The sequence below is a fragment of the Pleurodeles waltl genome, chromosome 1_2, assembly GCF_031143425.1.
Source record: "Pleurodeles waltl isolate 20211129_DDA chromosome 1_2, aPleWal1.hap1.20221129, whole genome shotgun sequence".
NCBI lineage: Eukaryota > Metazoa > Chordata > Amphibia > Caudata > Salamandridae > Pleurodeles > Pleurodeles waltl.
The window spans coordinates 1153852790-1153996968 of record NC_090437.1 but is presented as its reverse complement, the minus strand read 5'-3'; the positions used below and the strand labels follow the sequence as shown (position 1 = coordinate 1153996968).

General features: G+C 43.8%; 1 protein-coding gene across 2 annotated transcripts; it reads right to left on the bottom strand.

Moving 5' to 3' along the window:
- Positions 1 to 52425: 52425 nt before the first annotated feature.
- On the bottom strand, positions 52426 to 133272 carry NSG1 (neuronal vesicle trafficking associated 1). Of its 2 annotated transcripts, none has more exons than XM_069202908.1 (5): positions 132670 to 133272; positions 132430 to 132585; positions 126616 to 126732; positions 72775 to 72885; positions 52426 to 55670 (listed from the first exon to the last, which is right to left on the bottom strand). In XM_069202908.1, the coding sequence occupies exons 2-5, from the start codon at positions 132556 to 132558 to the stop codon at positions 55470 to 55472; spliced, it is 558 nt and encodes a 185-aa protein (XP_069059009.1). In that variant the 5' UTR covers positions 132559 to 132585; positions 132670 to 133272; the 3' UTR covers positions 52426 to 55469. The 2 variants fall into 2 exon arrangements, with proteins under 2 accessions (XP_069059009.1, XP_069058998.1); XM_069202897.1 differs by having other exon boundaries at positions 132848 to 133272.
- Between the last annotated feature and the right edge of the window lie 10907 nt (positions 133273 to 144179).

Below are 144179 nucleotides of genomic sequence, written 5' to 3'. Positions count from 1 at the left end.
ACCCCTTACCATCCTCAATCCAATGGGCTTCAGGCAGAAGTGGGACATCCTCTTGCCATGCCTTCTCTTTGTTTATAGAGAGGTGCCCCAGAAAGGGGTGAATTTCTCTATGGGTACCCTGCCAGGGGACCCCTAAGCATAGTGAAAGAGGGGTGGGGGGAAGTTCCCAGGAACCCCCTCAAGATATGGTCAGTTACATGCTGGCCCTCTGCAACCAGATGCCACGCTTATGAAAGCAGGCCAAGAGCAACCTCGAGGCCAATCAAGAGGCGATGAAGCAATGGTATCACCAGAAGGCCACCCTGGTAGACTTCTCACCTAGAGACAAAATATGGGTAATGGAGCCAGTAGAGCCTAGAGCTCTCCAGGACTGCTGGACTGGCCCATCAATCAAGGAGCGGAAGGGGAAGGCCACTTACTTAGTGGACCTCAAGTCCCCTAGAAACACATAAGGGTGCTCCATCAGAATCGACTGAAGCCTCATTTTGAGAGATCTGAAGTCAGCATGCTTCCAGTGACAGATGAGGGTATGGCAGAGGAGAGTGAGCCTCTCCCCGACCTCCTCTCTGCCAAGGAAGGCAATGTGTCAGTGGAGGGTGTCAATCTCTCTGACTCCCTCACCCTACATCAGAGAGGAGACTGCTACCAATTATTGGAACAGTTCTCTTCCCTGTTTTCCCTCACCCCTGGACTCACACACTTGTGTGCCCATGACATTGACATAGGAGACAGTCGCCTGTAAAGAATAAAATTCACAGAGTGTCAGATAAGGTGAGGGCTAGCATCAAGGAGGAAGTTGCCAAGATGCTGGCTCTTGGGGTGATTGAGAAGTCCAGCAGTCCCTGGTCCAGCCCAGTTGTGTTGGTTCCAAAGGCTGCCTCTCCCGGTGCCAAGCCAGAGCTTAGGTACTGTGTGAACTACTGGGGTCTCAACTCTGTCACAAAGACAGATGCTCATCCCATCCCCCAAGCTGATGAGCTCATAGACAGGCTAGATGCTGCCAAGTTCCTTAGTACCTTTGATCTCACATCAGGGTACTGGCAGATTGCCTTGACTCAAGGGGCTAGGGAGAGATCCACTTTTTCCACTCCTGAGGGTCATTACAGTAATGCCCTTTTGGCTGAAAAATGTCCACACTACCTTCCAACGGTTGGTTACTGGGGTCCTAGCTGGCAAGGATGCGTTCTGCGCAGCCTATCTAGATGACATTACTGTCTATAGTTCCAGCTGGGAGGAACACCTGCTCCACCTAAAGGAGGTGCTTCAGGCCCTGCAACAGGCAGGCTTGACCATCAAGGTCAGTAAGTGCCAAATTGGGCAGGGTTCCGTGGTGTACTTGGGACACCTAGCAGGTGATAGCAAGGTGCAGCCCCTCCAGGGCAAGATTGAAAAAATCAAGACCTGGCAACCACCTAGTACCCAGTCAGAGGTGAGAGCCTTCTTGTGTCTCACCGGGTATTACCACAGATTTTTAAAGGGCTATGGCACCATAGTGGCCCCCTTAACAGAACTCACATTCAAAAAGCAACCTAGGTTGGTGAATTGGGCAGAGGCTTGTCAGATAGCCTTTGACTCCCTGAAGGAAGCCATGTGCACAGCACCCGTGCTCAAGGCCCCCGACTACGCCAAATAATTAATTGTGCAGACAGACACTTCAGAGCATGGCATGGGGCGGTCCTAGCACAGCTGAATGAGATGGGCCTAGACCAACCGGTAGTCTTAATTAGCAGAGGACTATTACCACGGGAACAGAGGTGGAGTGCTATTGAAAGAGAAGCTTTTGCTGTGGTCTGGGCACTGAAGAAGCTGAGACCATACCTGTTTGGGACTCACTTCTGGGTTCAGACAGACGACAGGCCCCTCAGATGGCTCATGCAGATGAGGTGTGAAAATCCCAAACTCTTGAGGTGGTCTATTTCCCTAAAGTGGATGGACTTTACGGTGGAGCATCGCCCGGGGACTGACCACGCCAATGCTGATGTTCTCTCCAGATACTTCCGCTTTAACGATGAGAGCTCCCAAGGGGTCGGGTAGCTCTCCCCACTTTCAGCTTGGGGGGACACATGTTAGACCTGACAGCTTTAGGGTGGTCACCCCCAACTTTTTTTGCCTTCCTCCCTCCACTTGTTGACACTGTTTTTGCTGGTTTTAGGACCTTGCATACTTTACCACTGCTAAACAGTGCTAAAGTGCATATGCGCACTCTCTTAAAACATGGTAACATTGGTTCATACCCAATTGGCATATTTGATCTACTTGTAAGCCCCTAGTAAAGTGCACTACATGTCCCCAGGCCCTTTAGATTGAATGCTACTAGTGGGTCTACAGCACTGGTTGTGCCACCCGCATAAATAGCCCCTTAAGCATGTCTCAGGCCTGCCATTGCAAAGCCTGTGTGTGCAGTTTCACTGCCACTTCGACTTGGTATTTAAAAGTACTTGCCAAGCCTTAAATTCCCCTTTTTCTACACATGTCTCAACTAAGGGAGGCCCTAAGTACCAATAGGGCAGGGTGCTGTGTATGTAAAAGGTAGGACAAATACCTGTGTGTTTTGTATGTCCAGGTAGTGGAAAACTTCTACATTCGTTTTCAACTGCTGTGAGGCCTGATCCTCTCATAGGCTAACATTAGGGCTACCCTCATTTACTGTATAAGTGGTAGATTCTGATAAGAAAGGGGTAAACAGGTCTTGTTTAGTTTGGCCAGAATGGTAATACAAAATATTGATTATTGGTGAGGTTGGATTTCATATTACTATTTTAGAAATGCCACTTTTAGTGAGCATTTCTCTGCACTTAAAATCTATCTGTGCCTTGCAGCCTGTCTCCAATCCACGTCTGGGCTGGGCTGGTTGACAGCTCCCTTGTGCATTTCACCCAGACAACCACAAACACAGGATACTCAGTCACACCTGCACTCATCTGCATACTGAATGGGTCTTCCTGGGCTGGAAGGGTGGAGAGACCTGACACATTTCAAAGGCTAGTGGCATGCCCTAACACAATGGACTGCCAAACCCCCTACTGGGACCCTGGCAGAAAGACCTGTACTAGAAGGGGACCTTATGCACTTCAAAACCACTCTTTAAAGTCTCCCCCAATTCAGAGTCACTTTTGGGTATATAAACTGGGTCCCTGATCCCACCAACTCAGACACTTCCTGGGACAGACACTCTGAACCAGATCCTGCAACCTACCAAGAGGAGGTGTCTGGCTGCCAAAAGGACTCACCTGGACTGCTTTGCTGTGAAGGACTGCTACCTTACTGTTGCCCTGCTGCTTTGCTGGCCTCTGGCTCTGCTGAGAAGTGCTCTCCAGGGGCTTGGATTGAGCTTGCCTCCTGTTCCTGAAGTCTCAGGGCTAAAAAGACAGAATCGATGCTCAGCCTGCCCAGCGGTGAAAGAATTACTGCATCATTGAACCGGAATGATGCAGCTCGGCTCCCCGAGTGGAGATTAAGGCAGCGCCTGTGTTGTGACCGGAACTTCGACGTAAAGCCCTACCGGATCAACGCATCACCGAGCCGGAACTACATAGCCAGACTTCCTGCAGGAGGAATCGACACAGTATCTGCTGTGCGACAGAAACTGCAACGCATCGCCACACCAGATCAATGCAGCACCTTTCACTTCGTCCTGCACGCCCAGGATTTCAACACATCGTCCCTGGGCATCAAAAGACCCTGCATCGCAGTGAGGATCCAAGACTACGCACCGGAAACCGTTGCAAAGCCCTTGCACTGTGGGAAGAATTGACACATCGTCTGTGCGTATCAGGAAATCAGACGCACACCTTCCTTTTTCCATGCATCTCCTCCTCTGCGCTCTTCGTGCATGTAATTTTGACACATACCAGGTACTTTGTGCACACAAGAGACATTTGTTGATTTTTAAAGACTGAGGCACTCATTACAACCTTGGCGGTCTTCTCAGAAGACCGCCGAGGCAGCGGGTACCAGAGTACCACCAGTGCTTGGTGGTATTTCTGGCTCCCTATTTCGACTTTTCCGCTGGGCCAGCGGACAGTAACAGTGTTACCGTCTGCTGGCCCAGTGGAAAAGTCACATCAACATTGCTGCCGGCTCGTAATAGAGGCGGTGGCAATGCTGATGTGCAGCGGGTGCAGTAGCACCCGTCGCGCATTTCACTGCCTGAAATTCGGGCAGTGAAATGCGCGATGGGGCTATGCCTGGGGGCCCCTGCACTGCCCATGCCAAGTGCATAGGCAGGGCATGAGCCCCCAGGGGCACTCCAAATCCCCCTTACCGCCAGCCTTTTCATAGCGGTGTTTACCGCAGTGGCCAGGCTGGCGGTCGGGGACTCATAATCCCCAGGGCAGTGGTGCTTGCACCGCTGCCCAAGGGATTATGACCGCCAGGCGGAAGCCTGGTGGTATAGTGGAGGGGCCGGCGGTATGGCCGTTGCCATTGCGCCACAGTCATAATAGCTGGCGGAACACCGCCAGCCGGTTGGCTGTGTTACCGCCAGATTACCGCCGCCGGCCAGGGTCGTAATGAGGCCCTTAGAGTTTCTGGCACCTCGATTGACTAATGATTTCATACAAGTTGAAACTCCAGATCAGCGGCTAAGCCCTGTGGTTAGACTTTGGCACTCCTTACGACCATGGCGGTCGGTGATAAAGTGACGGTAATACTGCTAACAGGCTGGCGGTAAGTACTGCCAAATAATGACCATGGCAGTGATATCTCTGAAAGACAGCCAATGTACCACACCGACCGCCAGGGCGGAAACAACAGTCACCACGGAGGTAGCAGCCTACAGCCAGGCGGAAGACAAAGTTCCACCACCATATTATGACATGCCAAACCGCCACCTTTTCCGGGGCGGTACCAACGCCATCAAAAGCCTGGAGGAAACAGAACTCAGAAGTGAAAGGACTCACCATTGGAGACACAGGGCCCAGAACTGCAAGTCTTTCCGATGATCTTCTACGTTATGCTCCACCACGAGCACCAACGCCGGCAAACACGACCACACTGAGTATAGCCGCCTAGCACACAAGGTAGGGGGGGAGGAAAACTAGAGTAACACACACATGCACCACACACACACCCCATACACACAACCAGCTGCACAAGAAAACAATTTATCCCTGTAAATCAGCTGAATAATGCAAGGACAACAGGAATTGACTAAAGTGATTATAATAAGATCAACATCAAAAATAATAAGTCGATGTGGCAATGCAACAGATATGTGCAAATGTACAAAAACGTTAAGGCCCCACTCGATCCCTGCACCAATACAGAGAGAATACTGCAGGGGCATCAGTCAATAGGCAAATAGGCAGGCACCTCGAGGGGGCACCTCAGCTGGATGCGAAACAAGACCACTGGTTCTGGAGGGGGCAACATGCCCATTGCTTGATCCTGGGGAGTGAAAGGCCACCGTCTCTCAGGTGGGTGACTTGCCCACTGGTTCTGGAGGGGGCAACAGGCCCTGTGCTTGGTCCTGGGGAGTACAAGGCCACAGTCTCTCTGATGGGTGATTTGCCCACTGGTTCTAAAGGGGGCAACCTGCCCTGTGCTTGGTCCTGGGGAGTGCAAGGACACAGTCTCTCAGGTGGGGGAATACCCCACTGGTTCTGGAGGGGGCAGCATGCCCTGTGCTTGGTCCTGGGGACTGCAAAGCCACAGTCTCTCAGGTGCATGAATACCCCACTGGTTCTGGTGGGGGTAGGCCGCACAGCAGCCCATGGAGGCTGGATAATATGGGGTCCCCCGGCTGTGACAGCTGCACTGTGGTGGTGGTGGTGAGAGGCTCCTGCTCAGCCCCTGCACCCTCCGATGGCTGCACAACCATGGCTGGCGGTAGGGGCTCTGTGACAGCTGCTGGTGCAGGCTCCTTCCCCTTCTTGCTGGCTGGTGCACGCTCCTTCCCCTTCTTCCTGGCGGATGCAGGCTCCTTCCCCTTTTTGCTGGCTGGTGCAGGATCCTTCCCCTTCTTGCTGGCTCGTGCAGGCTCCTTCCCCTTTTTGCTGGTTGGTGCAGGCTCCTTCCCCTTTTTGCTGGCTGCTGCAGGCTCCTTCCCCTTTTTGATGGCTGGTGCAGGCTCCTTCCTCTTTTTGATGGCTGGTGCAGGCTCTTTCCTCTTCAGTATTTGTGGCCTGGAATCCTTTCCATCACGAGTAGGTGCTGATGAAACTGGGCCCGTGGACTGTTTGGCTGAGGTGCTTGGCTGGGTTCTTGATACCCTGGCCATACGTGCAGGATGGGGGGAGAGGGGGAGGGAAGAGGTCAATCTGGGAAAGGAAAAGCTTTTTAGGGACATTGGGGCGGGAAGAGGGAGAAGTAATGGGAGTGGAGGATGAGGGAGTGGTTGTTGGAGGTGTTTGTCTGCTGGAATTGGGTGCAGGTGCATGGGTTGTATGCTGTTGTGAGGTGGATGAGTACCTGCGTTTGTGTAGTTTAGGAGGGGGGACAGACACGGTGGGAGAGGACACATGGGACGTGTGCATGGATGCTGTGGAGGTATCTGCCAGTGAGGTGTGTGTTCTGCTTGGTGTAGTGATGATGCAGGTAGTGGATGATGATGTAGTGCATGCAGGTGTGAGTGTGGACGTAACTGGGTGGGAGGTGAAGGAGGAGGGGAGACAGTGGAAATAGTGGATATTGTTGTGCCTGCAAATGAATGGTGTTTGTGTGAGTGCCTGTGAGATGAAGTGTGGTGCTTGTGTTTGCCTGTGACACTCTTGGGTGTTGCCCTGTGTGCATGCTCGTCTGGCTGTGTGCTTGGGATGGGTTGGGGTTGAGGAGAATAGGACTGGGAAGTGGTAGTTGGAGGGGGGACGGTTGAAACAGGGACAATGGCTGCCATCAGAGAGGACTTATAAACCACAGAGGGTAACCCAAAATCCCGACTGGGCTGGGTAGAAGATAACCATTACATACAACAATGCCCTAACGGGGAGGAACCAACAAATTATTTATACATCATAAAACAACATAGGTGAGGGCAAAAAAGCTATTTATTCATATTAATATATATATTCATTTATTTACTTATACTTAAATATCAATTTAATATATTCATCCTAAATCTACAGCCCATCTGATAAAACAACACACCCAGGGACAGATAAAGTGAGAAAAAGTGCCAGTGATAGATAGAAAGGAGAATAATACATATGGTGTGACACTGGGTCCCTCATAATGTTGGCCATGTCTGCCAGCATCCCTGCTACGGGGATCAGGGTGTTGTTGATAGCCTGCAAGTCCTCCCTGATCCCCTGGTACTGCCCCTCCTGCAGCCCCCGTTCTCCTGCACATTGTCTAGGATCTGGCCCATCGTGTCCTGGGAATGTTCATAGGCTCCCAGGATCTCTGTGAGTGCCTCCTGGAGAGTCGGTTCCCTGTTCCTGTCCTCCCTCTGGCACACAGCTGTCCTCCCAGTATCTCTGTTGGCCTGTGCCTCTGTCCCCTGAACCGCGTGCCCACTGCCACTGACCCCAGGTCCCTGTTTGTCTTGTGTGCGAGGTGTGGCCTGGGGTCCCTGTACAGGTGGAAACACTGCAGATTGAAGTGTCCTGGGGACAGAGGTTTGGGGATGCTGGGTGGGTGCTGTGATGTTGGTTCCTGATGGGGGAGGCTCTGTGGTTGTCTGTGACTGGGCTTGGGTAACCGGCTGTCCGGTGGTCCCTGATGGGCCAGGTAGAGCGCCCAGATCCCGAAGACCATAGGTACTGTCATCACTATGGGCCTTTTCAGTTGGGGGACTGGATAGTGCTGGCTCCTCTCCGGTGACATTGGCTGGGGTACTTGTGAGGATGTAAATTATGTGTTATGGTTAATGTGTATGACATATTGTACATCCCTGGCTTCCCCTGCCAGCTTTTACTTGTGTATGTTGGTGTATGGTGGGATTGTTAGTTCTCTGTTTCTCTATGCTGTGCATGCTTTAGTGATGAGTGTCCATGCAGGGCTGTGAGAAAGTGTCCATGCAATGGTACAGCATGCAGGGCTTGGCATTGGGATTGAAGAGATGTGATGGTGGAGTGTGTGGGATGTAGTGGAGTGATGGGAGTGAGGGTGAGGGTATGTAATGGCATGCAGGTAGGGGGGTGATAATAGTAGAGAGTTGACTTACCAGAGACCAGTCCTCCTCTGACTCTGGCCAGGCCCTCAGGATGCAGTATTGCCAAGACTTGATCCTCCCATGCTGTGAGTTGTGGGGGAGGAGGTTGGGGTCCGCCGCCAGTTCTCTGGATAGCGAGCTGGTGTCTTGCTGCTATGGAACGTACCTTCCGCCATAGGTCGTTCCACCTCTTCCTGATGTTGTCCCTTGTTCTAGGGTGCTGTCCCAGGGCATTGACCCTGTCCACGATTCTCCACCATAGCTCCATCTTCCTGGCTATTGATATCTGCTGCACCTGTGCTTCAAATTGCTGTGGCTCCACCCTGACAATTTCCTCCACCATGACCGTTAACTCCTCCTCAGTGAAACAGGAGTGCTTTTGTGGTGCCATGGGTGTTATGTGATGTGTGTTGGTGAGGGTGTGTTGGGTAATGTGTTGGGGTGTGTGAAGTGGAGTGTGTGAGGGATGTATGGGTGTATGTGGTGTGTGTGTGTAGTTGTGTCAGTGGTCTTGGTGTCAGTCTCGTGCCAGTGATTTGTATTCGTAAGGGGTTGTGGGTAATGTGGGTGTGTGGTTTATAGTGGTGTGGGTCTGTGGGTGTAGTGTGTATATGGGTGTCAGGTGTGTGTTGTTTGAATTGTCCAATGTGGTGTTATTTTGTCTGTGGGTGTCCATTGTGAGCGCAGCGGTATGTACCGCCAATGATTTACCGCAGTTGATTGTCTGCAGTGGTGATTCGTGGGTCATAATGTGATGGGCATTGTTCTGTTGGCATAACGGTGTGGGTTTTGATACCGCCAGTTTATCAATGACCTTTGGTCTGGCGGATTTGTGTATGTGGCTGAATTCTGTTAGATTGGTGTGTGTGTGTCATAATATGGTGAACGGATATCTGCCGCTGCCGCAGTAAGTTGGCGGCTGTCAGCATGTCGGTAAGTGGGATTTACCGCCAATGTCATAATGAGGGCCTTAATCTTATCATTGCAAAAGTGATATTTCAACTTGTGCTTATCAAATCTCGATTGTTTTGACCTTAATTTACTCAGATAAATATCTTATATTTTTCTAAACATGTGTGGTGTTTTCAATGTGTTATTGCATGTTTTATTGTACAAATACTTTACACATTGCCTTCTAAGTTAAGCCTGACTGCTTAGTGCCAAGCTACCAAAGGGTGGACACCAGATAATTTGGATTGTGTGTGACTTACCCTGACTAGGATTGTAGTCCCTGCTTGGACAAGAGTGTATACCTCTACCAACTAGCGACCCCATTTCTAACAAGACATATATATATATATATATATATATATATATATATATATATATATATATATATATATATTCACTAAAAAAACAAATGTTAGAGGGACGTTATAGTTAGGCTTACATTTCAAGCATACAAAACCATAGAAATTCAGTAGTTATAGTTACCACAAGTAACTATGACTCGTCTGGCCAGACTTCAGCCAACTCCCCCTAACACAATGCTGTACATGGGCCTTTGGCGTGCACAGTGTGAGTTCACTGCAGCCTCTCTGGGTGTGAGAATAGATGTGAGAGAGTGTACCTAGGGTGAGAGTGGCTGTCAGATCATCTGTCTGGGTGTGAGAGTGCATACATCAGTGTTTTAGTGTGTGCATCAGTGTGATCGCAGATCTGTGAGTGGGTGCATGAGGGTGTGAGTGGGTCCATGAGTGGTTGCGTGAGTAGGTGCGTAAGTGTCTGAGTGAGAAAAATTGATTGAAGGAGAGAAAGAGAGAAAGAAAGTGAGAGGGAAAGAGATAGAGATGCTCATTACGACTTTGGCAGTCTTGGCAGAAGACTGCCGCATGTGCGTGCGTCAAAAGACCGCCGTATTACGAGTCACACCCTGCAGACCAACCAAAATCAGCCAAAATTCCAACACCATAGGCCTGACCCTCCACATTATGACCCATAGATCAGAACAGCAGTCTTTGCACAGCAGTAATCCATTGGCAGTCCGAACTGCCGCAGTCAAAAACTCAACTCCACCAGAACACAAAACAGCATTGGACAGTACGAAAACCCCACACCTGACACACATACACACACCACACACACCTGATCACTGCACTATAAAACACCCCACAACACATACCCACAACCCCTTGCATCCTGAATTTCTCACAGAGAAAGGGAGGCACCACCACACATACCAAAAGCACACGAAACCACACAACACAACCCCACCTCACCAAACAGCACACCCCGCACATTACACACCCCACCCCCTACAACACATCTACCATGTCACGACAGAAACACCCAAGATTCACAGACGAGGAGTTGAGGATCATGGTAACCAAAATCGTCATAGTGGAGCCACAACTGTTTGGAGCACAGGTCCAGCATACATCCATAGCCAGGAAAACAACAGAGTTATGGTGGAGGATCGTCGACAGGATGAACTCAGTGGGAATCCATCCACGCACAAGGGAGGACCTCAGAAAGAGGTAGAACGACCTATGGGAGAGGGTCTGGTCCATGGCGGCAAGGCACCAGATAGCCATCAACAAGACTGGGGGTGGACCCCCCCTCCTCCCCAAGAGTTATCATTGTGGGAGGAGAAGGTCTTCGCCATCGTACACCCATAGGGCCTGACTGGAATACCAGGAGGACTGGACTCTGGTAAGTCAACAACACTCCCTTGGCACCATATACTCCTGCACAACATGTACTCCCACCACCCTTATGCCCCCTTACAGAACCCTTAAGTGCACCAATCCACCATGAACCAAATTCCCTCCCTTGCATGCCACACCTCCCCACTACCACTATTCCCACACAGGCCCACCAAGTCCCCGGATATCTCCCACTGTAGCAAGTACTACAACTAACACAAGGCAATACTCCCCACCTTTGTATAACTGTTAATTCTACTCAACATTAAGACACCTGCATGTATAACCATGTCACCCCCTTCACCTACAGGATACTTGGACTGCTCACTAGAACATGGCAATGACTGAATTGATGACCACAACCTTCTATATTGCAAACATACAACAGCACTATCCATCAGCCCTTAAACATTGCCAGTGGTCAAGCAGTTGTCCGTGCCATCACTAGAAAGAATGTCAAGGTTATGATTGCAAACAACCATGTGAACAAAAAGTACATTTCAACAATGTAACACACTTCCTCTCCATCAACAGGTATCCCTACTACTACCACCCAGTAGAGGATGCCAGAGACAGACAGTCAGCTCCTGGAAGTAAGCCCAATTCAGGACTACAACTCTGGATGTCTGGAAAGGGACGCCTCACCTGGCTCATCTGGGATGACTGGTCAGTCCACTACCACCAGCCTCACCCTGTCTATATCTGAGTCTCTCACCTCTGTGGCTACTACAGCACAGGAAACCTCTCCTCCCCAAACCTGTGTCCAAAGGACAGATCAATCTATAGTGTGCCCCACAGTACAGGGACCTGAGTCGACCCCTAAAATCTAAGACGACGAAGGTCCTGGTGTCAGTGGGAGTGGGCACACTTTGCCAAGGTCACAGGCACAGGGGGCAAGGGGCAGTGGGAGGCCAACTGTGGGTCAAGGGATGAGGCGCCAATGGGGCATGACTGGCCAGGAGGCCATCTCTAGAGTGCTGGAAGCATACCAGCAATTCTAGGACAGGATGGGTCAAATACTGACAACCTTGCAGGAGAACCCGAGGCTGCAGAGGGAATACCACCAGGAGGCCATGCAGCAGTGCCAGGCACACAATGCCACCATGGCCTCCATTTGTGGGGTGCTCACTGAGCTTACCAGCATCCTGTGTGTGTGTTCCAAGCACCAACAGGCCCCTACCAGTAGCCAATCAACACCTGTGCCATCTGCATCTGCCACAGCTACTGTAATGGAGGCCCAACCAGAGGACCCACAGGCTAGTAGTACCCCCACCCCTGCAGCTGAGAATCTCCCACGCGAACAAGGACATCCATCCAAGCATCCTGCAAGACCTGAGGCCAAGACCAAAAACACCACCAGGAAATGATCTCTCTCTTGAACATTCTCCCTTGTGTGCCACTGAGACACCCAGTTGACTCTCCACTGCCAAAACTCAATTTCCCCTTGGCCCTTGGAGACTGGACCTGTGAAACCAATAGATGGGACACCTACTCTGATGCTTTCAAACCCCATGAGCCCACTCCTAAGCAAATGCACTTTGAATCACAATAAACACATTTCAGCACAGTAATGGCTTTCGTGTCATTGTCACCAATACCATTTAATGTGAAAGATATGAATTGAAATGCACATATAGGTGTCAGTAAGTCTGACAGATGGACAGATGCAGCAGGAATGTCCAACAGGTGTGTCGTGACATCCTTCCTGTACTGTGATCCTATGCGAAGGGTGACAACAGTCATGTTAGAAAGCAGAGTGGAACCACACATCTGACCTGAAGATAGAACAAGTTAGGGTAAAGCTTCAACGATGTTTCCCATGTTGCCCATCCAATACACATACAGGACATAATGCAGTCCACAGGAATCATGTTGCAGTGGGGAGGTCACCACATTTTTACAATGTAGGTCTGTAGGTCACATACATGCAGAGTAAAAGAACCATTCCGCATAGCTAACATCACCAACAGAAAACCTATCTTGCAATGTCTAAAATAGGTATGTACCAGACATTAGCTTTGGGAACAGTGTGGATGGGTAGCTGGACTGTTATGTGCTAGGATTAGGCCAGACCATTGACATTCAAACTGCAGTCTTGAAACCACGCAATATGGGGAACCCTATGCTGTCATGTAAGTCATGCCATGCCAACAGCAAGTACCATATGGCTTTGGCAGTATAACAGTTACACCTCCCCTGATGGTAAGTCAGCATCCCATAAAAATGCATAGCACAGATGGATGGATGGATGGATGGATGTAGTGCACTCATATCACCTGATGCAAAATACAAGGAGGGACAATGTCACTAGGCAGACAGGGTTAGAGGTTCCATTAACTTTAGACCACACATACCTGGCATTCACTGGAAGAACGTCCGGATAAACTCAGTCCTAGAGTCTGCTGCATCCTCCTCATCTGCCTCATTGTCAGTTCCAAAGTCATCAGCCTGAGCCACTAGTCCAGCTGCCACCTCCTCCTCACACAACAGTGGAATGTGTCTTCTCAGGGCAAGATTGTTTAGCATGCAAAATGCTAGAATGATTTGGCAGACTTTCTGTGGTCTGAACTGTAGGGCACCACCGGACACATGTAAGCATCTGAATCTTGCTTTCAGTAGCCCAAATGTCCTCTCGTTTACATGACTTGTTTGGCTGTGAGCCTCATTGTAACTGTCCTCCCTCACTGTTGTGAGGAGCCAGGGCAGGTTGAGGTAGCCGGAGCCACAAAGGTGCAAATCATTGGAGAACTATGAGAGGCATAGATCTGACTGTGAAGTGAAGTAGTACAGATGTTATACATAGTCAGTGATGCACTTACCAATGATCCAGGCCCTCTCTCTGTGAAGTTGAAACATCATTTGTGGGACACTGCTGTTCCTCAAGATGTAAGATTTATGTACAGATCCCGGAAACTTTGCTGTCACATGGGATATGTATTGGTCGGCAAGACACACCACCTGCACATTGATCGAATGGTGATTCTTCCTGTTCCTGTAGACTTGCTTATTGGCCCTAGAAGGAAGCAAAGCGATGTGGGTGCCATTAATGGCCCTTATTACGTGTGCAAAGTCATAAAAGGCAGACTTCACAGTGTGCAGATCAGCACATTGTGGGAATCTGATGTAGCTGTTCAAGTGCTTGAGTAAGGCATCCAGTACATCCTGCAACACAAAACTGAACAACTGTACATCGGCTGTGACATTCCTGCAGCCAATCCCACTGTCACCTGAAAAGATCCTGTGACGAGGTAATGCAGGACAGATAACACCTGTATTGGTGGGATGGCATAGGGATTACGTAGGCTGGCAGGAGAGCCGACTCCAACTGGGTCCCCTAATGGTTTGACGGTTCAGATGATACGTCTGTATAATGTTTCTTTCTTCCATGGTAGCAAGGTCGACTAGTGGCCGGTAGACCGGTGCATTTCTCAATTTCCCCATTGGACGGTATCTAGGCATAGGACAGAACACATTTCAGGACAATTGTTACACTGTCATTACTAAAGTACACCATAGAAGTGGAAAATCATGTAAGGTATTTGAAACCTGACACAGGGAAACAGTTTTTCAGAAACTACACAACTGTGACATCTTGGCTGTCAATTCCATTGCTATACTTGTCACAAGGGGTCTGTACAGAGATGGAAGTCAGACATAGTAAACTCATCCCTAAGTTGGATACAGTTATCAAATGTTCACACACTGAAAAGATAATACATCAGACATATTGTCAGGTGACACTCACTTCACTAGTGAGTTCACATGTGTTGACATCGTATATCAAGTAGACAGTTATTAACCTTGAGCTATGACGTATTAGGATGACATAGATACCTTAAAAATATGTAACGTGGCAGCCTCCCATCCTGCATGCAGAAGACAGATGGAACTGACCTCATTCTGCCGGCATTAGTCCTCATGGAGGTCGGCGGTCGGAATTGCTGTGCCACTCTTTATTGGTTAACATTGATGTCTATGGGAAACTGGGGCCAATGATGATCACCGCCGGTGGTGACGGTCATGACCACGGCAGCCGTGACCGTGATTTTCTATAGCCCAACTCACTTGACTCCTGATACTTGAGCAAGCAAGTCATTCACTGCGTGAGCTGCTGTGTTCTGTATCTGGAAGCCACAATGGCACATCCTGCACATCCTGGTGGAAGGGGTCCTACCCCTGTATGAACAGTTATATGGGACTCCAGATAAACAGGTCAGTACAATCAGCTAGGGTAGTGTTTGACGCGAAAGTGTGTGCATATTGACATGGCATGATTGACTGCTGGGGTTGTGTTGTATGAATGATAATAGCGAGCATGTGCTGTGCTTGCTGTGTGTAGGTCACTGCTGTAGGTGTACTGTAACTCTACATGAATATCTCCTTTTGTCTGTGTCTCCCATTCAGATCAGCCACCCAGAAGAAAAAGGGGATATGGAGAGCCATCGCCAAGCAGGTGTAGACCCTGGCGGAGCACCCACTGCAGAAAGCGGTGGGAGGACCTGAAACGCTGGTCCAGTGAGACCGTGCAGGCCCAGCTGGGGATGTCCTCCCAACAAGGGAGGGGTACCCCTCGGACCCTGACCCCCCCTAATGGCCCACAGTGGAATACCCAGAGAAAGATGGGCACTTGAGGGCAGCACAGCAGCCACAAGGGGGTGAGTACAGCCACAAAGGGGTGAGTACAGACTTCTTGATATCAGTTGTATGGGCTTCTATTGTGTCAATTAGATTACTTAGGTACTAATGAGGTGTGTGTACATTAGATAAGATTATAGTCCTGGCTATTACTACCACTTTTTAGAAGTGGTGTAAGGTAGCTGTTAAACACCATGAGAGCAATAATATGTGGTGCTATACCTCCTTGCCCAGTTATGATTAGACACACTCCTATGTTGAGTGATTTCCAAACCTTTATTCCCTATCCCTGAGTCTGCTTTAGATAGCCAATGTCATCCAGTGAGGGCTGATATTAGGCAATAGGTCCTGTGAGTAGGGAACTTCTACTGTGAAATCATTGCATTGTCAATGGGCCTCTGTACATCATGAGTCCTTTACCAACCTGTCTTATATTTTGTGTGCAATGTACTTATCCAAGACATTTGAAAAACAATGTGTCAAAAGTGTCAGGTTGGTAAGTATATGTGGGTAGTTGGTAGTATTTACCATTGTAGAACAACTGATGACAGATTGCAGCATGTCCAAACTAGTCATTTTGTTGGAATTAGGAGGTAACAGCTTGAATATTAGGTTATGTCTTTATGGCCAATATTTGGGGACAATGTATCAGAGCCATTCCTTGCCATGCAAGAGGAGGAGTATGTTATTTGTTTGTATGTATACTAGATGGGTAGGTATTGACCCTTTCCTCCCTTTCTTTCTCTCCCATCCCCTCTCCCTCCCCTCTTCTATCCTTATATGCATCAGCATCATGAGGCAAAGGAGAAGGGGCACCGCCGAGTGGGGGAGATGCAACCCATGGGACCCAGCAGGCAGAATCCACTGATGCCGAAGGGACCAGTGGGATGGAAGGCGAAGGGGAGCACCACTGGGGAGACTGGTACAGCTACATCATCTTCAGATTCCTCCTCTGATGGAAGCTCCCTGGCGGTGGTGGACTCATGTGGGTCCATCCCAGCACCATCCTTGTCCACCACACCCCTTGCCAGCGCCGTCCTCCCTGTACCTCCCAACCCAGTTACCCGAGCCTGATCATCCAGGAGGGTGGGTGTCTTCTTCGCCACAGACACTTCTGCCCCTGCCCCAGCCAGCCCTGCTGCCCTCAATGCCTGGGGCACTTAAGTCATTTGGACCGGCCAGTAAGCTTCACTTCTACATAGTTTTTACTATTTATTTATTCAATAAATCTGCCCACATAGATGTGGATGTCAAGGTTGAGAAATTGTCCTGGATTTCTTCAACATGGTTGTGTTATAGCTGTATACTTTGATGTTTGTGTTGTGTGTGTATGGGATGTTACGTGTTGCTGCATGCACTGGGTTGATGACTTGTGTCATGTGCTTGTTGTGGTGTGTTGTTATGGTTGTGTGTGGCATTCTTTGGTAGTGGTGTGTTCGTCTGTGTGTATAGTGATGCATCTGTGATGTCCTTCGTATGTTAGTTGGATGTGGTGTGTCACCTGAGGCCTTGTTTGGATGTTTGTACTATTCATATGATTGTGTGCTGTTGCTACGTATTGCTGCCAGTATGTGTTGTCAGGTGGAGTTGTTCGATGTGCCTTTCTGAAATTGCATTTGTGTGTTTGTGATGTTGTTGTCTTTGTGTGATTGTGGGGTGTTGTGTATGGATGTGTTTGACAGTGGAGGTGGTGTGCATGTGCGGTGCACTGTGTGAATAGCACATGCCTGTTGGCTGTGGTGTGTGTATTTAGCGTATGTGTTTGTGTAGTTTGTGAGTGCATGTGTGTCTGTAGATGTGTGTGTTGATACAGGCGTTTGTTTGCATGTGTGTGTGGCCAGTGACTGCCAAACTCGTAATGAGGGCCAGAGTTTTTTAGGCTTTAATATATCATATAGTTAGAATGAGGTATTTGTGTTCAATTTAAAATAAAAAAAATTGTTTGTTACTTCAAATAAAAAAACATTGTTATTTGAAAAAGAATATGGTAATGAGTCCAGCTGGACTTGAACCCCCAAAGCTCTGTGTGAAGGTCTAGTGACCGTCAGATTGAGCTACAGGGGTTTTGGGCTTCTTAAAACATTTTGTATTAGCCCTATATGGGCTTTCTGGGACCTTGAGGTAGCCCGCAAGGACTCCCTCGTGGTCCCTCCTTCTTTATTTCTGTGTTTTTGTTTTTGTTTTTATAAAATACCCTTTGCGGGCTACCTGATACTGCAGGGGAAGCCTTTAGACAAGCACAAAGGGAGGGAGGGAGGGTTGGGAGAGTGACACACACAGGCACAACACACACCATAGACACACACCACACACTCAGAAGCAGCTGCAGAGTTAATCGACTTTAACAGGACCAAGGGGCATAGAAAGCCAGGACTCATACCTCTGCTCCAACCACTGAAATCCTGTTGGATGAAGAGCCCAAATCCAAAAATAACAGAACTGCTTGTTTACATGCAGGCCCAATGGCAAGTTCAAAGTCTCTAATGCCCACAGGGCAAAGTCTAAGCCCTAACTTGACTCCGGACAACATCAGGACTCCACTGTTCAGGGGCATCGTGTTAGAAATGGGCAGGTACCTCAGGGGGTTGTGGGTGGGGTAGGTGGGAGGAGCTTCTCATTAGGAGGGGGCTCCTAGGCCTCTGGTTTGGGAGGGCGCTCCTTGGCTTCTGGTATGGGAGGAGGCTCCTTGGCTTTTGTTTTGGGAGGGGGCTCCTTGGCTTTTGGTTTGGGAGTGGGCTCCTTGGCTTTTGGTTTGGGAGGGGTCTCCTTGGCCTTTGTTTTGGGAGGGGTCTCCTTGGCTTTTGGTTTTGGAGGTGGCTCATTGGTTTTGGGTTTCTGTTTGGGAGGGGCAGCCCTTTGGGGGTGGAGGAGTGGCCTTGGGGCAGGGGGCTGGCATTGCACTCATATGCCCCTTAGTGGCAGCTGAAGACTTTGGGGGTGGAACAGGGTCAGACTGGGTGTTGGTGGTACTGGGCTGGAGGGGGTGAGACCTTACTCTTACGGGCAGGACAGGGGGGAGAGGGAGAGAAGAGGTCAAAGCGGGAAAGGAAAAGCTTCTTAGGGCCATTGGGGTGGGATGTGGGAGGAGGGATGGGAGTAGAGATAGAGGGAGTGGTTGCAGGAAGAGGAGGTGTGCTGGACTTGGGTGCAGATGCATGGACAGTGCGTGTGTGAAGTGGATGGTTGTTGGGGGTCTGAGTATGAGGGCTTGTGTGTCTTTGAAGGGGGCAGATAGGGTGGGGGAGGTCAAACAGGACATGTGGATGGGTGTTGTGGTGGTGTCTGCAAGTGAGGTGGGTGTGCTGCATGACGTAGTGATGGTGGTGGTAGTGACTGCACATGTGGTGTTTGGGGTGCATGTCTGCGGGTCTGCTGTTGTGGCAGGTTCAGGGACTGTTGATGCAGTGCATGCAGGTGTGAGTGCGGATGTGACTGTCAGGGAGGAGGAGGAAGGGGAGACAGTGGAGGCAGTGGATGATGTGTCTTTATCTGTGTGTTGGCTGTGTGAGTCCTTGTGGACTGAAGTGTGCTGCCTGTGTTTGTCTGTGCGAGTCTTGTCTGTTGTTTTGTGTGCATGCTTGCCAGAATGTGTGCGTTGGATGGGTTTGGGGTGAGAAGACTGGGAAGTGGTAGTTGGAGGAGGGAAGGAAGAAACAGGGACACTGGCTGCCATCGGTGAAGAGACCAGAGCCTGAAACGATCTCTGTATGGCCGCCAAGCCACTGTGAATGCCCTCCAGGAAGGCATTGCATTGATGCATCTGAGATGCCAGCCCCTGGATGGCATTCACTATGGTTGACTGCCATACACAGATGGATCTCTCAAGGTCAATAGCCTCCTCACTGAGGGCAGCAGGGCTGACTGGGGCAGGGCCTTAGGTGCCCGGGACGAAGGAAATGCCCAACCTCCTGGGTGAGCGGGCACAGGCAACTCAGTGGAGAACAGAGGGTGGTAGTAGAACCTGTAGCTAGGGTGGTCTCAGAGGGGTATGCCACCACCAGGGAGCCCCCATCTGAGGATGAAACAGAGTCAGTTGTATCAGCTCCTGTTCCCCGTGGTGCTCCCCTCGCCCTCCGTCCCACTGGTCCCCTCAGCGTCGGTAGACTCTGCCTCCTGGGTCCCGTGGGCTGCAGCTCCCTCACTCGCTGGAGCCCTTGCTCCTTCTCCAGATGATGCTAATGCACACATGGACAGGATGACAAAAGGAAAGGGTGGGAGAAAGGGAGCACAGGGTCAATCACAGCACCAACAGCACAGATGACATAGACATCATTGTCACACACTGAGATTAAGAATGGGCAGTATGGACCACACTGGCATACCATTGGCTAAGTACCACAGCAGGTAGGAGCAAAACACTGCCAGCTGCACACAAACTGGGACCAACTAAGCCCTGTCTTCCATGGAAAGCCAGCTACCCAGCTATCAAAAACATGCATTTCACCCAATAAAGCTAAGCTGGGCCACGCAACAATGTCTAAACTGGCATATTGGGGCACCCACTGACTAGTATCCTGTACCCAAATCCCATGCCAGGCAGCAGAGATGGTTGTCAAACACACTGTACTCACCCCCTTGTGACCCATCCAGCTCTGGGTAGGCCACCGCCAGTATGCGTACCATGAGGGGAGGTCAGGTTCTGACGGGGCACCCCTCCATCGTTGGGAGGCTGTCCCCAGCTGGGCCTCCATGGTTTTCCGGGGCCAGCGTCTCAGGTCCTCTCACCGTTTCCTGCAGGGAGTGCTCCGCCAGCTATGGACCCCTAGAGTCCGCATGTCCTTGGCAATGGCACACTAGATCCCTTCTTCTGTTGGGCATTGACCTGCAGAGGAAACACAAACAGAGGGACACCATGAACCAGACAATGCAGCCTGTCACACATATGGCCTGCAAACTGCATTTGCCCCTCATCAGGCACACACATGACCCGTACCTCTGTATTAACACTGCCACCAGCCATACCCCCCTCAAATGACACACTGCCAGCACACACACACATCTACATGCAGCCATGTTGCATGCAACCTACCCATCATGTACTCACCTGTTGGGCTGGAGGCCCATACAACGGCTCATACGGGGGTAGGACCCCATCTACGAGCCTCTTCAACTCCTCCGCCGTGAAGGCTGGGGCCCTTCCCCTGTTACACGGGCCATGCCAGGTGCCAGATACAGGTCACTGCAGAACACGCAGTTGAGATGTCGTCCTGTGGAAAGTCAGGAATCAAGTGAAGTGGTATAAAGAAAATGGCGGTCACATCCGCAGTGGTAAACACCGTCACCACCTGCATTGATCATCATTGGTTCCTGTATTCCATAGAGCCTCATGTTAGCCAATGAGGAATTGCACCATGGTGCAGACCGTCTATCGCCATGACGCCTAACGCCGGTGGAGTGAGGTCACTTCCACCTGTCCCTGCATACAGGACAGGCGGTTGCCATTTTCTACTGCTAGTCCACATGTCCTGATTTAGAAGTGCGTCATTGTAGTCGAATGTGCACACCAAGACATTTCCAGTGTCCAACACCCAACACACAAACATGCTCTGTGTACACTGCTGTAGTGTGCTCATAGTTCCTTTTGTCACTCCCTTCTTACTTTTGGGTCCCTTAGGTCCTCCCACTGGCATAGAGCTGTCCTCTGACCATCCCTGCCCCCCTGTGCCTGTGTCCCCTGAATGGTGTGCCCACTCCCACTGACCCCAGGACCCTCATCGTCTTGCCTGTGAACAATGGAGCCACAACAGTAGTTTGCAATCTGTATACATGAAATGGGTGAGTGTGATCTGTACAGTATGTGCCTATTTCTCCTGTGATGCAGCATTATTCCATAGGCCTGTTCCCCCCCTGAAAATGGCGTCCGCTTGTCCTGTGTGGAGGGACAGTTGGAAGTGAGGTAATGCCGCTGACGTTGTGCGCCATGGCGGGAGGCGGTCGGGAACCGCCCTGCAATTCCTCACTGGTTAATACTGGGCCCTATGAGGTACAGTGGCCAATGGTGATCTACGCCAGTGTTGACAGTATGCACCACTGAAGACGTGACGGCCATTTTCTATCATATTCCTCACTTGTTTCCTGACCTTCCATAGGAGAGGACCTATACTGCATGTGCAGCTGTGACCTGTGTCTGGAACCTGCCATGGCCCGTGTGACTGGGGAAAGGGCCCTAGCTTTCACTTTGGAGGAGTTGGAGAGACTGGTGGATAGGATCCTACCCCAGTAGAGACTGCTGTATTGGCATCCAGACCAACAGGTGAGTACACTGTGGGCACGATGCATGTGGCATGCATGTATGGAGGTGTGTGTGAAGGCATTGTGTAAGGGGGGAGGGATGTCCTCCTGGCTGGGCACACATTGAGTGCTGGGCTATGTGTGTGCCAATAGTGCTGTAAACGGGTATGGTGGGCCATTTGTGTAACTGGCTGGATTGTTTGTCTAATGGTGTTCTCCTGTCTGTATTGCCTCTGCAGGTCAGCGCCCATCAAAAGAATGGTATATGGCGTGCCATCGCCAAGGACGTTCGGACCCTGGGGGTGTATGGCAAGCGGAGCACCCACTGTTGCAAACGGTGGGAGGACCTGCGACACTGGGAATGGAATGGAAGACTGCGGAGGCCCATCTGGGGATGGCCTCCCAATGAGGAATGGGTGCCCATCAAACCCTGACCCCCCTGATGGCCTGCATACTGGCGGTGGCCTATCCCGCGCTGGATGGGTGCTTGAGGGCAACACAGCAGCCCAAAGTACAGTGGTTATCATTATAACTTATGCCTGGTGGGGTAGTATCCAGGTGGTGGGTGTGTGTCAGAAGGTGCCCCTAGGCCAGGCCAGACATAGCAGTGTAGGTCCTCTGGTGGCTAAGAGTCTGAAGTGGAAATACTGCCTGCCTAGCTTGTTATAATCCACTACTGGCCAGGGCTGCGTGGGTGCCAGGTGTGCTACAGTTGGCGGTGTGTGCACCTCCTCATGCCTTGGTGACTAGCAATATCACTGGTAGTGCAATGCATAGTGCGTAGGCCTGTACCCCGTGTGTGAGGGTGCTGTGTACGCCAACGGTGGTGTTGGTGCTGTCATTGACCCAGTGTATCCTTTGTCTCTCTCCCCCCTTTTTTGTTTTGTCATCCTGTCCTTATGTGCATTAGCATCATCTGGCAGAGGAGCAGAGGCACTGATGACAGAGGGAGGTGCATCCCACAGGACCCTGGAGGCAGAGTCCACCGACTCTGAGGGCATCAGTGGGACGGATGGCGAGGGGAGCACCACGGCAGAGACTGGAGGGGACAATATAGACTCGGATACCTCCTCCGATGGGAGCTCGCTGGTGGTGGCAGACACCTCTGTGACCACCCCAGCTACAGCTACAGCCGCCACCCCCCATACCAGCACCGCCCTCCCAGCAGCCCCTCACGGAGTTGCCCTTGCCCACTCACCGAGCAGAGTGGGAATCTCCTTTGCCCCAGGCATCTCAGGCCCTGCCCCAGTGAGCCCTGCTGCCCTCAGTGAGGAGGCTATTGAGCTCCTGAGATCCATCTCTGTAGGGCAAGCAACCATTGTGAATGCCATCCAGGGGCTGGCATCCCAGATGCAACAATCTAATGCAGTCCTGGAGGGCATTCGCAGTGGATTGGCGGCCCAACAGAGATTGATTCAGGCTCTGGCCTCCTCTCTGATGGTAGCCATTGTCCCTGTTTCTACCGTCCCCCCTCCATCTTCTATTTCCTAGTCCCATTCTCCTCAACCCCAACCCATCCCAAGCATACAGCCAGACGAGCATGCACACAAGACAACACGCAAGAGTGTCACAGGCAAACACAAGCACCACACTTCATCCCACAGGCAGTCACACAAACACCATCCAGTTGCAGACACAACAACATCCACTATTTCCACTGTCTCTCGTTCCTCCTCCCCCTCCCACCCAGTTATGTCCACACTCACACCTGCATGCACTACATCATCATCCACTACCTGCATCACCATCACAACAAGCAGAACACACACCTCACTGGCAGATACCTCCACAACATCCATGCACACAGCCCCTGTGTCCTCTCCCACCATGTCTGCCCCCTCCTAAAGTACATAAACTCAAGCACTCAGACACCCAACAGTCATCCACCTCACAACAGCATAAAACCCATGCACCTACACCCAAATACAGCAACCACCTCCAAGAACCACTCTCTCATCCTCCACTCCCATTACTTCTCCCTCTTCCCGCCCCAATGTCCTTAAAAAGCTTTTCCTATCCACCATTGACCTCTTTCCTCCCCCTCCCCGCTGTCCTGCATGTATGGCCAGGGTATCAAGAACTCAGCCAAGCACCTCAGCCAAACAGTCCACGGGACCAGTTCCATCAGCACCTACTTGTGGTGGAAAGGATTCCAGGCCACAAATACTGAAGGGGAGGAGCCTGCACCAGCCATCAAAAAGGAGAAAGAGTTTGCACCAGCCAGCAGAAAGGGGAAGGAGCCTGCACCAGCAAGCAAGAAGGGGAAGGAGCCTGTACCAGCAGCTGTCACAGAGCCCCCACCGACAGCCGTTGTTGTGCAGCCATCAGTGAGTAAAGGGGCTGAGCAGGAGCCTCCCACTACCACCACCACCATAGTGCAGCCATCGCAGGGTGCAGGGGCTGGGCAGGAGCCTCCCACCACCACCACCACCACAGTGCAGCCATCGAAGGGTGCAGGGGCTGAGCAGGAGCCTCCCACTACCACCACCACAGTGCAACCATCGCAGGGTGCAGGGGCTGAGCAGGAGCCTTCCACTACTACCACCACCAGAGTGCAGCCGTCACCGCCAGTGGACGCCATGTGATCCAGCCTCCATGGGCTGCTGTGTGGCCTGTCCCCTCCAGAACCAGTGGGGTATTCATCCACTTGAGAGACTGTGGCCTTGCACTCCCCAGGACCAAGCACAGGGCATGTTGCCCCCTCCAGAACCAATGGGCAAGTCACCCACCTGAGAGACTGTAGTCTTGCACTGCGCAGGACCAAGCACAGGGCAGGCTGACCCCTCCAGAACCAGTGGTCTTGTTTCTGCATCCGGCTGAGGTGCTCCCCACCTCCCCCAGAGGTGCCTGCCTAGCTGCCAACAGATGCCCCTGCAGTGTTCTCTCCGTATTGGTGCAGGTAACGAGAGGGGCCCTGTGTCCTGTCGCCATGTGTCCCCTGTGAACTGAGGACAGGGCAGTGTCCCTTTTTTGTACATTTGTACATATCTGTTGCATTGGCAAAACGTATTATTAATTTTGTGTTAATCTTATTACAATCACTTTAGTCAATTCCTGTTGTCCTTGCATTATTCAGCCAATTTACTGGGATAAATTGTTTTCTTGTGCAGCTGGTTGTGTGTATGGTGTGTGTGTATGGGGTATGTGTGATGTGTGTGTATGTCTATCTTGTTTTCCTCCCCCCTCCCTTGTGTGCTAGGCGGCTGTACTCATCGCCGGCGTTGGTGTTCATGGTGGAGCATAACATAGAAGATCATCGGAAATACTTGCAGTTCGGGTTCCATGGTGGTGTGGTTCTTCCCTGTGTCTCCAATGGTGAGTCCTTTCACTTCTGTAATGTGTTTCCGCCAGGCTTTTGATGGCGTTGGTACCACCCCGGAAAAGGTGGCGGATTGTGTTGTCATAATGTGGTGGGCGGAACTTTGTCTTCCGTCTGGCTGTAGGTGGCTACCGCCGTGGTTACTGTTGTTTCCGCCCTGGCGGTCGGTGTGGTACATTGGCTGTTTTTCAGAGATATCACCGCCATGGTCATAATTTGGCGGTACTTACCGCCAGCCTGTTGGCAGTATTACTGCCACTTTATCACCTACCGCCAGGGTCGTAATGAGGGCCAAAGTCTTTCCAGAGGGCTTAGCTGCTGATCTGGAGTTTCAACTTGTATGAAATCATTAGTCGATCGAGGTGCCAGAAACTCTTGAAGAGTCTGGCAAACTATTGTGACCTCTGTTGTGCTGCTGAACAGTGTTTTCGCCCAGGTATTGTTCAAAAGACGCATCCTGAGTATTTGAGGCATACTTAGCAGAACTTCCTGCCACTTTTTTCTTTTTAAATTGGGATTTTTGTTGTAGACGTTTCTCTTCCTTTTCCATGATGAGATCAGAGGTGCGTTGTGAGTCGGTTTCGGTTTGTAAACTTTATTCGGCATATACAAAATAACCATAAAAGTACATAAATAAATCATTATAAACAGACCTAGATATAATATCACCATTCATAAATAATTAAAAATGAATGAACACAAAACACATCACATACAATTATTCATTTCAAATCTATACATACCTAAAAAATAAGACTTTTCCAAACGTAAATAGTATTTAAAATATAATGCGCCACATTATAACACAAGTGAGCATTATATAAATTGAATAAAAATGTAATTGCAGCCTGATGTGTTCTTATATTCTGGGCAATAAAAAATGGATAAAGATAAATGATCCTGAGTTGCACATAAAATTTACAAAACAGCATAAAGTGCAAAGTGTTATGTTTACTGGACCCATCACAGAGACAAGAGACAATTCAGTTGGACAAGACTTCATTTTAGGAAACGCTACTAAGTGATGCACCATCCCAAGTCTAAATCTTGTCATGATGAATCAGTGATGCATATTAGTGACACTAGATAGATAGCCTTTGTAACTTTCATTGAGGGAAAGGGACATATATAAACCAACTGTAGATGTCATCATTTTGACGGCTCTCCTGCTGTCCAATCTATGTTGCAGGAAAATATCTTTAATTGTTTTTTTTTCAAGTGTGAGCACTCGTTGAGCATTCAACCTTATAGATATGCTGAACAGGATATTAAAAGTGGAGTCAATGTAAGCAAGCCAAGTGATATGAGAGGCATTATCCAGTTTTAAACAGTTGAAGATAATTTGTTTAGTAAAATGAGTTTCTTCTTTGGCCCAGATGCTGTACCATTGTAAGCCCACCCCCTGATGTGCAATCCAATTAGATGCTGAGGTGGGTAAATATAACAGCAGTTTTAAAAAACACATTTTCCTCCATTTGCAGAGGTGTGCTCTTAGTGTATCCCATAAACCATCCCCATAAGTGGTTATAGGCAAGACTTTGGCCCTATAAATATCCAACATTTCTTTTATAGGGTGGCTACCTAATTACCTAGAAAATCTGAAAATGCCACATGAGTTCCTAAATATGTTGTTTCTACCCATGGAAATATGTTGTTCCCAGGACCCTTTACCTGAAAATAGGACCACCAAATAACTAAAGGAATTATCGGTGGTAATTGGCATATTTTGTATAAAACTTCTTAGACATTTCTGGGCCTTTTGGCCACAAACCATAGTAAATGTTTTTGCTTTATTAATCACCACAGCATTAAAAGTAATTAATTCCTTAAACTCATTCATTAGTTTCTAGAGTCTCAGGCGTGTCTTGGAAATCAGAACTGCAACATTTGCATATAATAACACAGGTATATGGTGCCCTGCCGCACATGGTGGGTCTACTTGGATGGTCTGCAATGAGTTATCCACCCCATTAATAAATAAAGTAAATAACAATGGGGCAAAGACACAACCTTGCTGAATACCTCCCCAACCTTAAATGAAGAAATACATTCACCCATTAAACCAAAACAGACTTTGTATGTTAGATTTTCATACAGGTAGGCAAGAAAACCAATAATTGCACTCGGAGTACCCTACACCAACAACGTAGGCCACAAAATAGCATGCTCCTCGAGGTCAAAGGTGCTACCGAGATCAACAAAGCCCTGTTTTAGCCCTCATATACTTCCCAATAAGGAAGTCTAGATTTACACATTGCTCAGTGGTTCCCAGGCCCTTTCTGAAGCCAAATTGGATAGTTGATAGATTGTTATAATCCTGTACCCACACTTCCAGTCTTGCCAACAAAATACTACTCAATATTTTCATAAACGAGTCCACTAGTGATATTGGCCGCTAGTTTTTAGGGTCTGATTTATCTCAATTTTTGTATATTGGTACTATGATAGAGGAGGTCCGTGATGATGGAATATATCCAGCCACTACCATATTAAACACCCTAGTAAGGATTGGGCCCCAAATATTAATAGTTGATTTAAAAACATAATCCACAAGCACCCCATCAGGACCGGGGGCCCTACCCTCAGGACTAGAATGAAGTGCCAGAAGTACCTCATCAATGGTAATATTTAAATGAATGATGTTCCCATTCCTCAGATCCTTGTACCCAACTAGGTCACCAACCCCACTATTATGTTTAAAAACGTCAGAGAAATGGGCTACCCATGCCGAGCACGGAACACTGGAACCTATCACAGGAGGCGCCTCATTGGACATGAAGGGTGCATTCACTGTTTCCCAGAACAGCTTATTGTCATTCATTTCCACGGCTTGAGCTAATTTTTAACTTTCTTCCTCCTGCAACAACTTCTTCCTTCTCTCCAGGACTTCCCTATACTTAATGTGCAGGTTCCTAATAGTCACAGGGTTTCTCGGAGAGTTATGGAGCGCCAGCTTAAGTTTCCCACAGCTTTTGTGCATGCACAATCAAACCATTCTCTTTTCCTCTCAGACTTAATGGCTTTTGATTAATGTAATGTATTAATATAGGAAATAACATGTTCAAAACAGATTAGCAACCTAGGGTCAGCTTCATCATGTAAACAATAGTTGAGTTCATATAGTATCCCCTGCACAATATTCTGTAAAAGAACATCGGGTCAATATCTCTCCATTTTAGTCTCACCCATTAGCCCAATATGTATCAACCTGGTTCATTGTAATGTAAGACTCTCGCCTTGGGCACCAGAATAAGAATGGAAGAATAATGGGGCCATGATCACTCAATACAGATTGAACAATATAAGGGGTGCAACACAAACTATTGGCAGAGGACACTAAAACGTGATATATGACAGATGAGGAGTTACTTCCCCTGAAGGATGGAATCACTTACCCATTACCCATTACCACTATGTTTGTCTCAATAACAATAAGTCAAATTTAGATATAATTTATTTTAAAACATTGCCATAGTCGTTTTGGCAAAAATAATCATAACCCACCCCATCCTGACTAATGAACCCACAGACCTGAGTCACTGGGTCAAAACAAGACTGAATGTTAAAGTCTCTGGCCCATAATATTGTAAAGCTTGAATGGATTGAGTGTAAAAAATTATGCAGGCCATGATCCAATGCATGGGCTACTCTGCTACAAATAGAATCGAATACAGTATTATAAAAATAAATTAGCACCCTGTCCACCCTGCTCCTAGAAGTAAGCCACAGCAATTGAGAATTAGAACCCAACCAAGAAGACTTTTTAACTACTACAGGAAGCTTCTTATAAATAAGTACCTGGAGCCCACCCTTAGCTCTCCCTGCCTAGGGAGGTGTGGCGCCCAGGAAATGTGAAGTAAATGCAACACGTCTCCTGGGTACAGATGATATTGAGATCAATGACAATAATATACCACTCATCTGTCCCTATCTTGTTGCGAAGACCTCCCACATTCCACGTGGCAAATTTGTTACTCCCATCCTTGCACTTCTTACAATCACCAACCCCAAATAACACCTCGGGCAAACTAGTGATGGACAAATTCCCCTCTAATACTTTCCCAGCAATGCTATTAATACATGGCCTGCTGACGGCCTCAACTAGTCCTGTAAAAAACTTTGGGGTCCCTTCCATGACCACTGTTCATTATACCCCTTTTGGACCCCTCAGAATGAAACCCCTCAACTTCATTAGACTTCTGACTGCCATGGCTTGGTCAATCATTAGCTGATAGTGAGCTCAAAACCTGATACCTATTACTTATAGGCATAGGCAGGAGAGTGGAATGGTAGTGCTCTACTGATCCCTTCTTAGCCAACGCCCTCATTGGCTCAATGCAGGGATGGACCAGGGATTGTAGATGTCGATAAAAGAAACCCAAGAGGAACAGCGACAGAGACGTGCTGTTTGGTGGACATGGAACTGCCCTGGATAGTATTTCCCTCACAAACCTAGGACTCTGAAAATTAACAATAACGCAATCACCCCCAAAATATTTTTCTAAAGGGCCAACTCACCCCACTCTCCTAGTTGGAAGAATTAGAAGAATTTGAGGTGCTCTATTAGGTGAAAATTTATTATTAAAGCTAACCAATGCACAACTTTATTTTTCAGAGTCTCAGGGGATTCGATCTGACCTGGCTGCAAGGGTGGGACATTTACCATCAAAGTTACATAAGGGCAAAAAAGCTGGTGGTAAATCAATGGTAGTAGGTTCACCCGGGGGGCATACTGATAGGATCATCTGCCTCGCTATTACAACTCTGCGGTGGGGTGCTCATTGTGGGAATTGTGTTAGATCTTAAAAAACTCACTGCCGAGACACATAGCTAGAGTAGTATTCCACCCTAGGATTTGTCCTATTCCACACCCCTCACTTAATTGCCTGGTGCATGGGCCCCTCAGACAGGCCCCCTCTATATTACCAACTACAGTATTTACAACCTGTTGGGCTATTATATTACTTTGCCTATTTTGTAGCACACCTGCTGAACAGTTAGAGACCAAAGTAGACAAGGATAATTTCTGACAAAAAGCAATTACCTTCCCAACATCCCCTTCTAATTTGTCCAGCTTGTCTTTAAGTGGTGTGAGCAAATCACTAATAGCAGTTAGTATTTTACTCAAAGATAACCCTCCTGGTAGCCCATCCTAGGGCAAAACATTATATTCATGGTTGGCTAGGGGAGGGGACCAAAATCATCAGTGGCCCCCTTTCTGCAACATTTTTTCCATTTCTCAGCAGGTGAATGAGCAGTTGATATAGAAGCAACAGCAACAGGGTCCAAAGGGCCTAAAACCTCTTCCCCACATCTCCCTGCATCATAGTCCAGAACATGGTCAGTATCAGTTGTTAGATTCACTGGACCAGTTGTCATCCCTGAGATTTCACTAAGCCCAGCCACCACCAAGGATAAGTGCCTTTCCGCCAGGTCTATCTCCTTAGTGATATCCCCCACTCTACATACTAGAAAGGAGTCAATGGTAGAGCATGTTGTATCAGGGGCTGGCATTTGGCTTTCTGATTTGCACTTACCCATATCCACAACTAGGCACAGGCACAAGACCCCACAAATAACGGTTAGCACCTATAAAATACAACCAGGGACTTCTGCCCCAGAAGGAAGAAATTAGCAGAAGTGGCAAATGACAACAACTTTGCTTACTTCACACACCTTGGTACATTCTCCTATGGCATAAACACATACAATAGTATTTGAGGCCCGGGAATGACCCTAGGGCAGCAGTTCCGCAGATAGGCACCTCTGGGTGCAGGCAATGGCGTCAGGGTGGCCCACTGGCCTGACGGGCAATGTAGTTGATGTGCGCGCCCCCTCCCTAAGGCTGATCAAGTCTCCAATACAGTAGGACAGCAGCTCTGCAGATAAGCACCTCTGGGTGCAGGGAATGGTGCCAGGTCACCCCACTGGCCTGCTGGGCAATGTAGTTGATGTGTGCAGCCCTTCCTAAGCCTGATTAAGGCTCCTGCACAGTGGGACAGCGGTTCTGCAGATAAGCACCTCTGGGTGCAGGGAATGGCTTTAGGGCTGCCCACTCGCCTGTTGGGCAAAGTAGTTGATGTGTGCAGCCCCCCTAGGGCTGATCAATCATGTTTCATTAGTGAAACCCTTCAACAACCTTCAATAGGGATAATCCTATGACAAAATCTTCCCTGCCAATTCAGTGGAAGATTTCACGGACTATGAAATGTGAAGATTCTGGATTCAAAGAGAATACATGAAAAACTACATTACTTGATAGAATGGAATGTTTAGAGACCTAAGGAGAGGTCATGAGAGCCTGCAGGAAATTCTCATGCTCAAAGTTTAATCATTTCTTTCCATGTTTGAAATTCTAGCAAAATACAAGCAGTGGAAAGGCAGGTTTTTGGTGAGGAATGCTGTTATGTGCTACACCAGTACCACGCTACGTCCAAATGTGGTTCCACACTAGTGCCATGCTTTACCTTAGCTATTATTATGACAGGAACCAGAAGAGTCTTTTTTCGGTTTCACTTATTCCTCCTGTCTGTGTTTGCCTCATCCCAGTCTCTCTGATTTTCTGTCTTAGGAGTCATCAAAGAAATGAGAAGGACGTGTAGCAGAATACTGATACATGTCAGGATTTTGAGTTGTATATGCAGTTCCATTTATTGTAACATTTTTCAGAGAACCCTGATTGCAAAGATCCACTCTGTGTTTTTGTTCTATCATTTTTAATTTTAATTTTTAATTTTTTTCGAAGACTTAGGTGTCTGCTTGGTGGTATCCATATAAGATCATGTTTTAAGTTGTGGCTTACCAGGCTTGGCTCCCAAGTTATCATGACCTGTAGATGCATAGGTCTCAGAAATAATTTTACGTAGATTGTGTTCCAGATCTCCTAGAGGAACTAAAACAAGAAGTTGACATATCACCAACGATGCTACCTCCACTTTTATATTACTTAAAATCATTGAGGATACAACTGCAAACTTGCCAATTAATTTCATTCCCAAATCCAGGGCTGAGGCCACCCCATGTTCATTTTGTATCTGTTTTAACACTTTAGGCAAAACAGCAATTGATGGGGTGCTGTGTGTTATTGTATATGGCAGCAAAGACAGTACCCCATGTCGAACAATCCTCAACTGGGGGAAACATACCAAGTGGAAGACACATAGTAAGACTTCTAAGTTTGCCTTAGGGTCCCATATGGGTAAGCATTGCTTCAAGCTGGTTGTTTTTTGTGCAATCCAAAACAGAATTTCCTCACATGTGGTGGGTATTTTACCCATACTAGAATTAATAGTAACTGGACTAATAGCATGCACACTTAACTGTGGCTGCCCCTCCTGAATAGTCCTGGCTGGGGCAGTAGTTACTGTAGGCATAACAAACTACATTAGACCTCAATGCATTTTAACTAAATGTGTATATAAACCACGTACCTCAAAATTATTTTATGTTACTCTATTTGGCTATGGTGTGCATCTGGCTAAATTTAGCCAGGTTGCACCATCATTATTGAAGAGATACAGTCTTACATTTGTGTAGTGTGTGTGGGAGGGTGTTTTGAAACTAATTTTGATGTTCCTGGTATGTTAGTAGTATTTCTAAATATTCTTAAGGTATGTACGCAGCTGGAACGACTGCCTCAGTGTACGTGTGAAATTTGTGTGTATTAGCATTGACTGCAGGAAAGATAACCCAGAAATAAAAAACCTAGCATTTATAAGCTTTGTGTGTTTCAACCACAAAGGTAACATCTCCTCACCATTGACGAGCCCATGTGCAGTTAAATGTGCACTTTCTACAATTGACAGGAATATTTATTTGTTGAATTCATATTTAATAAATGGAATTCATTTAAAGGTATAACTATAGTGGGTCATAATTTTAAAATAATCAAGCGTGAACAACTTACAGGAATATATAGGTGCTTCCTATTAAGCTGAACAGGATGAATCTTTTTCACTATGGATGTCTCCGTGTATAGGTGAAAAAGAATCCTTGGGAACATGTGAGAAAACTACTCAGGAGAGCTTTTAAATAAGTATCTGACCTATAATGTTGGTGGTGCCATGTTATACGGTTCCTACGAGGTTAGTAGGACTGTCTATAGAACAACAAGAACTTCATAATATAGAGACGTACTCTATCTATGTAATCAGTAACTGCTGGTTTCTTTGGCTAGCTCACGGTACCACATCCAAAACTCCTAAACTGACCAGGGTAATAGATGTTATAAGCAACTTTGAGCATTACACTCTGGTTTCCAAGGAATCGTTGGAAACAGATCTACCCTTTCATTTTGTCATTTTTACATGTCTGAGGTAAACATAAGAAAGATACAAAAATGCACTTTCAAATATTTAGTGAAATGATTGTGTTCGTCTAAAGAAAGCATGAGCTGTGATTATTAGAAAGATGAGACATTTTACTGTGATTAGCATTATTAGAATGATAAACAATATAAACAATTCAACCATGTTAATTGTTACTGTTTTTTTCTTACTCTGTATATAATGCAATTCTAAAGAGACCATAGTGGGAGTATCCATATGCCAGATCATTTGGGATAGTCTAACCCCCATACTTTGGTTTAAGGTGTCAGGAAGCCAGTTTCAGAGTACAGGTTATCTTCCCTTTCAGTTAGCAGGACTGCATCTCAGTCACAGTTTTATGATCATCTGGTGTAAAGTGCTCCTCTCAAAAAGCGTAGCACAGTCTCTGCCTATATAACACAACTTTCTCCCTATCCGGTGCAGGAATGCCACTTTGGTTTGCTTAGCAAAAACAGGTTGTATCCTAATAAGTACAGAAAAGGAAATCAAAGGTATCATATACTAATTGTATGTCCCAGGACTGAATATGCAGACTGCAGGGTGACAATGCATATCAGAAATAAGTGTTTGAACAGCACATTCTTGTGCTAGTAGGAAACTATGTGAGAAGATAATTAATCTAAAATAAAGACCTAACCCGGGCCATACAACACCTCATCCATTCGGCCATGGGGTGCCAAAAATGGAACCAAGAGTCTTCTATGTATTGCACCATTGACAGGCACACTTACATCCAGTACATGTATATAATACATACACACTGCACAGCACTACATTATCCCTGTATAGTACCACTCACAGGCACGCATATATACCAAGCACATCTATTCCACACATGCACTTCGCAACATTACACACCAAACTGATGTAGGCCAACCTGTTCTATGACTTGGAGGGGGTACCAAATGCTCTCATATCGGGACTTGAACTACTGTCCATGTCGTGGGTGCATGAACTATGTTTTGGGAATCAGCATTGTGACCAGAACTTTTTCTCCGTCATAATGAAAGCTGAGCCTACCCATTCACCTTTCAACTATGATTTGAAACACAGAACCTTACATCCTGTGTGCATGCTAATTGTATACAAATGCAGTGAGCACATACCATATGTAGGTGGTAGGACTTTATATGTTATGACAGTCTGGGTATTGGGGCCATTGGGCTCGAAGTTGGATTCCCCTTCTTTTAGCATGGCAAAAGATAGAGGACGCAAACTGCTTCCCCTAGACAGTGGAAAGGTAGGTGGAGCATGAAGCCCAGACAATGAAGTGAGAGTGGATGAGGAAAGGCCTACCTTCAGAAAGTCAATGAGGACCTTGTTAGCAAAGGGCAGCTGATTAATCCTTTCCTACCAGTGCCATTTTGGAGATGATAGGGTGACAGGTGGACTGCAGGTTCTATTGTTCAAGAGGAGGCAGTTTCTAGGCAGAGCCTAAACCTTTATCTTCCCTTGTTCACTGCTTTGATAAAGCTGATGATAGGCAACTTCAGAGATCTTCCACTTTATGCCCCGAGTGAGGCTGCCAATGCAGCACCTACAGGAGAGGCTCTGCTACAATGGGGGAGAGCCTGGACTGCATCCATCATTCAGTCCAAACTGCTATCAAACGAGCAGGTAACACATGGACTGAGCCACACACATTAAGATAGTTTGCTGAAGGGGTATAGAGACATTGAATAGCATTGCATATTTGACCTGAGAGAGTATTTGATCCATTAGCACTTGCACCTAGTCCCCACCCCTAGTGTGTTGCGGAGTCTAGATACGGGATCTTAACCATAATGGAAGGAAGGAGGATTTCTGGAGGGTATTGGAAAGAAGGGGCATAGTGCCACAACTCTCTATGTCCATTCCATTGAATTAATTGTGCAGTACTTTGTTATTCTGTGTGATTAAAGTACTTTCTTTTCTAAAATATAAGCATTGAGCTGGACATTACATTATTGTGAATGCTGATTGTACTCTATCTACCTGGGAAGCCAGTGAATTCTTGACCTTGCTACCATTTGCAAGTGACCATAACCACCACAGCTCTGGTCCAGTAGACATCGTGGCCCATATTTATCAAAAGTTACCGTCACCTTAGTGTCAATAATTTTTACGCTAAAGCGGTGCTAACTTAACTCCATATTTATATTGTGACGCTAGACCCGTCTAGCGTCACAATATGGGAGATAGCTCAATTTCTAGGAAGCGCCAACCCACCTTGCGTCAATGAGATGCAAGGAAGGTGTTCTCTTCCTAAAAATGACGCTAGCCCCCAGCGCCATATTAAACACCTGATTCGGAAACAACGCGCAAGTGGGAGGCGTACCTAAATATTGGCGCTAAGCCCACTTAGCACCATTATTTGATGCCAGGCGTTATTGTGCAGAAACACCATGGAATGGGCACAAAGATGCCCACCCCAACCTCCAGCATCACCATCACCCACACCACAGGGACACTACAGGCGGAGGGAGCCCATCCCAGGTAAGTTGCAGGTAAGTGTATGCGTGTGGTGTGCCACTGGGGGCCCTTTACAGGGAGCCCCCTGGCTGGCGATGGGTATTTTGGGCTTGCCCTGGGGACACTGGTCCCCTGTGGTGCGCACTGGGGTAGTAGTAATACTTAGACAGGAGTCATTTTTTGTTACGACTCAGTCGTCCCATTTCCAGGGGGCGCTGTAAGGGGACTGTCAGATGCCTGGGAATCACCTTGAACACCTATCTAGAGTCCCTTGCTGACTCCTGTTTGTTTCTCTTTTCTCCATGGTACACTTGTGTAGGACTACAATTGCTTCTTGGGACTGCAAATCCCATAATGCACAGCTTGGTAGTCAGGAAAACCTGGATTCTGTTTCCCATTGTTTTCAATGGGAGAAGTCCAGTTGCTCCTTTTCACTGGATCCTCTCCTCCAGGACTTGCAAGTGTCTGAAACCACACACACCTGAAACCTCTCCTGTGCATCCCAGCTTGGAACTGCTTATAAGCAGCCATTTCCTCAAGCTCCCCGTCGTGCATTGGACTTCAATTCCTTTGTGTTACAGACCCTTTGTCGGATGGTGTTCCAGTTTTGTTCCTGTTCTGTTCCAGCTTGATCCTGTTTCCTGTTTCTCTGCCCTGCTCCTGATTGTTCCAGCCAGAGTCTGCTCTCTATCTCTTAGCCTTGTATCTGTTTGTTTCTTCCAAAGCCTGCTCCCTGTTTCTCTGCCCTGCTCCTGCCTTGTTTCAGCCTGAACCTTCTCTCTGTTTCCCAGTCCTGTTTACTGCTCATTTCCTACTCCCTGTATTCCAGTCCTGTCCTTGCCTGTTCCAGCCAGAGCCTGTTCTCAGTTTTCCAGTCCTGTCTCTGTTTGTCCCAGCCAGAAGTTTGCGCCCTGTTTTCAAGTCCTAGTCCCGCCTTTGCTTCAGCCTGAGCCTGTTCCTAGTTCTTGCCTCTGCCTCTTTGTTTGTTCCCTTCTGTTTCTGTTTCTTCTTGGTTCTTTGTGTCTGGTAAGTGTTCTATCAGTCTTCACCAGTGTATACGTGTCCTCCTGTGTACTGGGGTTGGCTCCTGGTTTCCAGGAGGCAATTCCAGCCCCCATCCTTGTCCAGTGTTATACGTTGTATTTCGTGCCTAACAGTGACAGTGTGCTATTGCTGTTTTCTCAGGAATCGCCACTGTGTTTCCAGCTATCCTTGTTTGTGCTCTATGGTCCAGAGACAGAATCACTTCTGCTGACTCCTTTCTATGGGGCTGGCAGGGTGACTATCTGTAAGAGCAAACTGCACAGAGGCATTGAGATTCCCTGTCACTGTGGGAGGTTCTGCGCCTTACTCTGTGTACAACCCCAGCGTGTATGTCCACTGGTAATCTGTTTCCTGTTTGTTCACACAAGGGTTGCTCTGCTTTTACTTTCCTGTTTCCTGTGCCTGTCCATAGCTGTCCTTTCCATGTATGCCTTTAGCTGCTCTTCTGCCCCAGCACACTACCTCTCTAGGATATTCGCTGACCTCAAGGGGTGTCCCAGCCAGAGTCCTGATCAGACCCGCCCGAAACCGTGACAGAATGCACAAACCAAACATTTCAAGCTCCCCTGGCAGTAAAGGCACACACAAACCTAAAGGGCTTTCCTATCATGTTAAGACACCCCTTTCTAAGCCTATACATTCTCTGAAATCCTCTAAAAAAGACCTTAGTTTAAAGGATAGACTTGTTAAAGAAAACCATAACTTGCAAGTTCAATACTATACTGAGTGGCTTGCTAATCTTTCAATGATAGACTATTATGTTATTTGTGGCTATGACCCCCAGTCCCTGTCTGTAGAACAATTACAAGGACGTAATGAGTTTTTGCAATATCTATTAGCTGAAGCCAGTAAGAATGTTTGTAACCGTGGAAGTGCTTTTGATACCTCTGCACAAGACACTCACACACAAGAAAAACTGGTTAATTCCTTGCCTCATGCTAGCGCATCCCAAGTTCACTTCCAGCACTCTGCCAAAACAAAGAACCCTGACACTGTTCAAGAAGCCACACTAGGGATTCCCTTGTTTTCTGTTTAGTGCTTCAGCCCATCTAGGCCAGTTTCTCAGAATTCAAAGTGCAGTGCTAACTCTTATAAAGACCTATCAGTCCCTCAGAGCTTTCAAGTCAGCAGGCTAGACCCTGTATCTAAGGGATCAGTAAAGACTGTGGGATTCCTTAGTTCAACTCAAATGGCTTGTGCTCCTCCCAAATTGGATGACAGTACATCAGTCTCAATTCCCAAGTGTTGTGCTGACTCGTGTAAGGATCTACCAGTCCCTCAGTGCTTTCAAGTCAGCAGGATAGAACCTGTATCAAATGGATCAGTAAAGACTGTGGGATTCCTTAGTTCCACTCATAAGGCTTGTGCTCTTCCCAAACTAGATGATAATACACCAGTCTCAATCCCTAAAATCTCTGCTAAACCCTTTTCTATTCTGAGTGGGTTTGAAAACAATATGGACATACACACACTAAAAGAGCAGTTTTGGCAGATTAAAAGGTAGATATTGGACTTCTATGATGAATATGTTATAACATACACTAGAAATCTTGCCCGTGGGCTCTTTTCATCAATGCATATTTCACTGTTGGCAGAACCAGACATTCTGTTTATCTGTAAGGTAGAAGAAGTAACAGAGCAGCTTATGGAAACTACTGCAAGGCAATTTGAAAACCTGAAAGAAGAAAATGATCACCAGCTTTGGCTTAAAGAACAGTATGCTACTTTGTGTGCCTCTCCAAAGACTTCTATAGAGCAGATTGTCCCTTCTATTAATAACGGTCAAAAGACAGCTCCAGTTATAAATATATCAGCCTCTTCTTCTTTTTGGCTGCTTCTGCGTCAAACAATTACGCTAGGCTGACTAGCAGCAGATATTTTGCTGCTAATCAGCCTAACGTCTTTTTTGATGCACTTGCGTCATTTCCCATAACACCGCCTGTCACCACTATGGTGGTTTTTTTTTTAGACGCTAGTCATTCTTTAGCGCCATTGTGTCTCATTTTATAAATAAGGCACATAGATGGTGTTAGATAATGGCGTTCGCTCATGTTAAACAACAATGACGCACGACTGCGCTAGCGAAGTTGTGTGCCATTTTTCATAAATATGGGCCTGTATGTCTTGTTGGTCCTCAAAGGGGGCTGGACACATTAAGAAGTGCAAAATGGGAGGGGGAAACACAGGAGTGTTTGTTGTGGTGTGGAGTGGTTGATATAATCTGGTCTAGATTGGCATATGTTAGCCAACTGGTAAACTCACTGACCCTCTGGTAGGAGGTGAAATGAGTAGTGGACTGAAAGGGTAAGTATCAGAAAGTCCATGAACATGAAAGATAAAGTATAAACATGTACAGTGCATTATCTGTACCCATGGGGAGTAGGGTCAAGACTGACTTGCATATGGCTGGGTCCAAACTGGAATTGTGTGGTGAGCAATAAAACAAGGGATTTAGGCTCAGTTCTGGTTGTTTGACATTGTTCAGCGTTCCGTCCATCATCTGTTGTTTTTGCTGTTGTGAGGTTAGTGTAGCATTTACATGTGCACATTATTTAGCCCTGGGTCTAGGGTCTGTGCCCTCTCACCTAATTACATTTCACATTTATTCCTTTTATTATTTTAGCAAAGCTTCATTTTGATGGAGATGTTTTTCATTCTGTTATAAGTTGCCCTTCCACACAGAATTTGTAATTCATTTCTTTGCACAACATTTACATCCTGTGCTAAACCCACACTATAGACAATATTTACTGGTTATTGCTGGTCCAAAGAGTACATTGTCTATCCTACACAGAAAAATACATATTGTCATGTCAGGGCAGCTCTTAGAATAGCAGATATGTTATTATAAAACATCACACTGCCCACGCCATCTTAGAGGGGAGCAAACGTGAAACTCCCTCTCAGAACACATCTATTAAATAATGGCCTCACAGATGAGGGATGAGTGATTACATTGGTACTTGAGGCTAACAGCGCATACAGAAAATACATTTTGTATTCTTAGGTCACTTTTCCAGCAGCAAATGGAAATACACACACATTTCATCACTACACTCCAGCAAATGTACCGGCACAATGCAAACCATATGCATACTTAATGATACCACTATCTTATCAAGAACAAAATTTGGCTTGATGGTGCTCTACCACATGTTTCACAAGACATAGACTAGGTCCTTTAGGTAATGATGGACCTACATGGCCAGAGTTAGCTACCTATACACCACACCCCCATCGCAGGTGCAATGCCTGTCGTAGAAGAGTGTTGCATAGATGCCAATTTAGGAGAGATATATAGATGATTAATACAATTTGTAATGCAGATTTTGAAAGACACCCCCCCCCCAGCAAGGCCTGCTCCAGTGCAACCACATGTGGCCACAGTGGGCATTAATCCTGCTACTCTGCACTCAATTATGGGTAAAGTGGCCACCAAACGTGAAAAGATTCCATTTTGGTTAGCACAAAAAACGTGCCCCTTGAAAGCAGTATTTCCCCATACGGGACACCAACACATAGAGGGGGTCATTACGACGGCCGGGGACCGCGGATGCACCGCCAACCGCCGCGGTCAGAAAAGGGAAACCGGCAGTTTCCCGCCGGTTTTCCCCTGGCCTGAGGAATCCTCCATGGCGGCGCTGCAGGCAGCGCCGCCATGGGGATTCCGACCCCCTTACCGCCAGCCTGGTTCTGGCGGTTTTGACCGCCAGAACCTGGTTGGCAGTAACGGGTGTCGTGGGGCCCCTGGGGGCCCCTGCAGTGCCCATGCCAATGGCATGGGCACTGCAGGGGCCCTCTAACAGGGCCCCACCAAGATTTTCAGTGTCTGCATAGCAGACACTGAAAATCGCGACGGGTGCAACTGCACCCGTCGCACCCTATCCACTCCGCCGGCTCCATTCGGAGCCGGCATCCTCGTGGAAGGGGGTTTCCCGCTGGGCTGGCGGGCGGCCTTCTGGCGGTCGCCCGCCAGCCCAGCGGGAAACTCAGAATTACTGCGGCGGTCTTTTGACCGCGCAGCGGTATTCTGACGGCGGGCGGCCTCCGCCGCCCACCAAAGTCAGAATGAGGCCCAGAGTTCCTAAAATGTGCTTGCCATTTGGGATAGTTCCCTCAGTGAACAACTGTACCAATTGGGGTGCAGTATTTGATGCACTCTACACTACCGCACATGGTACCCCGACACTTGAGAATCTTCTGGGTATGTTAAAACAAATTCAGGATGATTATGAGATTGCCCCGACCCTAGAACTGGGGATACAATTAATGGGCAATTTTGCCACAGTAGCCTCGATCACAGTAAGTAAAGGGGAAGCAGTAGCTTTGGCAGTACACCAACAGCTCTGGGATGTTCCTGTAGAGCAGTGGTTCCCAACCTGTGGGTCAGGGACCCCTGAGTGGTCCACGACTGCTTAGAAAATTAAAGAATATTAACAGGTTAGGTCTCCAGCTTTCAGTAATTACTTAGTGGGGGTCCCCAGACTCCAATAATGATTCAGTGGGGGTCCCCGGTTTCCAGTAATTATAAAGTGGGGGTCCACAGAAGTCCAAAGGTTGGGTGCCACTGCTGTACAGGATCAGGAGCACGAGCTGCCAAAGATTATTGCTGCAATCTATTCTAGATTAGGTCAGGATAGTCTGAGACCAGACCAAGTACACCACAAGTACACGGTAAATCCAATAAGGATTCTACCAAGCAAGCAGCACAGGGTTCTAAAAAATGGTGGGGTAAACAAAAACAAAATAAAGATAATACAAAAAAAATGGGAGAATCTCCACACTCAGAGAACTCTGAGAAATGCTACAAATTGAGAAATAGAAATAGTTTTAAAACTCCTGATAGATAGTAATATATTGGTACACCCCAATGTTGTTCATTTCAGGACTCGCCAGATAAACACAGTGAGAGAGGCAGGCATTCTGAACAATGAAACAAATATGTGAAACTAAGAAAAGATTCACAAAGCTCACCTGAACCTTCCATAATAAAGCAAGAGAAACCTTCACAACAGAAAGCACAATCTAAAAAGAAAAAAGTGGCAGTCATTTTGGCCAGAAATGCCACACATAATGAGAACTTTACTGAAAAACAGGACGTGGGCACTGACTCTGCTAGACAGCATGGCAGAGATTGCAGTAGTTCGCTGGAATCTCAAGAGCTTCTGGAGATGACAGCAACTAATAACTTTTTAGAAGTCGAAACCGCAGACAGGGTTTACAAAGTGACAATACAAATTGAAGGAAACATAGAGTGCACAATTAAAGTTATATTCTGGAAAACAATAATGTTATTTTATGACATCCTATTTGCAGAAAAAGATTGGCCACCATAAATTGTCTGTAAACTCCCACTAGGTGAGGATGTCACTGTGCCATCTTTCTCAGTCCTTGTTACTGAAGAATTAAGATAAGCTTAAGCAGTATATTGGGAATTGGCACAAGCCCGGGTGCTGTTTTGCAGCCATCTAGGATGGGCCAAAGACTACCCCTACTATAAATACCAATAAGATCGACACTGTTACCACAAACACAGTAAGTACCCCATTAGAAATTAAGCTAAAGCACCAGTGAGGGAAATACTCACACAACTTAAGTACCATATTACCAGTGAACAACCTTTGTTCCCTGTAGCTAAGCCGGACCATTCATACATAATAGTCTTAGACAACAGACATTTAAAGAGTCACACACAGACATTTGCTATACAAAATGCACACCGCACAGCAGTCATCAACAATTTAGTGTGCAAAAATACAAAACAACCTTGCATATTTCCAACTTTTTTTCTGCCAAAATATAGCACCTGAAAGCAGAGTTTGACCACCTTCAGTGCATTAGGTTTGCAAAGGAAATGTTGGCAACCCTGGCAAGGGTATAGGAACAGTCCTGAACTGTTCTCAGCATATGTGACAAATGTACTACACTACATTGACCCTGAGGCATTGTCCTATGTAGATGACATCTACATAACAGATGATGACCTTCTCACACACCTAATACCCTCACCAAGGACCCCGCCAGCGCCAAGACCAACCTACAAGAGGTTATGAAGGACGTCGCAGATTGGATGAGGCTCAGCCGCCTAAAGCTGAACTCTGAAAAAACGGAAGTACTCATCCTCGGCAACACCCCGTCCGCCTGGGACGACTCCTGGTGGCCCACGGCCCTCGGCACCGCACCGACCCCCACAGACCACGCCCGCAACCTCGGCTTCATCTTGGACCCTCTTCTCACCATGACTAAGCAAGTCAACGCTGTGTCCTCCGCCTGCTTCCTCACCCTCCGCATGCTCCGTAAGATCTTCCGCTGGATCCCCGCCGACACCAGAAAAACCGTGACCCACGCCCTCGTCACGAGCCGCCTGGACTACGGCAACACCCTCTACGCCGGGACCACAGCCAAACTCCAAAATCTCCTGCAACGCATTCTAAACGCCTCGGCCCGCCTCATCCTAGACGTACCCCGCAGCAGCCACATCTCCGCACACCTGAGACACCTGCATTGGCTCCCAGTCAGCAAAAGGATCACCTTCCGACTTCTCACCCACGCACACAAAGCCCTCCACGACAAGGGACCGGAATACCTCAACAGACGCCTCAGCTTCTACGTCCCCACCCGCCACCTGCGCTCCTCTGGCCTCGCACTTGCTGCTGTCCCTCGCATCCGCCGCTCCACGGCGGGTGGGAGATCTTTCTCCTTCCTGGCGGCCAAGACCTGGAACTCCCTCCCCACCAGCCTCAGGACCACCCAGGACCACTCCGCTTTCCGGAGACTCTTAAAGACCTGGCTGTTCGAGCAGCGTTAACCCCCCCTTTTTTCCCCTAGCGCCTTGAGACCCGCACGGGTGAGTAGCGCGCTTTATAAATGTTAATGATTTGATTTGAAGGCGGGAGGACCACATAGTGGTGGGTTTAGCTGAAATAGGCTACAAATTTAATTTTAAGAAAGCGCAAATTGCCGTTCTCAGTGTCTTGTTTTTGGCACATGAGTTATCAGATGAAGGAAAGAGATTGTTGTTCCACTTTCTAGAAAAGTGTGCGCAACCACTAAAAACCATCAAAAAGCTACAATCATTTTTGGGCTTTTTCAATTTTGGCAGAAAATGCATTCCAGATCATGCACAATGCATAAAGCCACTTTATGACTTGATACATCCAGATTTGTTAAGTAAATATTGCACTGTTGAACACACACAAACTTTAGAGCGTTACAACAGGACATGCTTGACACAAAACACTTACATACATGTGATGTCAAAATAAGCTTGCTCAAAAGAATTATCACTGGTGTCTTTGGGTTCACCTATGTAACATTCATTAAAGGTGATACCGTCCTTATAGCATACAAATCACCTTTGTATTCAACAGCTGAACAACGCTTTGCTCACACTAAGAAAATTCTGACTGCTGTTCAGATGGCTGTCATAAAAGAGAGACCTCTAGCACAGGGGAAACAAATTGTTGTTGTGACCCCAATACCAGCCTTATAGGTTGTGATGAAAACCAGCATTCTATACGCAAAAGCATTACATCCACATTGGATACAAAGGGCCACATTTCTGACTGCCATTGATGCTGATTATGTTTTCGATCCAGAACTTCAGACGCAAGAGTTCTTTCAATATCAACATGAACACCCAACACCTACAAACATTTTGCCTTGTTGTACAGCTATTTTAGTCTGGTTTTAGACACGTTGTTTTAGCTAACTAGGCCTGCTGCTGTGCACTTTCACCCCATTACATTTTACACTGCATTGCTTTATTTGTCTAGCAATAGCTTCATTTGCAGTGCTGTTTTATTTCTCTCTATCTTATTGTCCTTTCGTCTAGGAAAGGATTGTGTTCTTAGTAGGACATATATTTCTCTTTGTGCTTTCTCCAAGGATACAGTCAGATAGGGTTGCCGACAAACGTGGTATGCTGTGTCTGCAGCATTCACAGAAAAGTACACACTCACACGTGGGTACCATTTCTTATAATGTCAGCTGTTTTATTATAAAACACTCCTTAGTCCCAGACAGGTTAGAGGGAGATTCCCGCAGACGACCACAACTGTATGCTGATTGCTGCAAGCTTTGCTACAGCTACTTGTTTAGACGGCCGAGCTCTGAACCAGATATGGACGGTGCCTCTTTAGACCTCAGGCCTTTTCTCTAGGTATGAGGGATGATGTTCTCCTAGGGGGAAACCCCGAAGGGCAGATTCGGCTTAGTATGCTGTGCTCATACTTAGCGTAGGTGAGGGGCTAATGATCCACTTCCCTGTTTAGACAGCATGGTAGGACTGTTTTTGTGTTTTACATTTTTAGTCATATGCCTGCTCCTATTGTTTTCTGTTATCCTTGTTATTGCTATGCACCTGCTTTTAACTAAGATGCAGATATTTTAATAAATGCTTATTTAAGTATATTCTGCCTCTGTTGTCTTTGCCTGAGTGAGATCTTGGTAACTGACAGAAAGGGATGCGATCTGATGTACCACGATTCCCTGGGAAGTCTATCTTACTATGAGCTTGGTTGCCACTATCATCTCTGTCAGAGATGGGCCGCTGCTAGGTAGCCGGAAACCCTGGATTAGGCCGACAGGTGTCACATGGTATGGAATTGTACTCAGTACCAACTACCCAGGCGATCCTACCACCCAAATCCAGTAGCCTCATTACTCTAATGAGAACCTAGCCGAGAGCCTCTTGAGCTATATCAAATGATTATTTAGACTGATGGTTTAGCACAACCAGCAATAGCCACAAAACAACAATGCTCCACCGCTTGTGCAGCTGAGTGGATTCATGAGGGATGGCAAGTTCCACCCCAAAACACATACATGCAGACTGCACAATTGGCAGAGCTTAAGGCACTATTATTGGCACTGGAACATGCTGATCCTGACCTCCTAATGCTGATTGTGTGTGATTTGTATTATTGTGCCCAGTATCTGCATTACTGGCACCAGAATTGGTTCAGAGATTCAAAAGGGAAGACCATCAAAACAGACTCCTGTGGGAGAAGGTAGCATATCTAAATGAGAGGCTACCAAAAACCCATGTAGTACATACAATGGGCCATTACCATTTAAGTCTACACGTTGCAGGAAACACTTTAGCTGATGAAGCAGCCAAGTCAGAAGTAGCCACAACGTCTGTTGCTACGATTACTCGTTTCAAGGCGAGGTTGGATGATGAAACACTGACTGCTGCGAAAGCTCTGACTGACAGAAAGCATTTGCCAAAGAGTATCCCAACAAAGATTCCTACCATTCAAGTGCCCAATATGTTGCATTCATAACAACACCAGGGGTGGGTGGTCGTATGATCCCCAACCAAGACCAAAGATTAGATCTAATAAAAGCAGAGCATGAAGGGATTGCTTTTGCTCATGCAGGTGTGGCAGCTACAATTACATTGTTGCAAAAATGCTATTGGTGGCCAGGTATATCCAAACAGACCCAACAGTATGTCCTTTGTTTTGACGTCTGTCAACAAAAAAGAGAATCAACAGTTAAATGACCACCGCAGACACCCCTCCTAATTTCCAATAAACCCCTACAATGTGTGTACCTGGAACACTGTGGTCCCCTAACACCTGATGGTGCATACAGACACATCTGGATTCTTGCTCCAGATTTCTATAGGTATGGCCACAATGATCAACTCATGCTCAAACTGTTGCTAAAGATTTACATGTCTTTATCAGGACTTGTGCAGTTGTGGCTTTCCATTCGGACCAGGGCCCTGCCGTTGCCTCCAGGGCATTCAGGTACACCATGGTGACGATGGAGGTCCAATTACATTTATCGTCTCCATATCATCCCAAGGCAAACACTGTTCTGGAACAGAAGAACAGAGACTTAAAGCAATCCTTAACAGGTAGAGTACAAGGTTCAGGTCGTAGTTCACTTAACCACCTGTATCGAGTCCAGAGAGCACTTAACAATTTGCCTGGAAGGTCCTTGGGAGGGTGCACCCCATATGAGGTTCTGTTTGCCATACCATTGTATGTCCCAGATGTTGATCTCCCTAGTGCAGTGGCGGCAGACACACCCTTTGACTTAAACAAATGTGCCATTGTCATGCAGGAATTACAGCAGTTCTGTGATGAGAATTGATCTGCATGTGAAGCTACCTTGGGAATGAAGGATTCACCAACAATATGTACTGGCTGGATTCCAAAAGTTGGGGGTCTAGTGAGTGAATAGATTGCTATGAAGAAAGAATTTGGCCATTTATATCGAGCACTGGTTCCACTCCTGGGAATGCACACTACCAGAACTGTTATTTTACCACCACTGCCTGGTTCTAAAGAAAACCGCCTTATTTAAATTGACAATGTTAAGTTACACCATGTGGCCAGTCCTGCACAGTAGATCATGAGGACCTCTAGTCAGTTCCCGGACCCCTCTCACTGCTAAACAGGATGTGCTTCTCCAAAATGTAACCTATAATGATGAGACTTCCCTGAGCTTGAGGAGGGAGGCTAAAAATGAACTTTCATTAGTACCTGTCTCTACACTTATGACAAGAAAGCGGTTTAGCATAGGTTAGCAGTGGTAAAGTGAACAGTCATAAGGTGTTGGAGGTTGAGGTGGTGGAGGATATGCCAGTGAGGTGGGTGCAGATGGGGTGGTAGAGGTGTGTGGTGGTAGGTAGTATGTCCCTCCTTTGTTGAGGTACTTCTGAAGATCTGTCTGCATGCACTGGCCCTGAAGGACACTGGTATTTTTTGTTTGTTGCCTCTATCATCTTCATAGCCAAGGAATATTGCCTTGGACTGTCTACCCTAAAGATTCTGGGTACATTTTTGTCACATCTTAAGAGCATTTTTTAATGTTATCGGTTACAAATGGGGTCTCTTGTTACCAGTCAATTTGCACTCTGTCCAAGCAGGGACCATCATTCTAGTCAGGGTATGGGAGTTACACTCCTAAGGCAACCCCTGCTCACCCCCTTGGTAGATTGGCACAAGCAGTCAGGCTATCTCAAAGGCAATGTCTAAAGTATTTATACCAATAGGCATAGTAATACAGTGCAAACACTACAAAATGGACACCACACCAGTTTAGAAACATAGATAATATTTATCTAAATCAAACAATGACAAAATGACAAAAATCCAACATACACAAGTCAAGATATGAATTTTCACAAGGAGTCTTACTCCATAGAAAACAATTGAAACGATCTTGGTTTGCGTCAAAAACTAAAGCCGCACGGGCTGAAACAGTCAGCAATGCATCGATTCCTAACTCACAAGTGAGGCTGTGCATTTCTTCTCTGGTCGGGTAGGTGATGCATGGTTTTTCTCTCCTGCAAGAGAGCAGTGCATCGATTTCTGGATGGGACACCTCGGATCCGCGCAGGCTTGCATTGATTTTTATTGTCCAGCGAGGATGCGTGTGAAATCTGGCCACACAGTGTTGGAAAACGTGGGGTTTGCATCGTCAGCAGTTGCGAGCGGGTGTTGCATCGTTTCTCCATCTGCGATGTGTCAATCTCCCAGCCGCAATGCAAGTGGAGCTTCGATTTCATCTGCGAAGCGGGTGGCGTGTCGTTTTTCAGCCGCGATGCAGGTGGTGCATCAAAATTTTCCCTGCACAGTGTTCTGTGCGTGGGTTTCAGTCCTTGTTCTTCCAAGGTCATCACTCAAGGGCCCAGGAACTGGATAGGACATCACTTGTCAGGGTAGGAGTGTCAGCAGAGTCCAAGGCAGGTAGAGGAAGTCTTTGATGGCCCTGAGACTTCAAAACAGGAGGCAAGCTCAATCCAAGCCCTTGGAGACACTTCAAAAGCAGGAATGTACCACAAAGTCCAGTCTTTGTCCTCTTTCAGGCAGAAGCAGCAACTGCATGCCAACCCAGCAAAGCACAGTCACAGGCAAAGGGGCAATACTCCTACACCAGCTATTCAGCTCTTCTCCTTTACAGAGGTTCCTCTTGGTTGCAGAAGAAATCTAAAAATCTGGGATTTTGGGTCCACTATTTATACCCCTTTCTGCCTTTGAAGTAGGCAAACTTCAAGTAAAAGTTTCACAAGATCCTGCCTTGCCCAGGCCTTGCCCCAGATACACACCAGGGGTTTAGATAATTCATTGTGTGAGGGCCGCACAGCCCATTCAGGTGTAAGTGACCACTCCTCCCTCCACTCTAGCCCAGATGGCTCATCAGGATATGCAGGCTACACCTCAGCTCCCTTTGTGTCACTGTCTAGAGGGGATTCATAAACAGCCCAAATGTCAGTTTGACCCAGACAGGGAGTACACAAGCAGGCAGAGTCACAGAATCGTTTAAGCAAGAAAATGCCCACTTTCTAAAAGTGGCATTTTTAACAGACAATTTTAAAAAACAACTTTACGAAAAGATGTATTTTTAAATTGTGATTTCAAAGACACCAAACTCCACATTTCCATCTGCTCTCAAAGGGAAACTACACTTAAAAGATATTTAAAGGCAGCCCCCATTTTAACCTATGAGAGAGATTGGCCTTGTAATGGTGAAAAACTAATTTGGCAGTATTTCACTGTTAGGACATGTAAAACACATCTGCACATGTCCCACCTTTAACATACACTGCACCCTGCCCATGAGGCTACCTAGGGCCTACTTCGGAGTGCCTTACATGTATAAAAAGGTAAGGATTGGGCCTGGCAAATGGGTACACTTGCCAAGTCAAACTGGCAGTTTAAAACTGCACACACAGACACTGCAGTGGCAGGTCAGAGTCATGTTTGCAGGGCTACTCATGTGGTGGCACAACCAGTGCAGAAGGCCCACTAATAGTATTTGATTTACAGGCCCTGGGCACCTCTAATGCACTTTAGGCAGGCCAAATATGGCAATCATGGAAAAGCCAATTACACATACAAGTTATACAGGGAGCACTTGCACCTTAGCACTGGTCAGGAGTGGTAAAGTGCCCAGAGTACCAAAAACAGCAAAATCAAAGTGCAGCACACAGTCAAAACATAGGAAGCAGAGGCAAAAAAGACAGGGAAGACCACACCAAGGATGCAAGGTCTACCATTGTCTTTCATTACATTGAGTTACATTGAGTCCTTTACAGGAGGCAGCTATGTCACAAAGATTACTATTGGTAAGCTTGATTCTGTGAGAAAGCAGCTTTGCACCACACCAGTCACCTGCACACCAAGCAGGTACTTGTTGAGGGCTGTTTGAGCTGACTGTTACATGAGAAGAATCAGGATCTGTGGCTGCTTATGTAATGGCTGGGGACTAAAAATACTCAGAATTGATTAATACTCTTGCTCGGTCATGAGACGGGTCCCTCTTTCCCAAATGCAACAACAGAGTCTATCACCTCCTGCCATTAGTCTGATTTTTATGCTCCACTGAGGTTGAATACAGGTAGCCCAAGCAGTTGTTTGTTATGTTTTACCACACATTTGACTACAAGAGCTGTTGCGTGCTCAGTGACATTTCTCTTCCTCTACAGAACTGTGGTCTGTATCCTTTCGGCACAATGTGGTGACTGCAGAATCTGAAAACTGAAGGAGAGAAAGAAGATCCTATGGTGTGGCCAGTATTTATGTTTTTGAATGGGGATGTGTGGGTATGTAGGATTTCTTTCAGGTGTATATTCTTCTTCTATTGAATTCCATGTGGAGGTCTCCACCTGGGTGTGAAGGTCTTGCAAAATGCACAGAACATAAAATACATGCATTAAGTTACTTGTACTAACTTTACAGTTGTTAATTATGTCGATTCTGACTCTACTAATAGTTGTATGGCAAATCAGGCAACCAAAATATTTGTACTATCATAAACTTCACACATTTTTTGATTCAGGATGGTGTCTCTTGTCTATTCTTTTTTGCAATTGTTTATATTCAATTTCCATAAGCACAAAATATAATGAAAAGAAATTGTATGATTATTTACAGTGTGAAATATATTCATCAGGTCCTTAATCTCATTACAAAAGGAATCTGGTGTGTTTCCCTTGGTTCTGCACTTATGACTATTGAGTATTAATGTTCTGATACCCCTGCACGTTCAAGAACCTAGAGCCAAGCCAGGTCTCATATCCACTTTTCAAGGTAAGCAATGTATTTATGAAATGTAATAAAGTTAGATATGCCACCTGTTTCCCAATAACTAAGAATATAAGTAATGATACCTGATTTAAGAGATGTTTGGAGAGTTTTACCTACATTCATATAGAAATCTATCATACATGTCAAAATGAAAAGCATAGGAAGACACACAGGAGTCAATTCACAGAAGCATTTATGAGCAAAGGATGTAATACTACAAGAGTACTATTTTATGTGTTCTGACATGCCTTTGTGAATCAGCACAGAAATGTCCAACTCCGTATTGTAAAAGGGCAAAGAGAGGAAGCTCCTTTCCATTTCAAATATTTACATAAGCACATTCCTTGAAACTGCTATATTGCTCCTACTATATTTTTAAATACAATTCAAAAAGGCATGTAAGAGTACATAAAAGAGATAACAGGAGTACTACTTGATGCACTCTGAAATGAGTTTCAGGCCCTGAGTAGCCACTTTTCTGAGGCACTGAAATCCTTTACTGAACAAAAGAGTACTGAATGCTGCTACTAGAAATTGCTTTATATACAGCACCTTCAGTTTTGATCCTTGTGTCAACATTGTGAGGGGAGGTAAAGAGTTTTATGAGGAAAGGTTGTACACACTAAGTTGAATCCCTGTATCCCAAGCAGTAAATCACATTTCCTTACACATTCTAAACTTCTGAATGTGCCAGATAGAGGATTACTCGTAGTCTGCTCAGACATTGTTGAATCACACATGGCTTCAGTCAAATCACCTTGCTTATATGCGGTCACTCGCCACACAGTGCACATCACTGTTAGGGTGAGGTCCTCCCATTGTTCCTCCAGTCCCCATAATTCCTGGAATAGCTAACAGTTGTGCAAAAACCTTTTTCTTCCTCCGTTCACTCCAAGTAAGTAAAATTACATTTTGTGTTCTAGGGAAATGGAGGCGGCATCTTCATGGATTCCTTTTATGTGTTTCCATGTTTTGAGGTGATGTGATATCTATAAAAGAAAAGTGAGCAGTAAATCCAGGACATATGAAGTAATGATTCTGTTGGCCTTTCAACACATGGTTGATTCACACTCATCCTTAATTTGGTAGGGTTAGTAATTAAAGAACTAATATGGCACAACACAATATCAGATAACATTTTAAAGTTCTACTGGCATTACAAACACACTTAAAACATTGTACATCTGTAGCAAGATGCATTAAAAGAAAATGATGCCTTTGAAATATTGTGATTCAATGTACACTCAAGTAATCATTTGGTTGTAAAAATGCACATTATTTTTACATGTTTTCGTTTGGCAAAAGCAGTGCATCACGCTATCCTGTTTTAGGTATGGAAAGGTTATCTTTGCTGCTTTTTTCCTTAACAAAAATCAATTTCTTCATCGGAGATCACTTTTAGTATTGTTACACACAAATAGATTACAATATGTTGCTTCTGCAATGTTTAGCTCTATTAGTTAGGACGAGTAAACATGGTTATCCACAAAATAGATACAATACCTCTACCATACAATACTTTATTTTTAAGGTGGAAAAAAATAACACATCTTAATTTACACTGGATAAAGTACATCCCTACCAAAATAAAACACATTACAAATATTTGAGAATGCAAAAACGAGAAAAAAAAGATTTTGGCACATATTTATTGCTTTTGTATGCACTCTCACACTACAAAATGACATAGCAGTGTAAATCGATGGTAGTGTCTTAGAAGAGAAGACAAAATGCAAAGGTGATTTCCTTTTAATATGCTCACATTTTTCCATTGCAAGGACCTTGATGTGTTATATCTAGCAGAAGACAAATATAAGATACAAAGAATAGAGATGCTCAGACTAGAGCTTTCCAGGTAATAAACAAATCTACAATGTTTAACTTCTTTAATATTCATACAACAAAAAATGAAATTCTTATACTCACTAGAATAATATCACTTGCATGATAATGAGAAAACTCCTTTACACACATTTTGCAAAACAGAAAATACATTAGCATGTTTAATGTAAATAAAACTAACTTCAATCAACACGATTATGAGTGCCTGCCCCAGATAATAAATAATAAAGAAAATGTTACTTATCCTATAAACATCTGTTTGTACTGCTGTAGATTCACATGTGCTGTATACTCCTGCCATCTAATTTTGGGCCCGGATGGTTGCAACATGTTTTTCTTTGAAGAAAGGATTTGGAGTCATGGGTTGTAGGTTGATTTTTCCCGCAGTAGGTAATGAGAATGGGCACTGATGTTACGTTAGAATGTCTTCTGCACATCGGGTGAGAGTAGGTGTTAGAGTGGCAAGTGAACACATTATGGTGCACCATGTGTACTGTGGAAGCAGGTTAAATAATAATAGTAAAGATCTGCAACTAGAGCCACCTACAAGACACGTACAAACCAGCGGAGGGCAGTGAGGGCATGTGAGTCTACAGAACTACATGCTAAGAACAGATGCTTGCAGGGTAACATTTTCTGATCACATCAAGTGTAAAAGACAGATGTTCTGCACAGACTATAAAGTAGTACGTCCTACACATCATGGCTAGTGTGTAGATGATGCAGATGTCTGAAATAAAGTCTTTAAGATTGTCTGGCCAACCCTAGCCTGCTGGCGGGATAAGATCTCCACACAATAGTGCTTGACAAAGTGTCTGTCTTACATATGCCAACTATGTGGATGTTACCAAAAAAGGCCCTGATTGCTGCCTTCTTGTGTATAGAGTGCACTCTGGGGGGGTAACAGAGAAGGCTCTTTTAGCTTTATGGTAGCAGGTTTGGATGCACTAGACTATCCATCTGGCAGTACCATAATTGGAAATAGGCTGCCCTTTATGAGGTTTCTCAAAGGCTATCAATAGGTGATCAGACCTTCGAGAGGGCTTGGTCCTGTCAATGTATATCATGAGAGCACATTTAACATGTACAGTGTGTGGCTTCTTAGGAGGTTTGGAGTGGGTACAGGAGTAAACCATACTAAGGACCCTGGGGGAGGTCTTCATTTGAGGGCTGCTTGTCTTGGTTGTCGAGGGAGCCTCCTCTCCTCTGCAGGGTTTTCCCAATTCTGGGTGTCAAAATTCACCATGCGGGCCAAAACAAACCTGGATGACATGACAAGTTTCAGAGCCCTGTTGGTACACATCTGAACCCGATGGCAGAAAAATATGATCTAACATGGAATTTGCAGTCATGCACACTGCCTACTAATGGTGGAGCCACTGTGCATGCAGTGACCTGAAAGACTTTCTTCAGAGAAAAACAAGTTGTACATATCCAACCCCAACACTAGATGGCAGAAATATGAGAGCATGTGTATCTACAGCAACACATATTATGATCATATAATTTCATGAAATATTATTGATGGCAAGGAGTCTGCACTAAGTTTAGTCTCATCCTTTTAATCTGTAGGTTTGCTTTTATTGTTTGATGTACTATTTCTAAATTAGTCAGTCCTCCTTCACCACCCCATTTCTAAATAAATGATCAACGATATGGTTAATTGGATGAAATTAAAAGTGTATAAAGTGAGGCGGAGTCAATGACTATTGATATGAATATCTATAGATGTAAAATGGTTATATGAATTCATAGTTTCTCTTTCCCTTTATTATATCCATATACAGGATGATTCTTCAACTCATCATGCATGTCAAAGTGGATTTCCTCACAAAATCATATTTTACAGAGATATGTATCAGCTGTGTCTGCCTACTTTGTATTTCTGTGCATGTCCATGTGCGTGGTAGAAATTCTGAAGCTAAGGTGAATAATGTAGTGCAAGTTTGCTGAGAGCTATTTAGGGTTGAATGAGCATGTCTGGACACAAAGGCCTTCATTATGAGTAGCCTGGTAAATGGTGTTACTCTGACTAGTCAGAATTTATTGGGTGCAATAAATACCAACCAATTAACTGTTGTGGGAAATAACATGCAGGTTTTTGGTCTTACCCTACCAAAACCTGCTTGTTATGGTAAATATTGTAAAATATTGCAACTAAGTGGTGTGCTCGTAATGCGGACCAAAGAGTTGTAATATCACTTATTAGAGTGTGAGCATAAACAATGATGTTAAATTGAAAACATCTATAGCTTCTAACACTTGTTTTCTTTCTTTGAGCAAATTTCGTTTATTCTTTACACCTGACTGTGGGAATTTCAGAGATTCAAATTCATACGCGATCAACTAATCGTTACTTGCAACAGACTGAAAAAGTGAACTGCCTATCACTAAGTGAGAGATCGCAATACAATGGTCATAGTTAAATGAATCACTTTGCACTATAGCCCACTGGCTGCTAACAATAATTTAATGATAAAAAATCAAAATAACATAGCATATTCCAGGTCCTAAAACACTGACAATCTGTAGTCCGATAAAGAGTCTAACAGTGGACACCTCACCTGGTACTGATCCTTGAAAAATCTAAATTAGTTCCTCCAATGTTTGGAGTCTGCTATAACCGAGGTCTAATGTTCGGTGTTTTCTGATATGTACCCAGTTTTATACTCATAAATTACCTGCATTTGCACAGACGTATCAGCAAACAGAAGCGATTTTACCATACACACAAGTAACCTATTTAATCCTTAAGCACATTTCAAGTCAAGTTTCTGCTGAATGAAGTCTTTTGGTTACCTTCACTTGACACTTCTAAAGTCATCACATATCCCACTAAGCTGTTTTCTCAGAAGCTTCAGTTTCTTGTTCTGTCAGTTTTTCTTCTGACAGGACCGTCATCCAAGGGGACACTGAGCGGGTTATGGTTTGCTTAGCTAGGTTGTAGTGGTTTATGACAGTGTAAAATTTCCCTCGAGCACTGGAGTCTTGTTCAGAGTAATAGCTTTCTAACCCGGCTGGAATGCATCGATTGTTCTGGAAAGAAATTAACATAAGTATGCTGTTAATAATGCTATTCGTGAACAACAGAAAGTGCAGATGGAACATGACTAGGAAGTCTTTTAGATATATCTAAACATATTTACTAAGTATCAGTGGCATATGCACACAAGTACAGACCTAGCCACTTTCAAATATTTACACTTAATTGTAGGATTGCCTAAAGGTGAGCCTCATTTAATTTTCATATTGTTTACATTCAAAGGTAAGAGAAGAAGTAAGACAACACATTTAAGAAGCTTCCACCAAGAACCCACTGACGCATCTGAGCTACTCAATGAGACTAACCTAAAAACCTGCTAACAAAACAAAGGCAAATGATCCAAGCACAACCAGTGAATACTGGTATAGCTGTGAACTGGATGAACCAGACCAAGAACACTTAACAAAGTTGCACACGGGGAGGAGTGTCAAAAAGGATCTCTGCATCTAGCACATAATGTCTACCCTTGCAACTCTTGTTCTCTCTCTCGGAAGCAGTGGGTCTACCCAATGACTGCCATGCTCCCTCTCAGAGCTGTAGCTATATCTGTACATGGCAACTAAGCAATAGCAATCCCAGTGGACAATGAAAACTCTGAGGGTGAGTTGTGTTTTATATAAGGTGGTTAAAATATCACAGATCAGTATGAGGATGTTGCCACAATTCTGTGGCCCAGAAATATCTGCAACTACTTTATTGTGATAATTTTGATAAGAGGAGCACAATTTTCAAGGCAAGGTAGAAGGAATATTAAAAAATCTTCACAATCATGCAGGATGCCTATCTTTACAACAAAACATCAAACTAAAGTGAGGAAACCCAGAAACGCCAAATCAAAACATGAGTGCCAAAATGTACCATGATCAATTACTGAGCTAATGCTTTATTTTATCCTGCTTTCAGACGACATGTGTATGATCCTCCTGATATATGACTGCATGAGTATGTGTATGTTTATGTTGTAATACCATAGCATGAATCATAACAGTATTCAATATATATTGTTAAAGGATATTTGGTCCTGACAAAGGCCGCCAGACTCATCATGGCGTTATAATTGCCGTAACACATAGGCCAGATTAGTTAATGTAGGAAAGTGCCACTGTTGGCATGGTTACTACCCACACGTTTTGACTAGTGTTGATGCCAACTTTGATTGAAAGTAGGCTGGGACCCTGTTAACCAGTCCCCAGTCCCCGTGTTCTTTCCCTAAAACTGTACCTTTGTTTCCACAATTGGCACACAGTTAAGTCCCTTGTAAATGGTACCCATAGTACCAAGGGCCCTGTGACCAAAGAAGGTCTCTAAAGGCTGTAGCATGTATTATGCCACCCTAGGGGGCCCCTCACCAAGCACATGTGCACTGCCTTGCAGCTTGTGTGTGCTGGTGAGGAGAAAAAGACAAAGTCAACATGGCACCCCCTCTCAGGGTGCCATGCCCACAAATCACTGCCTGTGGCCCTGTGGCATAGGTAAGTCACCCCTCTAGCAGGGCTTACAGCCCTAAGACAGGGTGCACTATTCCACAAGTGAGGGAATAGCTACATGAGCAATATGCCCCTGCAGTGTCTAAGTCCATTCTTAGACATTGTAAGTTCAGTGTAGCTATATTGAGTATATGGTCTGGGAGTTTGTTATTACGAACTCCACAGCTCCATAATGGCTTCACTGAATACTGGGAAGTTTAGTATCAAACCTCTCATCACAATAAACCCACACTGATGTCAGTGTGAGTTTTATTGAAAAATACATACAGAGGGCATCTTAGAGATGCCCCATGTATGTTAGCCAAACTGCTTGCTTAGGACTGACCAGTCTGTGCTAGCCTGCCACTTTCAGACAAGTTTCTGACCACATGGGGTGAGTGCCTTTGTGCACTCTGTGGTCAGAAACAAAGCCTGTCATGGGTGGAGATGCTTCACACCTCCCCCCTACAGGAACTGTAACACTTGCTGTGAGCCTCAAAGACTCAAGCCTCGGATTACAGTGCCCCAGGGCACTCCAGCTACTGGAGATGCCTGCCCCCGGACAAAGCCCCACTTTTGGTAGCAAGTCCTGCAGGAAAATTAGGGAAAACAATGAGGAGTGACTACGTCAGCTGGGACCACCCCTAAGGTGCCCCCCTCCCTGCAGAATCCTTGATCTTGGTTTGGAGGATAGGGACCAATAGGGATAGGAATGCACCCCCCCCAAAGGGAGTGGACCCAAGGAGGGTGTGGCCACCCTCAGGGACAGTAGCCATTGACTATTGCCCTCTGACACCTAAAACGCCCCTAAATCTAGGATTTAAGGGCCTCCCTGAACCCAGCTCATGAGATTACGGACAGGAAGAAGAAGGACTGCTTACCTGAAACCCCGAGCAGAGGTTAAGGAAGACGACAACTGCTTTGGCTCCAGCCCTACTGGCCTGTCTCCTGCTACAAAGAACCTGCAACAGACCAGCGACACGTCCAGCAGGACCAGCGGCCTCTGCCAAACACCAGAGGACTGCCCTGAACCCCAAAAGACCAAGAACTCCTGAGGACAGCGGCTCTAAGAAAAACCTACAAAGAAGGACTCCCACCTCACTCCAGAAGAGTAAGTCCTGACCCCTGTGCACTCGATGCCCACGACTTGTGTCCAGGTGGTCCATCCAGCATGAGATGGTACCCAGGCGATTGCGAGCAAGTGCCCACCCTGGGTTGACCTCTCCGCCCCTCCACAACGACAGCTGCAGAGAGAATCCCGAGGGCCCTCCCAACCTCGACGCTCCGGACAAAGATATCCGACGTCTAAAGACACACTGCACCCGCGTCCCCAGGCCTTGAAGAAACCGACACCCAGTGCATCTATATTCAGCAGGCGGCTGTCCAACCGGTGGTGTGCCCGAGACACCCCCCTGGACCTCGCCTGCAGCCTCTGAGTGACTCCCGGGGAATTGGAAAAACCAACATCCTGTTTGCACCCTTTACCCAGCCACCCCTGTGTTGCTGAATGTGTGTGTTTGGTGCCTACTTGTGGCCCCTCTAGTGCTCATTCATACCCCCCTGGTCTGCCCTCCAAGCCGCGGGTACTTACCTGCAGGCAGGCTTGATTACGAGTACCGCCAGTCTCCATTGGAGCCCATGTTAAAGTTTCTCAGCTTTGATCTCTGCACCCGGCCGGCTCCATGTTGCTGGTGGTGGGTATTTGGAGTTAACTTGAACCTGAACCGGTGGACTTCCTAAAACCAGGAGACTGAAACTGTAAGTGTTGTACTTACCTGTAAAAAGACTTAACATTTCTTCTCCCAGGAACTGTTTCTGAAAATTGCAGTGTCCATTTTAAAAACAGATTATTGCTAATATTTCAAAACCTGTATAACTTATCAATTTCAAACAAAGTACTGTAGATGCAAGTGTGAAATACGAATCTATTAAAATACCTACCTGCAACTTGAATCTTGTGGTTCTAAAAATAAATTAAGAAAATATATTTTTGCTATATAAAAACCATTGGTCTGAAGTTCAGTCATTGAGTGTGTGCTTCTTCTATTGTTTGTGTATGTACAACAAATGCTTTGCACTACCCTCTGATAAGCCTAACTGCCTGACCACACTACCACAAAAGAGAGCACTAGTATTATCTACTTTATCCTCTGTTGAGCCTCTGGGGAACGCCTGGACTTTGTGCACACTATATCTCACTTTGATATAGTATACACAGAGCCAGCTTCCTACAGTTACACACAGGTCTTTGATAACCTTAAGCCTCCTACACAATAGTAGTATAGTGCTTTCAGTTTTAATTTGATCATGGTGACCAGTAATAATGTAATCAATTGAGGCTACAAGCTAGATAATTTTAACCATTATTCTTTTTTTCTATGATATCAAGAGCTCCCAAATCTCTGTATGAGCCTCCCCAGAAGTATTGTCTCAAAGGGTCAGGGGTCCTATGATGAAGCATCCTACTCTGAAATTGTGAGTGAGGTAAGCAATCATAACCCCGACTTGCTCAGGGGCAGGATCTACATTTTGATGGCATTTCTGGAGTTTCTCATCATAGTTTACTGGTTATTATGGCTTTGGAGAGTTGGTGAGGTTCCCTTAATAAGTCTCCCTTCCTTCTTTTGATTCATACATCTGTCCAAACATGCAAACAGAACAGCCAAGCGGGCTGGTATTGTTTTTCTTCACTGGTCAAGAAAAATACCTTTGAGACACATAGGGCCTTATTACAACCTTGACGGAAGGGTTTCCTCCATCACAAATGTGGCTATCCCATCTGCTGTATTATGATCTCCATTGAATATAATGGAATCATAATACAACAGAGGGGATAGCTGCCACATTTGTGATGGAGGAAATCCCTCCATCAAAGACGTAATAGGGCCCTATGTGTCTCAAAGGTATTTTTCTTGACCAGTGAAGAAAAACAATACCAGCCCGCGTGGCTGTTCTGTTTGCACGTGAGTGTTCTCATTTGCACATTAGGTGAGCACAACAGTTGGCAGATAAATATTATTCAAAAACAGCTAAAATTCCAGTGCTTGCCAAGTGAGTGCCTGAATTACAGGAATTAAAATAGGCAAAACAAATCAGAAGTTCAAATAGGAAAAGGCACTGTTTTTGCATTCTCCAGATGTCCAAATACCAGGATGTGCAATAAATATCTGCATACATAGTTACAAAAGTGAGCTGTAAATTGAATGAATACATATGTAAGCCACAAAATGCTTTTAATTGGTTAGCTTTATCTTTATCTGTATTATTTGTTAAGGACAAAATAAAGCCAGTGCCCTGACGAAGATCTTGTAAATACATAGTCACACTGCTGAGACGCAATGTGCTTGTGGAGCATTTTAAATTATGGACAGTAATACACCACAGCACTATCACGTGAGAGCAACAATAAGAGTTAAATAATCACGGAATCCACTTTGCCTCCTTCTTTGATGTACTGTAACAAACTGCCTCTTTTAAAAAAAATAAAAGGGCTCTTGCATATTGATTTTATATTCACTATAATTAATGCTTTTAATGGCTTTATAATGGTTCTATTGATACTGGAAATTTACATTGTAGAATAATACTGTGATAATTAACCAACAGTGAACAAGTCTGAATGTCCACGTAGGTAAATAATAAGTGACTTGAGAATAATTCTACCAATGAAAGAATAAAGTCCAAGCGCTGGTTATAGCAAAAAAAATTCAATAAATTTACACATAGCCCCCCATCAGTACTTAAGGGTGATTCCTTTTATGGCAGCAGTCTGTACCAAAGCGTAGCCTCACAAAATGCAGTGCTGACACTCCCCGATTCAGCTATGTAAAATAGTAAAGACAGTTATACCTTCACATGAAGCTGCAGGACATCCTCAGACTTGGCTCTTTATTTATAGTTTAGCGGATGGAGTTCTCTGTTACAAACAAGTTACACATGCATAATAGCATATTGGGCTTGTAACGCAGCAGACGGGATACCGACCTTGTTTTGATGGAGTACCCCAACTGCCAAACTCTAAATAGAGCTCCAGGTTTCAAGCCGCAAAATCTTGTTCAGAGATAATTTGTTTTGTGAGTTTCTTCAAAGCTCTCAGGAAGATAACTGGTAAATATTAGTAGTGGTCATGAGCATCTTCTGCCTCTGAGTATACTTCTTAGCACTCCAGGCATCAGAAAATAAACTCCCATAGTACAACCCAGAAGTCCATACAAGATCAGTTCCCAATACACAAATAGTTATGGTCCACTAAATGTTCCAGGGCTTTCAATTAACCAGGAATCAACTAAAGGTCGGCAGCTGCCCCTGGAATCAAAGGTCTTTCTTCAGGCATGCACCTTCTAGGAGAAAAATGCCCAGCAGTGCAAGCAGACTGCATACAGTAGACTCAATCCTTGTGTCCATGCAGGCCAGGTTAGGGAGTTAACTCTTTATAATGCTCCAAAAAGCCCTGAAGGAGAATCCAAGTGAAGGTTTGTGCAGCATCACATCTACTTTCATCACGTGTGCAACAGTAATTTCTTCTTCTGAGCATATTTAAGTAGTGAGCAACAACAAAAGGAGTTTGTTAGATTATTTAAGGAAGACTTTCAATGTCATTGACAAAGAACAATCACCAATCCTACATTTCCTCATCTATGATGTCACAGTCTTGTGATTTGTAATTTCCAGCAAAGCAAGTCTTCCTGGCAGTATACAGTAGGAAAAATTACATTGTGGATGTTTTTTTTAAGAAAGAACTCTGTCCATAACTCTTCTTATAGAAATCATAAAACATCTCAAAAAGAGAAAACATTCCTTGCTAAGGCACACAGGCCCTGTCATGATGTCTTGGAGACAAGGTGGGTTAAACAAAAATGCCAAACAAAAATAAACCCAAATAAAAAACAAACCTCATTAGCTCCGCATCTCTTCTTCCTTTTGGTCCATTTAGGCATTTGGAGTGAAATAGTTAGACATTTTCAAAGTACATTCTTTCAAAAATTGAAGTTGACATCAGTTTTCTGATTTGTGTGTTTCAGATAAAATTAACTTTAAGTGGAAACATTCAAAGTAATTGCTGCCACTTTTATTGAGTTGTGAACTCAGAATTGTATTGCTTTTTTGACATGTAAATATTGATACAGCCATTTCAGCTTGAGCTGTACCATAGCAGTTCTCTTGGAAATATATTAGGTTTGTGATTATTAAGAATCAAGTTTTCATGATAATAAGTGAATATTAAGAATCAGCATGTTTATTGCCATTCAATTCTTTACTGCTATGGTATGATTAAATATCAAACATTTTATCAGGAAGCTCAAGGGTCTTTAGTGAGATCAAGTGAAGAATGTAAATCTGAATAGTAAAAGGAGGCAGGCATGTGTAATTCAACAAGCTACTTTTTCAAACCTAGAACTAAAAGGGAGAGTGGTGATGGCACATTTGTGTTTTGACAGGAATGAAGCTATCCACTGCACTGCCAAATATTGTATTCATGTTTCCCATTTCCTCTCAAGTATGATTTTGAGGGTGACTGTTGGAACAGTTCAGGGTGGTCTGGTTCCATGAGCAGCAAGGCCAGAACTGAGTTGTTTATGGAGTGTCCTGTCAAGATATGAATTCAAATATATCATTTGACACAAATGGAGTGCTACAAATATTGTGCTGTCAAAAATATTGTGGGACAGAATATAGAATGTAAGAACATAATTTTTAGGTTCTTTATATTGTTTTTTAATATAGTTCTATGTAATACTGTTTTTAATTACTTAGATGTGTTTTATTAGTTTTTGTTTTGAAAGTTCTTATTTTAAAGTTGTGTGTGTGTAATTGTTTGGTAAAGTGTATTGATTTGGTAATATGTTTAAAAAATGAATTTATGTATTAGAGAACTGCCGGGGTCCTAGGAGAATATATTGGGACAATTTGCAATTATGTTGATAAAATATGTAGTGCAATACATATATATAATTATATATTTCATATAAATATTTGTATTTTTTTCTGAGTTAGGGAAGCAAATTTGAGTTTTCCAATCCCCAACGTACCCGCTTATGTTGGAGTGCCAAAAGTAAACTTGAACTCTTCAAAGTCCAACACTTTCTCTACTGTAGCAATGAGCGCCGCGGCCAGCTATCGAGTGTATTACAAACATTACAGTCGCTGTGGCGGTCTCCTCGTGGCGGTCAGCCAATGGTGGTCGACCATAGCGCTACGCATCCAGCAAAGTAACAAACAAGTGCACATTTGATGAATTCAAAAACAACACAGCTAACACACATCGATGCAGTGGACACATCTACAAATCACACTATAGAACATACCTCTTCCCACACCACAATCCTTTGCAATTCCACGGGGAGCCAAAGAACCACAACCACCATTTATTGTATTCGTCATTGATTAGGCACTCCTTTTTCCACCATCCCATAGAACACCCTGCACACACTTTTGTCCATTCCCTCTGTATTGCACTTTCCCTGTCAAGTAACTCCTTGTCAGCTCTTTGTCATCTATGTCATATTCCATTAATCACCGTTTTTCAGAAGAATGAGTTGAGAGTCATGGTGGATGAAATCATATGACTAGAGTCGCAATTGCTTGGAGCCCAAGGCCAGCACACTCCTCTCAGTAGGAGAATTGAATTGTGGGTCAGGATAGTCGACAGAGTGATTGCTGTAGGCACCACCCTGCACACAAAGGAGGGCATTAGGAAGAGGTGTAAAGATCTCAGGGGAAAGGTCCGTTCCCTTGTCTCTAGGCAACAGCTGGAGGCCAAGAAGACTGGAGTTGGCCCTCCCATTATCAAATTAAGACTCTTTCCCTGGGAGGAGAATGTCTTAGCCATCCTGCATCCTGAGGGCTTGACAGGAATACCTGGGGAGTGGAGTCTGGGAAGTTACAACACAAAAACGGTCACAAAACTGCAATGTTATGCATGCTCACAGCCTTGTACCTCACCAACATTCAATTCACAGAGAATCTGAGCTTTAACACTGTCAATGTGTATAACTGGACACAACATCACAGCTACCAAGGCTCATCACATGCCATTTGTCTTCATGGTGCCTGTAAATCTCACAATACCAAAAATACATTCCTGGATTCATGGTATGTCCCAAAATGTAAATGTATGCTCAAACCTAAATGCAGCCTGCATATAGATATGCAATACCCACGATTTGTCAAGTGTGGCGAGTAGACGGAGTGACCTGACTGCAACTCCTAGGCAGCCCTGTTTCTTCAGTTCAACCATCAGCCCAGTGTGCACTTGCCCAATTACCCCTGTGTCTTAACTCTCAATTGAATGGTACTCCCTTGGGAGGATACCATTTGTATAGTGTGTGTAGTAGAGAGAGTGACCTGACTGAACTCCCAGGAGGCCCTGTTTCAGTAACTCCAAACACCAGCCCAGTGTTCACTTGGTCCAATACATCTGTTAGTGAACTCCCAAATGAAGTTTACTCACCTTGTAGGATACCATATGTCAAGTGTTGTGAAGCAGAGGGAGTGACCTGACTGCAACTCCCAGGAGACCCTGTTTCTGTAACCCCAACCACCAGCACAATGTGTACTTGTCCAAATACCCTTGTTTGCTAACTTTCAATTGAAGTGTACTCACCTGGGAGGATACCATTTGTATAATGTGTGAAGTAGAGAAAGTGACCTGACTGAAACTCCCAAGAGGCCAAAAACCATTCTAGAGTGCACTTGTCAAATACCCTTGTTTTCTAACTCTCAATTGAAGTGTACACACCTGGGAAGATATCATTTGTATAGTGTGTGTCGTAGAGAGAGGGCCCTGACTGCAACTCCCAGGGCGCCCTGTTTCAGTTACTACAACCACCAGCACAGTGTGCAGTTGTCCAAATACCCTTGTTTGCTAACTCTCAATTGAAGTTTACTCACCTGGGAGTGACCAAGATACAAAATCATGCTCAACTCAGGAGACATGTCTGTCTACCTAGCTCCATCTTGACCTGCTAACCTAAGATGAAATTATTGAGGACAAGAATGACACCTTATCCAGTGTGTACAACAAGTATTCTGAAGGCCTCAAGCTGCATCATCAGACTGGTATTGGCAGCAGACACATTGACGCAGCACTGTGGACATGACTCCAATCACATATACAGTAAAGTCCTGGGTTTGACTGCATCCCACTCAACTAAGCCTCCAAATGGTCAAAGCTATATGTTGTCTCTACTCTGTGTTGGCTTCAGTGGTGGTAATATGCCATTTTGAGGCCATCTTTCAAAGTGCAACTGATTTGCACATCTCATCAGCTGCTTTAGTCAAATAGGTTAGGCACGCTTCATACATGTTATGTTCAATAGCCCAATACCATGGTAACTTGCAACAATAGGATTACCTACAACTTAACTATGTCCATTATCTTTGCTTATTGTAACACAAGACATTTGGAGGTAGATGTCACAGTTCAACCAGTAACAATGTATGTTTTTCATCAACAAGTGGATCTGCCACTGGGCCACAGAACAGACTACCACTAACCACCTGGATGAAGCCCTTAGTGACGACAACACTCCTGGGTTTGTGGATGTGGAGGAAAGACCTGGCACATCTGGGCAACCTGGTCAGATGACAACATTGAGTATCACAGTCCCCACAACGCCGCCTCCCCGCCCTGTTGCTTCAACATCCCAATCAACAATGCGCCCCCCAGCCAGTGTACCTAGAACAGTTTCCAACATCTTGTCCATCCTGAGGTCCAACTCAACACTCCTCACACTGAGGTTCCAGGACCCATAGAGCACCCTGTGCCAAGGGCAGAGGCTCGTGGGTGTAGGTTGCATGGCAGGGATGCTGTGGGACACAGCAGAGTGAGGCCACAGGGGCTGCTGTCTGCCAGAACACCTTCGGCCATGTCTTGGGGAACCATCAGGAGTGCCAAGGTGTGATGGGCCAGGTGTTGACTGAACTCCGGGACATTAAGCAGTTGCAGAGGGTCATGACAAAAAATGGATGCCCATAATACTGAAATGGGCATCATAATAGGGGTACTGCAGGAAATAAACACCACACTGATCAGTGCTTTACTCCCAACATCTACCTCCTCTTCTGTGGCAACTACATCGTGCCAAAATACATCTGTGCCAGACACAGGAAGGGAGGCCCTGACAGAGGCACAAACAGCTGCAGTCACCCCTGCCTCTGCAGCAGCTGATCCCCCTCACAAGTGGAGGCATCCACTAAAAAATAAAGTAGGTGTGGATGGCAAGACACCCACCACTGCCAGCAATAGTCTTCTTCCTTAAGGGCCTCCTTTGTGTGTCACACATTCACTTTGTGGACTGATCCTGAACCACTTTCTACTTCCAATGAGAGAAGTACTCTGGACTTCAGACTTCCAGTGTTGTGGCATCTACTGCAACGACTTCATTCACCATGACTAACCCTTCCACATTTGTTTTGTTGTGTAGCCATTTTAGTAATAGCTTCATACACATTATTTTAGCAAACTAGGCGTGCTGCTCTGCACTTTAATCTAGACATATTATATTCAGCTTTGTTTTATTATTTTAACAATAGCCACATTTTCGGTCTTGTTTTATTTTCTCTATGTAGCTTGTTCTTTGCTTAGGCCAGCACTGCGTTCTTAAACAAGGCATTTCTTTCACTCTGTGCTTTTCTCAAGGCTGCAAAAAAGATTGGTTGCCTGCAAAAGTGGTATGCTTGCTCTCTAATTTCCACAGAAACATAAACACTCTTACGTGGGGACCTTTCTTGGAACATCAGCTGTTTTATTATAAAAACACTACTTTGACCCATGTACATTAGAGGGAGATTCCAGCCAGATGAACACAACTGTATTCTGATTGCTGAGTGCTTTGCTGCAGCTGCTTATGTAGACTACAAGACTCTTGCTCAGGTATGAGGGATGATGTCTTCCCAGGGTAACCTGAAGGGCAGAATTAGAGCCTAACATGCTGCGCTCTGACATAGCATAAGCAGGGCTATTCTTAACGATCGTAGTGACAATATGGTAGCGTTATTTTTTATGTTTCACTCTTTTTGTCACAATTTTAATCCTGTCATGCTTCCTCGTCCTAGTTATTGCAGTACACACCTTTATATCTAAGATGCAGTTACTTCAATAAAAGCTTATTGAATTTTATTCTGCCTCTGATTGTCCTTGTATATGTGAGACTAATGTAATTGAGAGAAACGGATGAGATCTGAGTGACCAAGATTTCCCTGAGGAGTCAATTATGTCATGCGCCCGGTTGCCCAATCATCCCTGCTCTTGGGTGGAGATGAGGCACTGCTAGATAGCCAGAACAAAATCCAGATTAAGCTGAGAGGTGTCACCTGTAGTGGGTCCAGACTCAGTCACAGTGCAAGTAATTCTGCCACCAATTAGGATAATGAGAGCCTACGCGACAGATTTTTTGTTGAATTATTTCACATATATTTTCTGTTAGTCGTAGCTTCCCAATAAAATCGGCCATCACTGACTCACTCTCTGCTGTTTTTGATTTTGCATTTAGCCATGTACGTATGTCAGACCATGTACACCATGTGATGATGATCCAAAGTACTTTTTTAAGATGGGATATGCTGCATGTACACAGTGTCCAGCTCAGGATTAGAACCATCCTACAGAAACACATACATATAAGTGTCTGATCAAAGTAGAAATTGTATCACAGTGTTCAGAACATATGCTATCAATATGCCTGAACTATTGCAAATCATAAATGAATGACTCATACTGAGTAAATGAACACATTTACATGTACAGACCTCCAGACCGTGGAAGGAAGAGATTTGCCAGACATTGTCCTGTAGAATAGGTAAATACTGAAGTGATTGATGGCATCAGCTTGAGCCTTCTCACATACCACATCAAAGTAATCCAACATCACATAATCCAAGATTCAGACAAGTGGCAGTACAACATTTTCTTCTCACAGGATCATCATAATCTAGTGCTCATGCATCTGGTGGTATGACACAGACAACTGCCAGTGTTTTGGCACAGGCACTGTGGCCTACAATGATAAAACACATAAATAGCTACATACAGGTCATACTAAAAGAGTGTTTAGCCAATGTGAAGGGGAACTGATACGGTCGTGGCCTAGGACTACATATTTTCTGACCACATAATGCTGGAACGTGGTGGTTGGCCAAAACGGTCACATAGGTGGAAGGCAACATCATAATGTGTCCGGCAGAACACTGGCTCCAACGGCCTGATTAGCCTATCTCGCCACCACGGCGGTCTGCAATGCCTAGCGGTGATGGTGGGACACCCATGGTCTTTTCTCTCTGGGACCGCATGCATTGTAATATGGTGGTCTGACCACCAAGCCGATGGCGGTCAGACTGCCACCGCTGCCATGACGGTAATAAACCCCCAAAGTCGTAATCAGACCCTTAGGCCCTCATTCTGACCCTGGCGGTTTGTAACCGCCAGGGCAGAGGGCAGAGGAAGCACCGCCAACAGGGGCAATTCTGACCGCGGCGGTAAAGCCGCGGTCAGAAAAGGGGAACCGGCGGTTTCCCGCCGGTTTTCCCCTGCCCCAGGGAATCCTCCATTGCGGCGCTGCATGCAGCGCCGCCATGGGGATTCCGACCCCCTTCCCGCCAGCCTGTTCCTGCCGGTTTACACCGCCAGGAAGAGGCTGGCGGGAACGGGTGTCGTGGGGCCCCTGGGGGCCCCATTAAGATTTTCAGTGTCTGCTTGGCAGACACTGAAAATCGCGACGGGTGCAACTGCACCCGTCGCACCCCAGCAAATCCGCCGGCTCCATTCGGAGCCGGCTTCATCTTTGCTGGGGCCTTCCCGCTGGGCCGGCGGGCGATCTTTTGAAGATCGCCCGCCGGCCCAGCGGGAAAGTCAGAATGCTCCCCGTGGTCATTTGACCGCAGGGCGGTGTTTGGGCGGTTTCCGCCCGGCGGGCGGCGCCCGCCGCTCGCCGGGGTCGGAATGACCCCCTTAATCTTGTGAACTATTTTCAAAAGTTCTTCACATTTTTGCCTCCAATATTTTGACATAAAACTGCTTATTGAGGCCCTCCATTGAGATGGACAAATATGTGTTGAAATGCTACAAAGAGAAAGTGGCAGTGGTGTAACTTATTTGCAAGCATTCCTCCTATCAACTTTTTATGTTTGATGTAATGTCCTAAGAAGGCTATGATATGCCCAGAGGTGACGGATTCTCCCAATTTGTATTCTTAAATTGCACAAGAGTTCGACACAGAGTACTTGTATCGGGTGAGTATATCTTGCCCTTTCATAGATTTCACAATTCATTACTTATGAAAAAATCTTTTTGGGGGCAGCAGGATTAAAAAAAGGAGAGGGGGTGCAAGGAGATCATAGACGTGGGTATGCCAAACTGATATTTTATTGTTTATCTTTCTCAAAAATTAATAAAGACGATTGAGACTAAAAAAAATCTTTTAAAGTGCTAATGTATTATGAATTCTGTTGTAGAATTACAGTGTATAAACTTTGCTTAACAATGGTGTAACGGATGCTGATAGCATTTTTATAAGTAGTTGTATACAAATGGTCATAGTAATACCACTACTGATAATATGGTTTATAGTTATGGTAATAATAAATCTGGTATAACTATTTAATAATTAGCACTTTGGAACTTTAGTCTGACTCTATCACACCAGTGTTTGAGGCTCCACTTGCTTAACTTGTAAGTAGAGTGTCTGTTGACTAGAACTCTAGGACATCTGTCTTTAAAACCTTTCAAGGCTTCTTACAGAGAAAATCGACTTTCATATTTGAGAGCTTATTTACGTCCAAAGACACATAAAAGGGAATACTTAATTCATTTTTCAAGTTTGTAAGTATGGGTGACTCCACAGATGCTATTACAGATTTCCATATGTGTGGGCCACATTGCGTATTGGGCCTGTTATTTTGAATTCAACATAAAGAGCAGAACTAGTGAGCTCTGCCCACAAATATTAATAGCACTGGGTGTAATGTTTTTTTTTATTATATCACTGAATGCTATCCAAGGATTGTATTCAGGTTTGTGGGGTATGCTAGTCAGTGAAGTAGTTATGGTAGTGAGTGCAAATATTTCTGCACTGCTCAAATGATTTTGTTACAATCTGGAAGCTGTGCAACTAGCTCCAGGCAGACATATGCACCTACTAGAACATGAATCACTGCTAGGCTGTTTTGCATATGCACTAGATCTGAAAGCTAATACCACAATAGTTTACTTCTGAACATGCCTATCAGTGCAAATTGGGTCGAGTAACAGGGGGTAAATTATAGCTCAAAGATTAGTCCCAAATTACAAGCTTTTTCCATGGGACTGATGGACAGCCCAATTCCTCAGCCAAGATAAAGGGAAAGGGGAATAATTGAAAGCTCCAGGAGCAAGATTTCAGTTTTGCCACCTTCAGCAAAGTCAGCTATTCCGCATTAAATGGTGGACCCTTGTAAGATATTGCAACAGTTTTAGAAGGTTGCCAGGTTCATCATAAAGCATTAGGTGCAACTGAGTGTCAGTCTCATATTTGTGATAAACTACCCATAAGGCATCTAGGATGCCAGCAAGAGTCCCATGTAGACTGACCAAGGCAGAGCTCACGGGAACACCATACTTGATGTTGGCTACTCCTCAGAGGTATATCGCTACATTATCTTCATATGAGCAGTTTTGAGGAATGATGCAAAGCATGATTGTGCAGTTCCTGTTCCATACGCTGATATGGACAATCATGTTTAGGAACAAAGTTGTAGACTGCCCTCTGTGCCCCAGTAGCATCTGAACCCTGAATGGAACTCACTGAAAAGGTAATTTGCTTCCAAGTCGAAAAACACTTGGCAGTTTTGAGTCCCTTTGCCACACGTTCAGGGCAGAGATGGGTCTGTAGTTGGAAGGTTCGTGAGGTCCAGAGAGAGATTCTTAAGAAAGGGGTGATGTCTATATGATCCAGGGCTCAAGTGATGACTCCACTAGTGAGGGAGGAACTTTCTAGCATAGTGATGATCATGTTGGAGCTGTGAGAATTTCCAGAAGTAAGATATTACATATTGCTGTCAGTTTTCAAAGGCTAGTACTATATCAAATTGTAGGAAGGCACAGTGAAGTATAGGATACCAGAGATTACATTCCCCAGATAGTGAGGTGTAAGTGGTGATATGAGCCTTAAGGTTTGTCAACTTTGCTGAAGAAGAATGACAGGAGATTGTCATAAAATACTATTGAGGGGACTGGCCTAATGGAAGATGGGCTGGAAGACATCTTTTTCTAAAAGATCTGAAACTGTTATTTTGTTCAGTTTAATGAATCAACTGTATAAGAGTGTAAGTAACCCTGCTTTCAAGAGTGTAAGTAACCCTGCTTTCCTCTACAGAAAACTGATCAGTGGCATGTAGAGGGTACCCCAAAGGCCGTAAGTGAAATTAGGCTTCATGCTAGCATCTCACAACCGTTCTCCCTTGCCATTTCAATTAGCAGAGGTTAACAGTGTACCATTTCTTAGTCTTCAGTGGGCATAGCTACCATGTGGGATAAAAGTATTGAGAGCTTTGTTCAGTTTAGTTTCCATTTGGTAGAGAATATAAGCAGGAGATTCAAGGTGAGGGTCGGGCATTTCAGGTTAGCTGAGTGAAAACACTGGCCTGTATTTTGCTCAAGGTTATCAATAAAGTGGGATGGCCAATGTCCTGAGAGCTTGGGAATTGGCTATCAAGCACCCTCTCAATGTAGAATTTGACAAGATAAGGATCAGTCATGGACAGCTGTTGGAATCCTTGGATGTGGGGCTCAGGTAACAGCCAGGCCAGCAAATCCAAAATAGGTACTCCAGCAAAGGTTGATTTGGTTACTAAGCTGAGGGGATGCATGCAGGGATGGACAGGGGTACCTAAAGCAGCCTTGGGAACAATTCACAAACAAGCTCTGCTCCCTCCTTCTCCTCTCTCTTTGCATCCATCTATTCTCTATCCTTCACACTCTTCTGCCTCTGTGATCACGTTCTCTACATCTCACTCCCTCTCCTTCTCTCTTTTTAAGCTCCCCTCTGGATGTTGAAATTAGCTTTGGGGGAGCTGGGAAAGTGACAAAGACACCAGCAGCAGCCTTTAGTGGGTCCAGCCCATTGACGAAATGCCTGATTGAATAAAAGGCCAGGCCAGCCCAGCCCTGTCTTAAGTAATTGTTTTGACTGTAGGTATCAGATGGTTTATCTGCACAGGTATTTAAATACCCCATATTAATGAATTTTAGTGTTCATTGTTACTGTCATTTAGATAAAAAGGTGACCTATAGCACTCAGTTTACCTATAGAAATGCCACCAACAACGTGAATAATTGTATTGAGTGAAAGGAAAAGAAAAGGAGACTAAATAATAACCACTTCAACCTGTCTTGTAACTGCATGCAAGATAAACAAACTGAATGGATTTACATTTTGCTGTATTTTCTAAAGGAAAAGGAGGACCTAGCAAACTATGTCTACCACAAATAAAGATACTTATATACAACATGATAATTCACAGGACATCTTTACTTTTATTAAGCATTGGAAGACCTACTTGCTTCAGCAAAGACTTATGTTTGGATAGATCTAGGTTTAGAGCTTACCAAGTGCAAATAAAAATTAATCATACTGCTGTGTATAAAATATATATTTACCTTGAATACAAACCCCTCTGGACAGGTATGGTCATATTTGTAAACTTTGTAGACTACGAGGAACACCACACAAGTCAGGAATGCCAGGGCAAACAGCACCAGAACAGTTACCTGTAAACAAAATATTTAATATCTGTGTTAAAAGACAAATCATAGATATGTATGTCAATATCAAATGAAATGGTTGAATGTATATCTCTCTTTATCCAATGCACGTGAGCAGGAGCAAAATATGTAATTGAATTTGACTGGGCCACTCAATCTGGATCACAAACCTTCCCAAAGAACTGATATTCTTTCACAGCTCTATTCATAAAATAAAGTGGTCTAGTGAGGGTATCCCGCATTATAACAAAATTCCCATGCAATGCCAGATGCCCTGTAACTGTACCGCGAAGGCAAAAGAAGGTCCTCCAACCTACCTCAAGCAACCATGGCTAGTATACATTCTCTGGTCAATACTATGGAAAGGATTAAATAAAAGAAGCAGAGCCCCAGGAATGCTCTACCCCTATCAGCTGTACATGCCACTGACTTAACTCTGGGCTGATATGGGGCAGGCTTGAAAGATATCCCCCTATGGGCTAGAACATGGTGCAAGATGCTCTCATGGTGAGATGCTCTCACATGGTGAGAGGATTTCTCTTCATAGAATTCTTGGTCATCATATCAGCAGGTCCAAGAGATTGTTGCCACTTGTATTGTAATTCAGTTGAATTTCTATAGAACTTACTAACCCTAATGCCAGGCAGTACAGTGCTCCGAATCTCAAGATCAATGGTCATCCCAGAATTATTGTTTATTGGGAATAGTCTTGTTCACTCAAGCAAAAAATTCCATGCATTCACTTGCTTCTTTTTGGTAGAGAAAAGTAATAGTAAGTGAGGTGTGATTACTAGTAAGGGAGGTGTATGTATGTTCATACAGATAGTTGTCCTAATAGATGTGACAGAGGAGATTTGGTAGTGTTAAGCTGCAGGGGTACCACTTTCCAAAATAAAAGAAGAGGTTATGATCATTCAAATAATTTGTTTAATAGATATTAAGGCAAACATGTATGTGACTTAGAGAAGATTGTCCTCAGACAGAAGCGGCATGCAGAGGATGGAAAAAAGGAGAGGACTATTTAAAGGGTAAAAGATGAGGTGACCACTAAGGTCAGTTTTTCATGCCAAATCTTAGGAGTATAGAGAACTGCCTTTGAGATAATATGCAATTTAAGAATGTAAGACAGGAGAAAGAAACATTATTTGCGTGTGAATATAGTGCAATTTTAAGTAAAAGTTTAAAGGTACTTATAAAGCACGTGGGTACTCATCAGAGCATCCTGGTGCTAAGGTTAATTCGCCATTTGCCCTGCAGTAGAGGCAACTCTAAGAAGCAACATCAAATAGCCAGGTTTTTAAATGACGTTTAAAGGAATCAACCTCCTTCATAGCATGAAGATGAAGAGAATTCCATTCAGCTGCGGCCAGTGCAGAGAAATAGGTCCCTCCCACTCTCTTCCTCTTTATTTTATGCATCATTAATAGCAATGCACTGGTTGAGGTAAGACCCTAGATGACTGATAATAGGAGAGTCTCTTGATTAGATGGGTGGGTGCAAGGCCATAGAAGGCTCTATGTGCTAACAACAGCCCCTTGAACCTCACTCCCTCCCAAATAGGCAACCAGGGCAGTTGCTTGAGGTGGTCTCTAACAGAGCTACTCCTCAGAATGTTACACAGGAGATTCACCGCAGTGTTCTACACCAACTGGAGTCTCTTAAGTAGATACATAGGAAGATCCCAGTATAACGCAGTAGCATATTCCAGATGTCAGGGAATTAGGGCATGGACCACCCTCTTCTGGCAAGAAGTCGGAAGCAAGAACAAAAATTTCCTGAGGAGACTAAAACAGGCCCCAACCACGCTTTCTACATAAGGTTTAGAGGACAAGTTATTATCAAATTTCACTCCAAGATTCCGAACCTCTTTAGTCGGAATAGGAGTGAAAGGAGAGGAGCTATGCCAAACTTCATCGCTCCACAGAGGTGGGGGTGACCTACACACCAGTTACACTGGAGATTACTTTGGCACATCCACTGGAACACAGCTGACACACACACTTCAAATTTATACTGGGTAATAGAGACATTTCAATCCCAAGTTAAAAGGATCTGCATGTCATCAGCGTAAGAGATGACTTGCAGTCCACAGGGTTCCACCATGGTAGCCAATGAAGTCATATAGACATTAAATAATGTTGGACTCAAGGCCAAACCCAAAAGAACTCCAAACTTAAGAGTTCTGGAGTCAGATGCAAATGGTGGCATCCACACAGACTGACATCTGTTTGATAAAAAAAGAGACCAGCCAGGCCAAACCGGTCCCCATTACTCCTATATCCTGCAGGTTATGCATCAGAATCGGATAGGAAACAATATTGAATGTTGCAGAGAGATCCAATAACAATAAAGCGATGTCCTTACCTTTATCTACAGCCAGTTTAATGGTGTCAGAAACTTCCACCAATATGATTCAGTGCTGTAGCCCATGCAAAATCCAGATTGAGCTGGATGTAACAACCTATGGGTATCAAGATAGCTGGAGAGATGGGCATTGACCAGTTTTTAAGAGATCTTAGAAAAGGCTGGTAGAAGAGAAATAGGCCTGTAATTTGCCATTACAGTGACTGGCGCTAGAGTAAGGTCGAACAGTCTGTCCACTGCTAGGCTAACATAAGACCACTGCTTCAGCAGGAAGAGCTTATGAGCTCAGGGGATGAAAGTGCATAGCAATGGTTGAATACAACCACCAAAAGGAGATTTTGCAAATGCTAGAGTGGATGCCTACTGATCTTCAGCCACAGGTATGGCTCACGGTATTAATTATGAAGCACAGTGGGATCTTTTGAGGAAATGGCAAATGACAGACACATGTATATAACAAAACTTAAAACGTAAAGAGAGAGGAGCTGTCTGAGAAGACACTGTATCATAGCATTCCAATAAATATGCAGACTGAACTGGTAGTTTGTATCTGCCATTATTAAATATGTGCCTTTTTCAATAAATAGCAATGTATACGTTTGTAGCAGGGTTCATACTGTATAAAGTACTGCTTACTTTCAGATATAAAATGTATATTTGTATGCAAGGGAGCAGGGATGAGTGAGGCAAAAGTGTGGAATGACTGAGGAATGGATGTCCATGTTTATTTGTATGTGTTTTCATAGCACACATTATATAATCTAACTTTTTCTGGGCACTGGTGAAACTTGGAAAGACTAGGGTGGTAAGCCAAATACAGGGTATAGTTGCATAAATGTGATAATATTTGCCAGAGTCCATTGTGACACTGGATTAATAGATATAACAATACAGCAGTCACAGAAAAATACAAGTTCAAGCAGTAGCAAGAGGACACTTGGTAACAGGAAGTGAGTTGTTAAAGAAGAACTTTTTATAACTATGTGGCTCATGAGAAATAAAGAGGCATGAATGGCCACTCAATACTTATTCAACAAAATAATATTTTACAGACACTATAGAACAAGCATTAGGTCATGAATATTTTTGACCATGTGGTTTGCTTAACTTTGACTTCCTTTAGTTTGCATGAATAGTGAGTAGATCATAACTTCTTTAATGCTTGGAAGAGCTCCAACTAGGAGCCAGAACATGGCCAGACATGCTCTCTGGAAAACCTAAAGTTTTTTTCCGTCATACCCATGGTGCAGGAAAAGCCATTTACACCACATAAATAGCAAAAGTACTGAACTCTGTCCATGAACACCTATAGTCTGATGTGTGAACTTTTGTCTGAGTTATACCCATTAGTGGGTATGGTAGAGAGTGCAACTCTTTCTCTACTCTTCAACTGCCACTAGAAATGTCATAGAAAACTATCAAAAAGAAAAATCACCACTGCTGTGCAGTTACTTTGTAGAACTAGTAGCTCTAAGCACTATATTGCCATGTTCTCTTTCTACACATACTCAGCATTGCAAAACAGAGTGTGCTGCTGAATAGTTAAGCCCACTGCACTAACCAACGATTACTTGGCAGAAGGATGAGTCACAAACAGTGCTAAATGTTGCCAATTTTACATTAGGTGAATCAAATTCTTTGAGCTCTAGTCACAATTAGTAAAACATGTCTCAATAACGGGGTCACACTTCTGCTCATCTCCTTTGATTATATTGTTGGAAGGATTGTGGTTGAATAAGCCCAGGGAAGAGCCAATAACTTTCACAGCTACTGGCGTGTTGCTGGGCCCTTCACTTAACTATTAGACTATAGTCCAAATCACATCATTGCAAAAAGGCCTCTTCACAAAGGTGTTTTAGAGTACGCCCAGTGGCACTTCTGTAGAATGTTCATGTCCTTTTACTTAACTTGAGAATGAGCCTCACAACATCTAAAATAAAAATTAAATGGGAATATTCATGGAATATTCATGCACATTTAGTAAAAAATAAGAGATGTTGGATGTTTCAGGGCTAATTCACAAAGGCTTGCAAGCGTATTTGAACAAGTACTTATGCATTAATACTTCTTGTTGCTATATTTCTGTGAATTAACCCCAAAGTCTTAAATAGACCGTTAGCCACACCAGAAAGATGTTCGTTGGTGGAAGTGCTTCTCAAACTCTATCCTGAGTTACTCCTGCTTGGAAATGGAAGGGCTATAAGTCCTTTTGCAGGATGGATCTCACACGACTTCATGTCTAGAATCATGGCTTGGAAAGTCCTCTAGCTACAAAGAACCAAAGAGTGGTCTTTGTATCTATTACAAGTAGGTCATACCAATTAAGTATTGGGAAGACAGCTACAACATGCAAGCCACCGTTGGAGCGTTCACTAGATCATGGAAACATACAACTATTTATTGCCATCAAATTCAGCACATAAACCGTCTTTCCAACTTGGAGGCAAATCCCAATTTGTTGAAACCTAGATCATGAGTCTTACTGGAGCAGTGATAGGTTACCTCACTGATGTTTTCCTGTATGATTTTGTCTAGGTAAAACCAGGCCCAATTGCTGTGGGCAAACACGGCACATTCTGAATGAGAGAAACCACATGGTATGACCGACTACCTCAATACTGAGTTCCAAAACAGGATGGCATGGTAATTGCTCATAGAATAACTATCGTCTCCGGCGTTATCAGTATTTATGGGAAGAAAAATAACCATACAAGATTGTGAGTCTTTTAGTGTAATCAAGTGTAGCTCCCAATTGATGGATTTTGTCCCAAAAGATTGACAAAAAATGAATTAATTATGCACATTTCTACTAGAAGACACCTGTTTTTATCTTCAAATATCATAACCAAAAACTCATAAAACACACTCTGAAGATAGTCACCTTAAACATGAAACAGCCATTTCTCAACTATGGGCCTAATTATGACGGTGTTGTTCTGACCGTTAGACCATCACCACAACAGTCGAGAGGCTGCAGCAAAGCCGGCGGCCACTCAACTGCTATATAATGAGTTGCCCGATGGGCCGGACGATACCAACAGTGCGACGCCATTGGCTTCGGATCCTAGGGAGAGGCGAGGTCAATGCTACCACACTGTCCCATCAGCACATTTAGAATGTGTAATGTCTGCCAGGGCAGACAGTGAGCATTCCGAGTGTGCTGACAGGGGTGCCCCTGCACTGCCCACAACATGGTCATGGGCAGTGCAGGGCCCCCCTGTGGCTCCATTCCTGCCTTTCAACCAGCCTTTTTATGGCAGTGAACCCGTCGTGAAATGGCTGGTGGAATGGCAAGTAAAGATCAGCACGATGGTGCAGACATCAGCACAGTCGTGCTTCACCACGACTTGCACTGCCGCCAAGCCGTTGGGATCCATGATCTTGGTGGTGGACACGGACTAGTGGGGGGTATGATTGCCAGTATCATAATCTGGTGGTCGGACCACCAAGATTGCAGTAGTCAGACCACCACAAGCAGTATGGAGGTCTTAGGACCATCATACTCGTAATTAGGCTAGTTGTTCTAATAATCACAAACACATTGCAGCAAACATCACACATGTGCACACACAAACACACACGCACAGTACAGGAAAAATGACAGAAAACCTTTATACCTTCTGAGAGCCCTTACAGCTTCCAAGAGCGAAAATGGGACCACAGCAATTTTGGAGCCAATAGTTGCTTTAAATTACTTGCATAAAACATTGTCTGTTTTAACATAATCTCTTCATTTGTACTCTTTGCTTTGAATTCATTCTAGTTTGTTATTTAACTATTATTTCTCTTTCATTTATGTAAGTCTACAATTTCCTATTTTAAAACAAAAAGAAGCCATCTGTTCCAGCGAGTACACCTATTAGCAAAGGGCATCTGCACAAAAGCATAAACAGCTTTAAATTAACATAAAATATATTTTACCATAATCTCATTTAGAAACAATTTCATAAAATGTTACCAAACTGATATGAAAATTTAGTAAGCGTTGCTATGCTAATGACAATGTTGACATTTTGTGTGCACAAACTGATCATTATGCTTATAAAGGCAAACACTGCTTAACATATGCACCCTGGAGATGTAATCTTCTCTTTGACCCTTACTTCTGTTACTGATAAATTATGAAGTTAAATATTCAGCATTTTTGGATTATTTTTCAACTCTGCCTCCTACACCCCATCTTCTCGTCAAAGACTGTGGATTCACAACTGGCAGATGGCATTACTATAAAAGTTTCAAGAGCTTTGCATTTAAAACAAATCATTCATATTTTAGGCAAGAGACCAGTATAATATAGTTTATTACACTTAATGCATTTCTAAATGCTAAAATGTTATTTGCCTACCAAAATGAAATGGAAACAACAGGTATTTGACTATAATAAAATCTAAATCATCTGTGTCAATACAGCCAAACTACAGGAGTCCATATTATTGTGCTGAGGCCAGGCTTCTCTGGAAAGTTAGATTAGAGTCCCTAGGCTATTTTTACTTACACTTTTGAATTGCTATTAATGTGGAGGCTTGCTTGAAACTACCTCTCATTCACAGGGATATTAGTCTGACTATATGGATTTTTATGTGAAGTAAACAAATGAAAAATACCTAATGTGTTTCTCTTGGACTTTGAGGTTTTTAAAATTTACTGTGAACAGGGCTCAGTCAAATATGTGCTTTTAAAATAGTGTTTCTTTGTTCTCTTAGTGTACTCCTTGATCTTGTATGTCTGGCCAGAATTGTTACCAGGATATCAAGCTGACAATGGAAAAAACTAAAAATATTAATACCTATCGCTTAATAAGGAAACAGTAAAAGTGTAAGCCACCCTCACTGTGCAATCTGTGTCAGTCAGGGCATTGAAAATCGGGATATTTTTCTCAATTCAAAAACAATATCATGCATTTTAGAAAGCAGTGCTGGCCTCAGACAATCATGCTGCTGTCCCGTGTCACACAATAATAAATATTAAGTGTTTCTCAATTTGAACCTTTAGAACTGTGGCAATATATATTATCAAAACTGAATTCTAATTTGGTTTAAAACAATGAACTCTATATATAATTTCAGTAATTGTTTACGTACAAACTGAGATATGGAACATTGTGCTCCTAATTTCCAACATCACTAGAGGACCTTATGCCAGTTAATAATTCAGACAGAGCCACAGTGAGACATCTGTCAGTCAGAGCCACAGGGAGATTCAACAAATTACAGGGAAGGATGAAAGGCTTATTAGTCACAAGGCTGTCCTCACCCATGTTGGATGTTCAACTGTATTAAGTTCTATGACAGTTTCCATGATCTATGTTGCTCTACAGTAAATCAAGCAATTGAATCAATATTTCCTATTATTGGCATGTTAGATATTGTGTGCTATGCTTAACCCCCCAGGCACTTCAGAATGAGTCTGAAAGAAAGATGTGGCACTTGTGCTCAATGCTGGTGAGGTAGTGGATTAGGGGCTTACGTTTAGTTGGACTGCTCACATAGGCCATATTGGGATGAAATTCTAGCTGCAGTGATAGAGATCCTTAAGTACCTCATCACCTGAGAAAATTGTTCAATATTACTGGGGTTTGGGACCCGGTTCTAGAGACCCAGATACACATAGCTAGAAGATTGATGTGGAATTGCAAGAGGGAAAGCAAATTTACTTGGCCAGTTAAATGGAGGATTGAAGAGCCCCCTTATGGAGCATCCTAGAAATAGGCCACTTGTTGAAGGTTATAATGGGTCAATATAAACATTTTGAGATAGTTTGGGGTCCACTGTTACCAGCTGGCCACATGGCCAGCATAGCGTAGGTGCCCACTAGGTGAAATTTGTTCTCAAACCTACTGAGGGTGCAGATGATGGTTTTCGAATTGTTAGGGAAGACCCTGCTTGAGGAATCCAGAAGGGAGAAAGAAACTATTATCCCTAAGCTAGAAACAAGATTCTTTAATATGGTGGTTCAATCTGGAGACACTTTTAATGAGTTTGCTGTTTTGGATGGTTAGATGGGTTTAGTACTATTGATCTTGTTATTGAAACTTTACAGTATTCTTTGCGTCTTATAGTAATGTATGATATTTTTGCTACCTTGATCAAAACAATACATTTTTTTCAAACACAATGTATGTCAAGCAACTAGCCTGAAGGCTAAAAAGTTACTATTTCTGCAGACCTGTCAGTTTACATATCTAAAAAGCCAACAACTTCAGCAGGGTCAGGCAGTTAATTTAGGAAAAGACCATCCAAGACTCGGTGTTAGACAAAATGCCAGCTTTTTGGTCTGATTAGAACATCTTAATGGTATAGGGTTCACTGTCCCACAGTTAACTAAGTCGGTAATTTGGAATTCAGCCACCTGAATTTTAAGGCACAAGCTTGCTAATGCATTGAGCAAAGTCAATGAAGATACAGATACCAGACATACAAAAGGCTAATTTCAAACTTTTACAGTACATTTAATATTTTCTATGTTCTCTTCATGTTTCCTTGTTCTCTAGTATCTTGTTCATATTATCTACTTCAGAGTGAACAGCCAACATGTCTTTTGATCCTCACTGATATGCAGGCCTGTGGATTTTTCAAGGCTTTGTAAATAAATTAATAAGGTTTGCTATTGTTGGAATAGGTAGACAGTATGTGATATATGGCGCTCAATCCTGGAAATGCTAAGCAATCAACACCAGATAAATCTAAGATGATGTTGTACTGGGTTCTGCCTCAGCATTATTCTTGGATTTTTTGCTTTTTTGATCACCTTGTTTTGGGACATTTTTATGTGGGTGGGACTCACTAACAGTGTTTCACTCGCAGTAATCAAATGGTAAACGGATTGTGTGAGTTTACAGCCATGTCCACCTTTTAAGTTAAGGCTGCTGCAATCCAGTAAGGGTAGAGGGCATGTGGCAATGTGTACACATGTGTGCGGGCTGTGAGTGGGAGACTACTGTCATGCACAGCCCAGTACCAGTACACAGGCACTCAGGAGCAATGTGGACTCTGCAGAGATAGAAATTCATCTGGACCTCAGATTCGCTGGACTATAGAAGAAGGACCTGAAGAGCCGCAAAAAGCAAGAACTGAGGAGCAGCAACTGATTTGGCCCCATCCCTGGTGGCCTGCCTGCTGTTCTCGACAACTGCACCAGAGACGACTAGTCCTGTAACTGTTCTTCCTCCAAAAGCCTGGGAGGACTGCCAACACTTCAAGAAGTAACCAGGTTCCCTGTAGGCTGCTTTTCTATACGCTGCAGGTACCAGAGAAAACTCATAAGGACTCCAGACCAGTAAAACCTGATACGGGCAGCACCACTGCACCCATGCCCCCTAACCCGAGTTGAAGTGGGCAAAGAGTGCCAGTGTGGTCCCCAGGCCCTCCAGAGCCAAAACCCACCTTGGGTTTACCAACAGTCAACTTCCCATGCACCGCCTGCAGCCTCCTTCTGCAGGCTCCCTCCAACCACAGTATCCCCAGCTCCAGAACCCAATGCCAAAAGACACCACTGCACTTGAGACCCACACCCCAAGGAGAAGTGGGCTAATGGTGTCCCTACATGCCCATGGTTCTCAAGAGTCAATCCCCCCTGTGGGTTCCCTCAGACTGGCCGCCCAGTCTTTGCTTGCAGCCTCTTTCTGACCATACCGATATCCAATGAAGTGAATGGGACACCTGATGCCCGTAACACACCTCTGCACCCAGACGTCCCACAGCCCCCCAAGGTGTACTGTTGGTGTGGCCTTAGAATTTGCCCCATCATCACCTCAAATCTAGAAGAACAGTCCTGTAAGTTGTTGCTAAGTACCCATATGCAGTGTCTGTTTCTTTCCCATAGGATAACATTAGGACACCTGAGGCTAAAAACAATCTCTCCACTCGGATGCCACAGTGCCTCCCGAAGTGGCCGTTTGGTGCTGCCGTGGACCTTGCTCCATACCTTCCTTAACTCCAGAAGATTGGTCCTGTGAGTCGCTTCTCAGTACCAGTATGCAGTATATGTTTTCCCCCATAGGATAACATTACCAGTCCAAAACAATTGCACTGTCAACTTTTAAAAACTATAAATATTCATAACTCGAAAGTATTCACCTGATTCTGATGATCTATATGAAAGTATGTGTTATTTTTATAAATTGGTGTTGGTATTGAGTGTGTCTCACTTACTGCCTTTGTGTGTGCAATACATGCTTAGCACTACCCTCTAATATGCCTAACTGCTCACCCACACTACCATATAAGAGAGAATTTGGGGTGTCATTTGTGCCTCTGTAATTCCTTTGGGATTTGCTTAGACTCTTTACACAATATACCTAGTTTTGGTCCACTAAATAAAGAGCCAGCTTCCTACGTTGGTGGTACAGTGGTGGTAAAGAAGACTTTGCATGTACTGTACCACTCTGTTAGTACTGTGACCCCACTAAAGATCTTAAATTTGTCCATTTTCTTTCCAAATATCTAATCTGGTCTGTTAGGGCCTTTGTTAAGTACCCCAGTCCTTGTTGTTAGAAATTTAAAAAGGTTACAAGATAGTTTGACCTTACAAACTGCTTAGAACAGTGGTTCCCAACCGGTGGTATGCGGCCCCCCCAGGGGTACGTGACACATTCCGAGGGGGTCTGCAGGCCTGGGCTGGCAGGAAGGCATTTCTCCAGCTGGGGCCTCTGATTGAAACATGTGCATGTTTTTATTTGTATTACTTCCTTTGTGCAGCAGTTTTAAAAGCAGTTCAAAGTTCCTTGTGCACTCAGCAGCTTTTGGGCAAAAATAAGTGTCAAAATAACTTGGGTGATTAATGTACCTGCTGGACAGAGATGAGAGTTTTGTCTAGTGGCAGTTTTGACTCTTCTGAAGTAGCACATATAGTTAATATGCCTGCTGCAAAGAACGTGTATCATGCAAAGTACAGTATTTTTTGTGCATTTCTCAGTGGGTTACTGCTTTCGTCACAGAGATTATTTTGTTACTGTGCAGATCATAAATTACAATCCTAACCTAGCACAGTGAGTTATTAACTGTCATCAAAGAGCTGCCTGCAAACTGCATGGCACAAATTAGAAAGTTATGTTTTTTCCCCATTCTTTCATTTTTCTTATGCTGCTAAAAAAGTTTGTGTGTTAGAAATACATACTTATTATTAAAGTCAACGCTAACCACTGTGATATTTTCTGAATCCTGAGTTTGTGCTTCTCCAGACCAAGCACTCTTAAAAAATGCCTGCCAGTGTAAATGACATGTGAGTTCTACACCTTGTAGTCCACTGTAAAGTGCTCCGACATCCTACACTGGTATAAAACAAATGAATTACATGTGACAGAGAGGCTATGGAGAGATGAGAGGCCCTTATGGTTTTACTTCCTTTCCCACCACATATTTATGTAAAAAAGCTTTCTCAGATCTTTTGTACCTAATAAATAAAAACTGAAATCACTTGGAAAATGTAGAATTTGACCTGAGGATTACGCTTTCCTAAATAAAACAAAACAGTGAAAGGTTAGTCGCCGAGATGCAGCACCAACCTTCTCATTAAAATGTTTTGATTTTTACATATTTTTTCAATATAAACTCATTATATCTTTAGTAATTTGTGTATTTGTTTGGTGTGTTCTTGTTTGTGCATTTGTAGCAAATTGCTATTTGAAATGTAAATTGTACAAATTGCTTGGGGGGGGGTCCCCAGCTTCCAGTATTGATTCATTGGGGGTGTTCAGAAGTCCCAAGGTTGGAAACCACTGGCTTGGAATTTATTTGTAGGATGCTAAAAAGGTCCATAACTGAGGCAGCAGGTCCCCCCAGGAGAACAACCTGGGCCCCTACAAACATTTTAATTTGGTCCAACTTAAGGCCCTCTACCAAGCATGTAAACTTGCCATAGCAGCAGTTGCTAGCAGAAAATGACAGGGCCATGGCAGAAAAATAATCCCCCATGGGGAAGAGGACACTGAGGAGGATGATGATTCTACCACCAATCCTACAGATAGTGACACCAGTGGGATCACTACTGGTAGTACCCATGATGATGTAAATAGTGAAGAATCTGATCTTCAAAAACTAGCTAAGAGGATAGAATTAGAGGCTTAACTCCTTTCTATAGTAAAAGAAAGGATTGAGATGGGCCTAGAGTCTATCTCTGGTGGCAGCAACAACTTACATAGGGAGAAAAAAGCAGCTTTTGACCCTAAAATCCCCATAGGGATTGTCCCCAAATATAAGTAAGGTGGTGATATCACCAAATGGTTCTCAGTCTTTGAGAGGGCTTGTAGGATGAAGAAACTCAACACCAAGTTTTGGGGCTCAATACTCTGGGAGAAGCTTCCAGGAAAGTGCAGCGATAGCCTCTTGACACTTGATGAGACAGATGCTGAGTCCTATGACCTCATGAAGGGAACCCTGATTGAGGGCTTGGACTCACCACTGAGGAATATAAAATCAGGTTCAGGGAGATTCAGAAACCCCAAGTCAGTCCTGGGTTGATTTTGTGGACCTTTTAGTTAAAATACTAGGTGGTTAGTTAAAGGGAAGTCAGGTGCACAATTATAATTTGATTGTGAAGGAACATCTACTGAGTAACTGTACTTCTGAAAAATTGCATCAATACCTGGCGGACCTGGGTTTGGTCTCCCCCCAGGAGTTGGGGAAGAAGGCTGATCATTGGGTAAAAACTAGAGTGCCCAAGAAGAGTCATAGAGAGGGTGACCAAAAGAAAGGAGTAGCGAAGCCTGCAGATTTTCTAAGTACTGCTCTGCTAGATCCTGGAACTGCCATGAAGAACTAGAAAGAGGAACCCCCTGACCTCCATTCAGGACCCAGGACTCTGTCCAGTTGACCCCAGGACCTGTGGGTCTCCACGAGGGCAAGTGAGGCTGCCCCATTTACTCCCCCAGAGGACCAGTCGGGAGACCCTGGACTTTTCTGCACCAACCAACAAAGAACAAAGAAGAACTGGAGGAGGGAGCAAGGATGACCAGCTTTTGGAGGACTGCACTGCTTTTGAGGTGAGAAGGGTAGTTGCTCATCACCAAAAGTAAAATGAGCCCAGGAGTATCCAAATCGTCCTAATGGAGCCTAAAGTATGGCATTCTAAATTTTTTAAACCTTTGACCTATTTGTCCTTCCTCTGAGTGTGTGGCGCTCCGTTGCTGTTTGATTGGATTACGCTGGGGTAGAACAGGGCACAAGGGATGGTGCATTAAATCTGTGTTCAGGGAAGAGGACATGCATGGGGCGCCCTCCCCAAGTTACCATCTCACACATGGGACTTCATTCCTCGGGTAGATTTATAAGATAGGGGACCAGGACTCCAGACCCCCCAGCATGCAAGAATGCAGGGAAGCACAGTCGCACTTCCCTGTGGAAGCAAGGAGGGCCCCAGGACACCATCTCTGAGGCCCGGGATATCGCAAGCATAGGGGGACGCACCATTGAGCTTCCCCCACTGAGGTCGGTGGGGGCCCAGGACCACATGCCTGGGTCCAGGAATGCAGTGGGAGGTGGCATCCAGCAGTACACATCTGCCCACTGAAGCAGGCAGACTCAAAGAAAGGCTCTTGAGGCTGCCTGCAGTTGTGAGGCTGGTGTGGGGAGCCAGTGAGGGCAGCCAAGGGTGGGCTACCTGAGCTGCCCTCCAAGAGTGACAATCTCCGGGATGCCTGGGTATGACTAGGTACCACCACCATGAAAAAATTGAATTCTGAGTCAGAAAACAATAAGGAAATCCTCACTGTGGCTCTCCCCAGCTCAACGGGAGAGAAGCTGCTATAATATTCACTGCTTTACAGAGACTCGCCCTATAAAGCTTTGCGGAGCCTTTTAGTTCAAACACTGTACGCCCAGAACTCAGCTTATGGTGGCACCAGGAAAATAGGACCACTGCCAATTTGTTCAGCACAACATACTCCTTCTCCTCAAGTTCTCAGGCTATCTTCTGGGTCTCAATCCTAAGCTGGGGGACCCCAAACTTTTCACTGTTCAAGGCATTTTCAAGTTTTCTCATGGCTGTAGCTGTTGCTCTAAGAAAGAAAGAAAGAAATGCGTAATTCACCCTCTAGGGGCCTTGTGAATTGTGATATTTTAGGAGGGCCTTAAATATGTAGTGCACTGTTCATCTGATTATGCCCTCTAGGGGCTGATTGCATGGTTACACTGTAATGCTTTTTCACCATGTTATTTTACTGTGATGCCCTCTAGGGTTTGTTCTCAGCATTACACATTGGTGCCTAGTATAGAAATGGATGTACAAACACAAAGTTAACCTGTGATAAACATTTTATTGGGCGTTAATGATCATTGCATATATTTTTACTGATTCATCATTATCTTAACTATGACAATGATTCATGCCAAAGTAATATGGTGATTACACAATGACTGTCGAAACTCACTTGATATGTTTGGGTGACCCCTCTAAGGGGTTGTCAGTGATTATACAATGTCACCTATGATAGGTTCTATCTGCCAATGCATATTTGTAAATTATTGCATAGTACTTAGTAGTGTGTGAGTAATAAATGTACTACTTCTTTTTCTAAAGAAAAAGTACCTACTGGACAATCATTTATTGAGTGTTATTATTGTGTGCCAGTGATTGGTGATTACTAGCCCACACCACCTCCTTTAAGTAGACCTTACACTGCTCCACCTTGCTACCCTGTGAAACTCTAGCACCAAAATGGGGTGTTTGGTTCTCATTGAGAAAAATTGACAAACTATAACTTGTGTTGGCCACACAACTAATAACCCAGTTTCCAACAGATGAAAACTGCAGGCAAAGGAGGAGAGGTTAAATGTATGCTTCAGGATGTGTCATCCACTCAGGCCTGTGGCACGTCAACTGGGTATCAGGTCCTAGTGCAGGCTGACGCAGTATGAGTTCAATGTGAAAACTCCCAAAACTCTATCTCTCCCCAGCCCACTCCTTAACCAACAATTTTATGAGTAAATAATTTGGGGGCATATTTACAGGAATAGTGGTGCAGGATAGGAATGAATTGTATTTATGAAATATGGTGCATTCCTGTCCTTTCCCCCTGATCTGGTGCACAATTGGCTGACTAGCACCAACGCAGACACCCATGCACCATTGTGCATGGGTGTCTGCATTGCATGCAGGATTGTTTTTGTGCAGGAAGGTGCATGTTCCTGTACAGAAACAATCCACAGAAGTGTTCCTCTTCCTATGTGTTCTGCAGAGGGACCAGTGCAAATCCAAAGATCAGGCCGACCACATTGGAGGGTATGCCTTCTACAAAACCCTGCAAGGTCCGCTGAAGAGTACCTTGGATGGAGCAAGGGTCGACACTGAGGAGCAGGTGTGAGGACGATGTGTCAATGTTTCCCACACTGTCAGGTCACTGTGTAACAGTCGAGTTTTGGAGTCGAGTCCCGTGCCATCGTTGAACTCCGTTGAGCAGAGTGCAACGCCTCAATATTTTCCCTGTAGTCAGGTCCGCCATTGTCATCAAATTCCATTAAGATGGATGTAATGTGTCGTTGTCAGGCTGCATAAGCTGTGGAACCGTTACCATTGAACACCCTCTGTGTCAGCGTCGAAGTGGCCATGTGTCAATTTCGACTAGTGCATTGGTGATAATGCGTCATTGTTTTGTAGAAAGCAGGTTCAAAACCCATTTTTGAGACCTAGGACTGGAGGGGCACCACAGGAAGGGGTAGGACTCATAGATGGTAGAGCCCAGCAGCACCAGGATGGTTGCAGGCAGTCTTTGATGTCCCTAAGACTGCAGAAGAAATCGGGGCAGCCAGCAAGTCCTTGAAGTCACTCTGGATTCAACTGCGATGGGTCTAGTCCTTGTCCTCAGCAGGGCAGAGATCTGCGGGCATCAGGGCACCTCAGCAAAGCAAAGCAAAGAAGCGGTTCCTCAGAGCAGTCAGTCTGGGTAGAGTGGCAACTCCTACAGCACAGCAGTCATTATTCTTTCCAAGTCCAGGTTCTTCCCAAGTTCTGATTTAGTAGGGTCAGAGGCCCAGTACTTATACCCAAATGTGCCTTTAAAGTGGGGGTGACTTCAAAGAAGAGTCTTTGAAGTTCACAGAGATCTTTGAAGTGCACAGAGATCTTTTCTTCCTAGCCCTGGCTGCAGACTAGCAAGAGGGAGTAATCAGCCCTTTTGTGGGGACAGGTACATCCTTTTTCAAAAGGGGGGAGGGAGCACGCTGCTTCTCATCCCAGCACAGTTCACCCCATTGTGTCCTGGTAAATGCATTATGCTTACTTCAAAGTTGCTGTAGTTTTTCACCAAAGTTGGTGCAGGGAGTGCTGTTATCTTTAGGCACATGTTTCTTGGTTTAGTTCTCCATCAGTAGGAAGAAGAAGTAGTCTAGAGCAGATAAAAATAATTTGGGGTTGCCGGTATGCTGCCCAAGTATTCACAGGTCACAATACCACACCACAGGCACACAGGTGCATCCCAGGGGAGATCATCAGCTCATTGGTTCAAGGGATCCATTTAAACGCAAGGGCACACTGTCTTTCCTCCCAGCACAGTTCACCCCGTTGCCTCCTGGTAAATGCAGTATGCTTATTTCAAAGTTGCTGTATTTCACCAAAGTTGGTGCAAGTAGTTCTGTTATCTCTAGACACATGTAACTGGGTTTAGCCCTTCATCATTAGAGAGCAGGAGTATAAGCGAGCAGAGAAACAGCATCTGGGGATTCAGATATACTGCCCAAGTCCTCCTAGGTCACAATACCACTTCACAGACACCTATTCAAGTGTAAATGTCAGCTGCCCTCCACCCTTCTTGCCTAGGAAGGTCCTTCAGAATGCAGATGCATGCAGATGAGTCCTTTGTCACACCCACCCTTCCCAGTGGCGGCTGGTAATTTAAAAGGAGGAGGCTGGGGAGGTGGTAGGTTGCACACAAACTCCTCACTCACACCCATTCATTCACACACGCACTCACACACCCATTCACAACACTCACTAACAAATACACATACATTCATACACTCATTTCCAAACATAAAAAAAAAACTTATGTCAGCAGCTCTGGTGGGGAAGCCTTGGTGGTCCAGGGAGGGTTGGGACTGCTGCCTTCCCTCATTGGCCAACCTAAGGTCAGCCAGTGAAGGAAGGCAGCAGTCCCAACTTGTCAGAGAGTGAAATTGGGTCAGTCAGACTGCTGACCCCACCGCACTCTGTGACGAGGTATCACTGATTGACATTCGGCCCTGGGCACTTCAGCACTTAAAACTGAAGCACCCAGGTCCGAATTGGTGATCTTCCCCCTCGGCATGAGGGAGAGGGCCTCAAGGCACCTTTGCTAGGCTCAATAAGTCATGCCCACAGTTCTGTGACTTCTTCAGACTAGCAAAGTTCAGTTCAGACAGCCATTTAGCACATGTTCAACTCCAGGCTGTCTGACCTGAACCAGAAGACTATCTGTCAGGCTGACTTTTGTTCTGCTTGACGGATACTCTTCATGTCAGGTAAAAAGGTAAGGGGGCATGGCCCCTCAGCCTGTACAGACGGGCCACTGCTGACCCTTCCTGTGTTTGTTGCTGTTTGGAGGGAATTCACAAAGTGTAGCTGCCACTTAGACCACATGTGTATTGGAGACAGGTTGCAAGGCATACAGAGAAGTAAGAGCAAAGAAATGCCCACTTCCTAAAAGTGGCTTTTCTAAAATAGTAATGTTAATTTCATCTTTACCACTAAAGAGGGTTTATCATTACCATTCCAATGATATAAAATATAATGTAGCTATTCCTTTCTGATCAGGGATTACAGCTTAACAGTAAATTCAAGAATTCTCAATGCTGGCCTATGAGAGGAGTAGCAGTGTGCCTAATCCAAATACAGTTAAATAAATAAGAAAAATAATCAGCAAATAAGAGCTATGGTATGTGATATAACTTTTCCCAACTAACCAGTGAGGTCTATAGGTTTATCATAGGCTTCTCACCATAACTATTAAAAACCTACTATTTTGAACACAGGTTTTACTCCAAGGTGACCTTCAGGCATGCAGTCATAAAAGTCTCTGTGAATGACAGCATTTGGTTTGCGTACACTGTTCCTAACTGATACAAAAATGGTCTGCTTCAGAGCCAAGCAGAGTCCCCCCTGTATTCTCTTTCCACATGCTGTGGTTTTGGTACCAAGAGCAGAGACTATGAACCCTGTTGAATTCAACACATCATAAAATTGGACTGTGATGTCATCTCTGCCATGCCACCGTGACGTTAATGGTATCATCCTCTTAAACATCTGACTTCACTGGCATTTTTGAGACCAGAGATTAAAAGGTTAGCAACATGTTCACTGTGAAGTAGAGCCGTCCAAACAATGAAATCATGCTGGCAGTTGCACAATTGCTAAATTTGGTGCTGCATTTTTTATTTGATACGTTTTTACCATCTGTATCTTAACTCAAATTTGATTTGTCTCAAATTTTTGACCAAATTCCTGTCTGAATATTAACATTTTATCAGGATGAGGTTTTTTCCTGTACGTTACAGATAGATGAAAAAGGGGTGCTTTTAATCTTTAATATGTCAACATTCTCAAGTCATTATTTTTTTACAATGCATTATATATTCTTTGGCATAGAGGTATTTGTAGATACAACATACATTGCTAAGTATCTAAGTATGTGTCTAACTGGAGACTGATGCTTAAAACTGTCAGACCATTTGGTTCAAGTCAAATTCTGCCTTTTAAGTAGCTTGCATCTCAGTTAAGCAATCCATAGGAGTCACATGGCGAAAAAAAGGCATTTGCGGACACTGGTCTCTTTTAGTAATATTTTTTCACCATATCCATTAAATAGTGTTTATGAACTAAATTATAAATCACAATGTGGAGAACACAATATCGCAAGCAGTAAGGTTAACGTCTTTTTCTTTATTAAGATATGCAGTTCGGATTAAGAAGCAATGCCGGCACAACACGCACCAGCAACCGCCCACAGCAACTGTCACCAAACTCCCCCCAGACATTCTATTCCCCATTCAGATTCCACTATGACCCAATAACATTCTAATCCACACACATCCTCCCCCTCAAGAAAACATATTTTTTCCTTTTAACAATAACACAAAATAAAACACACTTTAAGAATAAATCTATAACTATTCCCTTTTTTTTTTACACAGCAGATCATGTTTAAAACAAAAAAAAAATGTCCTGTACTAAATAAATTTAAAAAAGGAATTAATTACTTCCCATCACAAATTCGTTGAGGTACCTTGGTATTTTTCTTTCTCTCTGACTCTTCCGAACAGCACATCGCATAGGTACATCTACAGTATGAGACCCATCTTGTCTGCTGCACTCCTCCCCCTCAGAAATGTCACTCTCTTTGCACAAACTCACATGCCGCAAATTACGTACTCTCCCACCTTCAAGCTTAACAGCACCATCCAAAACCTTCATAATTTTCACAGGATTCGACCACTAAGCAGCTCCTTTATATATCAAAATAGGATTCCTCACACGCACATACTGTCCAAGTATCAAATGTGGTATGGACCTCCCATTATTAATTTTATTCAACACCTTGCCATGATACTCTGTACTCGTTTCCTCACAGAATTAAAGTCCTCTGTAACTGACTCTCTTTGTCTTTTATTCTTCAATCACCAAGGAATTAATTTTTTTATTGAATTAAATTAATTCAATAGTTCAAAAGGTGTCTTGCCCGAAACAGAATAGGGGGTAATCCTGTAAGATAACAAAATACTTTGGATTGCCTCCTTCCAAGATAAATTGGATGCTAACGCTAACTGTAGAGCCACCTTGACTACCCCGTTAAACCTATCAACCTGACCATTCCCTTCTTGATGATACAATGAGACCATCACATGGTTCACCCCACAACTCTTCAAAAAGGACTGCAATTTGCTAGAAATATGTTGTACCCCATTATGTGAAACAATGGTTTCTGGAATGCCTTCCCTGCCAAATACATCTTTCAAAAATTCAATGACAGTATCAGTGGTTACATTGCCAACAGTACGAACCTCCGGCCATTTGGAAAAGTAATCAATCAGGACAATAGCATATTATTCCTTAGCAGGCAGGGTTAAAACGGTCCCATAAAATCAATTGCTACCTTCCGCCACGGCCCTTCAGGTAATTCAATCATATGTAACAGTACCACCAAAGGTTTAACAGTCTTATCACTCAATGTACACACACTACACTGTCTTACTCAATAATCCACCATTCCATGCAGACCTGGCCGCCAAAAATGGTCCTTAATTTTTCTCCTGGTACTTGCCATACCCCCATGACCTTCATGCCCCAACCTAACAATGGTTCCTCACATTCCATAGGGAGGTACTATTTTGTCATCCCTCAAAATTATCTCATTAGACACTGACAATTCATCCTTAACTTTCCAATATGTACTACATTCACCTTGCAATTGCAATTCTGACGGCCACCACTTCATGATGAATTCTCTCACTTTCAACAAAATCCTCATCCTTCTGCATGTCCTCCATCCACACATCTTCAGATTTCTACAATTCCATGTTCTCATTTGGTAGAAACATCACATCATCATGAGTAAGTGCCACATCACATTCACCATCATCAACCTCCTCAACACTTCCAGTGTCCAGAGGTAATCAAGACAACCCATCCGCCACACAGGTATTTTTCCCCTGAAGATGCAAAATGTCAAAATAATACATTTATAATTTCGAAGCAAGCCTCAGGGTAAGGTTTTTTTCACCTCCCGAACTCAAGATGTTAACCAAAGGTTTATGGTCCATGCAAATCTTAAATTTACGCCCTGTATATACATTCTAAATCATTCACCACCCAAGTAGCAGCTAACAACTCCCTTTCGATCACAGAACAGTTCCTTTCTGCATGGGACAAAGTACGAGATGCATATGCAACTACCCATGAACCCCCTTTCCTCTGTTGGGATAATACTGCACCAATACCATACCCACAAGCATCCACCGATACAATACATTCAGCAGCTTCATCAAATGATCTTTAACAAGATGCATTCACAATTTCTTCTTTTATAGCTGCAAATTCCTCAGCATGTATTTGTTTCCAGCAAAATGTTGCATTTTTCCTCAGTAATGCTTGAAGATCCTCCACCTTGGATGCATAGTTTTCCACAACTATGAGAATAAAATTCAGTCAGACCCAAAAAAGATAGTAATTGCTCTTTACATTTCGGTTCCAGAGCTTCACGAATAGCCTTCACATTGCTGATCTTAGGTTGGTTTTCTCCAAATGTACACATTTGCTTTTTTATCGTTAACCCGTAGTCCTTTAATGCTTGCAAAACTACCTTCAAAATGCAGTCATGCTCAATTTTATCCTTTCCATATATTAATATATCATCTTGAAACACTTTTGCACCATTTATATTTGAAAGTACTTTGGATAATTCTCTTTGGAACATAGCTGATGCACTGGCCAATCGAAATGGCATCCTTTTATACTGGTACATCCCTTCTGATGTAATAAACGCTGTACAATGTTTAGAATCTGGATTCAAATGTATCTGATGATAAGCATTTGCCAAATCAAAAGTGGATTTAAAAAAAAAAAATCAGAATATGAATCATTAGCAGCCTGCAAACTACGCTCATTTACAGCATACACAGACGGACTAGCACTAGGGTTTACTTTCAAACCAAGTTAACATATATGTGGCCAACCCAAAACCGTAGTCCTACTTTCAGCGATAAGTACTTCTCCTGTACATTTCCTCCCAGCAAATTCAAACTCTGCTTGCATTTTACCCACTATGACAATTTTATGACCAGAATAACTACAAGTACTGGTTTTTGTGTTTTGCAATTCTCTGCAGGCCACAACTGGTTAAATAGTGTTTTCTCCACTACAGTATATCATGCACATGAATCCACCATCACTTCCACCTGCATGCCATCAATACTCAACCAACACTTGGGTAGTCTCCTCTCTTTGACGTTGCTACTCTGTAGGCTTAACACCATATTTTGCATACCATATTCGAGTCCATCATCATCAACATCCTCCACAATACAATTCACTTTCTTCCCAAAACCTTTGCATACTTGTGAAAAATGTCCCTTCTTCTTACATGCATTACAAATTTTGCCAATAGCCGGACATCCCTTAAAATTTGCAATATGCGTACTAGCACCTCACCTGAAACACACTAACGCCTTAGCATTATTGGTCATGCCAATTTTGTTATCCCCACTAGCAGAACGAAATACAACCCTTTTTTTACCTTACTATCCCTTTTACTACTCACAGCAAATACAGTACAATTGTCTTTATTTTATTTTCTCATGACCTGTATGCAAGTCTCTGTTACTTCTATACTTCTTGCTACCTGTATTGCAGTCTTCAAAGATATCGTTCCTGAAGACCATCATTTCTCCTGTATTTTTTAGACTTGATCTTCATTAATAATTGGTCCCTTAAAACCTGGTCATACGTCATGTGCTCAAAAGCATAAGTAACAACAAGTCCTCCTAACAGCGCCATATATTGGTCAATGGATTCATCTTCTTTCTGTTCCCTGGAATAGAACTTATACCTTTTCATAACCACATTAATCTTCCTGCCATACCTCTCCTGTAATTGTTTCAAGGCACATTTGTACACATCTTATTCATTAACATTATCCACAGGTGGAAGATTTTTAAATTCTCTCAATCCAGTAGCCCCCCCATCGATGTTTAAGTAATGGTAAATGTCTTTCTGGTGTACACTCACCATCCTCCAATTCATCCACATACGCTTCAAATAAATCTAACCATAACTCCCATTGAACAACAGGACCTCCTGGCTCAGCTAAGAAAAAGTGAGGAGGTTGTATACTAGACATATTGCACAAGTATCCACTGACAAATAATAATTCAAAGAGAAAAAACAAAAAACAAAAAACTTAACAATAAAAATATATTTAAAAAAACTAGAAATGAAATCACCAAATGCAATCATTATAATTTTCTAATGCTCCAGTAATCATATGACAGACTCCAACAGGTGTGCCCATCATCGTGAACTTATTTGGTGCAATTAAGAAATGTGCAGTGCAATTAAGTATGTTCCAATATGCACTCGCTTAGCATGAAGGTGTGCCAATCACCGTGAAAGCAAATTAATCCTATTAAAAATTCACTCGACAGGAATAGAGGTGTGCCTATCACCGTGAAAGTAATTGGGAAGCACACAAAGCTTCCCAAATAATCAAAATGGCCACCAGCACGCAGCCCAGCATGCTTTCAATGGAAATTTGGGCACACTCCTACCCATAATCCTTATGGCACACTTGCAACTGTATGTGCGTGCTCTGGCGCTTCCAGTATACAGCCCTCTGCATGTGGAAACACCTCCACAGAAAGTGCACAGCCCACAGTGTCCACTCCACCCCACTCCGCACCCAGGAAGCAAGGACTGGAAGACACCTCAAGAAGAAAGCCACGGAAGACACTGTCAACTGACGAATGCACCACCGATCGCCGAGTGAAAAATGAACTGCACTTCACCGCCGACTGGAGATCATGCCAACACTGCTCCTGCCCGCCTTGTTGCCATTGTGGAGAACACAATACTGCAAGCAGTAAAGTTAACGTCTTTTTCTTTATTAAGATATGCGGTTCAGAATAAGGAGCAATGCCGGCACAATGCCGGCACAACACGCACCAGCAACCGCCCACAGCAACTGTCACCAAACTCCCCACAAACATTTTATTCCCCATTCGGATTTCACTATGACCCAATAACATCCAAATTCCCACGCACAATTATTTCATTAAAAAGCTAAAAGATATTAAAAGGGCTATGCAAAGCAAAGAAACATAGTAGTGCTTGCTGCCTTTCTGCTTATAGATAAATCCCATAGATTTAGATTCCAAGGCTTATTGTTTCTGAGTAGTCTGAAAAACACAAGAACATAATTTGCCAGGACGCTACCTGCAACAGAAAGGTCATTTAAGCAGCTTTGATCTCACAACAAATCAGACATGAGGTAAACAGAAAACATTTGAGACAGTAATGCCTCTGGATTAATGCATGACAAAGAAGGTGGACACTATCCATAGGGGATGCGTCACTAGCACATACACATTTAAGGACTACGCAGGCCATTAGGTGTCTCATAACCACACAGGGAGCACTGAGATCCCTCTGGAATCTACCAGCAAAAGTGTAAAGAAATGTGTAATTTGCCTGTGCCTCCTCCCTGTGCCTCCTCCCTCAGACATTAGACTCCACAGCCACCTAGTTACAATCAGTAAAAACCTGTCAGGCACTGAAGTAGCTGATGCAGAACCATGGGTCTCTTCAGATCAAAAGAAGCACCGTTGACAGGGAAGCTGGAGGGCAGTGTGGTGATTAATGCCATAATCGCATACAAACGAGGAGGTGGGAATCATCAACATCCTGCACCAGTGCTATAAGCACAGCACGAAAGAGGCTTGCTCCAACAGTCTCAAATGGGGATAGGATGTGCACACAAACCAACTGATGAGTATTTAAGGGCTTGCTTTCTATGTATGGGATATCGCTCAACAAACATGTCTGATCATATTTGCCTTTACCACTGTGGCATGTACCTAACAGTATGATGATGAAGAACATTACACATTTCTTCTAACACTGTTATGATATTACACTGTGAATCACTTGCATATTTGCCCTTGATTCATTAGCTCGTATGATAATTTCCCTCTATGCACCCTATTAAGGGGATTGCACCCTAATAAGGGGATTACAAGAAGAATTGTGAATCTTGCTTAAGCACTTTCAGAGGAAAAAACAAATGTATGTTTTTCTTATTTCCTATGCAGTGGTTCTCAAGCAGCTAGTTTTGCTAAATCATGTATCCTGTTGTCTTCCAAGTTAAAAAAGTTCTTTAAAGCAGATCCAGTAAACAACTACAACATTACTGACTTTTCCCTGCCACTCTCTCCCACTGTTGCTTCACTTGGGGACACCCTAGACTTGTTCCTATCCACGGTCCAGCAACCAACAAAGTCTTTCAAGCTAACTTCTACTTACGCACCCTCAGGAAGATCCTGCCACTTATGTCACCATCTCTTTTAAAATCAGAGGTCCATTCTCTGATACTCTCAACACTGGAGTTTGGCAACTCTGTACTTTCAGCCATACATTAAACAGCTCTCATAACACTGAAAATCTTTCTGCATGCTCTGGATAAACATTTATCATCAACCAATAAATTCAAACATAACACCCCTATCCTTTCCAAGCTCCATTGGCTCCTTCTTGAAGTTAAAATTCAAGCTATCCTGCTTGGCCTACAAACCAGTCAATGTCAACTCTACCTACCTCTCTGGCCTGCTCAAATAGTCGAGATACTCCAAAATTTGAGAAGCAAAAATGCCCTCTTGCTCAAACCACCCTATTTTAAAACTGCTCACACTTGACATTAGTGTTTCTCTGGAAAAGGCTGGTCATCTTTGAAACTCTCTCTCTAATCAGACATAAGAATGAAATTTAAACTGATCTCGTTCAACAAACACCTAAAAACACATTTATTTAGAGTGCACCTATTTTGTTAAGACTTACTTTCATTTCAATATCCTGCTTCTTGCAATCAATCTTGCTCCTCACTATCCTCTGCCACTTGGCTACTCTTTCCTTCCGTTTTTTTCTCATCCATTCTAGAAAAACTAGTCACTGGCATACCACATTCAAACTTTGAAGGAGATTAAAAAATAGTGAGATGGAAAGTACATAAATTCTTTCCCATAGAAATTACCTGGTCCATTTAAATGCAGGCCTTCTAATGCTAACTCATAGAATGTGCACAGTGTAGTCTACAATGTTGATATTACTAATAATTCTGCAAGAATTTGGGCACTGCCACTAATGAGCTTCTCATGGAAATTGTCCATAACAGAGATGATTACAAATTCTGTACTGAGAAATTGCGTTGCCACATGAAAACCTGTTCCACCAGTAAGGAATATGATAGACTAGGCACTTCACCCCCTGCCAATCCTAAGAGAAAAGCCTGGAATTTCTTTAATATACGCCCACTACAACTTTTACATTTTCTGCTATCACATTCTCTCATTGAGTGTGTCTCTGAACAGTTCTGAAATGTGCAATGTACAGGTTGAATCTTTAAGTGTCTTGACAGTGCAAACAACACAGGGAGAACCAGAGTCCTTATGGATATTGCTCAGAATAGAAAACTGGTCAGCTGTTAGAAACAAAAAAATGTGATGTCAGAAGCCTATTTGTGGCAGAGTTGACTTTCATCTAACACACCAAATTAGCTGTTCCCTGTGGTTAGTGTCTATCACATATGGTTGATTTGAATGTCAACAAATGTCAATCATAGAAGCAAGACTTTTCAATGATGTCTGTGGAAGAAGGGTAAAGGAATATTCCTTTGTGGTCTATTGAGAAACGTTTATTTCCTTTAGGGACCTTTCACTGCTGTTTGAGCAGAAGTACACAAAAGAATATTTGTCAAGATTCACAGCCCATTCATATGAACTATAACTCCTAACTGCTCTAATGTACAGTGGTTTAATCACATAAACTCTCAATGGATCACTGACCATAGCTCAAGAGGACTCAGCTCAAAGTAATAAAAAGAATGCATTAGAATACCAGCCAAAGGGTTTACAGATTTACAGAAATGTTAGGTTTTCTATTCTTCATAAATGTACAGCAAACAACTGAATGGCTGTGGCATAATATATAGTAGGACTAATCAATCTGAAATAGCTCTTAGTTGTTAATTATTTACAATGGTGATCCTGACCTAAACTTTACAAATGGTCAAGAATGTTACTAACTGCCCTTCTTAAAAGAGGATCACCATTTGCATTTGTTAGCATGGGTACACAAGATGTAATGCTCCCACGTTCAGTCTCAGTGCTCCCAAGGATAGTTGTCAATATCTTGGAAGTAGTGACAGTTCATTTGTGCCCTGCTAGGATGGTTCACTCAGTGCATCTAAGAAAATCAGTGAGCTTAAGCTCTGTGGCACAGCAAGCACATGACCCAAGTCCAGACATATCTATCTGAGCACGGCAGCAACATCTGTAAAAGTGTTCATAAGATAACAGAATGGTTGCTCTGTATTAAATGTGCTCCTTTAACACCAAGCTGCTCTCACAGGCACACTAGCTTATGTTGATGGTTCTGGTTCTAACAGTGTGCATATTCATATTTTTGCTAGATCACTCACAGCTGTCAGCAGTAATATAAACAAATATGCTTTGCATGCAAGGGTAATACATACCAATCATAGCCACAATGCCCCTGCCACCATTTTAATTGCATTAGAAATAAGCCACCCCAAAACTGCATGATTTATCCCTAAAATATCAGCTTTAAATCTATGTTGGAAATTCAGTCATTTTTCTCCAAACATCAGCATATGAGTTCTGAAAATACATTTTGTTTCTTCCACACACATTTCGATTTCCGTACACAAGTATTAACTCATCCTCATAAAAGTGTCTAATTCAGTATGCCGGGCTGCTCACAGTAGAGATACTTATGGATAGCTAGAGAGTTACCAGTAGCTCACAAGCTAATTGTTGGAGAAGCCTAATGTTCTAACTATCCCAGTTCAAACTATCAGAGATATTCTCCTACTTCTTAGTTTGTGAAAGGCTTTTAGTTTGGTAGGTAGAGAGAGCCCTCATATGTGTTTTCCAATGCCATTTCCTAGATCAAACTAATTATCAGTTATATGCCTTCCTATCTTGTCAACATTTCCTTCTTGATGGTCAATACTAATTAATCTCCCTGCCTACTCAATCCTAGACTTCCTAGAGATTCCATTTTGCCTCTGCACCATGCCCCAACACAGCAGGCACTATCGCTCTAAGCAGAGAACCACATTAGACACATTAGACACAACTATGAATGTTCATGAGTCCCTAAATCAATTGACTGATTTGTTTGAAAAGTCTTCATGTTCTTCTTGGGAAGAAATGCACTTTTGTTTTAATTTGTCACCCTGAATTCATACAGGTAAAAAACAAGGTCAGATATGTTGATTCCCAGAGCAAAAACTGGAAATCCTGGAGCAAAACCCATCTATATATGTGAAACTTCTATAGCACCTTGGAGCTATATTATTGGTTAGTAGTCAAAATAGGTAATCAGGCAGAGGAGTAGTAAGAAAACAAATAGGATCTGTGAAGAACTCCAGACATAAGGCTGTAAGCAGGTGAGGTTCTGATATCATCCAAAATGAGCAACCTGCTAAAGAAGAGGAAAAGTTGTGATGCACTGAATGACAAAGTAATCGTAAATGTATGCCCAAGGTGGTTAGTTGACCTGGAAGGGGTCAACACAAACAAAAAGCAAAAAGACATCCTAATGAGTGTCAAAGAAGACAGTAAAGTGGATTACCATGTAAAATCCAGCATAGGTGCATTAAATAAAATAAAATATAATCTCATTAAAAGTATATATAATTATAATTTCAAAGTAGTGCCACAATTGCCAGACAAAAACAAAAGCAGAAGTTAGTTCAAGCAGAGAATTAAACTGTGATGCAAACCAAGGCACACAGGAGCTGGAAAAATGCTGTCATGACTTGTCAAATAGACATCACAGCAACACACACAGGACGAGGGAGGAGCTGCTGAGCCAAAGCAGGCAAAAACAAGAAATCTGGCAGCAGCACCAGTGTTCTCTGAAAACACAAATCAAGCCAAAAATCACTGCTGTTGCAAGCAAGCTCCAATATCTCAGGAATACCAGAGGATTCCAACAAGTACAGGAGATACCTGCAAGTGATCCCTTTCTGGAGATGCTCTAATGAACCATGCACGGAATTCACTACAAGTTGTCCTTCAGTGAGAGGTAGGTGTATTAATAAACACCTTCATTGCAGAATATTTCTCTTTGGCAATGTGTGATAATACCCCATTACTCAATTTCTACTCATACTATTCAGTAATAGTACATTCTCTAAACAAATCCCCAAACATAACCCATTTAAAACATGCTCTGTATTTCCAAATACATGCTATGACAATGTGCCAGCAAAGATCATGAAACCAACATCATTCATATCAGAGCTTCCTTCTTCAGAACACACTGTTGTCATTTATCTAATCACTCCAGTGTACTCTTTAATGTAGCAGTGAAATTGTTTACACAAACCTAAACATGCTTTTACTAACAAAAATTGAATTGATCCTAAAAAAACAATCACCCACTGTAACTCACAAGCACCACAGAATCAACAAACACGTCTCCTAATACACAAAAAAACAACAGGACTCCAAAAGATATTGCGAACAGCTGGAAAGGAAATGCTGAGCCAACCACAAAGCCAATGCTAGATCAACCCACAATGCCACCCTCAGGTACTACCGCCATCGACTGAGAGACACCAGCAAAAGATAACTGATGGATAGGATCGAAGCCAGCTCCAACAATGGCAAAGATGTTTTTATTATCATCAAGGAATTCACCACCCCAGAAAAATCATCATGAAGCTACTTACCTACCACTCGGACAGGCACCTGTTCAGCTGGAGCACTCCCACTGAGGAAGATGCCACTTATATCATGAAAACGGTCCACTCCAAGGTCCTCACAGACCTATATCCACATTATATTTACAACCTAGGAGGACCTCTGATCAACAAATTCCCCACTCTCAAACTCAACTCTTCCATCAAGTCTGCAACCTTCCCCAAGGACTGGAAGCATGCTGCAGTCACAGCTCTCCTAAAGAAATTGGTGACAGAGCCCAATGAATCAAGCAACTACTGCCCTATCTTCCTTCTATTTCCCAGTGAAGGTGATAGAGAAGGCAATCAACCAACAACTCACAGCCACCTAGAACTCCACAATCTTCTTGACTATTCACAATCCATCTTTTGAAGCTACTATAGTACAGAGACAGCACCCATTGCTGCCAGAGATCAGATCTGTACCATACAGGGCCAAGGAGAAACTACCCCCCTCATACTGGGAACCTTTTAGCTGCATTTGATACCGTGTCATACTCCAGTCTCATCAAAAGACTACACGCAAAAGGCATCCAAGGTCCAGCCCTCAAATGGATATGCTCCTTCCTCACATGGAGAACACAGTTAGTCAGACTACCTCCCTACACGGCAGAGCCCAAGGACTTGATCTGTGGAGTTCCTCAAGGATTATACTTCAGCCCCACACTTTAGAACATTTACATGACACCACTCATCAAAGTCATAATATATCACGACCATCTCCTTCATCTCCTAAGCTGATTCCACTTAACTCATCCTCTCAATGTCAGACAATTCCCAAATGGCCAGATCCAACTTCACCAAATGCTTGATCCGTGTAGCAGAATAGATGAGAAACAACTGCTTGAAACTCAACTTGAACAAGACAGAAGTACTGGTCTTTGGGAACAATATCTCCCCTCGGGGCTCTACCTCATGGTCACCAGAGCTTGGTCCCACACCATCAACTACTAACCATGCATAAAATCTGGAAATCATCTTAGATGATAAACTCAACACAGCCTCACAGGTGAACACAGTCAGCTCCGCCTGCTTCCACATAGTCACCAAAAGATTAGACTGTGGCAACACACTCTGTGCTCGCATCCTCAACCACCTCCTCCACTGATTTCGGACCATCCAGAACACCGCAGCTAGACTCATCCTGGACCTCCATACACCATAAACACCATACCTCAGAGAACTCCACTGCCAAGAATCTTTTCTGAGTCTGTGTAGTATGTGGAAGCAGGAGGAAATAACTCAGTTCACCTGTGAGGTCAGGTTAAGTTTATAATCTAAAATGATTCTTTTTGCTGCCAATTTAAACTGCTCACACATGCATACCAGGCAGTGCACAGTAATGGTCCAGCTTACCTCAACTACCACGTCTACTTCCACCATCCCACCAGACTCCTATGCTCTCCCTCACTCTCTCTTGCACACACTCCTTGCATATGCAAAAGCAGAACAGATGGCCTTGCCTTCTCGTGCCTCACAACCAAAACTTGGAATGAACTCCCTCTACACATAAGGACCTCCACCTTGCTTTTGAAATTCCACAAAAAGTTGAAGACCTGTTTCTTCAACTATTACCCGGCAGATGACGTACACACCTGCTCCAGTGTCTAGATACCCTTCGGGTGAAATGCTGCCTTTTCAAATCCAAAAAACTGAACATAACACTTTGGCATCTCATTACCTAAGAACAACCAACTATAATCCTCAAGTCCAGAATGGCAATCACCTGGCCAGTTTTCACTTAACTCAAGTTGGCCTGTTACTGGCCTAAACTAAATGCTGTCTGTCATCAATTTACATGGATTCTTTCTTTCCAAATAATTTGAACGAGGGACGACCCCTCCAAATAATTCAAATGAGGAAAGGCCCTTATCACCTTATGCCACCTTGAATCCCACATCATAGTACCATCTACTCTGCAGATCTTTCTCTTGCATGTCTTTTCTTCACCTTCCTATAAAAAAAATTCCACAGATTTTTGTAATATCTACATTGAAAGGGTAGGGCACTCGTGTTTCTTCCTTTTACACTCCAAACGTTTATGGTACTAGAGTCATATGTTCCTCTACGCCCACAACAAGAAACCTCAACAACAAAAGAAATGCCAGTTCTCAATGTTGAGAAAGTTCTTTGCCCTATATGTTAAGTTTAATTTCCATCACAACACCGATATCCTAAGCGTAGTTAATACTAAGAGTCTAATTTAGAACTCGGCAGATAGGGTACTTCATCATATTTGCAAAGATGTAACCCATTATCCAAACTCTAAATCAGCCCCTAAGTATTCCTCAGTAGACAATTGGTTTACCACACTCAACATTGCTTCATTTTTTATTAGAAAAAACACAACCTTTTTTCTGCTCGTTCCTTGCTTCTCACATGAACCACTAGTAACATGGTGAAAAATGCCAAAATGCAGTGCAATACCTTTTAACTCGCCGTATGCTGCATCATTCTTCCACATAAGAGCAACTTTCAAAACCAGACTGAAACAACTCGCCTCAGCCATGTGTTAACCAATTCTCACCTTCCCGAGATATGGCTCCATTAGCAGCTATGGAGACACAACACAGTACTAATTGAGCTGTCTGCAGTCTTCAGTATTGTTCATCATGAAAATCTGTTAGACCACCTTTCAATCATGGCATTAGTTTGTAATTCATCAGTGGGGTAGGAGGGGTTAAAATTTCTAACTCTAAAAGAGTTACCAGAATAAAATATCAGGAGGTCTTAACCATCTGGACCATGACAACATCTGTAGTTTTTGTACGGCTCTCCCATTATGAATCCTGGTCAACATTTACATGTGGTCTCTACATGAACTATTAGAGTTGTTGGGAGGAGTAAGGGGCTTTCATGTGCAAATAACTTTCAGGTGTACTTTTCATGCATGGGAGAGTTTCATGAAGATCACTAGGAAAACTCTCTTTTATCTTTAAATAAATTGGTTAACTCTTCAAATGTCTAAGATCTTTCCATCATTTGTTGACTCAGAACATGTAGTCGATAATCAAGCCTAAGATTTAAGACATTAACCTTTAGAAAGTAGTGTAATCCAGGTATCTAAAAATGCTATAATCTTAGGCTCAATTTCTGTCTCATTCCTAAGTATGTAAGACAAAGTGAACACTCTATTATCAAGTTGTTACTACCCCTTAATACTATAAGCAAGTTGTCCAATCCTTTAGGAGAAAAAATGAAATTAACCATTACCATTTTTACGGTTCTAGGGTTGACTCAACAGCATTAGTCAATATGTTATAAAGTTACAAAAATGAACTATGCAGCCAGATGGAGACGGGAGCTGGTAAATCTTAAGACATCTCTCTTTTTATACAGCACCTATACTGACTGATTATCCAAGTTGTTTTTTTTTGCACCTTAATCCTCATGCATGAATTTATATTAGGGTTTGGACCTGAACACTGAACAGATACCATTTATTAGTATTCCACAAAGTGAAAATATAGGTTACTGGGAGTGAACTTGGATAGAGGTTGGTGCTTCTTACCTCAGAGGCTGTGGAGCAAAACTGTTGTGAAAAATTGTGGAGGCCCTGGGGATGACACTGTGGAATGAACATCCATTTGATATAAGACAGATTCACATCTTTATCCAGTTTAAAACGTGTCTTATTACCCACGTCTATACAGTAGCATAAAGAAGGGACACAGAAGGCACTTTGACCACAGAGGGATATTTGCGCTATATAAGTCACTATGCTATCACAGTATGGTATGGAACAGTACACATACAGGAATGTCCCCTACAATTTCAAGACCGCTTTGACCATACTCAAAACCCTGAGCTGCTGATGATATTTTTTGTTCTTTTTATTGTCATTGCTACATAGAACTCTTTGCCTGGTGCTTTCAAAATCCAATCGCCCAGCAGCTGTTCAACCTTTATTAGCTCACATATGAACTTGTTCCACAATTCATGCGCCTGTCCCTTTTAAACACGCAACTTGTTAAAAGGAAATTTGTATACCATGATCATTCAACTTCAGTCTTTTTACATTCTCCTTTGCCCTTAGCAGCCCTAGTTCCTCTGCTACTTTTAAGCACCTCAAAAGCTTTTCAAACTATCCTCTTTAATCTGCTCTGCCACAAAACATGTCATTGAAGTAGTGCTGCATATGACAGAACACACTGTGGGCACTGCTTTATCTACAAACACATGACCTTTAAATTGACATGGTTGTGAAATTGATTGCCCAAGACTCATCTGTTTCTCAATTCCTGTGGTGTACTAGCTAATTCCTCCAGTATACCATTCCAACCACGGTGCCTGACATTTCTGAGCACCCTTCCCGCAACTTTTTCTCTTGCCGCCCCTGGTGTTCTTGCTTTGCACACTGTAACACTGCAGAAAGGGGGTGCAGAAACAGATCAGCATGTTAAAACTTGTGGGTAGCAAGTGCATATACCCTTTTCAAAAAGTCAGTATGGCCAACCAACTTGCCTCTTGGAAGGCATTCATTGGGACCAAGAGACCATGTCAAGCTTTCTCCACAACATGGAAGTGTTCTCACTCATGCCTAAGCAAAACTCTCCCTCACAAACTAAATTAAGCCTCTGAAAATGACCTGATCAAACAATGATGCCCTCCTATTTGGGAATCTTTGAAGGTACAGAATATTCAAAATATAATGAATGCATACATCTGAGTTTCTACATTTGTGAACTGTGGGTTGACATGCCAACCCCTCTTTGTGTCTGCCCCTGTATCATAATTTGAATAGCTTGAATATGTATTCACATGTTTATTTTCTGTTGTGGTTATCAAATGTGCTCCGACAGATTTGTAATCACCAAAGTATAGACGTTTTCATCCTTTATTGTGTTCTTTCCTTTTGCTTACTATTTTCTTTACAACTCGTTATCAACAACACAACTGTTGCCTTTTGAGAGACATAGATGCCAGAGCCTCCAATCCCATGGCTCTCCCACACTTGCATGGTGTTACTCAAGCCCACCCTGATCCTTGTTCCATGACCTGATCTCCCACACTTTGATGCTCACCTTGGATTTTTTCCACAGTTGAAGGTGTTGTGTCTCTTCCTGATTCATCTTCTACTAGACCTTTTCTCTGCATCTTTATGTCTATGCTTCTCAGCAGAATCAAAATTATGGTCATTTCTCTCATGTTGACTGCCATGTCACACCTCAAAAATACTTCCCTTCTTTCTGCCTCAGCCCTTCTAGTAGTAGCTCAGTAGTCATGTCTCTTCTGGACCTATCATTCTTCACAACCTCTTTTCTCCCTGCTACGCATACCTATTTGTTATTACCTTGTTTCTCTCAAAGCCTTTTTCTCCTCTGATTCCCATGACGTGGCTGTTGCCTGTTGGCTCCAAGAGCCCCTGTATCTTCCCATTCACCTTTCTCTCGGTTTTGCACAGTCTCTGTACCAGATGTCCACTCTTAGGTTCACCCTGCCGCAACTTTCCAGGCCATTGCTCTTGCTCCCAGCACTACCTGTACTGTTTGTAAAATGGTGTATGTGCTGAAATTAATTTCGAATGGTGTAATGCTGTGGGGAGCTCAATACTGTGGTTGAGAGAGAAGTTGAGTGGTGAAAAGGGTGTTCTAGTCGAGCTGTTCTTATATAAAAGGATTAAAAGTACTTGTCGTGTAGCGTTGTCACTACACTGCTTTTTACACGCCTGAGATGTTTATCCCCTTTTTTCTTTATCTAGCATTTTCCATTGACTCTCCACTTCTTCGGGAGTCGGAGGGCACCCGTCCAACTAGCCATGGGTTTGAGTACTTCAGGATTTTGACCTTCTCCTATCTACCCCCACACTGCAGCACATAGGGCAAACATGTACTTGGCTACCTGGGGCTATGTTTTCAATTTAAGAGGTCAAGTGATTTACAAATAGCAAATTGTGTGCAAACTACTTTGAGCGCCTCACTCAATATTACAACCTGAGTGCAAATTGAAAATATTGGGGTATTTTACAAAAATGGTACAAACCGGGTTGTCAATTGCACATGAACTATTTCTGCAAGCTTCACATGAGGGATAATTCTGTTTTAAGCCCATCATATCCTTAAATCTGCTTCCTTGAGTATGGGAAAAGGCTGCTGAAGTTATTGCTGTGTGTTCCCCATATTTTCTTGCAGTTGTCTTCTCTTTAAAAATGCACACCGCACTGACAATAATCAAAACAGCGTGAATTCACGCCGACATTTTATGTGACATATTTCATGGTTCCATAAGAATAAAGCGGGTCTAACGCCGCTGCAAGTTAAATCACGTCTAAGTCACTATGGCGAAGGCCCACATCCTGCCAGTTAAACAATGCATTTTATAATTACGGCTAATATTTAACTTTCCGGTACCCCTTCTGCCGGCATTCTGGCATCAACTGAAGCGGTAAACACATTGGTTCACAATTAATAAGGGCCCCGGAGACAGCAACCGACAACCACCTCCTTTAATCTACATATTTATGAAGGTGCATTAAACATTCATGCCATTCACCCAGCTGGAGCTGGTAGCTATGACAGGGGCCCTTCTGGATGCGGAATACCTTCCCCTGTAAATGTTATTAGAAGTGAAAAAGTGTAATTCAAAATTTGCTAAGAACATTACACCTTTAAAGAAACTGACTCACCAATGTGAATATTTTAACAATGTTGAAGAAAATAGTTTATGTCATCTAAAAAAAAGCTTCCTACATTCAGCGAGGCACATGGCGACAGAGTGATTCATCTTTCAATGCCCAAGAGAGACAAAATCTTACAAAAACCTCTATGATGCAGCGGTAACCTAGCAGCACATCCTAGCAACGCGAGGAGCCGCTTAATCCCAGAGTGGTAACGATATTTAAAAGATAGGATTTGAAATGAGTCTTCAAAAGACACAGGCAGCGTGCCACTTAAATCAGGCTCTTCTTGACTAACTCAGGATTGTAATGTTAGAAACTACTTCCAGTAAGTCACGCTTGGTGTCAAACTCCTAAGCATTACAGTAAAACGAAATGCAAATGAAAAAATAAAATGGTATATTCTTTAAGTTTTTCTTTTTTTTACAGTGTAAGCTACTAGAATCCGTCGTTCTTTTATTGTATATATATATATATATATATATATATATATATATATATATATATATATATATATTTTTACCCCCTACAGAGGCAGCATAAGTCAATCATCTAACATATAGATCGTTTTTCCAAGGTTTCACTGTGAAATCTTATAGAAAGGTTTCCATGACTGCCTTTAACCCTTTTGTCGACAACTACCAATAAGACTTTTTTGTGTTATTATAGAGCTGTGTCTAGAAATGGCCCTGTGTGAAACAGAGAAATGCAGTAAAATATGAGTATGTTATAGCACTCAAACAATTGCAATTAGGTTTTTCCAGATAATATGATGTCGCTTTAGTAGAATAAAAAAAAAACTGAAATTAAGTTCGTCCTGCCGAACTAACAATGATCATTTATTGCTACAAATATTCCTTATGAGTCGTTAATGTAACTAGGAAAAAGAGAAACACAACCGACTGTGTATCTTAAGTGGGGAATGAGTTCTGTTCAGTGCTTGCAGGGATACAGTTTTTTTTTTATCAAGCATGATGAGCTACAGCCATATGTTTTGAAAAGCTGCAAATATTGTGCACATTTTAATGTTTAAACGGAAATTAAACAACATATATGTAATGATACGTTTTGAGACTATTGAAAACCGATAGACTTTTAAGAGTGAATTCATTTCGTCTGACTTGATAGCATAGCTTTAAAATATACATTGACTGGGCTTTGCTCTGCCCAGAGGACTATTTCCCCCTCACCTTATGCTTTTGCTTGTTTGGTGTATCATTCTGTTTCCCAAAGCGTGCTTGCATTGTAATGCACGAGGGACCTATTTACATCTGAAAGTGCACTCCATCATCACATATTCATTTCGCCATACTATACATGTATTAAAATCAAACATCAACCCTTATTTTTCTTTTTTTATCACTACAGCCAGCTTTTTAGTGCTTTAGTTCAGGGTGAGAGTATGGGAGAGAGGGGAGGTGAATTTGGGTGGGAAATTATGTCCTGTATTCCCCTGCTGCCCTTTCCTCGCTGTGCCTTTCTGATTTCCTTTCCATATATGCTTACTTTCCCAAGTTTTTCCATTAAATATTTTTCACATTGTTTTTCGATTTGTCTTCTATCAACGGTACTTTCTTGCTTCTGTTTTGATACAAAAATATACTTTGACCAAGCCCACAGGGCTGGCTTTACTGAGCTAAACATGTTAATACACACATGCACAAATCCTGTTTCCAGACGTGAAATCCGGACTCACAGGCTCTGTCATTGGTTGTCGCTTATGGAGCTGGATACCGGAGGATACAGTGAGGCCAAAGAATAGCACGCATATGGTTCAAAGGGAGGAACACATAAATGGGTGGGGAAGGAGAGATGAAGAGTTCGAGGAGTGGAATTTGCAGGATCCAAATTAATATCAGTAAATTGCAGCTTGCTTCACAAATAAACAGATCTTTCTTACTGAAGACAACCCATCATTGAATATATAATCTCTTGAATTCTTCTCACTGACTGAAATTACTAATAAATAAAACACAGTGTGATCATAAGCTCTCAATTTCAGGCTAAACTATCCATCATCATATTACCAAAATAATGGTTCAATTCTCTGACATTGACATCAATCTGCACTTTTTCTCCAGAGTGCTCGTGACTTAGTGAGAAATAAGAGTTCATATATCAATCGCACTACCTCTGAAACCCAGCCAAAATTCACTTTTAAATTTAACAAAAGCTTCATGAAGCGTAGCCAAGACTGTAACCAGCAAATTTACAATACTTGATCTTCCAAGCCTAGCTCACTTGCACACAATTCAACTCCATTCCCTAAAAATCCATTGACTCTTGAAACGATTCCTGAGATTGACCGCAGCAATAAGGATAATAATGATATTATCACCAGCATAGGTGAACAAACACATGAATCAGCCAACTTGCATTCAACTGAGAAACCTTCTTAAGAAATTCACTGAGGTTAACACATGAAAACCCTTTACTCAGACTGTATCTTAAATAGACAAAATACGATTCAGAACCTTTGCAAACTTGTTCTGGCACAGAAAGATGCTGTTAAAACACAGCCAGGTAAATTCGATAATATTCATCTTGCAATGATATATATTTTAAAATGCAATTCCATACCTGAAAATATGAAACTCCTTGACAAAGGCACCCCTAACTCTTGACTCCTTTTCCACTACCTTCTCAAATCATGATTGCTCAACTAATCCTTCAGAATACAATGCTTTATCTTCCAGACTATTAAAAATTGACATCCCTAGCAAGAATCAAACTCCCACCATTATAACAGCCAAATGAAACCTCACAGCTATCAAGAATGACACACAGAGAACAAAAGATTGCTATGCTACTACTATTGCACCCATTAACCCAGGAGGATCATGTGTATGTAACCTATCTCTGAGAGAAGAGAGAGAAGAACAATTGACTGTCAAAGTCCTGTAACTAAACAAGCTAAAGTGGATTATAAAATATGCCGTGTGGTAAACAACAAACCATCCATTGCAGATATAATTAATGAATATGAGCCTAGCACCCTATTCATAACAGGGACATGATTTGCACACTCAGCAAAACCCTTGCAGATGTAATGATCGCACAAGAACACAAGAGGCTGCTGAAAGCCACAGAAAAGAGATCTGGATATTGATTTACTGTTTTGCACAGAAAGAACTCCACTTGCAGTTACACAAGTCTTTTCCTTCTCCTCTGAATATTTGCATTTTAACTTCAGGGCCTCAATACCTGCCTAATAAACATTATAGTAGAGTAGTACCCTGTAGGTAAAAACAGAGGGCTTGATTTAGAGTTTGGCAGAGGGAGTTACTCCGTCACAAATGTGACGTTTACCCTGTCCACCGTATTACAATCCCATTCCAGCCTATGAAGATCGGAATATGGCGGACGGGATATCCGTCACGTTTGTGACAGAGCAACCCGTCCACCAAGCTCTACATCAGGCCCATAGTCTCCACCAAAGAATTCACCAATGCTTTCCTACTACTCTACTGTCCTATTGTGACCAACTACTATTTGTTAACTTTATCCTTCACTTGGATGTACAAGGAAATACAACAGTAGAAGCCTCGTAATCCTCAAAAACAGCATAGTGCAGTTGTTGAGATTGCAATGTCTCCTGTCTGCTTCAAATGAGAATGTCCCCCTCCCATGAGTTCCCTATAGCAAGTCTATGTGCCTTTTGAACCTCTTTATATGCTTCAGTGGACACAAGAATCATGTGTATATGCTAGAGGCCTCTGACGATGTGGGACATGAAGCAGAAAAACAGCTCTTCGTAAAGAGTAACTACTGTCATCTAAATTTACTGGGAAATACTGGTGGTGGTCCCAACAGATAATTTTAGTTGTGGGCATAGGCCTATCTCCTCTTACCAGTGTAAGGAGAGTGGTCTACTGGCCCTCAATGCTAAAAGAAGGGTTCAACCAGTCCCTTTAATCATATTATTTGCCCCATCTGTGTGTGACTGTCTGCATATGCATATGTGTGCTGCCTGGAGTGACAGAATGAGCAGGTGTTTATTTTAAATCTATCTTGACCTATTGGGTAAGAGTGGTACACAAAGTGGAGGGTGGAGAGAGCCTACTGTCAAGGGAATGTGCATTAAAGGTAGCCCCTAGGACATTCATAAAGGCCTTTTTATTGGCCATGGCTCTTGTGAAAGGATGGAGGAAGACAGAAGCCACTTTCGATCAAAAGGAAAGTATCTGCGCCCTTCCTGTTCCATTTTTCACAGAAGAGTGCATAGACAGATTCTGTGCATCTGCCAGGTGAGGGAAGAACAGTTCCTATTGTTCCTTTTGTTTTGCAGTTTTCTGTCTGGGAACATTAGGCTCCTCCCTAGTGCCTGTAACATTTACATAATAATGATCTCTAGCTGAATAGCTTAGGGAGGGATGAAATCCTTTAAACCAGACAACCCGCAACCAGTCAGGCTGATGGAATACACATTTCTAGCCTACTAGTTTGGAATAAATAGGAGATCCCCAGATCAGTGTTCCAGAATATCTCATTGAACTATGTCCAGGCAGTCGACAGCAGATCACCGAGTTACACTAAGAACTCTAAGTTCCAGGGATGGTATCTAATGGCATTCTGCTTCCTATATAAGGGCAACTACTGCTGTCCTATTATAGTTTTGCTAGAATAGTTGTGATGGGAAGGCTTGATTGATAGAATCATCACTGAGTTGAAAGGAGACAGTGGAGGCATCTCCATTGAGAGGCTGCCTAGAAGAGTGGTAGAGTCCAGTTATCCAAAAGAGATGAGCAGGTGGGCTAGAAGGACTGAAGCCAGAAGTACAAGGCATTGAGTGGGGCATGATATACGGAGTTGTTGTGAGATGAGTTATCCCTTCCATCACAAGCAGTTTGCCACAAGACTGTGCCTCTTGTTTGGCTTGATGTTGCTCTCTGGGTGTATTACCACTGGAGCAGATACGTCTCTCTCAAGCAAGCAGGTGAAGAATTTCCATACGCCCATTAGGAGAGGGTTATCAACATCTGTGGGTGTGAGTTCTAAAAATGAATAGTGACAACTGTTGGAAAAAGATAGCTGGGGCTTAGAAACTAACCCTCATCATACCTGGTCAGGGACCTTAGTGTACAAGCACCCGATGCCAGTAGCAATCAGAAACACAGCTTATGACCTACAGTGGGTGGGCTCTCTGATTTGCATTTTGGCATGGGGGTTGCACAGGACCTGTGCGATCCCTTTGGGGACCTTCAACGACACCAGCAGCACCTGAAGACTCAGTAAATCATAGCCAGCATTAACCTACAGCATCAGCAAGAATGCTACAATCTCTGCTTTTCAGAAAGGGCCGCAAGGTCAAAGGTTCCAGTGTGTATGCATATGCACCTTAGAAACAGTGTGTGCTGTGAAGCCAGCTACCATAGAAAGAAGCCAAAATGTGCACAGGGCAACAGAGTGAGAAAAACATTTGACAAACTGTTAACCATCAGAAATCTGATACATAGGAACTAAAGGGCATAGAAGTAGACTAATCTCCTGGGATGGGCCAAAGTTATACCTGGATTTGGACCACAGGGGACAACATTGTACTATAAGACCCAAAGAATCACAGGGTGGTTTTTGATACACACCAGGAGAGAGAGTGGGTGCGCACTTATAACAAAGACATTGACCTTCACATAGCATTAGGATTCCACCATTATCAATACGAATTGGGGTGATACCTAAATCTAGGATGTTAAATATGTAGTAATGTCTTGTGAGTAGAATAAAGTACTTTCTTGTTTTAAACACAGCACTCATGAGACATTGGTCTACTGCTTGCTATTAGTGTTGTATTGCGTTCAGAGTCTCTAACCTCCACACTACTTTCTTGAGTAAGCCTTGGACACTCTGGTTCACTACCCTCCGATCAGGAGTGCCCTAAGTGACTATAACCCACACCCTTGCCATGCACAGTTTTCTCATCAATAATTTAACTGCAAATGTTACAGTGATATTATCAATGATGTCATAGAAGATGTCATGGGTGATGTGGTATCTGGGGTAATTAGCAGTGCATGGCGAGGGTGCAAGTTATAGTTACCTTAGGGCACTAATTATAGTTAATACAGAAATAACTCTAACTATAATAGCTGAATTTCTATGGTTTTGTGCGTGTACAATCTGAACCTAACTATGACGTCCCTGTAACCTTTAGTTTTCGAGTGAATTTCTAAGGTTTTTGTGATTCTATTTCCTAGCTATAATGTCCTTCCCACCTTTGTTTTTTTCAGTGAATTTCTAGGGTTTTTTAACATTAGGTAAGATGCGCATCCCAATTAATGGTGAGGGGCGGTTGGATTAAGGGCCTGACCTAGCATGTGCTGTCCCCACCAAATCTTGCTGCTCCTGCCCCACTCCTCCTTGTCATTCGCTGCCCAATTCCATGCCCCTGCTCCCTTATTACAGCCCTGTGTGGCCTGTCCTTCCAGCCTGCCTCAAACAGTTAGCTTACAGACTCATCCACCTCCTCCGTTCCATCTGTTGTCCGAGAACATGCACCAGTCCCCTGCCTCCTGCCCTGCATGGTCCGATGTGCTGCCACTGCCCTCCATTTTGCTTGATATGCCTTCCCACTCCTGCCCACTCCTCCTGCCCTCCATTGCCCAATTCTATGCCTCATCATTGCCTTCCTGCTTAGCCTCTGTGCTTAGCTTGCTGTCCCTACCCTCCTTCCCCCATCCTCTGATGTCTATGCGCATGCCCCTGCTCCCTCCTTTTTGCCCACCATGTTCCATGGGCCTGCCACTGACCATCCTATCGACTATGAGTGTTCTGTTGAGCTGCCACTGCCCCTCCCATCTGAAAAGCATGGTCACATGGCCGCCACCTGTCCCTGCCACCTCCACCCTGCCTGTCAGAGTTCCATGCCGATAACCCCTGACTGTTGTCCTCCATGGTCCATCTTGCTGCCACTCCCTTCTGCCCTCTATGCTTTGTTGTGCTGCAACTGCTCCTCCTACCTGACCTGCATGGTCTGTTGTGAAGCCCCTTCCTCTGCCCTCTCTTGTCTGTGTGTAGCCCCTGCCCCTCCCTTCTGTTCTCCATGGTCCTTTGTGCATGCCCCTGCCCCCTCCCTCTTGCCCCCCATGGTCATTGTGCTGCCACTAACCTTCCTGCTTGCCATGACTGGCCTTCTGTGCTGCCACAGCCCCTCCCACCTGCCATTTGTGGTCAGCTTGCTGTCCCTGACCCCCTCTCACCTTTCCTCCACTGTCAGTGTATATGCCATTATAGTCTTGCTGTTGTCTTCAATGGTGCATTGTGCCTCCAGTGCCCATCCAGCTGCCCTTCATGGTTAGCTTGCTGTTCCTGCCCTGTCCCCTTGCCACAGCACTCCCTTTTCCATGTGCAGACCCCTATTCCCTCCCTCCTGTCTTGTCCATTGTTGTGCCCCTGTCCCCTCCTTCCTGCCCTTCGTGGTCTGTTATGCTGCAACTGTCCCTCTTGTCTGTCCAGTATTGTCAGCTTGCTGCCCTTGCCTCTTTCCACTCTGCTTTCTGTTGTCCATGTGCATAACCCTGTCCCCTCCCTATTGCTTTCCATGGTCCGTTGTGCTGCACTGCTGTCCCCCTTGCTCTGTGTGGTGTATTGTGCTGCTGCAACTCCTGATGCCTGCCTTATAAATTCAGTCTTTTGCTCCTGCCCATCTCCATCGTGCCCTCTGTTATCCGAGTCCATGCCCCTATGCCATTCCTCAAGCCATCCGTGATCCAATGAACTATACTTGCCAACATTTTGAACTTTGTAAGAGGGAGATTTTGAAAATAACCTAGGGAATTGATTTTCGCTACAGACTTGCATCGTAAAAGAGGAGATTTTAGGCAAGAGGCAGATAAAATAAAGCCCTTTTGGGCTTAAAACATCGGGAGTCTCCTGCCTGAATCAGGTCTGTCAGCATGTATGGTTGTACTGCCACTGACTCTTCCTTCTCCCCTCAATGGTCTGTCATATTACCACGGCCTCCCTTGTCAGTCCTGCATGGTTGGTTTGTTGTCCCTGCCCTCCGCGGTCTGTTGTGCTGCCACTACCCTTCCCCCAATATGGCCAGCGTGATCAACTTGTTGCCTCTTCACCCTTCTGCCTGCCCTCAATTATTCAAGTCCATCCCCCTGACCACTGGCTCCCCACACTATTCTTTTGAACTACTAGATTGCTAACATTCTATATTTATTACAAAAGTGTGGCACGCATGACGTCATCTTGATGTAATCAAAACTGTAATACCTAAAGCATTTCCTTTAGAAATTATAAAAACGGGTGGAGTTTATTTTCAAAGAAATTATGATTAGTACTCTAAAAAACAAAAATGAGGACATATTTCTTAAGTTCTTAAATATTCACAAAGCACTCTTAAATTATTTGCTATCATTTGTTTTTTTTTATCCAATTCATCATTTGATTATATGTTTCACTTAGGGGAGAGGATGTGTTGTTAGAACCAGAGATGCAGACTTTGCATCTGGGGAACCAGGTCCGAGTTTCGACATAAGATCGAAATCCTGTGATTCTGGGAAAATCACTTGACCTACCCATGCCTAAAATCAAAATTAACATGCCCTTGTCCAATGTAACTGATGCTCATGTAAGCATTCCAGTATCTTTGTGTCAAGTGTGTGCTATATAAAACTGCAAAAAAACAAAGAAATTAAGGGGGTTATTACAACTTTGGAGGAGGTGTTAATTCGTCCCAAAAGTGACGGTAAAGTGACGGATATACCACCAGCCGTATTACGAGTCCATTATATCCTATGGAACTCATAATACGGCTGGTGGTATATCCGTCACTTTTGGGACGGATTAACACCTCCTCCAAAGTTGTAATAACCCCCTAAGTGTTTTGCATGCTTCTGTCATTGGCCTACATTTGGGCGATATTTGTGCTACATTTGGGCTTTTTTCTCTGGAGGCCATCTTGGGAGTCTTTTGCATTATTTCTGTCAAATTAGGTATAGTTCCATCTAGTGATCAGTGTTGCCAGATTGGGCTATTTCCCGCACAAATGGGTGACATTTTTCCCATTTGTGTGAGAAAATAGTCAACAAACTTGCACTTTGGACGCGTCACTCACGTCACTCCGACTCGTCCATCACTGTCTCTGACGGTCACGAGTCTCAGAGTGTGCGCCTGCGCAGCAGCACAGCGCGCCGCCGCGCTGAGATGACTGACAGACAGCCACACACTGAGCCTGCCAGCCTGCCTGCCTCTGCGGCAGCGCGCCGCGGGCTGCGCCTGCGCAGCACAGTGGCGGCCATGGCCTGTGTAAGCCAGGCAGCGCTGCGCACTGTGCGCAGTGAAGTTGTTGGGTGGGTGGGATCACATCGACAGTTCACGTCACATCATGTCACTGCATCACTCACTCTCCTATGCGAGTGAGAGTCAGAGTCGGTGTCGTGACTCATGACTGACGGTAAATCATTGCATGAAAATTGTTGTTGGGGCAGAGAGTCAATCTAGGAGCGCGCAAAAGCGCTACCACTTGACATCCCTGCAAAAAATTATTGGCCTGCCCCCGCATTATTTAAAATGCTGGCTGCGACGTGCTGTCTCTCACTGGCTGTACACGTGCCACGTGGTGGTGTCTCGTGTGTGTGGGTGGCTCTTCTCTTGGCGCCGTGAGCCTCAGCCTGCACATGTATGGTGGTGGGCCCCCCTGGAAAAGTCTCTTCCTGAATTGACGCCAGCCCCAGAGTGCGACTGCGAGATTGGGGCCCGAGATACCCCCCTGGCCCCTTCCTGTTGTGTAGGTGCTACCTGTGGCCCCTACCTACACTGACGTTCAGCCGGTTGGTGCGCAGCTGCGGAAGACAAGGTAAGTGTACTTCAATTTGTGCCTTTGTGACATGTGAGTAGTTGTATTCCTTATTTTTAATATTCAGGGGCTAATTGTGTGTTGAGAGTGCATAGAATGTAAAGCATGGCAGGATTGAACAAGAATGGGTAGCATCCAGGGTGGCATAGCCAGTGCTTAATTTGTAAATAAAAACGTGCCGGTGTCCAAAGCTCTCCTCTTAAACACGCGGCTGCTGCAATTAAATGTGCAAACACGGAATACAAGGGCAGCGTAATCCTGAAGCCATGTTGGGCCTCTTTAGTCCTTTTTAAGTCAGTCCCTGCCATTTCACCTCACCCCTGCAGCTTTCTGCTCTCTCCCTTTCTGATGCTTTTTTTCATTTTTGCATTCCTCCGTCTTTCCCATTTGTGTATTTTGCTCGCAGTAAATGCTTGAGGCAGGAAAAAAGAGTGCTGTCCCTCAAAAATAAGTGCTGGTGCTCCGCACAGGAAACAACAAGCACAAATTAAGCACTGGATGGAATCACATGAAGGTTGGTGATGACAAAGAGTTATTGTTTTCGACTCGTAATGCAAGGGGGTTACCAGCTGAGTTGTGCAGTGCGTGCTTTGCAGGGCAGTGAAATAAAAATAAATCATTCAGTATGGGTATTACTTAAACCATTTTATCTGAAACCTTTTTGCATGCTTGGTAGCAGTCTATCTTATACTGCCAGTAATGCAAGTTTAACCTAATGACTTACATTTGCACAACACACAATTCTCCATTGCAGCAACAAAGATTTAATTCTGTAGCTGTTTGGTTACACACCGGCCTTTCAGTGCATTAACTAATAGAGGTTTCCTAATATACAGTGATTAACTTAACTTTTTTATTTTTTAGTTTAAGGCATGAGTTATGTATGTGGCTACCTGAAAGAGAATATTTTGGTTTTTTTTAGCCACACGTTTAACCCCGCCCCATTGCATGCAGCATCAGTGTTCCGTGTTTAATGCACTTTGAGCTGTGTGCTCAGCTGATTTATTCATTTATTTCACTCCAGTTGCAGGCAGTGCAAGCACAAATGTGGTCTCATTGGCTGAGCTAAGCGAAATGAGGGTACATGGTCAGTGCTCAGCCTCACTGCATGGTTCTGTTTGTGATCTTAGTGCCTAAATTATTTACATCACTTCTTGTCATGCTCTGCTCAGCGTAGCCATTGCTTGTATTTGACACAAAACACTCGCCTTTACCAGTAATTTAAGTTTAAGTTCACAGAGTTTGGTTCACTGTATTCTGGCCTCTGGTAGGAAATGTTTGCTTCAGCCTACGATTGCATTAGTTCAGTGTTTAAAGTTTGGGCTACTTTTTGGGCTGCAACTGGTTCATTTGGGCTTACTTTGGGCTGGTCGCTCAACAGCTTTGGGCTTTAGAAGGCTTTTAAAATCTGGCAACTCTGCTAGTGATTTAGGCCGTAGTTGAGTAAAAAAAACCTATGAGAATTAACTTGGGAAATGCACTTTTTAACCTCCTTTTTTTTCTCAGCCCCTACTTGACGGATCACCCCAAAAGGTTCTACGCACAACAAGACCCAAAAAGACACTTTTTCTGGAAAATGTCATGAAGATTCGTCAAACTGTGCCAAAGATCTAGCCAAGTCAAAAAATGCTTTTCCTCTGGAAACTAGGTCCTAACGGTAATATACATACATATATATATATATATATATCTATATATATCTATACATAGGTATAGATATAGATATATAGATATATATAGATATTTATATATATACCATTCACTGTTATTTGAATGCACAATTTGCATATCTAGGGCATAGTAAATAATTATATAATTAAGTACCAACCAGTGCTATGTGTGTGTGTGTGTGTGTGTACAGTGATTTAGGGCGACATGGCAGGACATTATGTAACACCTGTAGGAAAGAGATTCTCCAGCAAGCATTGTCTGACTCAACACTCTTAAGTATAACTCAGTAGGGAAGGAGTAAAAGACACATTCCAGTTTCCGTTTACCCGAAAGGACTATAGATTGCTTTTGGAGCTTAAGAAAATCTAAAGTAATATGGGGTAACACATTGGTGTTGGTTCCAATTACGACATGTGTGATTTTGGGCATCATTCTATATACATGACCTATAGTGGGAAAAAGAGGAGGTTTTACAAGGTACAAGGTAAATGTAGGCAAGTTTGAGTTAACTGTAGCACTTATATAAGAATAGAACCCCCGTCTCTGAAAACAATAATATGAATTGGGTGAAGTGCAAAGAGAAACATATATATGTGTGTGTGTGTGTAAAAAAAAAAACAAAGGTTACAGGAACGTTATAGTTGGGTTCAGATTTTACAGTTTTGAGATGTCATTAGTTATGTTGCTGACCATTTCATAAGTGATATAACATGGGAGGTCATAAGAAGTGCATTGCAGGGGGTGTACGTTATAGCTAGCTCAGGCAACTACACTGCTGAATTTGTATGGATTTTCTGTGTGTAAATTCTGAACCTAACTACAAAGTCCCTGTAACCTTTGAGTTTCAGGCAATTTTCTAAGGTTTTTCTAATGTTATTTCCTGGATAAAATGACCCTGTAACCTTTGTTTTTTTCAGTGAATTTCTATGTCTTTTCAATACTGTTTCCTAACTATAGCATCCCTGTAATCTTTACTCTTTTAGTGAACTGCACCTGTATAAAATGTACTGCAATTTGACCCATAAGTTCTGGTGACTAATATACATTTTCACTTTTTTATTAATACATTTTATTCACACATTAACTCTTATTATATATTTTAAAACTAAAAATTTTAAAATGAAGGTAAGCTAACTTATGGAGTCTCTCCATAAATGCAATTCACCAAGGGGGTCTTTCTGACCGCGGCGGGCGTCGGGTCACCGCCATTTGGCCGCTCCGCGGTCAAAAGACCGCAGAGGCCATTCTGGCTTTCCCGCTGGGTCGGCGGGTGCCCACCAAAGGAGCGCCCACCGGCCCAGCGGGAAAGGCCCTGCAACATAGAAGCCGGCTCCGAATGGAGCCGGCGGTGTTGCAGGGGTGCGACGGGTGCAGTTGCACCCGTCGCGATTTTCACTGTCTGCTATGCAGACAGTGAAAATCATGCTGGGGCCCTGTTAGGGGGCCCCTGCACTGCCCATGCCAGTGGCATGGGCAGTGCAGGGGCCCCCAGGGGCCCCATGACACCCGTTCCCGCCATCCTGTTCCTGGCGGTCAAAACCGTCAGAAACAGGCTGGCGGGAAGGGGGTCGGAATCCCCATGGCCGTGCTGCTTGCAGCGCCGCCATGGAGGATTCTCCCAGCCGGGGCTAATCCGGTGGGAAACTGCCGGACCCGGCTGGGCGACCGCAAATTCCACATGAAGCACCGCCAGCCTGTTGGCGATGCTTCCGTGGACATCCACCCTGGCGGTCATAGACCGTCAGGGTTGGAATGAGGGCCTAAGTCTTTCTTTTTTTAATTCATTTTATGGATCTGCGTATCCATTGCGAATTCTTGGACAAATAATGGATCTGCCAAACATATTGTCGGATGATATGCAACGGATCGGCAGATCTTTTCCCAACCAAAAGCACACATTCAATACTAAAACAGCAAGACATTTAGGGGGTTATTACAACTTTGGAGGAGGTGTTAGTCCGTCCCAAAAGTGACGGTAAAGTGACGGATATACCACCAGCCGTATTACGAGTCCATTATATCCTATGGAACTCGTAATACAGCTGGTGGTATATCCGTCACTTTACCGTCACTTTTGGGATGGATTAACACCTCCTCCAAAGTTGTAATAACCCCCTTAATATAAACATATGCTATTGCATGTTCTTTAAGTGTATCACTGCTTGTGTGTGTGTGTGTTAGTGGCTGTGCGAATGACAGTGTGGGAATGTGAGTGGCTACATGGGTGTTTGAGTGAGTGCGTGAGTAGCTGTGTGAGTGTGTAAATGGCGGTTGGAGTGGCTTTATGGGTATGTGAGTAGATGTGTGAGTAGCTAAGTGGGTGTTGTAGTGGTTTAGTAGGTCTGTGAGTGGGTATGTGAGTCACTGTATGAATGTGTGAGTGGCTTTATGGGTGTGTGAGTGATTGTGTGGGTGTGTAAGTAGGTGTGTGGATTTGTGAGTGTGTGAGTAGGTGTGTGGAGCTGTGCGAGGGTGTATGTGTTTTTAAATAAATAGGGTCTGGTTCCACAGATCCTCTGTGGAGCACACAGGGGGTCCCACTGAGTCCTGCAGTTCGATCTGTGGATCCTATTTTTCTAAAAAAATAAAAAATTTGGGGCAATTTCTTGCTTGTGTTGCATCCCTCAAAGACCCCCCTATGAGTCCCATGGAATCAGGGTACCTGTACCCTGATCCCTTCTGTCACTTTTAAATGTATTCCCACCACCCCCCCGGGAACTGAGTCAGGATGCATAAAATGGCAGCTGCAGCTTTCCTCTTAGGTTGTGGTCAGCCAACAATGGCATTGCTGTTGGTGTGTGGATCGGCTGATCCACAACGGTGGATTCGTGGTGGTTCTACATCTTTAGGTATACATAAATATTTTTACTTTAATAACTCCATAACTACTGAACAGATTTATACCAAATTAAATTACAAAAAGCACTCTTTCTGGACCAAGATCCAGCTTTGAACCAAATTTGGTGTAACTATGTTTAGTGGGGTTCAGGCTGTAGTCATGTCTAAACTCCCTATGGGAAACTGCATGGGGAAACGGGTTTTGCAACCCCCATCCTTTTCTCAGCCCCCACTTGATAGATCACCCCAAAACTTTTGAGACAGCAGTTGCAGTGACTGGAAAACTAGTTCTGAGAATTTTGTGAAGATTTGTTAAATCACACAATAGTTATTAGCAAAACAAAAAACTCTCCTCCTATGGAAGTTAGGTCCTAGTATACCTACATGAACTACCTACTGGTACAGAGAGAAAGAAAATACCATATATAAAGTGAAGAAAGGGTGAAGAAATATTTAAAAAGTGTCTTATAAAGTATGATAAAGTGAAAAAGTTCTAAAGCCCATGCCTCATTACTAGAAGAGGAAAAAAACCACTTAACAAGCAGGAATGCTTTGAACAATTTTATGAATGAACTTCAGTACTACAGTTTATATTGGCATTTTGTCTACAGCTTTGGGTTTATTTTTCAGATGTCATAAGTGCAACGGGTAGATCGTGTTTTGTTGTTTAACAACAGAAATTAAAATGTAAGGGCTAGTGACATCAAGCACCAAAACTTTCTGTATTGGTAAACCCTGATCGGTCTATTCAGGGTGACCAGGGACATGGTGGAGTAAGAAGAAGCTCAATAAATTATCTAAAACAGCATCAGAATGAATGCTGGCCACAGACTGTACAATCATAAGATAAGCTCTAGATCATTTGAGCTCATGCTGCAGTTCTGAAGAAATAAAATCCATTGCATTGTCATTTGACCATACCAGTCATAATGATTTAAAATTAAGGTGAACAAAGAAGAATTATTTAATCCTAAACCGGACCAAAATTCTGTGTTGATTAAATTACTAAATAAATTGCCCCCAATTAGGCTCTACGTGTTGGCAATACATTTGTTCACAGTTGGGAAATAATGTAAGTTCCGACTATGGTCATGTTCACTTAATTTCATACTACACCATGCAGTTAAAATAAGCAGTTTACAGTTCAGAACCACATCAGAAAGCCTGCCCCATACTGGGACACCCATGTTAAAAAGTACAGTAACCGATTAGAACTCAAGCTGCAACTCACTGGTGAGGCACAACCAGTCCAAAACCAGTCTAGGGTTGCTTTTTTTGTTGAACATGGACATGGTTAGACAGTGTAGATCCTTTATGTTGCTGGTCCTCCCTATTTGCAAAAACTGTTCTCACATCAACCTGGAACTTCCAAATTAGCATGTCTAAATCCTCAAACTTCACCTCAAAAGTGTTTAATCACTGAGATAATTGCTAATAAAAGCACTTAATTTATTAAACAAAAGTAGATTCTCAAAAAATAATACACTCAGATTAAATCATTTCCCAAATAGGTGCTTATAAGCAGGGACTCCCTCTGCATATCAGGCATGCCCCTTCACTCCTGCAGTTCATAAAAGAGCTAAAGACACATTTCTTCATGAAATATCTCATCTGTCATCAGTAGGGAACCTCTGAGCTCCCAGCCCTCACTGAAGTCAAATACAGAAGAGACCTTACTAGCTTCTTTTCATCTCCACTTGCTATATGTCACTGCAAATCATTTTCCATATAAAGCACGATATAGCTCACTCAGTTGTTCCTCAACCAGGTTCTTGCCATACAATTGTCAACATCCATATACAAAAAAAAAATATCAAAGATGCACAGTGTACAATTAACACAGTGACTAAACAGCAAGAAGTATGGCAGTTGTCAGTGAGACTGATGCTCCTAGAAGGTGATTTACTGCGTAGCACTTCGCAAATTAAACTCTCACCCTATACTTTGTATTTGTTATTATATATTTGGAATATAAGTCTTGTTGAATGGCTCTAGAAGGGTATAACATTTTAATTTAGGCAGTGGTGGTTTCTTCCTGAGGGTGGGAGAGCGCCCCCCCAGCCTCCTGCGAGCCACACAGAAAAAAGTAAAATGGCAATGAAAAGATTTAATTGCCATTTTATTTTTACCAGCACAGTGTGCACTGCAGCAGTGCCACCTCCGAGGTCACAGACATGCTAGGCATGTCCTCTGCTGCTGATTGGCAGCAGAGGACTGATGCAGGGCTGACTGAACGCTCAAAAGTACACATCGTCACTTTGGCCGACTGTTTTGCGCCATTCAAAGTGACACACGCACTTTGATGCCGAGGCCGAGCACAGGATCCAGGGCCTGAAGGGGCATCCAGCCAGCTTCCTCCATCCAATTGAGGTGCTTCTTTCATGCTGGTTAACAGCATAAGAGCATTATCAGGATTGGTTAGGGGCATGCATCAGAGAAGGAAGAGAACACTGAGGAGAACACGTAGCCTGTGAGCAAGTGCTGTTTTATTTTATTTGATATGTGTAATGTATGTAAGTGTAGTGGTTGTGTTTTAATTTGTAGTTAGGGTTGTGTTTTTATTTTGGATTTTGGAAGCAGTGGGTATTTTATTTTAGGCTTTTGGAGGGAGGGGTGATTTACGTCAGGTTTTGGAGGGAGGGGGTATTTTATTTTGTTTTTTTGGGAAGTGGTAGGGCACTTCACTTGCCACACCTCTTTCAGAGGTTACCAGCCGTTCCTAACTTTAGGCATGTTGTCATTAATTAATTTTTAATCAATTTTTCAGCTGCAGAAATTCTCTTTTTTATTCCAATTTGTCAGGTACCAACATGCCTTCATAACATCAGGACAGTGTATTATGATTCCAGCTTTTCTTTCACATCAAAATGCACTCCGGGAGTAGTAGTGTTGATGTACTTCAAATGAACCGTTCAAATTAGTACACCTGAAAACAATGATTTGTAACAGAAAAACCCAAGACTGCAACAAGGTGGTAATTACACAGCAAAGATTGTATGAGCTTACCTTAAATCTTTCAGAGACGCCTTCAGTTATGTTGATTGTAAATTCTGCAATTTTGGGAGTTCTAAACTTTCCTTTTTTTGGATCACGCTCATACTCCGTTTTAGTTTTCACAACAACCTTTTGCAAAACAGATGAGGAGGAAATCTATAAATAGTGGTCACAGTTCTACTGTCCAGTAATTGTGTTTGTAGGTTGTAATTGCACAAAGAACATTTCTTTCAAGTTTAATTACATTTTCTTCAATTTCTGTTTGGCTGTCTGTACATAATTCCCAAACCGTGCACTTGCAAGGTTCACCTATGTGTTAATATAAATGTTTTGTAAATTGTTAGCTTGTGACAGTACACACGTTTATAGTGCTGCTGAAAAACATCATGATTCGTGATTGCAAAATAAATACTTTTATATAGATACACTTGCAGACACATGCAAGGAAGTTGCAAAAGACAGTGCATAAAAATAATAGCTATGAGTATAGCCAGATTATTTAGCATGGCCATTCAGCGTTTTCCAGCTGACCAGCCAAGACCTAATCAAAATGCAGTGCAATTTAAGTGACAAACCATGAGTTTGCTGTTAAAGTTGATTTATTTATCAGGGTTGAGGAATACCAAGACTTTCTAGGGTTGATTCCACCTCCTAGCTCTTTCATCCACCAGTATACTCTCCCTGCCCCCTTATATCATTCTGGCAGGTTCTTTTCATTCCTGTCTTCTCCCTTTTTCAATATTGTTCTGTACTTCTCTTTTTCACCTTTGCTGCTTTTCTCTCTCTGTTCAGGGTATTCTTCAGGGTCAAAGTCTAACTATTAAAAATAAATCTGGGTCCGAAAGGCAACCACCATCTCAAATTTAGGCACTGGGTTTTGTGGCTAATGGTTAGGATGACAGCACTTTTGCGGCATCATCATTTATGTCAGTGGGAAAGCTCATTGCTCACAGAGAAGATGTGGGTGTGGAGTTACTTGGTGGTAAGCGCTGTTTAGTATCCTAACAGCCAACTGTATGGCATATCTTTTTCAAGCGGGATGTATGTTAGGAGTTCCATCCAATGTGTTCTGTGTTTATTTTAGCAGTTTTGTATAGTGCAAACATGGCCCAAGGACACTAGAAAGCCTTACATCGGCACCACATGACATTACAGAAGGTCATTACTTTAGGCACAGGAAGATTAAATGATTTTCTCATAGTCAAAGGATGCTGAGCTGATTCCAGTAAACTAACCTGGTTCCCCAATTTCACAGTCAGCAGCTCTAGCTGTTAAGCCACATGTCCTCCAAATCTGTTGAGTGTTAGAGTGCTAGTATGTGGCATATTGTGAAGCAACGCCTGGCGTGACAATGGTGATATCCAACTATGTAGAATACATGTTCTGTGACAAAAGTGTTCTGTAGATGTTTGTTAATGTTGTTTCTATGTAGTCAGTGTTGTAAGCTACATAGTAACTAGCTAGATTGGATACCTCAGCAATGCTTGTTCTATGAAAGGTATTATGCCTATAATGATCGCTAGAACAAGATTCTGTTGGTTCATAGTGGTTGGGGCTGATGTGAGCCATATTACATACAGTTATAGGCATACATACGATTTGCGTATTTAAGAGATGAAAGGGGTTGGATCCTAAAGACAGGTTTAAAGCTTGGTTTTGAAAAATTGTAAGAGAAGGGAAAACATGAAGCAAATTCAGTGTTCAGATAGTCAGAGGAGAAATCTTGTGTCCTGTAACTCTGTCATATAATACTGAGTCTGTCCTTAAAATTAAAATTAGAGACTTACTAAGTGCCTGGTAAATTACTTGGGTTAAAACAAGACATCTAATTTGATATTTGATTACAGGCATCTATCATGGGGCATCAACATACGAAAAAAACACACCAAGAAGAAGTCAGATCCCTGCAATAGGAAAAGATCTTTTACTGTTATCAGGCTATGGATTTTTGACTGTGCCAGGAAAGTGGATGGCTGATTTGTTCCATTAAATGGGTATGATTAATAGAGCCCATATTACAGATAAGGGGTTGATTTATTAGGGCCCTCATTACTAGTGGGCATCTAATTTGCAAGATATGTATTGCACCTGATCAAATTTGTCAAAGTTTGATTCCAATTAATCAAGTGCAATACATTCCACCTAATTAAGTGTTTCCCCCATAAAAGGCAATACCATGTGAAGTTTGAAACTAACTGCACCAAAATTCACAAGCCCCTGTATTTACTGGGAATTTGACTCCCAATAAATATAATCAGGTTTGACCTGTCGTAATTTAACTTAGGGATTCAATTGTTATCACAATACTCAAAATTCCAAAAAGTGTGGTAACAGGAGTTCCCACATATATTGTAATTTAATGACTGATTCATAATGAGGGTTTCATTTCTCACTTGAGGGAGAGTGATTTGTGTAATGACTCAGGGAAGGGTGTATCAGGTCCTGCAAGACCAGAATCTTGGTCTGCAATCGGTCTTTACCTTATAAAAGATGGCCCTGAGCAAATGAGCATTTATTACTGCCCTGCAAAACAAGGATACATGCTGTGCCAAGGTTAATGATCCAATGGTTTCTGAATGGCTGGGGAAGTGGGATTGGGCCATGGTGTGACTGAACCTGTTATACAGAATTGTTCATCTGAGGATAGGAGCATGCTAATGGAATTGAGATGGTGGGCCTTTGTGGGGCATAAGTATCTCTCCCAATGTGAGTGTGTGTGTCTCGAAACAAGACGTTTTCATTAGAGACAGTAGATGACTGTCATCAGTGAGATTAGTGATTATAATGCTGGATAGATACGAGACATAGAGGGGGTGGAAAGTACCATTGAGGTGATGAGTATGTGTCTTAGAAGAGTAAGGGTTTTGGAGAAGGTAGAGAGGTGTGTCATTGGGAAAGAAGCTGAGGGCTATGGAAGCTTTGGTCAGTCCTGGGGGGATGAAAGATTGATGCCACGGAATGAATGGTTGATGCCATGTGAGTGGCAGATAGGTGCAATGAAGAGGATCATTGTGTGTAAAAGGTAAAGTAGGCAGATACCACAGAAAGTGGCTAGTAGGTGTTATGGAGAGGCTAGATGTGTTCCAAGGATAGCTTGTGTTGGTATTGTACAAATGGCAAGCGGGTGCCATGAAGAATGCTAAGAGGTGTCATGTGCCATGTTTTGTGTCTCCAGTATTAAAACAAGTATTGGCAAAGCTATTAGGTCTGGCGTTGGCTGCTGACTTGGCTTGCTTACATTTGTGAATGGCTTTTGCTAAATTGTACACGTGGACTGCTTTTTGTGTGTCAGGACACACTGTAGGACACACTGTACAGGAGTAGATAGATAGAATATTATTAAAATAAAAAGGTGTGGGCTAATGCCAGACCTAACAAAACGATAATGTGTGTCATAAAATGGTAAACAAGTGCCATTCAGACTGCAGTTGCTATAATGAAGAGTTTGAATAGGTCTCATGGAGATGGTGATTGGCGTCAAGTAGAAAGTGGGATCGAATGAATAAAAGAACTGGAAGGTAACGAAGGTAATGTAGGCCAAGACTCTGTATTGGATAGATTAATTGGAGACATATAATAGATTCCTTTAATGAGAAGTATGGTTATTTTTGCAAAGATTGTACTTGGGTGCCATAGACAGGATAGGATTGACACAAAGAAGGATGGTGGGATACTATGAAGACACCGTCAGGCGGGTGTCATAAATCAAAGATTTTAGATAGGTGGCATTGAAACAGTAAATAACCTTCCTGCTGATGATTGGTGGTTTTTCAGAGGTAGAGTGTGTGGCATGGTGCAATGAAGAGTTTCACTCATGTTCTCATAGATATGGTGGGTATATGTCGAGACATGGGTAGACTGGGTAGCTGCCATTTGAATGGTACATGAGAGTCATAGCAAGTCTGAGAAAGTGTCATTGGCATGGTGTTTCAGTGTGATGGAGAAGATGCACAGATTCTAGATAGAGATTGAGTGGGTGTTTCAAAAGATGGTAGGTGGCTGTGGTGGACATAGGAGTGTGGTAGCTGGGGGCAATGGAAACTTTAGATGGGTATCAAGGAGATGGAGGACAAGGTTATAAGAGAGGCAGTAGGGTGCTGTAGAAAGAATGGATGGAGAGACACTGCAACATTTTGGTGGGGTCATGAAGATGGTGAATGTGCGTCATGGTGAAATCCTCTTCAACTTTTAGGGATGCTATGGAGATGGAATAAAGGGGGGTAAGCCACTAAAAGCTTGAGCAAGGCTCGAGGCAGGTGGTTAGCCCCGGTGCAACTCAAGGTCCTCTTGGACGTTTGAGCCCCAACCAGCCAAGCTTTCAAGTGGCTTCTGCCTGCCACCCACGCTCTAACCTCATACACCAAGAAGTAAAGACAGGCAGTTAATCTTTGAAGTTAAAAGATGAGAGAAAGAGATCCCCATCTTGTGGCTGAACTGCCCAATGCATATTAGAGCACCTTGCAATACTTGTGTTCAGGATGTGCACTGTACAAAAAATCTCTCTTGTGTTCGATTTACTAGACTTTAATACATGCAGATCTACAATCCCAGTATGAAAGCCCATCCTTAATTTCATTATAAGAAATAATTTGTGATAGCTCTAGTTACCTTTCCTAAATAAATGACATAGCTGCTCAGCTGTAATAAGTTATTACATTTGAGTTCTGGCATCACAATGACTGCTGCTAAACACAAACATAGTTACAGCCACGGTTTAAACAATGAAAATGGGAACTGGCTTTTCCTTCTTCAGATATATTTCTCGAAAAAGAAGAGGTGATCAGCATAAAGGAGATATTTATAGCAACATATTTACCTTTCTCCATAAAAAGGTAATTGTAGGAAAAATAGAATCTCTGCATGTTTCTACAGAATCTGAGCCACAGCATTTTTAGCCTGACTTACATTAAACTGATTCCAACATCTTTTTTTGAAAAAATGACTAACTGCTTTTATTGTGCTTGAGTATGGATTTTGTGTCATTTTTATTGTATAAAATCAACAGGAAAATGAAAGACACCAATGATTTAAGTTGTTCTGGGGAACAGAGATGGTGTAACTATGTATTACAAGGAATAAAACGCCCTGTATGATACATTAAAATATATTGCGAGCAACCTAGGAGTTCGATAGCCTACATGGTCACTGAACTCCTCACCGACTTGCAGTATCCTTATAATGTCCTGCAAGAGGTAATTTATCCCATATATAATGTTGTTCCACAATATGAAACTGGGCCATAGATAGGGTGCACATGTCAGCTGACTTGACTCTTAGGGCCATATTTATACTTTTTTAGCACCGCATTTGCGCCGCTTTTTGACGCAAAAGCGGTGCAAATTTAAAAAATCCAATTGTATTTTGTAAGTTTGCGCCGCTTTCGCGTCAAAAAGTGGCGCAAATGCGGTGCTAAAAAAGTATAAACATGGGCCTTAGTTCACTAATGGCATTGTCGTCAGGGTAGAGAGGAAGCATGAATGTTCTAAGTTCACTTTTAATAAATGCCTCTTCATGCATTATAATTTGATGTAGGAAAGTGAAGCAGTCTCTTTTGAAGAGACTTTTCATATACATTTTCATAGCTCTGCTGGGACAGGTACTCTTAGAGCCAAACCAGACCCTTAGCTTGTCTCTGTATATTGATTTCTTGGCTCGCCCACCTCTAAGATGGAAGGTGGCTCCCATGTGAATATTCACTGAGAGTTTGGGAGGGTGTCATGGAGTTGACAGTGGGCATCATGAAGATTTTTATGAAAGGCTATGTGTGTGATATTAAATGCAGGGGTGTATCAAACACACAACGTACTACGCAAGCCCTAACAGTACCTTGTCAGGAGGTGGAAACTGTAGCTGGTTGACATCCAGTGGGGTCATCAGTGGGATTGTATCGAATTCATCCTCACAGAGCGGCGGTTTCACACTCTTCTCACTGAAATTATTGCCCAGCTTCACCATCCTGCTGCCAAAGCCGATCCCGAGCTCCTGGAAAAGCAAAAACTCTGTCAAAGCACGTTTCGTCATTCGCAACCACGGGCGGCGCGACAAAGCCCACTCCATCCATCTCACCTTCAATTAGGACGTCACTATGCTGAAGAGCGCAATGTAGCAATCTGTGAGCTCCTGGTGGCTATGTATGTGAGCGGCTGCTGCCATCAACCACAACCAGGCATGCAACCTACGGCGGGGTGAAGCGGGACGTTGTGCGTTCTCGATATCTAGCAGTGGAAGGTGATGCTGCGCTTACCTTGCAGGAGATGCGCTGCCGCAGCCCGTCGTATAGATGGGTCTCTCTCGGGGGCGGCTCAGGTGGTATGCACCAAAGATAGAAAAGGCTACTTTTTTTTATGGCTGTAGGAACGACCAATGCCTACTGCTGCTTTGTCGCCCTGCTGCCTTGGTACAGCAGCGGTGGGTGTTGGTTGGGCAGATCCGCAGTTCCTTCGGGTGCTGGCGTGGGAGCAAAGGCGGAGGAGGCACGCGCGGGCACGTGCATCAGCACAAAGGACGCTCCCCGGGGACCGCGCGCGCGCCTCCGCTGTCCTCAGCTCCCCTCCTCCCCCGGCCTTCCCTCCACAGTAGACCGTGTCTACCCTGTGTGCCGTCCAAGTGTGAAAAAGACCTGTACGCGGCATGCAGCAACCGTCATCATAAGAAGGCAATTACTGAAGCATGTTTAGGGACTGTCATCCTCACGTTTGTTGTACTGTGTTAAGGGATTCTTCTCTGTAATCTTTTTTTCAGGATTTCATTATTTCCGTTTTCTCCCAGACAAAACCCATGATTTTATCAATATACACGAAAGACTCATTGGTAATCACACAAAAGTCCTTCCAGGCGCTCATATACCACTCCTGGTGTGGAATGATCAAACATTGCACATCATACTGTCATTTACCTTACTAAGTAATCTGCTTTCCACAGAACCAAGTACCATGCTTTGCCAATTACTGTGTGATTATTGATTCATTTGCAGTAAAATTATCTTTTCTTTGTATTGAAAACGCATTGGACATTCCTCCGGGGCCATGCAAAGCCGTGACAACTGAATAGCTCTTTTAACAAGCAGTGCCGATTACACCACGTGCAGTGCCACTTTCCCTGCACCCCTTAAGCACCCCCTACCGTCACCATCTGTGAATACGGCACACCATGGCACAGAGTAGGGGGCAATAGTGTCATTTTTTATGACACTATTGATGTACTCTGCAGGAGTAGTGCCAAAATATTGGCAGAACTCCTGCAGAGTACATAGTGGCCCATTCTAAAGAATGGAAGCCCCCTTTTAACGCCTACTGTTGAGCAGGTGTCAAAAGTGCCATAATAAATGACGCAAGGAAATCTCATAGATTTCCTTGCACCATTTTACCAGCTCCCCTAACAGGGGATCACCCCTTTGCATACATTTTCCCTGCTTAAAACTGTTCTCAAGTGCCCCTTTTGAATGGTTACCCCTATTTTTTGATGCTTAATGCTGTCATTTTTGGTCTGAAAGTGCACTGGGACCTCCCAGCCAGGCTCCAGTGCCAGTGCTCATTTCCTTAAACTGTAACTGTGAATTGGTAAACCCAATTAGCATAAACATTAGAACTCCTATATGCCCCTAGTAAATGGTACCAGTGGTACCCAGGTCAGGGATGGTAAAGGGTTCAACAGGGCTGTAGCACTGATTGCGCCACCCTGAGTGACCTGAGTAAAAATAAAGTCTGCAGGACTGCCATGTCAGCCCTGCAAAAGCAGCCCGCCTGCTTGATTCAACTCTACCCACATCATGTGCAGGCAGTATCCCCTCCCTGCCCATAACATGAGTAATTCACCCTTAAGGTAGGTCTCCAATAGTCCAGGAGGCAGGGTGCATTATGTTATGAGTGTGGATATATGTGTGCAAGCATATATGGCCCTGTGCTAGCATTTAAAACTTAATACTACCACAAGCGACAGGTGGTTCATAAGATAACATGGACTGGCACCTCAGATGTACAGCTTCATAATGAATTCCATCATGTTTGGTATCAAACACTGTGCTTTTTAACCCCTGACATACTTCTTGTGTCTAGGATGGACCAGCTGAAGTAGCCCGTCCAGGATGGCCCATGCCATCTTGGAAAGACTTAGAAATAGTGAGTTCTGGGTAGTTTGGTGGCATCCACCCACTGGATTAAGACACCTCAGGGGTGGATTAGCAGCAGGACTAGATGACCATTGGCTACTAGTCCTCACACCCCTAACACTCTCTAAATCTTGGAGTTTAGGGGCACCCCTGACACCATATCCTCAGATCTGCTGTGAACCAAGAAGAGACTAGAGTCCACAACAAGGCAGGACTCCATGAAGAAAAAGTGTGAAGCTCTGTACTTGTGGTAGCCACTGTGCACCCCACTGGATTTCGAATTGCGCTGGACTACAGACCGCTTCCAAAAGGAAAGTGAACCTCTCTGCAACCAAACCCCTTCAAGGGACTCCCAAGGGCTAGAGGTACTAGTCCTCTGATGATGCAGGACTAGCCAGCCCTTCCACGACCACTGAAGAACTGTCCACCAGGCTCAGGAGCAAGGCCATCCGAAAGTGAGTGGCCAGACGTCTTCAGAGAACTGCAAAACCAATCCTCATTCAGGCGCAACTTTCTGCATCATTCCCCTGGTCCTCTGGAAGAAGATTTCTCCAAAGGCAGTGCTTACCAGCTCCAAAGCTCATTGGTGGTCAGCTCAACCATACCTGCTTTACTCAGTGCTCCAGGCTCAAGAATCAATCGTCACAGTTCAACAATCCACCCCATGGTTCTGTTATCCAACCATGCATCACCTTTCAGGCTGCACTGTCCCACCTGTTACAGTCAGCACCTGTGGATCCCATTCAGCACCACAGCTAGCCAGGACCATGGACGAGAATGGACAAAGTGCCCTGGGAGTGGGGAGGGGAACTCCTCCCTTGACGGATGGCCTGGGGGCCATGCCTAGACCCTTTGTGAGCTTCAAAGGATGCCTACCTTGTCACTTGTAGATAAGCTCACACCTAGGCCTGCTTCCCTTCTGTGTCTCTCATCAGGGTGGCACCAAACCCATTGGGGTGTATGACATGCCCTGAAGTGCAATAGGGTTGGACAAAGGCATACTCTCCACCAACAGGCAGGCATTGGGCATAAATATGGACTCCACAGACCTCTCCTCAGATCACTCTTGGGCCAGTGAAGAATCAGAAGCAGGGCTGCTCTGCTGTCTGGCGACCCTAAAGGAAGACTGGACCCGCTTGCCTAGAGCCCATGACCCCAAAGTGGCTTCAGCGATCAGTTGGATGACCTCCTGTTTAAGCTAAAGTGAAACAGATGCTTACAGAGGCTCTTTCCCTGCAACTTCCTAGCTGGCCAGTTCCAACTGGAGCAGGCCTGGACGCTGCTGCTGGCCTCTGATGAATTGAGTCACAAACAGAAGTGGTGTCCTTCTAAGTCGTGGACCCTTGGCGAGTGTTAGAAAGTACGCCTGTCCCCAAACTGCAAGAAGTGGGACTTAAATGTTTTTTGCCACCTTTCTGGTTGGAGAACTGAAAGAGACCAGTATTACCATTGCAGCTGTAACTGTCGAATAACCTGTCAGCCTCAGTTTGCTGTTTTGCCTCACTTAAGGAGATCTGACTTTCAGAAAAGTCTTACTTCTAGTCCTGAGGAAGACCTGCCATTATGTCTAACTACTAATACATACACATAGGGTTAAAACATTAATGTTAGTTCTATTGTTTCATGTTCTTTGTCAACCATCCTACAGAAATGCTAATAACGATATAGGCTGTTTGTTGATAGAAAAAAGGAGAGGCATCTCTGTAATAATTTATTTATGTATATCATGTTAAAATCAGTCTTTATCTGTATTATGTAATGTCAAACTTCCACTGTGTGTCACCTTATCACAAGTGGGGGGTGTTGAATAATGGTCTGTATAGGCCCACACTTTCCCTTTTCTTGTAGAACATACATTGATCATTTTATATAGTTGTGATAACTTAACACCCAGTTTTTATGCAGAGAAATAGGGATACACAACAGAACACATTGTAATTTGTAAATGTAAGGATGGCCTGCCATTACAACCTCATAGAGTTAATTCATTAGGGCGATCTCAGGGTGAAACCCCATAGAGTTGTTAACAGCCTGTCATAGATTCAAAGATTTAAAGAGCAAGCTTCTTTATTTCAGCACAATTTAGAAAAATACTTATTTACGATCAGTCAAGTTTTTTTCCATATATCTACCATTCCCAGTCGTAAGCTAGATTCATCATATCAATCGAGGAATAGGCTCACACACCATAAAGAAGCCCAATATTGATTCAGAGATTACACACCCATGCACAGCATAATGGCTTACTTACTAGTTTAACCGGTTATCCCTGAAGATGAAACTATACGCTCTTAAGACTGTTGATTCCCCCATAAATATCCACTCTCCAGTATCTTTAAAATTCCTTGGTGCTAAGATGTTCCGACCCTACAACAGTCAGTCATTTATCCGCAGTCTGTCTTTAATTCATTCTGCCATTGGTGACCAAATCAAGTTCCCTCATTTTCAAGCTCTCCTTCTTTACAAACATAAAGAGTTTTCTCAAGATTAAACATATTCAACAGACGTGAGAACCACTGCTGTGTGCTCAGTGGGTCAGCACTCTTCCAAGCTGTCACTATGAGGAGGCGTGCCACAGCCGTAGAGATAAAAATAGAATAGAACTGCCCAGGGTCACCTAAACAAGTGCTGGTCAATACCAAATAACATAATTGTTGGGGTTATATAAATCTCATTTGCAAACAACTTCTTCCAGAAGGCCAACCTCTTCTATAAGCCCCTCCAGTGTCCCATACTTACAAAACATATGCACCATATCTGCTGGAGTTTTCCCACAGTGGAGGCACTTATCTTGTGGTCTCCCACGCCAACTGAATAGCTTGGCAGGTGTATAATGCAGGTTGAATATTGTTTTAGTGTTGGATCCTCAAACTAGCAGTCAGGAGTGCCTTCATTCTTATGTCAATTGAGGCTTGTAGATCTGTACCATGGATCTCCAACCTCTACTCCCATCTACTCTCTTGCGATTCAAGGTCATCCGGCACCAAATCATTCAAGATCATATAAATCTGGTCAATCTTTTTTCCGGGATGCAGAATTGTATCCTAGAGGGGGATTTTTTTTTTTACCAATCAACTTTCCTCCCCAAGCTTGTTCAAGAAATCTCTGTCCTGCAAGCATTAAAAAAAGGTCTTAGCCCTCAACCCGAAATCCTGCTTCAGATCGCGGAATGAACAGAGTTGCCCCTCTAAAAAAAGGTTGCCCAGCTTGATAGGCCCAGCTTGCTCATTTGTGGTTCACACTGACAAGGATTGTGATTGTGAAGGTTCTCACCCCTCAACTAATACTCCAATTTCTTACAATTAATAATTGAGGCGACATTAAAACAATATCAGATTAGAAGGTGCTGTTAGTCAATCTTTGCATGACCTGAATTGTTGGCCACACACTAAAGAATGTTAATCAGAGGAAGCATACAGGGAGTGCAGAATTATTAGGCAAATGAGTATTTTGACCACATCATCCTCTTTATGCATGTTGTCTTACTCCAAGCTGTATAGGCTCGAAAGCCTACTACCAATTAAGCATATTAGGTGATGTGCATCTCTGTAATGAGAAGGGGTGTGGTCTAATGACATCAACACCCTATATCAGATGTGCATAATTATTAGGCAACTTCCTTTCCTTTGGCAAAATGGGTCAAAAGAAGGACTTGACAGGCTCAGAAAAGTCAAAAATAGTGAGATATCTTGCAGAGGGATGCAGCACTCTTAAAATTGCAAAGCTTCTGAAGCGTGATCATCGAACAATCAAGCGTTTCATTCAAAATAGTCAACAGGGTCGCAAGAAGCGTGTGGAAAAACCAAGGCGCAAAATAACTGTCCATGAACTGAGAAAAGTCAAGCGTGCAGCTGCCACGATGCCACTTGCCACCAGTTTGGCCATATTTCAGAGCTGCAACATCACTGGAGTGCCCAAAAGCACAAGGTGTGCAATACTCAGAGACATGGCCAAGGTAAGAAAGGCTGAAAGACGACCACCACTGAACAAGACACACAAGCTGAAATGTCAAGACTGGGCCAAGAAATATCTCAAGACTGATTTTTCTAAGGTTTTATGGACTGATGAAATGAGAGTGAGTCTTGATGGGCCAGATGGATGGGCCCGTGGCTGGATTGGTAAAGGGCAGAGAGCTCCAGTCCGACTCAGACGCCAGCAAGGTGGAGGTGGAGTACTGGTTTGGGCTGGTATCATCAAAGATGAGCTTGTGGGGCCTTTTCGGGTTGAGGATGGAGTCAAGCTCAACTCCCAGTCCTACTGCCAGTTCCTGGAAGACACCTTCTTCAAGCAGTGGTACAGGAAGAAGTCTGCATCCTTCAAGAAAAACATGATTTTCATGCAGGAAAATGCTCCATCACTCGCGTCCAAGTACTCCACAGCGTGGCTGGCAAGAAAGGGTATAAAAGAAGGAAATCTAATGACATGGCCTCCTTGTTCACCTGATCTGAACCCCATTGAGAACCTGTGGTCCATCATCAAATGTGAGACTTACAAGGAGGGAAAACAGTACACCTCTCTGAACAGTGTCTGGGAGGCTGTGGTTGCTGCTGCACGCAATGTTGACGGTGAACAGATCAAAACACTGACAGAATCCATGGATGGCAGGCTTTTGAGTGTCCTTGCAAAGAAAGGTGGCTATATTGGTCACTGATTTATTTTTGTTTTGTTTTTGAATGTCAGAAATGTATATTTGTGAATGTTGAGATGTTATATTGGTTTCACTGGTAATAATAAATAATTGAAATGGGTATATATTTGTTTTTGTTAAGTTGCCTAATAATTATGCACAGTAATAGTCACCTGCACACACAGATATCCCCCTAACATAGCTAAAACTGAAAACAAACTACAAACTACTTCCAAAAATATTCAGCTTTGATATTAATGAGTTTTTTGGGTTCATTGAGAACATGGTTGTTGTTCAATAATAAAATTAATCCTCAAAAATACTACTTGCCTAATAATTCTGCACTCCCTGTATACAATGGTGTCAGTTTTGCAAGACATGGACTTCAGGACCTTTTTTTTAAAGGAGAGAAGACAGAGAGGCTAACGTTTTGCAGTTTCAAAAAGGCTTTAAAACAAGGGGCATTGGTAAATGAGATCAACTGGAGTAGATTGCTAGAAACACAAGAAAGTGGTCCATCAAGGAAAAGGTTGTTGATCTTGTGAGGGCGGGGAGAAGAAATAGAAATGTACATTCCAGGGATGTGAACGAACAGGCAGAAATTGAATTTGGTCAGTGGCACTATAGTGGGTAGGAATGGAAACACAATGTTTTGATTAATTTAAAATGTTTGCTCATACTAAATATTATTTGGGTTTGCAAATGTCAGTCCTACTCTTATCATGGAACCATAGTCTAACATTATTTTCTAAACCAATGAGGTTTGTGGTCATGTATATCCAATATCTATCAGGTTTCCATTTCATTTTTCGGAGTCCTAAAAAGACAATTTCGGGCCTTTTCATGCTAGGGAATCACCATCATAAACTGTGCTTATGCTGCTCTGTAATGGAATAGTTTTCAGCAATTGGACACTACTACACTGGTATCTTTGAGAGCCAGAACTTCTCTGTCTTTCTGGATCTATCATTGCGGTAAACCTTCTTCTCATCTCTACGTTTAATTCCTTTACACCTGACTTAAGCATATTTCACATTCCATTCTAGGGGCCATGGCAACTGAAATATTCAGGACTATTATTTCACTGATCATTTTCTCTTTTTTTGTTTCAACTGAACACATTAATAGAGCGTTTCGCCTGAAAAGAGACAATTTATTTATTCAAATACAAGAAAGCCTTCAGCAATTTTAACTCAAAAGTAAACGTGGATGTGAGGCAGTGGCACATTTTTCATTCTCATTGGTTGTCTGTGGAACATTCCTGATCTTGTATCTATGTCACTTACACCATCGGCCTTTTAGTTATGATTCTTATTCATCTTTTGAGTGGTGAGAATTTTCTAATAGTGATTTGTCATGGCAGGCTTTGTTAAGGACTACCCACCAGTGCTATCACATAACTGTGAGAATCAATGTCAGCTTCACACACTGGCACCCATTGCCATTTTATTTCACTACTGTCTTTTGCTACCTATTTTACATCAGTGGTTGTAAAAAGCAGTGTATGATATTTTTAGAAGTGTGTGTGATGTAATTAAATTCCAGTACCAATGAGCAAGAGAGGTTTAGATACCAGTCCCAATACCTCACAGCCACTAGCCGGACACATTTTCAGCCATTACTGAAGGTCTGTCAGAGGTTGACCAAGATCCTTATCCATATGGCTGTTCAAGGTCCTTATCCTCATCAAAGCAATAACAAAAAGGTGTGTTATATAGTAATTCATACCACAATTCTGTTGATTCTAAGTGTGGTAATCAGAAATCGTTAGTATCACCAAATATACTGTCAATTTACTCAGCTTTGGAAGGATGAGTCACACTTGTTGGCATTCAAGCTTCTAAATTGCAGATCATCACATTTATTAGTGGCAAGAGTACCACTCATTGAGCAATCCTGCCAGTTCCATGTAAAGTGAACATAAACGGGTGGAGTCACAACTCTAATAGCAAAGGTATGTGAACATGTGTATAGGCCAAGAGCATTTAAACATTATGATCCAAGTTGTACATCCACCAAACTCTCTCAACTTTACCAATGTCACTGTGTGTGTGTCACATATTACAAATCGTAACAAAGAAGAGCGAGTCAGGCCACAATGAGAGTGAGGCATGACCTGAACCTGTTACACACTTGCCATATTTAACACAACATACTTGAACTAATGCCCCACATTCTGTCATAGGATCCAATAAAGCATATGCTTTCTGTTGGAAATGGCCTTTCTGCAAGGTCACCCCCAAACTTTTTGCCTTCACCCTTCTCTTTTTCTGACCTCATTTTGGCTGGCTTTAGGACTCTGCACACTTTACCACTGCTAATCAGTGCTAAAGTGCATATGCTCTCTCCTTAAAACATGGTGACATTGGCTCATACCCAATTGGCTTATTTAATTTACTTGTAAGCCCCTAGTCAATTGCACTATATGTGCCCCGGACCTGTAAATTAAATGCTACTAGTGGGCTGCAGCACTTGTTGTACCACCCACATAAGTAGCCCCCTAACCATGTCTCAGGCCTGTCTCTGCAGTTCCTGTGTGTGCAGTTTCACTGCCACTTCGACTTGGCATTTAAAAGTACCTGCCAAGCCCTAACTCCCCTTTTTCTACATATAAGTCACCCCTAAGGTAGGCCCTAGGTAGCCCATATGGCAGGGTGCGATGTAGGTAAAAGGCAGGACATGCACATGTGTGTTCTGTATGTCATGGTAGTGTAAAACTCCCAAATTCGTTTTACACTGCTGTGAGGCCTGCTCCTTTCATAGGATAACATTAGGGCTACCCTCATATACTGTTTGAGTGGTAGATCCTGATCTGAAAGGAGTAGCCAGGTCATATTTAGTATGGCCAGAATGGTGATTCAAAATCCTGCTTAATGTTGAGCATTACTTTTAGAAAGTGAGCATTTCTCTACACTCAAATCTTTCTGTGCCTTCCAATCCATGTCTGGTTAGGTTTAGTTGACAGCTCCCTTGTGCATTCACTCAGACAACCCCAAACACAGGATGCTCAGCCACACTTGCATACATCTGCATATTGAATGGGTCTTCCTGGGCTGGGAGGGTGGAGGGCTTGATGCTTACATGTCAAAGGACAGTTGCCTTCCTTCACACAAAGTACTGCCACACACCCTACTGGGACCCTGGCAGACAGGATGGAACTGAAAGGGGACCTTGTGCACTTCTAAACCACTCTTTGAGTTCTCCCCCACTTCAAAGGCACATTTGGGTATTTAAGCAGAGTTTCTGACCCTACCAACTTAGACACTTCTGGGGTAGACACTCTACCTCACGGACACTTCCTGGAGAAGAACCTCTGAACTAGAACCTGCAACCTGCCAAGAAGAACTGCATGGCTGCCCAAAGAACTCACCTGACTGCTTTCTGAAAAGGACTGCTGCCTTGCTGTTGCCCTGCTGCCTTGCTGCTCTCTGGCTGTGCTGAGAAGTGCTCTCCAAAGGCTTGGATAGAGCTTGCTTCCTGTTCCTGAAGTCTCAGGACCAAAAAGACTTCATTCCTGCAAGAAGAACTCCCTGTGTGGTGAAAATCGATGAACAGCCTGCCAGAAACGATGCACAGCCTGCATCGTGGTGAGAAAATCACAGCACGCCGAACCGGAATGACGCAGCCCGACTTCACGAGGAGCGACCGGAATTTGATGCATGGCCCACTGGATCAATGCAGAGCGAGCCAGAATGACACTGCCCAACTTCCTGAGAGGAATCAACGCAGCACCTGCCTTGCGGTAGAAATTTCCACACAACGCCCATCGGATCAACGCAGCCCCTGTGACTTTGTCCTGGCAGCACCGGATTTCAACGGGGCGCCCCGGGGCGTCCAAAAACCCTGCAACCCGAAGAAGATTCCAATCTAAGCACCAGAAATCGACGCAAATCCTGCCCTTCATGAAAACTCGACAACGCATCGCCTGTGTGCGCCGGAAAAATAGACGCACACCTCCCCGTTTTTTCACGCATCTCCTCCTCTGTAGTCCCTTGCGGAGAATTTGAATGCAAAGCAGGTACTTTGTGCGTGCAAGAGACATTTATTGCTTTTAAGAGACTAAAGACACTTCATATCATTTTTACAGTGATATTTCAACATATACTTATTGCATCTTAATCGTTTTGACCTGCATCCTATCAGATAAATATTATATATTTTTCTAAACCCTTTGTGGTGTATTTTTGTGGTGCTCTACTGTGTTATTGCATGATTTATTGCACAAATACTTTACACATTGCCTTCTAGATAAGCCTGAATGCTCAGTGCCAAGCTAGCAGAGGGTGGGCACAGAATAAATTGGATTGTGTGTGACTTACCCTGACTAGAGTGAGGGTCCTTGCTTGGACAGGGGGTAACCTGACTGCCAACCAAAGATCCCATTTCTAACACTTTCAAACTACACTTTACTGTACATGACCAATGTTGGACCTGGTCCTCTCTGCAGGGTCATCTCAAACTTTTTGCCTTCACTCCCTTCCTTTGTTTAACCCATTTTGCTGGCTTATATTACTCTGCACATCTTACCACTGGTAACTATTGGTTAAGTGACTATACTCTATCCTTATAACATGGTAAAAGTGATTGGTACATTTAATTTAGATGCAAGTCCCTAGTATAAGGAACAACATGTACACAGTGCCTGTAAATTAAACACTACTAGTGGGCTGCAGCACTTGTTCTGGCAGCAACTAAAGTAACCTTTTAAAACATGTCTCAGGCCTGCCACTTGCAGTTTGTAGTGCAGGTTTAAACTACCATGGAGAGATAAACCTTATTTTTTTATTCTTATAAGTCATTCCTATGGTAGGCCCTATTAGTTTATAGGGCAGGGTGCATAGT

Excerpts from the sequence above, each read along its gene's own strand:
- NSG1 (XM_069202908.1), bottom strand. The coding sequence starts at position 132,558 with ATGGTGAAGCTGGGCAATAATTTCAGTGAGAAGAGTGTGAAACCGCCG. Across the intron at positions 126,733-132,429 it reads AGTTTCCACCTCCTGACAAG|GTTGTTGTGAAAACTAAAAC; the intron begins GTACTGTTAGGG and ends GTTTTGCAAAAG. Across the intron at positions 55,671-72,774 it reads CAGAGGGGTTTGTATTCAAG|AACAATCGATGCATTCCAGC; the intron begins GTAAATATATAT and ends ATTTCTTTCCAG.